This window comes from Limanda limanda, chromosome 7, assembly GCF_963576545.1.
Source record: "Limanda limanda chromosome 7, fLimLim1.1, whole genome shotgun sequence".
Taxonomy (NCBI): domain Eukaryota; kingdom Metazoa; phylum Chordata; class Actinopteri; order Pleuronectiformes; family Pleuronectidae; genus Limanda; species Limanda limanda.
This window is the reverse complement of record NC_083642.1, coordinates 4,184,627-4,290,139: the sequence shown is the minus strand read 5'-3', so window position 1 is coordinate 4,290,139 and position 105,513 is coordinate 4,184,627. Positions and strand designations below refer to the sequence as shown.

Sequence of the window (105,513 nt, the reverse complement as noted above, 5' to 3'; positions counted from 1 at the left end):
GCCCTGTTTTTATAGTGTCAGCTTTAGAAGAAGACTGTGAAGATGTGAAACTTGTCAGAGACTCGATTGTCTAGTGGTCAACCACAATGTCTACATTACCTATAGAGCTGTGTTGTCTCTCTCTCTCTTCACATTTCCTGTCTGCCTCTCTGCTGTATGATTCTGAATAAAGACAAACGTGTTCCAGTACCTTCACACGAATGGAAACACAAACCGACTAAGTTAGACTTTTAATAAAATAATGAGGTGAAATCTTCAAAAACACAAACTGGAACCTTGTTCTTTGTTAATATTTACATCCTCGATGTTTGAGGTTAACTTCAAAGTGACATTATTCATGTTAAGGATCATTAGAGCTCTATGTGGACGGATTTCAGATTCGGTTGTTGTGTTGTGTTGTGTTTAGCTTATAGAGCTCAGGAAAAAACATGTTTTACATACTTAAATACATTAATGTAGTTTTATAATTGAAGAAACACATCTCTGTAGAATACAAGGATCCATGGACGACCCGCTCCACCCCCTGAACCACAGCCGGCAGTCTTCACCTCAGCAAATGAAGATTCTAAACGTTAAACAGATGTTCTACACAGATTTCCAAGGTGGCGTTTTGGGCTGGTAGATTGTTCCGAGCAGCTTGGAGGACTTTGGTTTATTCTACCTCAGTTTTCCTCTGTCTCCTCATGTGATTCCACACTGACACTGTGGGGCTGAGGTCCAGAACGCCTGCTGCGGGACTCCTGGTTCTCAGAGGCTCCCGCTTTGTGTTCAGCAAAATAAATCTGAATCTGATCAGACACCTCTCTGCTTCTGCTGGTGTTGGTGGATAATAATAACAGAGAGAGAGAGAGAGGGAGAGGGAGAGAGAGAGAGAGAGAGCTCATGCCTCAAGGTCCGCTCCCTTTCCTCTTCTCTCCTCTCAGGGTTTTTCCTCCACAGGTGAACTTTGCTCCCTTGTCTCGTCGTTATTCTCTCTGAGCTGCAGCAGCTGTTTTTTAAACCTTTTCACAGAAACATCCAATCAACCCGCTCACAGCAGCTATTTAAACAACAAGTCCCGGCGGCCGCGAAGGTGTCACCTGAACATATCCATCCGCCACGGGCAACAACACGACACTGTGTACAAAGAGGAGAAGTGGTTCACAGCTTATTAACTATTACTAACGCGATCTGAGATGTTATTTACTTTAGAGGGCGTTTTAAAATAGACGAGAGATGAAGGGTTAAGTTTCAAGAATCGTTTCACTCAAAGATTTTGTTTTAACATAAGTAAAACGACAAAAGTACCATCATCAAAATACAGCATCCTTAAAGTATCACAAGTTAAACTACTCACCATCCAGAATTAAACATTTGAGAGAAACATTTGTTATATTTCTGTATTATTATTGTATATTATATATGCAGTAATGTGCACATATCAGAATCTGTCGTCCAGACTTACAGGAAAGGTGTAGATTTGTATTTTAAAGCTGTAATAAGATTTAAATACAAGGATATTATGTCTTTATATACTAATGCATGACTGGATTAACCTCCTCCGCTTCCCTTTTGGTTTTAGAACCCCTGCTGATAAACAGCAGGTTAACCATTCATTTGATAAAGACATTCAGAACAAATGAGTATCCAAAAATACAATTAAATATTCATGTAAAAAGCATTTATTCGTCCATTCAAGACAAGGGAAACATGATAGAAGAAAGAATATGTATATGTTATAATATATCTGTTTTGCTTTATATGTGTGGATTCTTAAATGTTCAAAACGTTCTCAGACATACACACACATATACATGTATAGACACACTTTGACCTAAATACTCATATATGAAACTGAAATAAACAAGGGCTTGAGCAAGTGACGTTAAGATTAATATAAGAGCTCAAACAGAAGGAAATAAACAGAATTTCATCAATATAAAACCAACTAGGGACAGATGGAAATAACTAGAGGACAGATATTTGTCTTCTAGGGGCCCTGGTCCTGAATGCAATCAAGTATTATTTGTAGAAATATATAAATTTACATTTTGAAGCTATACACGTTTTAAATATCATACATTTTGACAATGTGATGTCAAAGTGACTCCACAGCTCAACGTGTTCACAAACATGAATTGTGTGTTTATGTGTAATTACTGTTTAATAAGCGGATCTAACTCTGAGCCGAGCGGTGTCTAGTTTTTCGGGCGGACGTGCTCACTGCCGTGGAACCTTCTCCTCACTGTGCGTGGATGTGTGTGTGTGTGTGTGAGTCTGTGTGAGAGAGAGAGAGTGTGTGTGTGTGTGTGTGTGTTGATGTCGACCGACCGCAACCGAGGCTGACGCCGGAACAACGAGGCTCCAAACCCCCGAGAAACCCTCCCGGTGCCCCGCCGCCCCTCCACGCGTCCTCCCCCCCGGGCTTGCGGTTCTTTCTCCCGCGGTGCTGGACCCGCTGCTCCCCGCCGACCGAGCCTCCTCCGGCGGGTCAGCCCGACACGATGAGCCAGCCTCGGCCGGACGAGTTCCAGCCTCCCCCGGAGTGCCCGGTGTTCGAGCCCAGCTGGGAGGAATTCAAGGACCCGTTCGCCTTCATCAACAAGATCCGACCCATCGCGGAGAAAACGGGCATCTGCAAAGTCCGGCCGCCCCCGGTGAGTCTGGGAGAACCAAGCCGGGGAACAGCGACGCGGATGCGGGGATTAGCTGTAGATGGACCCGGGGATTTAAAGGGACTCCTCCAACATGGCGGATGCTCATTCTTTGTGCTTTGCCACGGCTATGCTAGCTCTCTCCTCCCCGGTGATAAACCCCCGTGGTGCCGCCGCCTCGGAGCACTCGAGCCCCGGGTGGAAGGGCCACGTATACCGGCGAGTGGCTCGACCACCACCGGGGCACCGCGTGTCAACAAAGCCCCGGTGGCCCCCGGTGCTCGAGCCCCGTTAGCCGCGATGCTAGCTCCCGGCTAGCGGCTCCGACCTGTCAGCGACCGGGAGGCGATGCGGAAGCCGTCGGGGAACACGATGTGTGATAATAACACGATAATAACACAATGTTAATGTTTAATCTCCCGTCCTCCATCTTTTTGTGCTTAACTGTCCCGGGTGGTTGATTATGGATTATTTTTTTTGGGGGGGGGGGGAGCATCATGGTGCAGATGGGTCACTCAGTGTGTGTGTGTGTGTGTGTGTGTGTGTTAGTGTGTGTGTGGTCCATCACTTAAAAACGTGTATTTCCTCATGGCACAGCCTCACTAGTGTGTCTTTACTCCCATCCCCCCCCCCCCCCCCATCCCTTTATTATGGAAATCAACGACTCTCATAATAAATAAATGACAGCAACACACGGTCACTTATTCACCAACATCCTGATCCAGGCTGTTGTTGAAAGTTGTGTAGTGAACTCGCTGTGTTACACAACCCCGGGTCATGATCACCGAAGATGAGCCCGTGTTCCTGTGTGAGTCTGTGTGTTGTAGGGTGTTGTCCTCCATGTTGGCTTTGTGGTAAAGCTGGGCTGGTGAGTGTGTGTGAGTCTTCCATCTGGCCATTTTGTGTGTGCCAGTGGGGGGATGTGGGCCACTGACTTACAACCAGCGTTTGTGTGTCTGCTGCTGGGATAATTGGGGGGGGTTTTGTCATTGTTCACGTGCGTTATTGACACAAATATTGATGGATGTTGTGAGCAATAAGCTGAGGAGGCTTCGCTCGGTCCTCACCAGGAGCAGAGGGCCTCGCTTTCCTGCTGCACAACTTGAATTTTAGCATCAGTTGTGTAAACATCTAGTCACAAGCTTTGTTTATTGACGTGAGTTCACGGAAATCGAATTTCTATCGCAAAATAATATGAAATTTTAATGAAATTTGATGAAATTTGGAATCCAGGCTTTTGAAAAACACCAAACACATTGACTCTGCAACTTGACTCGTCTGTGCAAGAATAAAAAAAAACAATAGTCGCACTATCTCTGCTTGGTGTTGTGATGACCTTCATGTGCCATTGTGTGTATTTGTGTTTAGGGTTGGCAGCCTCCATTTGCCTGTGATGTGGACAGACTTCACTTTGTGCCTCGGATCCAGAGGCTCAATGAGCTGGAGGTTAGTTCTGCTCGTCAGGTTCTACCAGTAATTATTTGACTAAGTCTTCGTTTGTGTGTTTGTAGATTTAATTTACATTTTTTTTGGGTCCTAAGGCCTCACGGATCATAACAGTTATGGAACAAAGAACAGTGATGTTATTAATGCGTTATAATGGTTTTATGTAACTAAGGATAATCTGCAAGTTTAGACTGATAATTATGAGGCTTAATTCAGACGTAATTCAGCCTTTAAAGAATATTGAATTTAAATTGCATTTATTTTGAACATTAGGTCACATAACCCTGTGTTCTTGGCCTTTTCATGCTATATTTCACCAGATTTCCTCAAGTGTCTTACATTTCCTCCAGTTTAACACATTTGTACCTGACTGGTTTAATGTTTATATATTTTTTCTAGGCTCAGACCAGAGTTAAGCTCAACTTCTTGGACCAGATTGCCAAATTTTGGGATTTGCAGGGATGTGCCCTGAAGATCCCTCATGTGGAGAGGAAGATTTTGGATCTGTATAAACTAAACAAGGTTGATAATTTACATCACTGCCCATTATTTGCATTTATATTAAAAAAAATATGCATCAACCGACTCCTAACACCAACCTGATGTCATTTCAGCTGGTAGCAGACAACGGTGGTTTCGACCTGGTCTGTCAGGAGAGGCGATGGACTAAGATCGCACAGACGATGGGCTTCGCCGCTGGCAAAGCTATCGGCTCACACCTGCGAGGGCACTATGAGAAAATCCTCTATCCCTACAATCTGTTTCAGAGTGGAGCAAACCTGCTGGTGAGTTGGACACATGCGTCAACATGAGAGCGTTTCCTGTTCCTGATGGCACACGCACAAAGAGATACTGTCACACGGACTCGTCTGTAAACAAAGACCTAATCATGCACGGCCCAACCAATTATTCAAAGTTTACTTACAAATGTAGTATGTTGGATATTTGTTTTTCCATTTGAAGCCATCAGTAAAAAAAAAGATTCAAAGACAAATGTAGAAAAAGGGATTTTTAGGATGCGCATGTTTTATCTAGAGATTAACGTTTGAATTTTACTGTATTTTTTCCAGTCAAAGCTATTTTCTGATTAATAGAGTGTGAATTTATCATTTGGTGCCGACTTGTGTTTCATTTAGTAGCTTCCACACCCTCGTATATATTTCATGATATCTTGCAAGAGAGTTTACCGAAGGTCTGTGGATTGGAGCTGTGTGACCTCTTAGACAGGTCACTCTAAATTGTTTAATTACTCTCTTGCCTCAGGCACCAGAGGCAGCTTCCAAACTGATGCGTTTGGAGGCTGATCCTGAACTTGACGAGGTACAGTATATTTGTGTCATGGTTCAAAAGCCACTCGGCAAAAAAAAAATATGCATGATAATCTACGGCTGGATTCTTCTCAGCTTGCTGGTGTTATATTTACATTAACTTCTGAGTTTAACCCTTCTCACAACTTAATGTTCACGTCAAACATGTGAGCTTTCCCTCCACAATTCAGTCAAATATAGGATATACTTTGTTTTCTGTTATCCTTGTCAATTCCTTCTCAAAATAACTATACTACAAACTCAAGGGTAACTCCTGAACGTGTGAAATCCACTACCTGCACATCTTTCTTCTTCTAAGTTCAGCATGTTCCTCCTCAGACTATCTCGACCTGTTTGGGGTCACAAACTGTAACTAACCACATCCTTCTCACGACCCTTTCTAATCTTTAAACTCTATTGAAACCAACTATTGTCCCATTGTTTGAACATTTGGTTGTTGAAGGTACTTCCTCATAATTGTCACATAGGATTGTTAAGTTCATTTTATTATCACTGACAAACCGAAGTAATAATCATGTCATATATAATTACACTCATTTTTAAATGTTGGCTGTAGTACACTCTCACTGACAGTCATAGACAGTTCATTCTGTTCTGGCTGTGTCGGTCTATTCATATTTGAGGCTCCATGTCACATTCTTTTGATATCTTACTGATCGCTGCCTTTCAGCGCACCGGTATTTTCAGTTCAGCACACAAAAGATATTTATTTACCAGTGGGCGGTGGTTTCAACTGTTGTATCCTTTCCCCCTCAGTGTGTTCAGAAGCCTGTCCAGTCCGTGGAGAGCGCAGGAAGCCCGGAGAGCGAGGACACCAAGGAGCCCAAGCTGCAGGACCCGGCTCAGAGGCCGACCGCCCAGACGCCCGACTCGTGCCCCAGTGCTCGCAGAGCCAAGCGCATGAAGTGTGAGGTGGGTGATTAGAACCGTCCCCATCCAGCTGCACAGACTTTCCACTCTTATCAGGGTTTTAGTCCTTTTTTTTCATTTGCCAAAGGTTCTAACGTCTCACTGATTCTTACTCAGGGCTTGTGTGTGAAGTCTGAACCAGGAGAACCTGGAGAGAGCAAACCCAACCTGAGGCGGAGGATGGGTTCTTTCGTTGCCAAGCCCGAACCAGGTCAGACTCCACCTCCCAGTGGCAAAGTGAACATATACTTTGTAAAGGGAAAAACACATTTTCAATCTACAACTTAAATCTGTGTTTTTATCGTATTTAATCACCGGGTCTGATTTATTTTGAGAGGAAACTTTAAAAAAAAAAATCCAGCTGCTATGATGACAGCGGTGGTGAAGAGAACAGCCCCCATTAAACACACAACTTCATGACATCACCAAACTGTATTTTGTTATTGTTTTGATTGAGAGACCCCTAGTGGCAGAAATGTACATATTTTGTGTTTACCAACATATTAGGATTTAATCTCTGTAACTGTAATATAGTTAGTTACTTCTTAAGGCTCATTAATGCCACATGGGGTGTTACAGTAAAGGTAAACACTGCTTAATGTTGATGTTGTTGTTATGACAGTTGTGACAACACCCGTTAACTCTGTGGTTTCCTCCTGCAGAAAAAGAAATTCCCATTCTTGTGAAAGTGGAACCAGTAGAAATTAAAGAACCAATAATTGAAGCAGACAAATCGAAATCACGGTACAAGAAATTCATCCCCCCAGTTCCTCCAAGCCCAGTAAGTAGAAAATGTTTATTTAACGTTTATTGCTTATAGGATTCCACTAACTTGACTTAATGTAGTTTTAAGTCTTATAATTATGTAACTACATAGCAGTTACATATAAGTATGTGAGAGATAAAGGAAAGATCATGAATCCTCCCTCCTTGATCTTTATGAATTTGGTGTGAGTTTAAAACCCGCTCTGAGTACAAGAGGGTTTCACAGAAATGTTTTTCTCGCCATGACTCTGAAACACGTACATGACAACCCTCTCCTCTTGTTTTCCAGGTGGATCTGGTTGTGTGTCTGGTGTGCGCCAGCGGGGGGGATGAAGACCGTCTGTTGCTGTGTGACGGCTGTGACGGCAGCTATCACACGTTCTGCCTGATCCCTCCTCTGCACGACGTCCCCAAAGGAGACTGGAGGTGCCCCAAGTGTCTGGCTCAGGTGAGGAGGAACCGAACGGGATTAATGAGCAGTGGGAGGTCTCACAACAACAAGCTGCTCTAACGCTACAAGACAGTCTATTAAAGATACAAATATAGAAATATGTATAAAGGTTATTAAATGCTCCGGACCTATTTGTTTAATGATCTTTTTTCCTCTTAAACAGGAATGCAACAAACCTCATGAGGCATTTGGCTTCGAACAAGCGTACAGAGACTACTCCCTGCGTGCTTTTGGGCAAATGGCAGATGCTTTTAAATCTGATTACTTCAACATGCCAGTTCATGTAAGTAGAAAAGGTTTCATAATAAACTTGTGAGTCACGGTAGGGTGAGAAATTTCAAATGTTAACGTGTATTTTAATATGTTTTACAGATGGTACCCACAGAGCTGGTGGAGAAGGAGTTCTGGCGTTTGGTTGGAGCCATTGAAGAAGATGTCACCGTGGAATACGGAGCAGATATTGCCTCCAAGGACTTTGGGAGTGGATTCCCAATTCCCAATGGAAAATTAAAGCTTTCCCAAGCTGATGAGGTAAACTCACACTCCTTAGTGATCTTACTGTGGAACTGAAATGAGCCAGTCATGTTTTACGGAGGGTTTCTTTAAATAAGGTGTTATGATTCGTGTGTTATTGATCTGAGTTTGTCGCCTCTCTTACAGAAATACCTCAAGTGTGGCTGGAACCTCAACAACCTGGCGATGATGAACCCCTCCATCCTGACTCATGTGACTGCTGACATCTGTGGCATGACGCTGCCGTGGCTTTATGTTGGCATGTGCTTCTCCTCCTTCTGCTGGCACATTGAGGATCACTGGAGCTACTCCATCAACTACCTGCACTGGTACTTAAGAAAACAACATCTGAAACGAAAGCTCAGCTGCTTCTCTTGTGTGGTCTGGACCTTTGAGTGCTTGTGATTTTGCTCCGTTGAACTAACAAACAACATTGTATATTTCCTTCTAGGGGAGAACCCAAAACCTGGTACGGAGCTCCTGGCTATGCAGCAGAGCAGCTGGAGGAGGTGATGAAGAAACTGGCCCCGGAGCTGTTCGAGTCTCAGCCTGACCTGCTGCACCAACTGGTCACCATCATGAACCCCAACACCCTGATGGCCTATGGAGTCCCAGTATGTGTTTATATGACCTCCACCGGCATTAAGGCCTTTCTGTGTTCATCCACAACAACATACAGCTGATATTTCAATGAACAAACATATTTTCTTTCCCCACAGAACATTAATCATCTTCTTTTTGTCTCCTCTCTGCTTTAGATTTACAGGACAAATCAGTGTGCTGGTGAATTTGTCATCACGTTTCCCCGAGCTTACCACAGCGGCTTCAATCAGGGCTTCAACTTTGCTGAGGCAGTCAACTTCTGCACTGTGGATTGGGTAAGCATCGCATCTTTTATGTGATTCCACACAACACAGCGTAGTTGTTAAGAACATTTATCAAAATACTTTCTGAGCTGATCTGAACTTGTTAAATATATAATCTATTTTAAAGTATTCTTTCATATTCACTTGTTTTTGCAACATCACACACAAAAAAACAGAAGCTAATCCAAGTGGTTACCAAGCAACACTCACATACTGGTATATGCTTTTGCGTTTGGCCAAGTAATTAACGGCTGAATACCAGCAAATTTATTTGGAAACTTTTTGGGGAATGAAAACCATAAAAATAACCAGTTGCCTGTTAATTTGTGGATTCAAAATGACCTTAACTGTTTTTTCAACCCCTTTTTTTCCTGTGTCCGATTCCAGATGCCTCTTGGCAGGCAGTGTGTGGACCACTATCGAATGCTGCACCGGTACAACGTGTTCTCCCACGATGAGATGGTCTGCAACATGGCCTCGAAAGCAGGAACACTTGACGTGGTCCTGGCCTCCGCCGTCCACAAGGACATGGTCGTCATGCTCCGAGAGGAGAAGGAAATCAGAGGGAAAGTCAAGAAGATGGTAAGACTGCCCTCACTATCATGTAAATATATCGTTTTAACTTATTTTGCACGTGTCCTGAATATATGACGGCCTTTTTTTCAGTGTAGACACTTGTGGCTGTGTGGACTTTCTTTCCAACAATCACAAATTTAGTCTAGACGGAGATTCATCCTCTTCTTTTTTGTCTCACTCTTTCAGGGGCTGGTTCATTGCAAGGAGGCAAGATATGACCACCTCCAGGATGATGAGCGACAGTGTGTCAAGTGCAGGACCACCTGCTACCTGTCTGCCATCACCTGTCCCTGTAGCCCCGGGGCACTGGTCTGTCTGCAGCACATCAACGACCTGTGCTCCTGCCCCGTCTCCAACTACACACTGAAGTGAGTCTTTCTGAAGCAGATTCAGAGGCAGTGAACAGGCTTTCTGTGCAGAGATCAGCAAACGAGATGTATTGATGTAATGAATATGTTTGAGGGAAGGATATTTAATTACTGAAATCTCCTAAGTATATTTGTGTGTCATATAGATAGATAGATAGATAGATAGATAGATAGATAGAGTACTTTATTCATCCCCGAAGGGAAATTAAGTTGTCATAGCAGCCGGTATATTTGAATACAATAAAATACAATACAATACAATAGAATAAAATTAAAAATAAAAGGTAGAAAGAATAAAAAAACAGAAGCACAAGATAAAAATACAATAAAATAGGTAGATAAGGTGCATTGGCAAGATGATGGTAAAAGTACTGATGATATGATGGTAATGGTATTGTTAGACAGTATATAAGAATAGTACAGTATATATAGTATATAATATAACATAATATATATTTATATATGATAGTAATTATACCAATATAAAAGCAGTATATGGTAATAATGGCAGCAACAGTATTTATAATAATAATAGTAATGGTGATATAATAATAGTAATTATAACATGTACACATAAATAAATATGTGTATATAGACTTATGTAAACAAGAATATACAGAGAGTATGATATGATATATAGTAGAAGTATGAATATGAATATAAGTATTTGACTATACAATAGGTAATATAATATACTATGAGTTTAAGAATATGTATACAGAGTGTGCAAAAGACAATATTATTGTATAAAATGATAAATAATATCAATATGGTTTATATGAACACATATCACATATGATGTGAAGTAAGTGTATAAGGAGCGGTTGTACAGGTACACAGTGCATCCCATTGCACTAAGTAACGTTATTGTTGTGTTTGCTGCTGCAGTTTCAGATACACACTGGACAAGCTGTTCCCCATGATGAATGCTGTGAAGCAGCGATCTGAGCTGTACGACGAGTGGGCCTCCCGTGTGGCCGAGACTCTGGAGGCCAAGCTGGAGAAGAAGAGAGGTAAGCAGCAAGAGTAAATAAGAAAGCCAAGCAGCATTAACAACACCATCTGTTGTAAAACACATAATATTTATTTCACATTCCAATCTTCACACCGATAATTCTAAAATTTGTTAACTTAAACAAAATGAGGAGTCATGTTTCTTCATGATGCTTTAGACACGTTTAGCAAAAGCTTCAAAAGCCCTTAAATGAACTGAAAACAAAGGGCTTCTGGAAAGTAGGAAAACTAATTGAAAATGATAGTTTACTTGCATGAATTTAAACAAATAATTGTAAGTAATAATACACAGGGTTTACTTACGTGTCTAAAACCACTGGTATGGTCCTTGTTAGAGAGCAACTATCACAAGTTATGAAAAACAAGCAGACGAACCAAGTCAGCGGCTGCTCTTCCATTTCCCACACGTGTTATTTGAACCGTGACTTTTACTTTATGTGTCGGAGAGAGATTAACCAGCTGTTCCCTCCTCAGGCCTGCCAGTCTTTCGCTCCCTTCTCACTGAATCAGAGACCAGCCTGTTCCCCGAGAACGACCTGCTGCGCCGGCTGCGTCTGGTCACACAAGACGCAGAGAAGTGCTCCTCGGTGGCAGAGCAGCTGCTGAACGGCAAGAGGCAGACCAGGTAGCAATAATACACTGCTCTTCATCAGACAAGTGTATAAATTACACAGCCTTCGTGTTATGTTACTCACCAGGGAACAGTAGTAGTGTCTCGGTGGGGTTAACTCATTCTCTGGACACCCTCCTCCAGGTATCGGTGCGGCAGCGGGAAGTCACGGAGCCAGCTGACCGTGGAGGAGCTGAGTTCGTTTGTGCGGCAGCTGTATAACCTCTCCTGCTGCCTCCCTCAGGCTCCCAAGCTGAAGGTAGGCTGAGGAGAAGAAATGAGTCCTGGGATGTCACTTAAAGGAAACCGCTTTAGTTTTATTTTAGCTGATCAAACACTGTGTTTTATTATGAAATATAACCCTCATGGTAAATACTGTTGTAATGTCATGCTGCCACTGTGGTACATGACATTATGTTGTCATGCTCATATGTCTGACTGTGATGACACCTTCATGTGAACATGATGATTAAGAACAATGCATAGAAACTAGGGCTGGGCAAGTTAACTCGTTTCAATGGAGTTAACTCGAGTTAAGTGATGAGGTAACTCGATTAATTATTTTATCTCGCATTCACTCAGGTTTGATTATTTATTGTTTTATTGTGAAAGTCAGACTTTTATTTTGTGAAAGTCTGTTGCTGACTGCTGCAGAACAGGAAAAAAGAAAATAATTGGCGGATAAACAATCGAGTTAACTCATCACTTGAGTTAACTCGATTAAAACGAGTTAACTTGCCCAGCCCTAATAGAAACTTCATACTATCATCACAGGTCTGTAAAGAGTCAATAGGCTGATGAGAGTTTGGAGCACCTTTCTGTTAATTAGGGAAATTGCTTAAACTCCCTAAAGCTAACTTCCAAAAGTTTTCTGGAGCAAATAATTAAATATCGATATGTAAATGCATCAGTTTTAACGACCTGTACGTTTTGATGTTGCCGTCCTTCAGGTGCTCTTGAACCGTATCGAAGACTTTCAGCAGCACAGCGAGAAAGTCCTGGCGGACCAAGTCCCGAGCGTCGCTGAGATCCAGAGCCTGCTGGACGTCAGCTTCGACTTTGACGTGGACCTGCCCGAGCTTCCTCGCCTCAGGGTGAGGCTGGAGCAGGCCCGCTGGCTGGAGGCCGTGCAGCAGGCCAGCACCCAGCCCGCCTCCCTGACTCTGGAGACCATGAGGAGGCTCATCGACCAGGGAGTCGGCCTCTCGCCCCATCCGTCCGTGGAGAAAGCCATGGCTCGTCTCCAGGAGCTGCTCACGGTGTCGGAGCACTGGGAGGACAAGGCGAGCAGCCTCCTTAAAGCCAGGTGAGGGCAGCACCGAGCGACGTCAGGATTCAAAACCACAGGGTCAAAAAAAAAAAAAACATCCAAAACATCAACAAAAGGTTTTTATTCTCTGTTAACACAAATTAAAATCTCAGGATTAACTTTCTCTTAAATATTATTTTATTTTACTGGTCGAAGCGTTAACTTTCTGTCCAGGTATCTGCACTGACTGATTGTAACTGAATAATGAATATGACGTCAGTGCTCCTGATTTTGCTTCATTTTAATTACAGCTAGTGCAAAATGCTGCCGCTAGAATATTCACCAAGATCTACAAAAAGTGAGCATCATATTTAGTTCTGCCCTCATTCCATTGTTTCTCAGTGCTGTTCAGTATTAACTGTCACAAGTGCTTTTCCAAGGCTTTTAATGGCATGGCTGCAGCAATGTGCATCTTTCTTTCTCCATTACCAGAAAAACTAATTTTTAAACCAATCCTAAAATTTCCACCTACCAAAAAAAAAAAAAAAAGGTACTGAGGGGTAGTTTACTGCAGCTTTGAATTTTGGGTTTTTCACACAATTACAATGTTGTTAATTCACTTAACTTGTGGTGATGAGCCTCAGATGTTTGACACCACTTAAGCTACACTCCATGTAAAGAGAAAAGGTAACTGTAGCTTGAAGTGATTCAATAAAAAACTCCATAAACAGGACGTGTTCACCATTTGAAAGTGTGAAGCTTCCAGTGGAAAAATGTCTGACGATGCCACGACACAGCTTATCACAGAGTTTTTAACTTGGTGGCGACGCAGGCATTATGTCTAGATTCATCACCTTCGGGCATATAATGTGTGTTTTATTGTCCACCAGACCACCACACTCCATAGAGACCCTCAGTGCTGCTGCGGAGAAGGCGTCTGGTCTCACCGCTCACCTCCCCAACTGTCTGCTCCTGAAGGACACCATCAGAAAGGCCCAGGAGTGGAGTCAGGAGGCAGAGGAGCTTCAGGTCAGGGCACTTATTACACTTCATGACCAGAGGATGTTATTTACTAAGTGGGTGATTGTGACTCTAAAAATTGAATCTGTATATTTCAGGCCACTGGCTGCATTCTGATGGCGGACAGCCTGTCTGACATGGTGCTACGGGGACACGCCATCCAAGTCCACCTGGAGCCTTTGGACCAACTGGAGTCGTTAATGGTAGACGTGCAGGAATGGAAAGAATCTGCAGCGACAACTTTTCTTCAGACAGACTCGGCTCTTACTTTACTGGAGGTAAAATCACACAAATTCAAAAAAAATGACTTTTAAGACCACAGGGTTGTGCTTGTTTATCTCACAACTTATTTCTCATGTCCCATCACAGGTTCTGTCCCCGAGATTAAACTTTGGAAATATTGGTTCTCCAAAGAGGAAGGTCAAGAAAGGCAAAGAGTCACCGAAAAGTAACAAAAAGAAAACGCCAGGACTCAACTCTCTCGCTGATGTGGAAAGAGCGCTTTCGGAGCACAAGGATTCTACCTCTGCAGTGAGCATGGTTTTCCTTCAGAGAGAAATAAGGGACTGAGTTAGACGATTCAATTGAAGGTTTAACTGATTGGTTCTGACTTTATTTCATTCACCAGATGGCAACTCTGGAGGAGCTGCAGGTGAGGGAGATGGAGGCTTTCTCTAATCTCAGGGCAGCAAACGAGTCGAAGCTCCTTCCCACCACAGACTGCATGGACCTCAAGGTGTGTGTCTGTCAGAAGGCGCCCATGGGTGCAATGCTGCAGTGTGAACTCTGCAGGGATGCCTTCCACAGTGTGTGTGTCCGAGACACATCGGACCCCTGCAACACCGAGCCGTGGCTCTGTCCGCAGTGCCAGCGAGCGGAGAAACCCTCCTTGAACAAAGTCCTCTCGCTGCAGTCCTCCCTGCGGCGCGTCGGGGTGCGCCTGCCGGAGGGCGACGCTCTGCACCATGTGGTCGAGAGGACGCTGAACTGGCAGCACGAAGCACAGCAGATTGCAAAGATGTGTAACCTACCGGAGCTGGAAGAAAGACCAGGGACTCCCCCCACTCTCACCAGCTGGGTGTCAGGCAGCCATGAAACTCACGACAACACTCAGGTCACTCATCATCAGCTGCTCGTGTCACTTTTTGAAGCAGTTTGCAGAAACAGATTTGTCGTAAATCAGAGTTTGTGTAGTAACGTTTGGGATCTGATGTGTGTGATGCAGGCGCCCTCCCTGACTCCCGAGTGGAACAGGACAAGCCATGCTCAGACCGTCTTCTACACCGAGCAGAGATGTATACCGCTGCAGGGTGAGTCTCAGCGTCCTCGGAACTGTCACTGGGACTCATGAAGAATCATTCGTCTCTACGTTGATTACATATGAATAGAAACGTATTCTCATTGTTAATGTTCTGGTTTCCTGTCTGGCAGGCTTGAGTCGGGAGCTGGAGGAGCTGATGGTGGAGGGGCTCCTGCTGCCGGTGTCTCTGCCGGAGGTCCAGAGCCTCTACCTCACGTTACTGGACCGAGCCACCAGCCAGCAAACCAACAGGTGCACGTTGCCTCCGCCGGACGAGGCCGCGGACACTGACGCACACACGCAGTTTAACTCTCAGGGAAAAAATCTGCCACTGAACCAGGTGAAGACCACGAGAATCACATGAAAACTCAAAAAGAAACCACATCACAACAGCCTCAAACTGAGTTCTAGGTGTCGTTTTGTTTTCAGGAGGGAGTCAACGCCATGAGGGACATTATGACCGGCTCAGAAAAGAAAGCTAAGCGGCATTTGGACGACAAAAAACATTCTCACAAAAGACAGAAGATAAATAAGAAGAATCTTCAGCGCAGAACCGCGTCGACCTCGTCCTCCCCGCGCTCTGATTTCTCCCAGTCCGACGAGTCTGATGAGGAAATGGCCGTGTGTCCAGCAGAGAGGTGTCAGCTGCCGGAGGGAGACGAGGTGAGAGACGTCTCTATAGAACCATCTCTGCAGGAGACAGTTCACCTATGTATTAAAAATTGTATCACATATAAGAGATAAAAGGTGGAGGAACAATTCAGTTCAATATCTCTGAACATCTGGAAAATGATATTAGAGATGGTGGAGGGTTCCTCAAGAGCAGAGATGTAAGACTGAGTGTCACAGCAGCAGCCAATAAGGGGTTGACTCTAGAGACACAGGAAGAAAGATTATGTGTCAGACATGGTGATGTAAATTATATTAAAACGTTTATCTGAAGCTTACACTAGATTAAAGTCTGGATTAATCCAACCAGGTCGACGTCCTCTATTCTTTTATACAGTATTTTTACTGTTGAAAAGTCTTTAAAGCCAGAGTCAGTCATATTGTCTAGAAGCACTAGCACAGGCCGTCAGGGAGGAGTGGTTGTGTATCTGTAACCTGAGTGTGAGTGTGTGATCTGTTCTGCAGGTTTCACACCTACAACAAACACACTGTCACCACAGTTACCTACAGGAGGGCTCAGCTCGATTAGACATTCCTGCTAGAAATTGGTTGTTTATGAAATGTTGTAAGACTTGGAAGATTTATAACAAAAAAACACAGGATTTATTTAAGCTGCATTTCCCACATTGTTTTGATCTCCTGGCCTTGCGATGTCATCGTCATGGTTACTCTCAACAACGTCACAGCGTAGTTTTCAGCCTCAAAACAGACGGACACAGTCAGAGAGCAGCTGGTGGACAAACAGTCGTTCGGCATTTAGCAACTACAGCGGCAGATTTCTCCCTCAGGAGTTGGTGTTGTATTGAACTTGGATTCATCAAGCTGCCCGAAACTTGATAGATAGATAGATAGATAGAATCCTTTATTAGTCCCACAGTGGGGACATTTGAGGGTTTTACATCAGCAGCGCAGGCACAGTGCAACAAGAACAAACGAAAGAGCAAAACAACAAAGTAAGAAACAAAAAACAGCAATGAGCAAAAAGAAAAAGTAAACAGTCAAATAAGCAAATAAATAGTAAGTAGTAGAACAACGGAACAATACAATTAAATAATTACAATGTTGGATGTTTAAATAATCAGCTGAATTGAACACAACAATAAAATGTCTGTGGTGGGTTTACAGTTTGTTTTTTTCTGCCCTTAAGTAAAGAACCAGATCAGTTAGTTGATGATTTTCTGTGTCTTGTCCTTGCAGGTGAACTGGGTCCAGTGTGATGGCAGCTGTAACCAGTGGTTCCACCAGGTCTGCGTGGGCGTCACGGCGGAGATGGCGGAGAAGGAGGACTACGTTTGTGTCGGGTGCACGCTGGGCGACGGACACTCGAGAAAATGAAGAGAAAGCGGAGGCGTCGGTGCAGGATGTTGTCTGGAGAAGGGCCGTCTGTCACCAGCCTGATATCGGAGCTGTGTCACTTGACCCCTCACCCCCCCTCACCCCCCTCACCCCCCCACACCCCTGTCCCATCTGTCCTTTTGTAACAACGGTGCTATCTCCTCTTTGACTTGTTGTCCAGAACTATAATGTTTAGTTTAATTTTTTTCGTTTTGTATTTTTACATATATATATATATATATTATATATATTTCTTTCTTCTTATGAATTGTTTGTGGTTGTCTAAAAGGAAAAAAAAAAAAAAAAAAACACACACACAAAAAAAAAAAACACTTGATGTGAAGCGTGCTGCATGGGATTCTGCAAGGAGTCTTCCAACATGAAGCACCTGTGAAGAGGGTTGATGGAGAGTTAGTCTGATCTCCTCTGGAACCTCCCTGCATGTTAAACCAGAGCTCAGGGTCTTCATCCCTGCCCCCCCCCGCCCCCAACCCCTAAACAATTACTATAACTTCTTGTTTTCTTTGAGATCCAGTGTTTAGTACATGCATCTTAATATAATTATTCCCGTTATTTTATTTTTTTTCTGTAGAATAGGTTTATTTATCTGAGCAATAATTTTTTTGTCCGAGTTGACTTCAGTGGCTTCATCTCCGCGGAGTTGTGTTCTTCTTACGCGATGGTGTGATGTACAGGAAGTGACGCTTCACTGCTGCTGCGGAGGAGAAGTGTCGCACGCCGAAGGAAAAACGTCTCCGTTGACACGTAACGCCGCAGCAGTGCAGTCTGGGTAATGATACTATGGGAAGGACTCGGGGGGGGGGGGGGGTTGTAGCTGAAGATGTTACACGTTTATATTGTGGAATAAAGCCCTTTTGTTTTATGGAGAAGTCTCGTCCCTTGACTCCAACGTAATGGGAACAATATCCGTTTATTCTTCTCTTTACCATGAGTCGCTGAATCACTTTAAACTCATTGATGACAAAGTGTTGCCCTGGTCTCTGTGAATGGACGAGGGAATATCTCTCCCAGTCGGCCGTAGCAACAAAAAACAACATAAAAGCTGAGAAACTTCCACTTGATGGATTACTCCACTGCTGAAATTGATTTCACAGAGCTACTTAACAAGAATTATGGACTTGCTGAGTTTCTGTTTGCGACCGTGGGTCATAAAACTCCACAAACTCCTTTTAAAATCAGAATAAATACATTGTTTAACAGTTAAAGCTGCATGTGGTTGTTGTTTTAAAGACTTAAAGTGGGTTTTAATGCAGCACATAATAATCCTGTGAGTCAGTGTGAAGACAGCAGACGATGCATCAGCAGGATGTTCCAGGATTAGAGTCGTTATAAAGTGACTATGAAACATCTGTGACAGGAGGGAAAAGGGACGAATGCACCATGAGAGCGGCTCCGTCCTTCAGGCCGGTGGCTGATGAATGACTGAGCCGAGTCTGATCAGTAATTCATCGAACTATAATCAAAAAAGATCCATATCTAAGTATAAGTGGTGCAACTCAATTCATACATTTGTGTTTGTGTCTGTAACGTAAGCTGCAGTAACTCATTAACTAACAGGGACACTTAAATCTGCCCTCAGCTGCAATCCTTTAAAACGTTCCACAATTAGTTTTATTCGTCAGAAATTATAAAAAACTATAAAAGAAAGAAAAACAACAACATGAAGATCTGCACCGTGAACACAACACCGGCCCCTAAGGTTCAACAGCGCCCCCTGCAGCCGCAAGTGTTGTTTAGTTCTGTTTTGTGGTTTTCATGGCAGGTATCTACAGTTCAGCTTTACTCTTGAACTTTCAGATCCTGATTCAGGTCAATGTACAGAAAGATGTTCTATTGTTCATATTAAAACTCAGTGGACCTGATATATTGTACATGAGTCATTTTAAGTTAGAATAGTTGCATAATCCTGCTTTGTATAAAAGTTCTAAAACCAAATTTTAAAGATACTCCATTAATAATAAAAGTCCTGAATTCCAATGTAAAAGTGTAATCAGGAAAATATATCCACTGTTCTCAATGCAAAAAATGACCTTGTGATTGTTGTACTACTAATAACTTTATTTGTATAGCACCCTTCAAAACAGACAACAAGCAAATGAGTTGAATAAGATTCAAAATCGAAGACAGCAAATTATATAATATTAAATTTATATCGTTGGATGAATTAATTAAGCATCTTTTGAAAGCAACGGCAAAAAAAATGCAAATAAAATCAGGTAAAATCAGGTAAAAGCCATTTGTTAAAAGTAAGTTTTAATGGATGACCGACAGTGAGGATTCAAGTCTGATACGGGGAGAACTCACAATCTCCAGCCCAAACAAATCTATTATACTATATTTATAAATCCATAGAACACAATCATCCCTTTGTGAATGTGAGTTATCTCTGGTCCTCAGTAAAGTTGACTGGCAGACTTAGTGTGAGAGAAACTCCAGAGATCATCTGTTGGACTCTGTTAAAACAGAATAATGAAGCTTTGATCAGATCATTACGTAACGTGTGGAGCATCGGGAGCAGCAGCTCATCCCAGTGGGAATAAACATGAATAAACCTCAAGCTAAATTAAAGGAGAGATATCGTCACATCTGAGTGTTCCATCCATCCATCCATTAGTTCATCCATCCATCCATTAATTCATCCATCCATCCATTAATTCATCCATCCATCCATTGAATCATCAGAATCCGAATCAGAAGTATTTTATTGCCAAGTACGTTCACACATACAAGGAATTTGCTCTGGTTATTGGTGCAAACAATGAACATAGAAACATGAAAACGCAATAAATACAACATGCATAGGAGAGCAATAAAAAATGGGAAACCAGTATATATTTACTCACTGTTTACTTCTTATTGACTCACTTTTTACCAATATTTATACAAAGTAACATTTATTTTGAGATAAACATTTCTGAATAAATATATATTAAAGATTAAAGATATAAAAAGTGAAGTAAAAAAGTGAAATGCTAAATGCAAAACAGTTAACAGTGTCATATTGCAATATGCAATGTAATGCAGTATAATAATAATATAATATGATCATGTATCCATTCATCCACCCTTCCATCTATCCATCCATCCATCCATTCATCCATTCATTCATTCATCCATCCATCCATTAATTTATCCATCAATCCATTAAATCCTGTATCCATTCATCCACCCTTCCATCTATCCATCCATCCATCCATCCATTCATTCATTCATCCATTCATCCATTCATCCATTCATCCATTCATCCATTCATCCATTCATCCATTCATTCATTCATCAATCCATCCATTAATTTATCCATCCATCCATTAAATCCTGTATCCATTCATCCACCCTTCCATCTATCCATCCATCCATCCATCCATCCATTCATCCATTAATTCATTAATTCATCCATCCATTAATTTATCCATCCATCCATTGAATCATGTATCCATTCATCCATCCTTCCATCTATCCATCCATCCATCCATCCATCCATCCATCCATCCATCCATCCATCCATCCATCCATCCATCCATCCATCCATCCATTCATTCATCCATCCATCCATTAATTAATCCATCCATCCATTAAATCATGTATCAATTCATCCATCCATCAGTCCATCCATCCATCCATTAATAAATCCATCCATCCATTAAATCATGTATCAATTCATCCATCCATCCATCCATCCATCCATCCATCCATTCATTCATTCATTCATTCATCCATCCATCCATTCATTTATCCATCCATCCATTAAATCCTGTATCCATTCATCCATCCTTCCATCTATCATCCATCCATTCATCCATTCATTCATTCATCCATCCATCCATCCATCCATCCATTCATTAATCCATCCATCCATTAAATCATGTATCAATTCATCCATCCATCCATCAGTTCATCCATCCATCCATTAATCAATCCATCCATCCATTAAATCATGTATCAATTCATCCATCCATCCATCCATCCATCCATTAATTTATCCATCCATCCATTAAAACATGTATCCATTCATCCACCCTTCCATCTATCCACTCATCCATATAATCATCCATATATTATACATTTTATATTGTTTATGTCAACATCTCTTTTGTTTTTACATGTTTGGCCTGAAGCTCAGTCACCGTGTGGCACTGATATGACAGAGATGTAGAACTGAGGGAAACTGTGCAACTATATTTGTGTAAATGTGTTTTAAAAAGTTCAGTACTGATTCTGATCCTCTCTGGATACCTGTGTTGTGTTGTTATAATGACATGTGATGTGTAGGTCTGTGTTCACTGGATTTAATTGGACTGAATTAACTCACAATCAAATAATTAACCTGTCAATCATAACTTCTGTTCACAACAAAGACTGGTGACGATGCTTTTATTAGTTGGACTAAAGGCAGGAAGGTTTTGTTTGAGTAACACTGACACGCACTCACTCCACAGTTCATCCGATGACTTTCACCGTTGTGCACACACACACAAGCCTCTCAGCTGAGTGAGCTGAAGGAGAAAGGTGAGGTAACAGGTGAGTGGACCCCTCCCTCGGTGAGTCAGGTGAGCTGCTGCTCACACAACACACAACAGTGACCACAGCTGCAGAGCCGGACCTCTCATGTTACCTGTGTGTGTGTGTGTGTGTGTGTGAGGCACCATGTGATCTAAAAGTTAAACAGGAACCACTTTAGCAGATTACTGGTTCACATGGAAGCGGTTCATCCAACGAGCAAAGAAGATGGAGACTGAAGCAAACTGTGTTTATTAAATTCAATGTTTTATTAAAAAGAGGCAATAAAGAGCCTGAATGTTTTGATGCTGTTAACAATGTAAAGAACTGTTGTAAAAGTTTTCGGCACAAAAAATCTAAGTGAGGAGGCTTTGAAAAATAATAGTAGAGATAAAAACAAGTCAATCGTAATATCGCATCATAATACTACCTATAAAGAGAAAGAATTGGTTATCATCAATAGTTTATAGGAGACGTTTGGCGGAGACCAGGACAAAGAGGCAGAAGCAGGAATATTTAATCACTTTCTTTAACATTGCTGTCATTTGTATTATTTTTGTTGAAGCTGGAGTAGCTCATAACATGTTAGAATATGACTGGTTCCCTAAACACTCAAAACAGACAACAAGCAAATGAGTTGAATAAGATTCAATATCGAAGACAGCAAATTATATAATATTAAATTTAAATCGGCAGATTAATTAATTTAGCATCTTTTGAAAGCAACGGCAAAAAAAAAACAAACAGCCAAAAAAACAGGTAAAATCAGGTAAAAGCCATTTGTTAAAAGTAAGTTGTAGTGGATGACCGACAGTGAGGATTCAAGTCTGATACGGGGAGAACTCACTCACGTATCATAATACTACTAATAATAAAGAGAAGTTATCATCAATAGTTTATAGGAGAAGTTTGGCACAGACCAGGACAAAGAGGCAGAAGCAGGAACAATGAATCACTTCCTTTAACATTGCTGTTATTTGTTTTCTTTTTGTTGAAGCTGGAGCAGCTCATAACATGTTAGAGACTGGTTCCCTAAACACTAGGAGGAGAGAATGAGACAGTGATTGTGTGGTTATGAAAAGTAGAACAGCTGCAGTGAGAACAGTTGTTTGGCAGGTGACTTTTTTGTTTGTTTGTTTTGTTTGAAGTTTGAAGTTGGATCCAGAAACATGAGTCCTCCCCATGTGAGTTTAAAAGATGCTCTAGTTCTTGTTTGTTCACGTTGGCGCGGAGAGATGGGATGTGTTTTTTGTTCAGTGTGTAACCAAGAGAGACAGTTGGGTTGTTGTTGTTGTTCTTTTTACATCTAAACAGTGTTATCATCAGATCTCAAGGTAGTGTTTGTTTGTTTGTTTGTTTTGTTTGTGTCAGAACAGTTGTAGATAATAAAGATGTTTTTATTCTTAACCATCACTCTGCACCATCTGATGGATCTGATATTATTCTGCAGCAGGACAACAGCTCCAAGCAAACAGAGAGAGTTAGAGGAGAGATGATGGGTGATCGTGTTGATGCTCCTTTTCCTCTTTTAAATCTCTTTTAAAGTCTGAATTCACCTACTTTTTAAAACTATTTAACCTTTTACCTAATAAAGATCTGGTCGTCTGTTCGTCTATCTATCTATCTATCAATCTATATATCTATCTATCTATCTATCTATCTATCTATCTATCTATCTATCTATCTATCTATCTATCTATCTATCTATCTATCTATCTATCTATCTATCTATCTATCTATCTATCTATCTATCTATCTATCTATCTATCTATCTATCTATCTATCTATCTATCTATCCATCCATCCTTCTATCTCTCTATCCATCCATCCATCCATCCATCCATCCATCCATCCATCCATCCATCCATCCATTCATCCATCCATCCATCCATCTATCTATCTATCTATCTATCTATCTATCTATCTATCTATCTATCTATCTATCTATCTATCTATCTATCTATCTATCTATCTATCTATCTATCTATCTATCTATCTATCTATCTATCTATCTATCTATCTATCTATCTATCCATCCTTCTATCTCTCTATCCATCCATCCATCCATCCATCCATCCATCTATCTATCTATCTATCTATCTATCTATCTATCTATCTATCTATCTATCTATCTATCTATCTATCTATCTATCTATCTATCTATCTATCTATCTATCTATCTATCTATCTATCTATCTATCTATCTATCTATCTATCTATCTATCTATCTATCTATCTATCTATCTATCTATCTATCTATCTATCTATCTATCTATCTATCTATCTATCTATCTATCTATCTATCTATCTATCTATCTATCTATCTATCTATCTATCTATCTATCTATCTATCTATCTATCTATCTATCTATCTATCTATCTATCCATCCTTCACCTCCATTAATAAAACCACGTAGATTTGATGCTGAATCTCAGAATAAAGTAAAGTTCGTACTCTCACCTGTGAGGCTGTGATTGGCTGACTCTGGTCCAATCAGCGGCGGTCGCTGTCCGGTCTCTTCCGTACATTCTCAGAGGGATCGAGCTCGCACACACAGCGGAGCACGGTGAGTGTTTCTCGGGCTTCTCGCTGCACTGAACCCCCTCGGTGTCCTACACGTACCCGGCCGGTGCCTCCACCACGTCGGCCTTAATCTCCCGGACACGTCGGTGCCTCGGACGAGACCCTCCAACGACCCTCCTGCTCCCGGGGGTCGCTGAAACAGTCTCTCCGGTGAAATAGCTTAGCTCCCCGGCTACATTGGAAGCTAACGCAGGCTAACGAACCAACTAACGAAAACTCGGTTTGTGTCTCCAAACGACTCGATCCCGTGTGTGTGTGTCACTTCTCCGCAGACGTGTTGTTATTCTCCCGCGGGTGAAACGTACTTTAAGCTGAGAAAAAGTGTTTAGAATTAAAAAAAAAATAACATTTTGAGAGAGTTCCGCCTGATGCTAACGTGCTAGCTAGCTCATTAGCTCCCTGGTGTTGCAACAACTTAAAACCCGAGTTTTGCAGGAGTTAAACTTGAACTCTGAGTTCAGCTGTGTTTCCCTAAAGACTTTATATCTGTTAACTTTTACAAAACTTGTGTGTGAACAACTCGTTTCTCTCCTGCGGGAACACTCGGGGATGCTAGCTAGCATTTTACCCCCAAACCGTAGCTGCTAGCGGAATGCTAACGCTAGAGTTGTCAACCTACTTTCTTTTTTGTGTTTTTGGATCCACCTCCACAGAGTGAAAGCGGATAAAAGTTTATTGGGGTTTGGTTCGATAGCAGCCGGGGACTTTGACTCCTTTTACCGGGGGAACAGCCTCCGTCTGTCGCATTGGGAAACTAATAACCACACCCTTCCTCTCGAAAGCTACTGCGCGTAGAGTTGCCACGAAAATAAAGTTTGACTTCCATGTCGTGTATCCGACTCAAACAAGATGTTAAAAGAAGATAAACACACACCAGACACTTCCACTGACTTTCACTCAACTTTTTAACCTAAATTCAATTGTTGGATTTTAATCTTTTCTCTCGTTTTCCCTTCAAAACATTGATTTATCTGTTTGTTGACTTGACTTAAAAACCTGCAGGAAATCAACTCTTGTGATTCATAGGTTTAAAACCAAATATGTGGTTTTTTAAATATGTGGTTGTGTGTTGATCAGCAACAGGTTGTTAGTGGAGTAAACAGAGTTGTTTATGTAACATGTGACAACTCACCTCCTGACTCCATAAAGCAGACCCCCCCCCCCCCCACAGCGCTGCAACCACATAAAGTCTTTATGAACTCGTCCTGTGGTCGTGCCCACATGTTAAAAGGTGTAAAACGCTGTAATATCCACTGATCTGATGTGTTCCCTTGACTCGCTTTAGGAGCAGTTTCCTGTCTGAACAGTTTGGTGCAGCCTCTCTCTCGTGGCCCCCCCCCCGACCAGCCCTCTCCCCCCCGGCCCGCTGACATCGGTGGACCCGAGGATCTGCACCGGCCCCCCTCCTCTCCCCAGATGTGGAGGGAGTTGACGTCTGCAGCAGCCGTGTACACAGTAGGTCGAGCCGCTCTCGTTTAATTTTCTGCACTTACGCGAGAGAGCTTTTGAGAACCTGGGGCGAGAATTTGATCATATTTTACTACTAAGTCGTAAATGTGCCATGAAAGTGTTTATTAGCTGTTTGCACGGCAGTGGCTGGATGTTTTACTTGATTCAGTTGTTCTTCTGGTTGTGCGTTTATGAGACGATTTCACTATAAAGGTATAACACCTTGTCACCAGCTGACGACCAGGCAGCAGAAGGTAACGAGTGGGTTTAGTGAAGGTTTCAGGTCCGAGGGCTTGAGACTTGGAAACGTTTCACCTCAAATCTTATCAGCGGAAGCTTTATCTTATCGAACGTGTTTTGTGACACCCACCTAAATTCACACAGCATAATTTTCCGTTGCATACATTGTGAGTTTTGCAAATGGTGCACCGCACGCTGACATCGCCCCCCCCCCCCTCAAGGTGAACCCCCTAGCCCTGGTAATGGTTTCAGCGCAGTGGTCGTGCATGCAGCCTCTGATCCCCGGCCTGTTTGTATGGCGTGCTCGAGAAGAGGAGGGTCATTACAATGGCTCTTTGTCGGGGGCCTCGTGTGCCCGTCGCACACTGTGGGCTTCTGCTGGTGCTTCATACGTCCTCGTTAGAATTGCAAATGCCGCTCGAGTGTGTGACAGAGTGGTTTCTGTATTGTTCGCCTCAGCGTTTGACAAAGGTCCCACAGATGTTGTCTGATTAGTGGATTCAAAGAGATTCTCAAATGAGATCTTACTATGCATCCACCCCCCCTTTGACATTTGTACATCAAATGAAGATGACATTTGCATTTCAGAGTAGCATTCAAAACACAGTCAATCGAAAAGCACAGCGTTACAAACTTTGTACCACATGCGCCTTTCTACATATTTCAACGATATTATTCTGTGGTCGCTCAGCTGCTGCACTTTAGTGATAAGACGTCTCAAACTTCACACCTCAATTCAGTCGCTCACTACTGAGCAAATTAGGAAGATCAACTCAAGTTGTATCTGACACAATCTGAAATGTCACATATGAAACCAAAACGGCCGATTTGAGTTCAAGGTGGTGGCTTCCCGGCAGTTATTGTATCACACATTTTTTGCATTTACTGAAGAAGTAAAAGAAATGACAGAAGAAAAGTGTTTAAGATTTTGTCTGTCTATACACACGGGGTAATTCTTGGGTGTTTGGATGATCACATTCTCATTCCTGTGACTGTTCTTTTTACTGCCTGTAATTTCTAGGCCACGTACTAAACTGTGTCAGGCTGATGCAGTGGATGACGGGTCACTCTCCTCCATTTTACAATGAGATAAAGTTATTTGTGGCACTGGAACTCTTACCTGCCAGCTGCACTCCCGTTTTCAGGATCTACTGCACTCATCCGTCTCCACAGTGAATCATAAAGTGTTTATTATGGATTCACTTACTTATAAACAACCGTTGTGAATTTCTAAAGTTCAGGAGTCAGGGCTATAGTTTCTTGTTTTGTATTCTTGTGTTGTTGGATTTTTTTTTTTTTAAAGAGGCAACACCCCTATCATCATGACAGATGCAGTCCCATGGTAGTGGGTGGGACAGAGAGCACATTTTTTGGCAGCAACACAACATTTTGATCTGCTGATGTCAGCAGGGATGTTTTCATTGTTGTAGATACTGTTAAACAGGGCGTTCACACTGTCAACAGCGTATTTAATAGCCTCAATGTTTCCAGTGAACATTCAGATTGAAGCTGGTTTCTGATTTGAGTTCCTGCAGCAGCAGAAACAGTCCTGGGTTACAAACAGACCGGTCCAGTGTGTTATTGATCGTGACAGAGATTTCACACAAAAACATTCTATGAACAAATCGATTCAAATGGGAAATTATGAGATATTTTCCTTGGCACAGGGTAATTTAAATAAAAGTTGAGCTAAAGAACTTGTTTATGGTTTGAACTCAGATGTTTTCTGTATCTGAAAATGTCCCTGCTACGTTTTGTCCTCATCATCCTTCCTCTGTACTTTCAGATTCTTGTGCTGTCCAGTGAAGTTGCCCACCATGCGTGAGTACAAGCTCGTGGTGCTGGGATCCGGAGGTGTGGGAAAATCAGCACTGGTGAGTGACAGCTGCAGCATCAATGTGTCTGTTTGTTTTTAAACAAGACGTCAGTTATATTCTAAAACAAACATATATTCTGACAGTTTGAGTTAGTGCTTCAAAAACAATTTGGGCTTTTCAATGCAATGTTTTATTTTTATCGCTGAGAATTATTTACACAGGGCATCAAAAGGTCTTAAATATAAATGTATTTACAAAGATCCTTTATATAACTTCAAAACACTCTGATTTAAGAAAATAAATGACTGAATAAGTTTTAGTACTATTGTTCCAGACCTTTAACATAATGTAAAATGTATATGTGGACCTTCCATTTGTTATTTATTTATTATTTTTGAATTCAATACAGTTTTTTTTCTTTTATAGCTTGTCCAGGTTTAGTTATTATTGATGATTTTATCAGCAGTTATTGTGACGGGAGATAAAATGTCATATACATGTAAATAAATAACCCTAATAAAAAGCTAATAGATATCAAGACAGGAAAAGTTTCAGGAACACAATGATGCTTACAAAGAAACTCTGTTGAACTGGGCTGATGCTGTATTAATAATTAATAACTGCTGTTACACTGAGCTACAGCACACAGTCATTTACATGTGTCACAGTAAACGTGTGTTGATGATTTCCTGTGCTTCCTTTGTCCACTACAGACAGTCCAGTTCGTGCAGGGCATTTTTGTGGAGAAGTATGACCCCACAATAGAAGACTCCTACAGAAAGGTAAGATCAGAAACTTGTACAGCACTAGAAATGAATTTAACAAAGCAATTCAACGATTGACTGTGTGAAATCGCTGCTTTATCTCCAACAGCAAGTTGAGGTGGACGGGCAGCAATGTATGCTCGAAATCTTGGACACGGCTGGAACAGTAAGTCGAGACACACGCAGTTTTCACAGACTTGATCTTATGAGATTCGGTGCAAACAGACTTCTGATGGTCTGGTCCGCCTCTGATTGTTCTGTAGGAGCAGTTCACAGCGATGAGGGACCTGTACATGAAGAACGGCCAAGGCTTTGCTTTGGTTTACTCCATCACAGCGCAGTCGACGTTTAACGACCTACAGGACCTCCGGGAACAGATCCTGCGAGTTAAAGATACTGAGGACGTGAGTGTTGTTCCTTTAAAAAGTGTTTTTATAAATACGCATTTATTTTTAGAGTTCAGAGGGTTTTTATTTAGCCCAAAATGTGGAAGTTCTATTCTAATGCCATTTTCTCTTCCTGCTACTGATACTGTGACGTATTGGCCAAAACCGAGTATCACTCTGATACCAGTGCATGAAAAACCACCACGATATAACACATTATAACACCTGTAGTCTCCTTACCCAATATGGAAGAATGTGAATCTAGGAATACACAAACAATGAACTCGACAAGTTTGTCGGTTATATTTATTTCTTTGCGGCTGTCTTAGTTTAGTTGATCGTGTCATTTGAGTGCGTTTTCCAAGCTCCTCAAACCATGAAATCTCTCTAAAGAAACATGAGTTTGTTTTCTCAGGGCTTGAGCTCTTAATTCACTTAATTCACCGGTGCCATATAAAGGTTATTACAATTTGAGATGCGTAGTTTGATAATGTTTTAGTAGATGACGCTGTATGAATCAGTGCTAAATGGCTTCAGTTCTCAGCGTCACTCAGCCCTGCAGTGCTCCAAGACACTGAGGAGAACGTTCTCCTCAGTAATAACCTTTGGTGTTTCTCTGTATAATCACCTCAGACTCATCCCTCCCTCATTAGAGAGAGGGCCGAGCAGGGGGGGGGTGACATGGTGGAAATGTCAGAGTCGCTGTGAGATGCTCTCTGCCACTTATGCTCTTGGTCTCGGCATGTCTTGATTTAGAATGGGGATATACAACATGCTGACTGGGCTTTATTTATTCATAGCAAATTGACGACTGGTCCTCGTGTCCTGGTCGAGGCTTCGCTTTGTTTAAGAGTAATCTACAGACCGGATCATGTGACTGGAAGACTGGAAATCCCTGTTCATTTGCAAACTGTCTCTGAAACATCTACACAAATTCCAGAATGTGAATGGACAGGAGTTTGACAACTGAATTAATTGGTTACATCATGAACATGGGAAGAATCTTCACAGATACTCTTCTCTAAAATCTTTACAAAGGGCCACACTTACAGGGTTAAAAAATAAAAAGCACCTTACACACTTTGGGATATTATTATATCGACAACTAGCTCTAATGTTAATAAAAAGCAGAAGGATGAACGAGTCTGGATGATGAATATGTTCAGAGAGACCCGGTGAACACAGGTTATCTGTTCTCCAGGTGAAATGGTATTTGTCATTTGTATCTGTCATCAGTATCAGGTGTCTGTGTCTCTAAATGGCCGATGTAATCATCCCGATTTCAAATTACATTAACCGGGCACTTTGGGAGGTTTAATAATGTTCGGTAACTTTGTATCGTTTAATAATGATAATAAGGTGTTTTTTCCTGTTTTTCCTGTTTCATTAGTTAAGAATCTTTTGTGCAAGCTTGAAACTCTTTCACGTTTCTATTCCCTCAGGTTCCCATGATCCTGGTGGGGAACAAGTGCGACCTGGAGGATGAGCGTGTGGTCGGCAAGGAGCAGGGTCGGAACCTGGCCCGTCAGTGGAGCAACTGTGCCTTTTTAGAGACTTCAGCTAAATCAAAGATCAACGTTAATGAGGTATGTTCCTACTGTACATAAAGACTGTGTGACATACTTAACTTAATGTTTGTTCATAAAGGGTAGGGCAGGAAGAGCCTGATTTTAATTCATTGAACTCATTTCGATTTGCACGAAAAGTGAACGTGTAATAAAAGTAGACGAGCAGCGGTTGTTGTTGGTAACAAGCGTGCTATAGTCACTGTCACTGTTGTGACTCCAGGTGTGAAGCTGCCTCTGGCCGTCACATTGTTAACTAACAAACGATCCTGGACACTGATCTGCAGTTTCTCTCGGTTTGTGTTTGGTAACAAAGTAAATAAGACGCCACGGGCAACTGAGCAGAGATTCTACTTACCTCCTCCCTCCCTCCCTCCCTCCTAGGAGCAGTCACAAACACTAACTCTCTGCAGACACTGGGTTGGTGTTCAGTTCCACAAACAGCAGGAGCGGATGAGCCATTAGGCATTCCTACTCCTCTGAGCCGCACTTCACTTGTAAAAAATATAAGGTTTCCACATTTACATTGTAATCCACGTTATTGAAACGTGACTTCAGTGGCTGCAAGTCTTCCTATATTTCTCTTAATGTTCTCCGACTCCATTTCATGAGCAAGTGACTTAAATTGCATCAGTGCCTTTTCACTGGAGGATGTTCACTCTGTGCTTCAGTAAAAGGTCGTGACCACTGACCTTTCTCTGTCGTAGATTTTCTATGATCTGGTGCGACAGATCAACTCTATAACGCCGTTGGACAAGAAGAAGACAAAAAAGAAGGGTGGCTGCACGCTGCTCTGAGACTCCTCCCACTGTCGCTCAAGGCCAGGTGAGTGGGTGTAAACAGCGTTGATTCCAGACATGTGCAGAGCTGCTGCTGCGCCCAGAACATTCAGACTCCTACATTTTCATTCTATTCAATTGGTTCGTTCTCATCTTTGGTTTGAATGATCATAATTTGGTGGCAAATTGAATTAAATCCAAGCTTTTAGTCCATTTGTGCCAATTAATGGCAGAATCTTTCATTTTGAGATGTGCTAATAAAGGTTGGAGTATAATTGTTGTCAATCTCTGACCCAATGTCCAGTATCATCCAAACTATTCTAACCTGCGTGTGTGAGAATCTATTAGAGATTCATCTTTTGATCTAATCAAAGCTAGTTTGAATGTTTCATATGAATGTTTGATGTTGGAGTCTTTCTGGAACGCTCCTGCTGCTTCTGAGCCTCGTAACAGTATTTGTAATTTGAACCGTCGGTGTTGCTGCGTGTTCCGGCTCATTTACTTTAAATAATGTACTGCGCTGATGTACTGTACTCTCAACAAAAGCAGTCGGTGTTTACCAAAGCGTCCTGTGTTGTGTAGATGTGAGTCGTCTGTTTACATTCTTCTCACTTTGAGATGAGAATCTGCCTCTGGAGACTTGAAGCTTGGTCCAGTATTTAATTCAAGGTTTTTAGCTGAGCTGCAGTGAACTGTAACACTATGAGAATCAAATAGGAGACATAGTCATTTTCAATTTTATTAAAAGGGATTTTTTTAATGACCAGTATGAACACTGAGGGTTATAAAAACAAGCACAACCTGTTTCTAATCTTCCTACATTGCACTTTGTACGAATGTATCGATGTTGGGTGGTTTAATCTGCACAGTTTAATGTGTTTTCACTTTTATGCACAAACCAGGAGTAACACTTGTTTATTTTTGTACAATACATCGATTATTCCTCTTCTAACCAGCTAATCCCGGCCCGTCTTTCTCGTCTTGTCACTTTCCAACCCGCTCAGTCGGCGTGTTATATCCTTATGTCTCCTAAACGCAGTGATGGCTGAAGCTCTTGACAGTTTCCAAGTGACACAGTCAGGACAGAACCACTTTGAGATTGAGATTTCTGCTCCAACAGTTTGTGTCCGACACAATTTACGATGATATGTATTGACCCTTCTCTTTTCTTTCCTCCTGTACTTGCAGAAACCGTAATGATTAAGTGTTTCCCAGTGGATGGTGCCAGCATTCCAAGTCCTCTCCAGAACATTTGAAACAGGCTGACAGAGATACACTCGCAAAAATGGCAGGAGACGGCACATACTGTCACGATCTTCTTCTCTGCTTTTTAATGGCAAAGAAATCTGACTCTTTTTTTTTTTTTTTTTTGTATTGTCAGCCTGATGACAACTGTTTTTGTCTTCTTTTTTTGCGTGTCTTTTCTTCTCCAAGGTGTCTTTCTTTTGGAAATATCAGTTTAAAAGAAGAGACCGTGGGTTTAAAATCCATATATGGGAACTAAAAATGTTTTTATTAAAAGTAACAACAGTCTTTGGCATATTGTGACAATACGTCTGCAGAAGAAATCATGTGAAACGTTTGCCTTCTCGTACTTTTCTGCACTAACTGTGTCAACAAAGATGCGTCATTGTCCATGAGTTACTCGCTCCTACTCACAGGGATGTGTATTGATGAAATAACATCTTTCCTAAGTGACTTTGTTTTATATTGAGAGCTGTAAAGCTTCCATATTTCCCATAATATATTCTACTTCCATTTTTGCATAATGAAGCTAAGGAAATTAGTATTTTATAGACTGATGGGGGGGGGAAATGGTTTGTTCTGATTTGTGTCTTGAGCCTGAAAGTGTATTGTACTAAACCAACTCTAATATTGCTTCTTGCGTTTCCCTGTCACAGATGATTTTCCAGCTTTTATGAATGATTAAATTTTAGTACATTTTCATTAGTTCTCGTCTTGTTTTTTTTCCTCTCAACTCCTTTAAAATGCTGCTGAATGTTTCAAATGTTCATTTCTCTTCCAGGATTATAAGCAGAGAGATAAATCAACATGTTATCGTGTAGCTCAGTATGTTCGTCTGTCAGGTTTCATTTTGTTTCTGCAGCAGAACTTGTTTTTAAATGAAACTTGATGATTATCTATGAGGGACTGAAGTGATGACTTGACATATTCGGGTTTCATGACAGAAATAGTACAACTTCAGGTAACTGTGATAACATCGCCTGCAAAACATTAACTTTCAGGTTTTGTAGGTGCTCTTATCTCCTGTTTAGTTTGTTGTTGTGAATCCTAATAATTATGAAATGTACTCTACTTGTGATTTTCTCAAAGTATGAAGGCTGAACTGAAAGGTGTTCTTAAAAGAAGTATCATTCAGTCAAGTTCTCTCCTCTGCAAACGGTAGCTGAAGCAGATAATGTGCTGCTGAACTTCCTGTTGTTGCAGAGGACACCGATGTGAGAGGATCGATATCTCCTAAAGAGCCTCGACGAGCTAAACCCGTAACTGGAGTGTTTTCCTCTCGGCAGAATCGACAGCCGGAGCCCGAGTCACCAGAGTTTCAGCAGAGGAGGAGTCAGAAAGAGGAAGTGAGACTCCAGACACTCAGCTGCAACGGAAGTGAAGCGAAGTGAAGGAGCAAAAAAGCAGAATAGAAAATGATCAGGTGGTGGATTCGGCGAGTGAAGGATGCCAACTCAGCTGTGTCACCTCTGATGGTGAGAAAAGGGGCCTTTTCTAAAAGTGTGATAACATTCTACTTTTGTGTGCGTCAATATAAAAAGTGAAAGTGTTCATTCGGCTACAAATTTAATATCTATAGACGTGTAGATCCTTCAGTGAAACCTCACCCTCCCAGTTTCTCAGTCTGTGATGGTTTGCGGGCTTCCAGGAGGAAATTCATTTAATTAATTAAACTTAGAGCTTTGTTCTACGAGTCTCTCACAAATTTGTGTTTATCAAGCAGACATAAATTATGTGAAGTGCATCTGGGGCTTTTGAGGCCTCTCAGCAGTTTCTGTTGATCCAGCCTTAATCTCTAATTGCCTCAGTGGATGTGCAGTGAGTCAGACTCGGTCTTCTTCCAAATGTGTCATGGCTGCAAAAGGGAGCTGGAAGAAACTTCTGTGAATAACAAAAAGTTGATGAATTAAATTGTGGAATCGAAACCTTCTGGCTTGTGGCCCCTGAACAAAAAGCATCACCTGCTTTGGGCTCCTTCTCTTGTTCTTGTTTGCAGTTCAAAGGAAATAGAAAGAAAGAGGCGAGGGCGGCAACGCTGTGAACAAATGAAGTAACATCAGAATTTCTTATCGCCTCAAAAAGTCACAACACAGTTTAAATTTCCTCTTTTCGTCCTGTGTCATTTCTTTTTTGTCTGTTTTTACCATAATGCTGAGAATAGATGAGCCAACATTTCACAGGAAGAACATATTAAAAGAGATTTGTACAAATTCATGCATCAGAACTTTTCCTCTTTAATGACCCCTAAATTTAATAATGTGACCTTTGAGGGGACACCGGCCCCAAGGTTTGGAACCACTGGACTAAACCACATGAAAAGCTGATGCATGATCTACCACTGTCACATATAGAAGTGTACAGGAAGGGAGGGGGGAGGGTGTTCTCTGCAGAATGAATGATTTTGCACATTTTGTTCTACTTTTTAATGAAGTTTGATAGTGAGTTCAACACTTATATATTGTTATATCTATAATTAAAGGGACTGGGCACATCTCCCACCACAGGCTCCAGGAGTGTTTCTGGTTTGAATTCACACACGTCATGTGTAAGAGCTGAGGAACCTGAGCAGGAACATGTGGAACCTCAGTTCCTGCAGCTGGATCTCCTCAGTTCAAGTTCCCTCTGCAGGTGAAGGAGCGGAGCTGCAGGTTCCTCATCTCCTCCGTTAACATCTCGTTTCTCCACATCATCACCGCTGATTGATGAGCGCTGCCTCCCCGGCTCCCTCACCTTCCCCCGGCGCTCCTCCCTGCCTCTCCCTCCCCTCCCCTCCCCTCCCTCTCTCTCCCACACTATGCATCCAGACGGACAGGCTACACGACCCCCCTCCCCCTCTTCCATCATTTTCCCATCTCTTACTCACTCTCTTCCCTACAACAAACATGGCCGCGAAATCTGATGGTGCACCCGTCTCCGAGCGGAACGACATCCCGGCGGAGCTTCCCTCCAGGTCGGACCCGCGGCCGCTCCGGGTCCGCCTGGCCGGGCAGGGCTACTCGCTGCCGGACTGCTGCTGGACCCTGTGCGCCCTGCTGGTCTTCTTCTCGGACGGGGCCTCAGACCTGTGGCTGGCGGCGGACTACTACCTTCGGAGGGACTACTGGTGCTTCGCTCTGACTCTGGTCTTTGTGGTAGTCCCGTCCGTGGTGGTGCAGATCCTGAGCTTCCGATGGTTCGCCTACGATTTCTCGGAGTCGGTCGACAGCGGCTCGGCGGCGGCGGCCGTGGTGGCGGCGTCGGGCGCGGAGGACCGGGACTTCAGCACCAAGGACAGCGGCAGGGGGGGCGCTGGCTGCACCGGGGCGGAGGCGCCGCCGGGGCCGGGGCCGGGATCCCCGGGCGGAGCCACGGGAGGAGCCCGGGGCTGCTGCAGGGTCCTGGTGTGGATCCTCCAGGCCATCATCCACACCTTCCAGCTGGCTCAGGTCTGGAGGTAAGCCTGAACGTATCCGAGAGGAGGTGGAGGTGGGGAGGACTACACATTCAGCCTTTGTGTGCACAACTGTGTGTGTGTGTGTGTGAGTGTGTGTGTGTGTGAGTGTGTGTGTGTGTACATGCACCCCCCAAAGCCCAGCATCCCTCCCTGCATGTGGCTCAACGCTTATGGAACGTAATCATCCAGGGGAGGTCTGTGCCCAAAATGCCACAATGTCTTTTTGTATTGTTTGACATTTCTCTGTGTGGCTTAGAGAGAAGCAGCATTAGACTCCACCCACCCACTCCCCCCCCCAACCCCCTGACGCGCTTTTAGGTCAACCATCTCCAGCGAAATCACCAACTCTCTTCACCGATCGCCTTATACAGGGGGGAAAAAAAAAATCCCTTTGTCTTTTGAGGGGTTTGGGGCGAGTCTGCAGAATGAGCAGTGGAGGATGTGAGGGCAGGTTGTGCTGATGTGTGGCCTCCTCACCTCCTCCTCAGCACCGGTTCAGTTTTATCTCCAGGATGCTCGAGCCTCCCATGCTCTTATAAAAATCCATGATCCCCAATCTGCTCCGGGTTTGAAAGGGGGGGGGCTCCTGTGTTTAATCAGAGGGCGAGAAGGTCTGTGGGTCAGCTGCTCAGTCAGTGAAGCTGAGGCTCAGACCTGAGAGCTCTGATGGGGTCTGACAGGCCCTGGACCGCTGCCAGCCGGGAGGAGGCGTTCACATGAGCTGTGGTGGGAGGAGGGTCACACGCAATCAGATCACGTTCAAGGGTAATTTGTGTTTCATAGACATATTGGGATTTTTTTTCAGAAAGACAAAATAACGTGTAATAATGAAATCAGATATTAGTCAATGGATTTATTTGCAGCTCTCTCTCTCTCTCTCTCTCTCTCTCTCTCTGTCTTTCTTTGTGGTCTTTTCTTCCTGCCTCCTTAGACAGCCCCTGGGTAATATATATTGATTCCTTATTTCCTCCTGGAGACTTGGACTTCTCCCTCTCTCTCTCTCTCTCTCTCTCTCTCTCTCTCTCTCTCTCTCTCTCTCTCTCTCTCTCTCTCTCTCTCTCTCTCTCTCTCTCTCTCTCTCTCTCTCTCTCTCTCTCTCTGTGTGTGTGTGTGTGTCCAGGAGTACATTAAAAAAATTGTGGCGGCACAGAATTACCGGTAATGCCATTAAAGCTGTTGTGTGAGCTTCATTTATCGCTGCTGCTCTCAGACCGGTGTGTGTCTGCACATTAAGAGGATTACCGCTGTGTGTTCCACCCTCAGCCGTTAACTCACCGATGATCCGTCACCGATACACGGTTAGTCAGGTGAGCCGGGATCAATTTGGGCCGGCCACCAGAATTAAATGTCAGCACACACCAGATGAGATGTGGGGTTGTGTTACAGACAGCGTGTGTGTGTGTGTGTGTGTCTTCCTGTACGGCCCAGCCTTTGACCCTCATCGCTGCACATATGCTCTATTTTCTCAGTGTGTTACGTCCCAAGGCGCGCTTTGTGTAGCACAAACCTGGAATAAAAGAGGGTTACACAAACTCCCTCGTGGTTCAGTGGGCTTGTTGACACAGGGCTCCTCTGACCCTTTCTCCCTCAGGCAATTACTGAGACATTTATAGCGTCAGTCCTCTGTGGCAACCAGCGGTTCTTTTCAAACAGCGTCGTGTGACGATAGACACAGTCGTTTGCACGTTGTGTATTTGCGGAGCACAAATAGATGTCGCAGGTCAATACATTTGTGCAGAAAGGTGTTTGCACAGTGCGCGTGCGTGTCTGCTACGTGATGTGTGTGAGTTGCACAAGGTCATCACGGAGGAGGTTGAGAAGCTCAGGAGTTCACCGAGGGATTCAGAGCGTTTGTTTGTGTTTCTCCTCTCAGCAGCCTCGTCATGTTTTGCCTCTGCTGCAGCCCCCTTAACTTATTTCATTTGAAGGGAGATGGCAGACTAGCTCTGCACCATCCACCCCACCCCACCCCCCCACCCTCCAACCCCCAGTGTCTGTACTCAAATTAAAACCACAGAGCTGCTTAGTTCGCTTTCAGTCTAATCTAAATCCCAGAGGAGCAAGCAACCAGCTTTTTTGGCAAGAACTACTGACAGCTCCCCGAGTTTGAGATAACGAGCTATGACTTCCGAGAGTCTGTGTTTGATGTCCACAAGTTTTTGAAGCAAAGTATTAAAACCTGAAATCCGTTAAACCTCAGTGTGTGAACCGTGTCTCTGATACACAGGTATGTCCACGCCTTGTATCAGAGAGTCTGTGTTTGATGTCCACGAGTTTTTGAAGCAAAGTATTAAAACTAGGGCTGGGCAAGTTAACTCGTTTTAATCGAGTTAACTCATCACTTATTTAACTCAACTAATTATTTTATCTCGCATTAACTCAGGTTTGATTATTTATTGTTTTATTGTGAAAGTCAGGCTTTTATTTTTATGAAAGTCTGTTGCTGACTGCTGCGGAACCGGAATATAAACAACCATGGATAAGGGTACGGAGCTTTTACATGGCCATTTTCATTTTAAAGTTCTTCCAGACGGCGGAGTCGACAGAACCAAAGTTATTTGTAGCCACTGCCGAGGTGAATTTTCTTATCACCGGAGCACTTCCAGTCTAAAATATCACCTGAATGCAAAACACACAGTTGATATCAGCAAATCACTCAACGAAACAACGAGTGGAGCGAAGCTTCGGCAGACTACGTTAGACGCAGGGAGGAGTATACATCTTTCATAACGAAGAGGATAACATTAATGCCCTGGCAGCGGCATTGAGCTTTAACTTTGTATTTGCTTTGATAACATTGTTAAGTTGAGATTTACACTGAATATTTTATTTAACTGCTACCGTATTAAATGCTGATGTTAAAAGTGTTTGCACAACAAATGTTATGGCACGTTCGTTCATATGGCAGAACATTGAAAATAAAATTGCGCTATACACTACTTTTTAATTCATTATTGGATTTTGCGTATACAAATGCGATTAATCGTGATTAATCAGGGAAATCATGCGATTAATCGCGATTAAAACTTTTAATCGTTGCCCGGCTCTAATTAAAACCTGAATTCCGTTAAACCTCAGTGTGTGAACCGTGTCTCTGATACACAGGTATGTCCACGCCTTGTACTTGGGCGTGCAGAGCCGCTGGCACGGGGACCCGGAGCGCCGCCACTACTACTGGCGCATGATGTTCGAGAGCGCCGACATCAGCATGCTGCGCCTGCTGGAGTCCTTCCTGAAGAGCGCCCCTCAGCTGGTGCTGCAGCTCAGCATCATGATCCAGGCCACGCAGGTGCTGCCGCTTCAGGGTGAGTGGCCCCAAAAAAGAACAATCACCACAGTCATCAGCGCCATGTCAGAAATAAACCATCAGTCAATCAATGGCTGCAGCCCACGCCGGGCACGATGAGTCACTCAATCGACTCGCCGCTGAGCAGGATTTATATTCTTGATGTGCTAAACTGCAAAAAACAAGTTCCCCCGGAGCCGTTTCCATTCCTCTCTAACTTCTCCATCCCTCTCCTCCCGTCTCCTCTTCACTGTCTCCTCAGGGCTTTCAGCTTCCGCCTCACTGATGTCCCTCGCCTGGATGATCTCCTCCTATCAGAAAGTCCTGAGGGACTCCCGAGACGATAAGCTACCCATGTCCTACAAGGCCGTCATCGTTCAGATTCTGTGGCACCTGTTCACCATCGGCGCCCGCACGCTGGCCTTCGCCCTGTTCGCCTCCGTGTTCCAGCTCTACTTTGGCATCTTCATCGTGGCCCACTGGTGCATCATGACCTTCTGGATCATTCAAGGCGAGACGGACTTCTGCATGTCCAAGTGGGAGGAGATCATCTACAACATGATGGTGGGCATCGTGTATGTTTTCTGCTGGTTCAGCGTGAGAGAGGGGCGCACTCGCTGCCGGATGCTCATCTACAGTCTGACCGTGTTCGTGGAGAACGTGGCGCTCACCACGGCCTGGTACCTGTACCGCGGCGGTCTCACCTCAGACTTCTACGCCGTCACCATGGTGTGTGTGGTGGCCAGCAGCTACGCCCTGGGCACCTTCTTCATGTTTGTGTATTACTGTCTGCTGCACCCCGACGGCCCAGTCTCAGGTTGGGGCTACGTGGTAGAGAAGGAGGTGCCCGTGGAGTCGCTGGCCTCACCCGCCACCAGCCTCCCCCCTGACTTGGTGAGCAGCCCCCCCAGGACCCTTCAGAGAACTAAAGGCTCCGACAGAGAGCAGGGGCCGGGGGTGGACGGAGACGTCTTTCAGGTTCGACCGCCTCGAGGAGCTCAGGTGCCGGCGCAACACCTCACGCCCAGAGCCGAGGGGCCTGTCATCCGGATAGACCTTCCCAGGAAGAAGTACCCGGCCTGGGACGCTCACTTCATCGACCGCCGGCTGCGTAAGACCATCCTGGTGCTGGAGAGCGCTGCCCCAGTCACTCCGAGGATTCAGTACCGCTGTCTGGGCACCCCCAAAGAAGTGATGGAGTTCGAGACCACCGTGTGATGTGCTGAAGGTGCTGTGACTCAGCTCGCTGCCGTGTGGACATCCTGCCTTAAATCAAAGTGGCAGGGGCGTGACTCTCACTGAGCGGTCTGTTTCAGCTCCACGCCGCCTTGACCACTCTCTGTACTGTCAGGAAGTGGAGACAAAGAGAGGGACGGAGTGCGGTGGCTTTATTTATTACAAAGGCAGAAACCTGTGATGATGTTGTCTACTGATGGTGCATATTTTAGTTTCTGTATCATTTCTCAGGTCAGGAAGTGGTACAGGAAGAGCTTGGCGGCAGAGCTCGCCGTCCGGTGAGCGACGAGAGGTGTGTGAGCCGTGTGTCGATCAATCAGAGGAGCACGTCCTCGTCTGTGGAGGTGTTTCTGCTCCTCCTCTCCAGGCGGGCGTCGACCTCAGAGGCCAGCCTTCAACATGCATGACTACTTATGGCAGCTAGAACCGAAACATCCCCCAACACGATGGAGAGCGGAGGCATTTTGCGATGTTTTAAACACAAACCTACAATAAACACAACACAGGACCCGATCGCCATAATCATTATTTTCCATAGATATTCACTCATGTTGAAGGAGTCTCTGAAAAATGCTGCTTCAAATCTAACAGGCAGTTTAAAGGCAACATCTGAGTTGAATGTAAAAACAGTTAAAAATGTGATATTTGTGACAAGGCTTCAAGCATTTTCATGCTGTTAGTGGGATTTACAACATTCCTGTGGTATTATAATAGATATATCACTTGTTTTTGAGGTAAGCTAGAACAAAAAAAAGAGGTTTGTGTGTGTTTACAAGTGATCTGTTGTTTTCGGGACATGCCGTCACTATTATTCTGACCAGACGCACCTTCATCCAGAATGTGTACGCACCAGATACAATAGCTACAAAAAGATTTCCATTGCATTTGCAGGACGTATTCTACAGAGGAGACTCACCACAGTTGTATTTTCATACTGCACACGTTCATTTCCATGTAAATTAAAGTGTACAATGATGTGGACGTTACCGAGGGACAGCGCCGTCTGTGGTTGTACTTTGTTGTCAGAAAAAAAAAAATGTAAAATTAGAATTAGCCACAGACTCCAGACTCCGAAACAGAATAGCTCTGATATTATTGATAGAACAGGCATGTGATACTTTTGGTAAGACTTCATTTTACAGGTTTGCTATATTCTCATATTTTCCTCAAAAGTTTCCAAGAAAGAAAAAAGTCATCTGATGTGAGCTTCAGAGAAAACAGAGCAGTTGTTGATTCGCGATTTCCAATATTTCAATAAGTGCTCCCTTTAAACCCAAGATAAGTTTTTATTGATTATTGGAAACTTTGTTCTTCGTAATTTTTTGCATGTTCAGCTGAAAAATAGAGTTGAAGCTGCAGTAACTTATTTAATTGAAATTGGACATGAAACAATTAGTCAAATAATTGATAAGCTTATTGACAGAAAAATGATCTGCAACTATTTTGATCATCTCTTAATCATTTCAGTCATTTTTCCAAAAACAACTTCCAAAAACCTGCAGACATCAGACACTCAGAAGAGAAGTTTTGCTGCATTTCTTGTCTTATATTTTATAAACAGAATATCTGAGCATTTGGGGAATTGACTATGTCGTAATTTGCCTGTTTAACATTGTCTGTACTCATCTATAAATACAATTACATAAAAGAAGTTCTTTCCAGGAAGCTTTTAAGAAAATAATAAGGAATTTATGGACCCGTAACAAGTTCTTAATTTCATCAGGGTTGCTCTTTTATAGATTAGTCACAAGTGAAACGTTTCTGAACTGCGTTTGTGTGTGTGCGTGTGTCTGTGTGTGTTTGTGTGTATGTGTGTGTGAGCTCACATACCAGCATGTGTATGAGTGTATGTGGATGAGGGGGAGGGGCTTTTTGAATTTAATTTGAAATAGTGTCGCTGAGATGCGACAGTTTTGTTGTAAACACTGTCGGCTCCTCTTCCCCCCCCCCCCCCAGCTGACACAGACATAAAGTACCGGCCCACAGAGCACGTTTACCACACCTGTGTCAGGACCAAGGCCTCAGAGGCTTCACATCGATGGTGCTAACGGTTCTGAGGCCATCACGGAACAACCACAGGAGCTGATCTGAGGCTGTACCTCAAACATAAAGCTAGAATCAAAAAGCCTTAAACTGGTCGTACCAGACTGTTGCTGTTCAGAGCAAGAAAAACCCCACAAGTGATCAAGAAGGTGAAGACAATTTCATTATGTTGTTGTTGCTACAATAAAGAACAATGTGTTTATCTGACTCTGACTGAGGGTGCTGTGTTACACTGACATGGATGGATACATAGATACATAGATAAATATATAGATAACAGATGCATAAGACAGTTATATCATTATGTTGTTGTTGCTACAATAAAGACCAATTTGTTTACCTGACTGTGACTAGATACATAGATACATTTATATAAAGATACAAAGATACACAGATACACAGATGCAGATAGATGGATAGATGAATGTTCTTTAAAACAGACTCACTCTCACTTCATGTTCACAAATCAATGGGGTGAGAAACCAAAATGAAAATCCTCTCTGATCACACCATCACAGTTTCCCATGGGTTTCTTCACCAGTGCTTTTCTGAGAAGGAAGACACTGGTGTTGGATACCTCAGAGGTGGAGGTATGAGGGTATAATACACATATAAATGGGAGTGAAATCACAATAAGAGGTATAAAACAGGTAATGTGCAGAAGACACTAATGTGCAAAATGACATGTCACACAAAACAAGCTTTAAGTTCCAAGCTCTTTGAGGAACCTGCCCATGTTGGGGCCCCAGGTAACTACAGTTCCACTTCTATAACCTCCATTAATGTTGTATTAATTATATTATTATTATTTATTTCTTGACATCATTTTGTATTTTAATTAGCTTTAAACCAGCACAAATATTGTGATAAATGTTCATCTCTGCCCAGTCTCCAAAAGTAAAATGTCTTATTTTTCTCACTCATCAGAATTTCAACATTTATTTTATTTTGAAAAGGAAAAATAAGCTTATTTTTTAATTAAGATCAATTAGGTTTTTAATTATAAATAAATAAAGAATTATTTGAGTTAATGCGGAAACGTTTCCCACTTTTTCCATTCATCCAATCAAATACGAGCCTCAACAGCGTGTCTTTAATGTCTCTTATCCAATCACCTGCGAGTATTTACAATACAGTTTGCATAATTACCGTCTCGGCCAATCAGCGCGTAGAGGGGGCGGGGCCGAGGCGCCGGTATCCTCATCCGTCATCAGCCACATTTCAAAGCAGAATGGCGACCGCGCTGTGCGGAGCTCCGGCCGCCGGCGGCAGCGCCTCGAAGCCGGCCAGGACCTACCGCGAGCACCGCAGGAAAGCCAAGGACTCCCGGCGGCGGCAGGCGGCTCTTCTGTTCCTCACCAACATCTCGCTCGACGGCCGGCCACAGGGGGGTTCGACCGGGGGAGGTGCGGAGCTCCAGAGAGCCGCCCCGGAGGAGCAGCGGCTCGGCGACGGAGACCTACCCGCCTCGGTGTCGTCTCCTCCGGCGGCTCCGCCTCCTCCTCCCCCGCCGGATGTCCAGGGAGCCGCCGCCCAGGTGACGGAGCCCTCCACCGGCAGCGGCTCGTCCTCCAGCGGCCCCGGGGTGAGGGACACTCCCACCCGGCCTTCTTTGGTCATGTCTCCGGGAGCTGCCTCCCCGGCCGTTGTGGGGGCCAACGAGGTATTTTTGGACGGTGTGAGTCTGGCGGAGACCCCGGACACCCCCGTGTCCCCGGGGCCCGCCGGCCACCAGCCCTGCTCCCGGGCCAGGTCCACGCCCGCCGCCCTGAGCCCGGCCCCGGCCGGAGCAGGTCCGGACTCCCGGCAGAGGTGAGTGTGTGTGGATCCTCATCATGGGCCTTTACTGAGACCAGCTGTTATCATGAGAGGAGTCTACTTTAATTCTATTACAGTAGTAAATATATATCTGTAGTTATTTATTAAAGTATATTATATATAATCAGTTTCTGGTGAACACTGCTCCTCTGTGTCTTGTAGTCTTATTGTTGTCTTATCTCTGGTGGTAGTTGTCAGGTTTATGATGTTTGGTTTTAAGAAAACATCATAAATCTTACACCTGTTGTCTAAAGGTGGTTTGGATTTGACCCTTGTGGTCATCCTTACATTCCTTCCACACCTGAGTGACATCACTGACCCATAGTTCGATCGGTTGATGTTGAGACGATGAATGAAACCTGTTTCCTCCCCTCGCTCAGGTTGAGGAACATCTCCGGTTCTCCTGGACCCAAGGTGCCAAAGAAGGTCCACTTCATCAAGAGCATGAGACAGTACGACACCCGAGGATGCAGGTCAGTCTGCAGCTTGTGTTTACACACACACACACACACAACATTTACACACAGTGGAGGAACACATCTGTCCTACTACCCACATGTCAGAGAACTTCAAAGCAACAAAGGCAGTTTCCTGTCAGACTGGAACCAGGCCGGTGTCCAGCCGGGTTCCTCTGCTCCTGCATGTATTGTAATAAGCAGCTTAACTCTGTCAGAGACTTATTTTCGGGCTGCGGACGACAAACAGCGCTGCAGCTGCTGAGTCGCGATAGCTTCCGTGAGTTGAATCGCTCCTGGGAGTGGAGCGTGTTATGGAAATCTGGAGATACAAGAGGCTGGAAACAACAAAGTTATCTACGTGTATTTAATAAGGGGCTTTCTGCAGAAAGGATCAACACAGGGAAACCGCAAGGGTCTCAGAGTGAAGATGAAGAACAGTCAAATACAAGGGTCTTATATAGGAGGGCTGAGGGCTGTCTCTTTGAACCAATCCAGACAGGTTCCCATAGGTGGAGGAAGGAGAGGAATCTAAACACAACAGCTGATTCACATGTGTTTCCTAAGGTGATAAGAAGACATACATTCCTTCCTTTGATGGGTAATTAAGTCGCAAAAGGTCTCACTGTATTGACGTCATAAACAGCTCCCACCAGAAAACAGCTCAAGTCCTCAAACATCTGTTGTATGTAAATACAAGTCATAAAAGTCTGTTGAGAAGCTTCAAACACTTACTGTCCAAATACAAAATACTTTTTCAACCTTGCTTAGTTAATTTTCTACTACAAGCGAAAGCTAAAAGAGGTGCAGTGGAACCGAAGCAGCCTATTGCACCAACAGCAAAGTAACAACATTACCAACACCGGACCAAAATATCCCAGAGCTGCTCCACCGGCGTCAGACCACAACACCGTGGTCGTGGATTTGTGATGATGATTCTGTTTTCATAAACACGTCATACAGATGTTTCTTCTTTTTTTCCAGAGTTTTTCATTCCTCCTGCGCCACATGTCACCGTCCGACACAAACCTCATGTTCATATCCACCCACATGCTGATGTGTCACGGGTTCTCTGCGGGTGTGTGTGAAAACAATGATATCTGTGAGTGTTCAGAGGGCGTGTCTCTCTGCTTCTGTGTGAGCCAGGTACACACTCAAGGTTATGAATCTGAGATGATCAACACCAGGAGAGTCAGTGGTGAGATATTGTTTCCCTGTAGGAGATTTGATATCTGTCTCTCAAGGTCGGACCTGGGTGTTTACTGCTGAGTGTCCCCGGCTGTGACTGTGTGTTGTTGACTGACCGGTGGATTGTGTGGAGCTGAAGGTGTTTGTGTTTTGTGGTCCCACAAAGTGTTGTTGTGTTCACTAGTTGTGCTGAAGTTTAGTAGACTGTGAGAACTCAGTTTTACAGATCTAGTGAAAGTTTAACGTGTTTACTAGTTTCCTGTTGAATTCGTCTCAGAGCCCTGGTTTGTGTCTCTGGCAGAGATCAGCATCTATAAGAATCTATAAGAGACTATAAGCATTAAACAAAGGCAAAGTTTTATATTTGCTACTTTATGGCTCATGTTAGTTAAGTGACTCTTTTTTTTATACACGTTTTTTATTTAACTCAACAGCCAAATGGTTTAATAACATAAACAATCAGCAGACTTATGGAAAACTAGGACGGCTCTCAGTCAGGTGCAGGAAACAAAGTCTGGAAAACGTGCATTGGAACATATTTATGATTTTTTTCCCCAGTAGTTTGTATTATCATACAAATTTACACTTTAATATTTAACTTTTGGTTTTAAAAGGGACAGCTTTGTCATTTCTGTTAAACTCGACTTCTGAGATATAAAAGATTATTTGATTATCAAAATAGTTTCCAGTTAATTTACTAATGATTCAGCTCCACCTACTGTTTCCCTGTGACTTGAATGGTACAGATTATATTTTGGAGGCACAAACTGGGGCAGGTCCCGCTCTCAGACCCCCCCCCGCCCCCCCGCCCTGCTGTAAACTCCAGATTGTAGTGGCGCCGTTGTTCAGCTGTGGGAGTGATCGAAACAGAAGTGGCTCTGTGAGCGAGTTCACCAGCGCTGGTGAAAGTCGGGCGTTGGGAAGCTGTAGAAGTGGTTGCTGCCTGTCGACTGACGCTCCATCTGTTCTGTCTGCCTGTACTTGCTGTGTCCTGCAGGATCATGCTGATTTGTGCCAAGCGGTCGCTTTACGCTACTTTCTCAGTGCTGCCCTATGAAGAGAGCACTCACCTCAGGTACAAAACCAGCACCATCCCAAGCACACAGCACCCACCCATCGCTTTTATGTTTTCATCAACCTCCATATCATTCTCATGACAGGTCAGTGTGTGTGTGTGTGTGTGGAGATAATGATGTAAGTGTGACTCTTTGTGAACAGTGAAATGAAGATGGAGACTCAGAGGCAGAGGCTGTCCTCTGTGGTGGCTGCAGACCTTCTTCCTTACCTGGAGGGAGTGGAGCTCGGCGCCTGTGGAAAGGTAAATGTCTCGTCGTACTCAAACTCTAGAGGCGTAGCAGGAGGTTCTGCGGATTAGATGCATTCACAGGAAACAGGAAAATCTTGCTGTGAAAGTCTTTGTTTGCAGCGTTTGGACAGCGGTGTCGGTTCCAAACACCAAAAGCTTTCAAATCTCTTCGTCCTTCTAAGTTTGTGTGTTCTACATAATCCCTTTTTACCTTCTTGGGTATTTGTTCTGTCTGTCTCATGTTAGAAACGTCGCCCACACGCCCACTTGTTTGGTGTGAAATCTCTGGATAATCTCCTGCTGTATTCTCTCATGGGCTCATACGGACATTCTCTGGAGTTTTTACCCGGGACGGCTGGCTGGAAGAACTCCACATAATGTCCGATTGAGCCCCTCTCAGAATCAACTGACTCAGGCATTTCTGTCCTGGATCATCTCAGGAGATTATCCGGAGTTCGGTGCACGTCTGAAAGCATCTTAAGGGAGTTTTAAAACACAAATGTCTGGACCAACGTCCAAACCAAGGTTCTACATCCTGTCACCATCACCTACATGTGCTGCCTCTCTATGATTGGTGTAGAAAGGGGCGTGTGTCCAGCTTCAGTGTTTCTCATGACACAGAAATGAAATTGAGACTTTATAACAGTTTAAACATAAACTGTATAAATGACTATGAAACATAAATAATTTTTTTTATCTTCAATGTTTATTCTGCAAGATAAGATTTCATATCAGTAACTGATAAATCTGTGAGGCTCTGAGCCCGACATTGTTTTTCTGATGTCCTTCGTCCACCTCAAGGTTTGACGTTCAAGACGCTTTTCTGCTCAGCACAGTTGTAAGGATTGTGTAGCTGTAGCTCTCCTGTCAGCTTCTCTGTCCTCTCATCAACGAGAGGTTTCCCTCAACAGAACCTCGGCTCTCTGGATTATTCCAGTTCTTTGGCATCGCTCCGAGTTAGAACTCTAGAGACTGTGGGGAATCACAGGAGATCTGCGGTTTCAGAAATATTCAAACAAGTCGTCCTGACGCCAACAATCGTGTCACAGTCAAAGTTAATGAGATCACACGTTTTTCTGAAGCTGGTGACCTGTATCATGGTTTAATTCATTCCACTGCTGCCACATGATTGGCTGAACCCGAGTGGATACTCATATGAAAAGGCAGACGTATGGTTGTTCCTAATAAATTGCTCGATGACTGTAAAGCGCTGTAGTGAAAGACACAGTGACCCTGACCTTATCTCTGATTCTCTTGTGTTTCCTCCTCAGACTGTGTCGTACGCTCAGTTCCTTTATCCGACCAACGCCTTGGTGAGGCAGAAGGGCGGCAGCGTGCCAGAGAACGGCACAGCGCAGACCCCCCAGTCCCGTTTCCGTGGCAACGGCCAGAGGAACTTCACCCAGGGTCGTCTCAACAACAGTGTGACGCAAGAGCCGCGTACGTCTCAAATTAAATCTGAACAGAGACACGCCTGCTTCTTTGGTTCTTTAACTGACCCGACGTGTTTTTGTTGGTTGTGTTTTTTAGATGCAGAGGAGGTGGCAGAGTACGACCCCAACCTGCTCAGTGACCCCCAGTGGCCGTGTGGGAGACACAAGAGGGTTCTGATATTCGCATCATACGTGGTGAGTTTGTTTTTTATTCAGTTCATTCACAAGGTTACAGTCACGTTCCCTGAAATGTCAAAAGACTTTCTACCATACCTGTGGTTCAGGATCTTTTTGTACTGATGAGATCAGGAGTGTGTCTGCGATCAGAGGGTTAAAAAGCAGAAAGTTTTAAACTTTGGATACATTGAACCAGTGAAATGTCACCAAAAAGAAAAATCTAGTTTCCCTAATTAGAAGAGGTTTAGAGAAATCTGGTTTCCTCAGGTGTTGTACTGTGCAAACGTTTAAGCCTCTAAATGTAAAGTGTGGATGTTTAACTGTCACTTAATATATGAAAGTGATGAATGTTCATTGTCATGTGGAAAAACAAATGCACACAGAAACATGACGGAAACTTTCAGTTCTGGCTAATGCTGGGCTTCCAGAAATCACTTCTTCTTCTTCGCTCTACAACAGAACTTTGCAGTGACCGTAACAACTGAATCAAATAGATGATCTGTGTAATGACCCGTACCTTTTTAAAACAGCAGCAGTTCTCTCTCCACCCGTCTGTCGGTCCGTCCTCTAACTGTTATGACAAAAACACACACACACACATTTCACAACAAACATGGCTGTCTCTTTTCTCACAGTGAAAGTAAGAGAGCCATGTTTGCAGATTACGGTTGTGGTTAGGGGAGAGATCTGATTACTGATTTCCTGTTTGTATATATGAAGTTCTCTCTTGACCTGTTTTACCTGCTTCCTCTTATGAGTCACGTGACTAATTGTTTCACATGGGCTGTTGTTAGCTGCAGTCCTTTAACCTGTTAAAGTGAAGCAGTTCTCTACAATCACATGTTTCCATTGCTGCTCAGTCACCAGACAGAAACCTCCAGCATGAGAACGTGTGGGAAACACTTTCCAGAGACAGTTTACAAAACAATGTGTGAAGCTTTATTGTTCTGTGATCTCTGCTCACGTGCTGCTCCGCTCTGTTGTCTCTGCAGACGACTGTTATCGAGTACGTGAAGCCGTCCGACCTGAAGAAGAACATGAACAACACCTTCAAGGAGAAGTTCCCCCACATTAAGCTGACACTGAGCAAGATAAGAAGGTGCAGACATCTTCAGTTGCACGTAGATGTTCAAACTTTACTCCTCCTGAAGGTTGAACCTCCTCACATGATTCAGTCTTTCTCTGTAAACTCCTCAGTAACCGTTCCCCTTCCCCTGCTCTAGCCTGAAGAGGGACATGCGGCTCGGGAGCGAGGACTGCGGCCTGCAGCCCGTCACCATAGCGATGGCCTTTGTTTACTTTGAGAAGCTGGTGCTGCAGGGTCGCCTCAACAAGCAGAACAGGAAGCTGGTGGCGGCGGCCTGCGTGCTGCTGGCTGCGAAGATCAGCAGTGATCTGCGGAAGCCAGAAGTCAAACAGCTCATTGATGTCAGTACACACAGACACACACACAGTCAGACAGATACACAGATACACACAGAGACAGACACACACAAATCTCTGTTAATGTATACAAACCTGAAACAAAGCAGGATGATGTTTAACTGAAGTGAAGACAAAGTAGAAAAACCCTGTAACACACATTCAACTCAAGTTATTCAACAAACATTATTTATTCAACACTCCATATTACTCAGGAACAGAAACAGGTTCTTGTCAATGTTATGTGAGTAAATAGTGTGAGATTAAAATCTGAATTATTCAGGTTGATTAACGGTGAAGTAAGAAGTCTTAATTTGACTGCACCCCCGAGAACAACGGCTTCTCTGACTCAGAGGGACATGAGAATTAACCACACATTTAAATTTTAATGAATCCATTCAATATTGATCATATATATATATATATATATATATATATATATCTCATACAATTTCCCTCTGTAGAGCACACACCTCTGCCAAGGACCAACAATCCCCTTGTGAAACCTCACTTAAATTCACCAGATCCCGATTTTTATGAGGATCTGCACTAGGGCCGGGCAATTTACAGAAAATGTACCAAAACCGACATTTATAACCGACTTATTGTGACTCATGTCGGTAAATTTAGTTTAACATTTCCACAATGTGTGCATTCACGAACTGGCGTGTACCTTCCAGCTGTATTATACATGTCCTCCCTCCTCCCTCCCCCACTGACCTGCGCTCACTGTACACAGTAACAATAAACACTCATTAGAAGTAATTAGGACTTGAACAGTACTGAAGTTTACTACTAGAGTTTATGAGACACGTATTTAAACCCATTGGGGGGGAGAACTCCATTTTGTTTACACAACACGAGACAGTCAGGACATCAGGGTGAAAGTGACGTTAACGATCAGGATTCATGATCCGACATCATCGATTAATAACTAAATAAATGTGTGAAGAGCGACACATACACACTCACACTCTCACAGACAGGAGTGAAGTTCTTCCAGCAGATTTCTTTTAATATCCAAACAATAAATCTCTCAAAGCCTTTCATCGAATCCAAGATGTCCCCCGACTCCATTATGGACTTTAAAGACATTAAAATGCAGTAAATGCCTCATGAGCAGGAGGTTATGGAGCAGATATCGATAGAGTGATGTTATAATGTCTCCGTCGTTCACCTGCTTGATCTCTTAATGGATGTGACGCATCACAACATGTTCCTCTAAACTCCTCCTGTGTGTGTGTCTCTCTCTCTCTCTCTCTCCCTGCGGACGAGCAGAAGCTGGAGGAGCGTTTCCGTATTAACGGCCGAGAGTTGATTCCCCTGGAGTTCCCGGTGCTGGTTGCCTTGGAGATGGGACTTTACCTTCCCGAGAGCAAGGTCATGCCGCACTACCGCAGACTGGTGAAGCAGGGTTAGAGTGACGCCCCCCCCGCACGCCGCTGGCTTCATCGATAACACCAGCAAGTGTGTGTTTGTTTGATTGTGTGTGTTTGTGTGTGTGGTGGATTGACCAGTTTATAAGCCGTCCTGTTTAAAACAAATTCTATTTATTTCCTGTCCGTGAGAAGAACTCGTTTACGCTCGGTCTGAATGTGTGTGTTTTTTGTACGTGTGACGTTTTGATGGTGATGCAGTCATGAGCTCTATGTTAGAGACGTCCAATCAGCACGTTATTTGTGCTTTTACTTTCTCATGATTTTTCTGATACGTCCTAGTTTTCCTCGCCTGTTTTTGAAGCGTTCGCTGTGATCTTTGTGGAAAACTCTTCACTGGCACCTTTCTCCCGACTAAACACTTCAAGTTTAGTGTTTATCACAAACGACAGAGAAACCACTCTGCTGATTTTTGTGAACGCCTTTTACAAACCACTGTGACATTTCTAGCCATTAGACATTACAACTGTAGATTGTGGTTGTGTAACAAGGTTTTAGTCCATTTTTCAAGAAGCGATGTTTAAATTTGAAATGTCCGTCCCACAGCGATGCAGCCACTTTCGTGTATTCATCAAAAAAACAACCGTGGCAGCTCCGTGTTTAAGAATTTGTTGTTGTTGTTGAATCTGCTGATATAGTGTCTGTGGTGTCACGTGTAAAGAAGGAGGATTTCTGAGCTGTCGTATTTATAGAAGTTGTATGTTTTTATTTGAAATGTCTTATTACCCAGGGATATGTTTTTGTTGGATGCACTGGAATGTAATTCTAGATGTCATATTTCTTTCAGTTCTCAGGAATCTTTGCTTTTTTTTTTCTCATATCTTTGAATTGCTCATGAAGTCAAACCCAAAGAGGTGTAAACGTTTTACTGGAGCGGTTGTCCCTGCGCTCCGTTGAGAGCCGGTGGACGGTGACTGGTTTGTGACTGAAGGAGGAATCCCACTCTGCAGTTTGTGAATGGATGAACGAGTTTCTTGTGCCAACAGCGGTGGAACCTGACCGCAGTGCGAAGCGTTCGGGTCTTTGTGCCAAAAGACGGATGAGTACGAGGGGGAGGGGGGGGAGAAAAGAAAAGTGCCTGAAACCACAGTGGCAGTGAAATGGTTAACCATCTTATCGTCAGTGATATTTAACGTTGACATTTCTTCGTCTTGCTGCTGTAGAGAATTTAAATGTTGATGTTCTTTTGTCTGCGTGATCACACACACTTTGTGGACATGGTGGTGATTCAGTGTTGTGCGTCTGTAATGTGTAACTGCAGAAAGTGTATCTGTTTGTTGGATGTCAAACTGTGAAATAATCCATTGTTTTCTTACTGTAAAATGTTTTTTTTTTAAATTAAATTTTCAGACACTGATTAGACTTCTGGGTTAGAGTTGTTTCAAATCCAGCAACATTTGTGAATCTGAATCTAGATCGCCCCCTGGTGGCTTTCTAGAGTATCAGTAACAAACCCTGCCTCCTCCATGTTGGTGGACTACACGACAAATACTTTTTGAATTAAAGATGTTAAAATGATGTCTGTTCAAGTGGTCATTTTGGTTTTCAAGAGCTCAAAACTGTGGTGCCTGTCCAGGATATTTTGGCAAAATATTTTAGCACAACGTGACGTATCGTCCGTCTTAAAATCAGTCTATGGTGAAACAGATGCTAAATAAAATCTACTGTAGCTCCAGATAGAAAATAACCACAACAGTCAAGTGTGTTTCTCATCGCTTTACTCGTTCCCTTGTGTTGGGACAGCTGACATGCATGAGGGAACCATGTTCATTCAGTTAAATTAGTATATATGAACTCCACACACTGTTACAGGATGAAGACAGCACTATCAGCTAAGTCTCAACTAGATTTACCACATTCCTTATCCTGGTAATATTAATAAAATATAAGTAGCAGCTAAATAAATTCAATAAATAATCATGTCAATGGTTTTTAATCCAAACTCATGTCTTCATCGTCGTCTTTCTTGTCTTTGGAGTCTCCGTCCTGGTCCGACTTCGTCTCCGTCTCCATGGCTTTAGCAAAAGCCTCCACATCTGCAAAGACAGACAAGAGTTTAGAAGTGAAGGCTGCAGATAAAGATTGCATTGGATATGATTTAAATCCATAACTCACTGGAGGAAAAGGTTAAGTCTCTATATTCTTTCTTAGTCTAAACAAATCCCAGAAGGAGATCTAAACCAATCTGATGAAAAAGCGTTTGAAATGGTGAAATCATTTCCCAACATTTACTTCTGCTTGTGCAACGTTTGCCAACAACCAACTCTTTTAGAAACTTGTAAAAACAAAAATGTCTGATCAAAAGTTTTCAGTGTTTAAAATCTTGATCTGCAAAGTAACTATCAAATAAATGTGAATTAAAAACGATAAAAACATAATATCTCCCTTCGATACTTTGGAAATACTCAACATTCTGCTAAAAAACAGTGTCTGTGTTTTAGTTTTCTATAGTTCATTTAAATCTCAGGTGTGAACATAGAAATAAAGATGGAAAATGAATAAATGGAAGTGATCACGTGTAGAGAAAGAAAGATATCTTATGTAAAAAGGAAGAAGGAAAGAAAGAATTTTCCTCCAGTTAACAGTGTGTGTGTGTGTGTGTGTGTGTGTCTGTGTGTGTGTGTGTGATGTGGGTATAACACTGACCTCCTTTGTTGGCGGCGTCCACCGCCTCTGCAGGCAAACCGAACTGGTTCATCAGAGGTCCCAACTGCCCGGACGCCAGCGCGCTGCTGAACATGCTCATCGCCTGTAGAGACGATAAATACTGAGAGTCACAACCAGATGCTAAATACCAGATTCTGCTCAGAGGAGAGAACAAAGTGTCGACTTCACATTTTATCTCGGTGCTCGAGGACAGTCAAATATTTAATGTCAAACTCGCCTGGAAATAAAAAGCCTGGATTGGTTTGTGGGTTTATCAGATTTCACGACTGGAACTGATTCACGTGCAATAAATACAAAGTCGGTTTTATGGAATGACCCCTAAATTTTAACTCAGTATTTCCACATCTCTTAAATCAATGAATAATAGTAAAGGAGGAAATGTAACAGAAAATCTGTTCAGACAAAGTTTTGCACATTTAAAGAGGGGGGGGGGGGACCATCCAGGAGGGAGACTGGGACCTGACCTGCTGGAACTGGGGCGAGCTGAGCGTGTTCTGCAGCTCGTCGGAGCTCTGGGGCAGAGACTCTCCGGAGGGCAGGTAGGCCGTCAGCCGCTGCTGCACCTCAGCGTTCGCCAGGATGGGCGCCATGACCTCCGGGGTCAGGACGCTGGCCAGGTCGACTGCAGGAGACAGACAGACACGGGTCAGGTTCAATAAAAAGGCAGCTTGATTTTAAGTACACGATACTATAAAAGCACCACCATTTAAGGAATTCACACGTATAATAATGGGTTGTAACTAGGGTTGCAAAGGGGCGGAAAGTTTCCGGTAAATATCCGGAAACTTTCCGGAAACTTTCCACGGGAATATTAAGCTCGGGAATTTGGGGAATTTTGAAAAAAAAAAAACTATGCAAATTAAACGCTGAGCAATACAAACATCATTCAAAACTCTATTTTAAAGATGTATGGAATGCAGCACATGCTGCGCGTTGAGTTTCAACCCTCCACTGTGTACACATGCACAGATAACTCCCAGCATGCTTCACTACTGAGGCCTGCTGTAGAGTGCAGGACTAGTCAGGTAAGTTTCCATGATATTACTGGGGAAAATATATTAGCATGCTGATTGAGGATTGTTCATCTGTTCATCTAGCCTATTTCCATTCATTTATCCATCAATTGTAAAATATTTTTACAGACTATTCCAATTGTTTTGCAAACTATTTATATCTCTGGCATTGCATTAGTGTTTTTTACAAACGTCTCATCTTATTCTACAGAACAATGCCACGTGCACTCTCTCATGTGTGGAGACATTTCACCCCATCCAATGTAGAAGGAAAGGCTGTGTACATTTACAAATACTGTGCAAAGACCTATGTTAAGAATGACACAACGATGCAGAAGCATATAGTCAAGTGCCCAAAGTGTCCTCAGGGCTCAAATCAGCCTATGACAAAACGAAATGTTTATATTTATGTCTGTATATGACAAGGTAAATACAGTTAGTATAAATTACCCACAACATTTCCAGTTTATTCCCGTTAATTCCCGTTTATTCCCGTATATTCCCGTTAATTCCTGTATATTCCTGTTAATTCCCGTATATTCCCGTTAATTCCCATGGAAAGTTTCCAACTTTGAATATTCCCGGAATTTTGCAACCCTAGTTGCAACTAAAAACAGATTCATTTGTTGACACAGAAACACACTGGTGTCAGTCACTTGTCTCTGTCAGTTTACAGTTTTATTTCACGCTTATATTTCAACTTTAAATGCGCTCAACTCTTCTCTGAACACATCACTTCTTATTTTATTGCTTTAAAACTTTGTTAAACTACTTTTTAAACCTGCAATGACTCGTTAAATATCAGTGTTTATTTCGCTCTACACCATTATCTGAGAAAAATCTCTCGTAAGTCTCTAAATGTTCCACTCGCCTCGTGAGCGAGTCACTGAACTGTTTGTGTGTCGGCTCTTAAGTGATGAACTGAGCTCATCACAGCGTTTTCACAGGAAGCTTCTGCGGCTGGAAGGAGGACGATGAGTGAATCATCACAATAAAACTGAGACATCGAGCTGAAAACTGCAATCAAAGATCCACAGAGCGGAACTGAAGACTGAGATGATTCTAGTTTGTCCTCTCTCACATACGGGAAGTCATGTGATCCGTTCCTACTCTCGTTTAACATCTCAACTAATTCTGTTATTTCTTTCAGCCTCTTCCGACTCCTTCTATTCCTTCAGCTCGATCCCGTTCTGTTTGTCAATCTGTCGGCACGGTGACGGGGACAAAGAGAAGCAGACTGGAGGGTGGATACCGAGTCAAAGCCTGATGGGTCCAGTAAAGAGCAGGTTCAGTCACGTTGGGCTCGGCCGGTTCTTTTTGTTTCCTACACTTGACATCTATTGCACTTCTGTCCGTCCTGGGAGACGGATCCTCACATGTGTCTCTCTGAGGTTTCTACGTATTTTTACCTGTTAAAAGGGTTTTTAGTAGTTTTTCCTGACTCTTGTTGAGGGTTAAGAACAGAGGATGTCTCACCATGTTAAAGCCCTATGAGACAAATTGTGATTTGTGAATATGGGCTATACAAATAAACTTTGATGTATTGATTGATTAATTTTAACGCTGCACACGTTTAAATCGGGGGGGAAACCTCGGGCTCAGACAGAGAAACTGAACAGAGAGCCTGTCAGCTGGAGTCGGGCTCAGCTGCAGTGATTCTCTTCAGACGGACGGATGCAGAGCTACGCCTCATTTCAGATTGTTGTGTTTGCAGTTTCCGGCTTCTGCAACAAACTGGATTTAACAGGTTGAAATTACACAGTCACACAGAGCCTGTTGTGTTCACACTTGTAATTATATGCTGCATAACCAGTTGTAATTGTACTAATTAGGTCTAATGATGTATTGTTCCCTCTGGGGGGGGGGCTGTGTAGGTGGAAGATTTCTCTCAGCTCTGAGGAGAGCTTGTGTGAGTCTGCCTGTGTGAGTCCGCCTGTGTGAGTCCGCCTGTGTGAGTCTGCTTGTGTGAGTCTGCCTGTGTGAGTCTGCCTGTGTGAGTCCGCCTGTGTGAGTCCGCCTGTGTGAGTGTGCTTGTGTGAGTCCGCCTGTGTGAGTCCGCCTGTGTGAGTCCGCCTGTGTGAGTCCGCCTGTGTGAGTCCGCCTGTGTCAGTCCGCCTGTGTCAGTCCGCCTGTGTCAGTCTGCCTGTGTCAGTCCGCCTGTGTGAGTCCGCCTGTGTGAGTCCGCCTGTGTCAGTCTGCCTGTGTGAGTCTACTTGTGTGAGTCATCCTGTGTGAGTCCGCTTGTGTGAGTTGTGTTTACCGGGGGTCTCTCCTCCCTGACCAGTGGCAGGGACGTTCATGGTGGCGAGGATGCTCTGCAGGTCCCTCAGCTGGATGGGCTGGGTGGGGTTGGCGGCCCCCCCGGCCACAGACGACACCGCGGGGGTGGTGGGGGTGGTGGCCGTGGGGGAGGCTGCTGAGGTGGCAGAGGGGGTGATGGGAGTGGTGGGAACCTGGGAGGAGCCGAGACGACTGGTGGCGGAGGTAGAGGTGGGGGTGACGGCTGTGGACGGACTGAGAGGGAGGAAACAACAGCTTCTCTGTCAGCGAGCAAACTTCAAACGTGGGATAAAACAAACTTGTAGAGATATGAGATGAATCTTTATTAATTTTAGTTTGAGGTTTCTACCTGGTGGAGGAGTTGCTGGCTGCCGGGACGCTGCTGCTGCTGCTGCCGCTGCCGCTGCCGCTGCCGCTGCCCAGCAGGTTGGCCAGGCCCGGACCGGCCAGAGCCCCGAGGCCACCTGGGGATCAGAGAGCAGGAATCAGAATCTACTGAGATGATCCAACACGTTCAGCTCGGCAGAGTGACGACCACGTACCGATCCCGCCCAGTCCAGTCGGTCCAATGAGCTGCATGAGCTGGTTGTGGCTCATGTTACCCAGAAGGCTTTGCAGGCCGCCCTCCCCTACACATGAAAACACAAGATGTGACATCGTGAGAGGGAAAATCGGTTTACTGATATTTTGAAGTGTGAGACGGAGGATGTGTGTTTACCTCCCAGAGCAGAGAGGTCGTGACCTCCACTGCTGCCGCTGCCCAGAGCCCCGGGCATCGGCGGGTTGTTCAGATACTCGTTCACTTTGCGGCAGTGCTCCTCGTCCTTGTCGGTCTTCGGCTCCTGCGATCAGAACAAAAAAAATGAGTTTTCTTTCTGGAATAGATAATTTCAGGATTATCACTGTAGAAAATAGTTCATTTCAGGATACTTCAAAGTACTGTAAAAACACTTTGCTCAATAAATTCAGAGACAGACTGATATGCCTGTGTTCAGGAGCTCTCTGACTACATGCATACTGAATATCAAACATATTTACTGAATGGATTTGGAGATTTTTCAAAGTAAAGTCCAACATTTTCACTGTGGAATAGATCATTTCAGGATTTTCACTGTAGAAAATAGATCATTTCAGGATTTTCACTGTAGAAAATAGATCATTTCAGGATACTTCAAAGTACTGTAAAAACACTTTGCTCAATAAGTTCAGAGACAGACTGATATCCCTGTGTACAGGAGCTCTCTGACTACATACATACTGAATATCAAACATTTTTACTGAATGGATTTGGAGATTTTTCAAAGTAAAGCTCTCTGACTACCTACAAGAGGAAACTAAATCCACATGAAGTCACACCTGCATCCAGAAGAAGAGTCTTTTGGAACCAGCCTTGAACTTCAGCACATAGACCCGCCCCGTGGTGCACTGGCTCACCCGCTTGAACTCACAGTCGTCAGGGAAGATGATCAGGTCCTAAATCAACATGATAAAATGGTTAAAATAAATAACAATCCAACACAGAGCAGCAGATGCTTCGTGGAGACGGAGTTCCGTACATCATCCGCGTTCCCGGTGGTGCGATCCTTCCAGCAGAAGTGGATGAGGGAGTCGTCGGTCTGCTGGATGTAGACTTGACCTTTGCGTTTGTCGGGGGTCACCGTGCTGCCCTTCATGGTCATCTTACCGGCCCGGAACTCCACTAGGTACTTGCTGGAGGAGCCGCGGGACCCGGACACCATGCTGGGGAACAACGCTCCAGACGCCATGATGAGGAGGAGGACACAGGGCTGCAGGGACAGACGGGAGGAGGACACACAGTTTGTTTTTATATTTAATACGACAATACAAACAAAGACTAAACCAAACTAAAAGCTCAGACATGTCAAAAGGCCCCTCGTCCCTTTCCTAGAGTTTTATTGTCACCAAGTGCTGCTCATTGTGGGAACTGATAGATAGATAGATAGATAGATAGATAGATAGATAGATAGATAGATAGATAGATAGATAGATAGATAGATAGATAGATAGATAGATAGATAGATAGATAGATAGATAGATAGATTAATTTATTCATCCCCGAAGGGAAATTAAGTCATAGCAGCCGGTATATTTGAATACAATAAAATACAATAGAATAGAATAAAATAAAAATATTGAGGTAGAAAGAATAAAAAACAGAAGCACAAGATAAAATAAAATAGGTAGATAAGGTGCAGTGGCAAAATGATGGTAATTGTACTGATGATATGATGGTAATGTTATTGTTAGACAGTGTATAAAAATAGTACAGTATATATAGCAGTATATAGTAATAATGGCAGAAACAGTAAATATTATAGTAATATAATGATAATAATTATAACATGTACACATGTATAAATATGTGTATATAGACTTATGTATACAAAGGAACTGTTGGTTCCTCTTAAATATTGTTAGGTCTCCACCTCAGTATGTAAAGTGTGATTTGAATTTTGCATTTAAACAAACTCTGTATCAAACACACAAACGTGACCTTGTTTACCAGAGTGACACACTCACAGTGGACGGATGGTGGAAGTACGTGCTAATACAGATATTGACAGTACAAATATTTTAAGTATAAAGTATTTATACAACTAACCGAGGCAGAGTATTTAAACCAAATATAAATACAGATTTAAAGATTAATAACTGAAGCTACACAGAGTTATGTGGTTCAGCAGATTTAAGGGTATTTTAAAAAAAGTATTATTAGGTGAATTATACAAGAGTAAAACTTAAAATATAAAACTAGAAATATAAATAAACATAGAATCCAATAACGATGAACACAGCAGTAATGGAGCCGGACCTGGTGACTTGGCACAAATTCATCCTGTAGATTTTATTTATGAAGATTAAAAAGTGTTGATTTATAAACTCAACCCGGACGTTTTAAACCCTTCATAATAACCTTTGATAATAACATGAAGTGAATCGGATCCAGGATCAGATGCAGCATGTGAAACACTGGGAGCTGCAGCAGATGACTGTGCATCCTGCAGACAGAGGCCTGATCCCAGCCCCCCCCAACACCCTACACGCCTCCACACGGACACACTACACACACACACACTGGGCCAACATCTGGATCCGCTCGCACACACCGGAAACATGTGGAAATAACGTGTTTTACTCACATTTCTCTCTGAATCAGCGAACAGCCGCAAGATGGTCAACAGCTAACCGAGGGTGATGGTGATTGGCTGACTGGCTCCGGTGCTTCGCTGGGATTGGTTGAAACGGGGGGCAATCGCTGGGGCTTTAAAAGCGCTGAGCAGGTTCGGTAGAGACGACACAACACAACAACACAACACACAAATACCCAGAAAATGTACTTCAATACTTAACATGATGGAGTAATATCTGATTTATTCTAAACCCTTTGATCAGTGTCCTACTTTATGTTGTTTTATTCTATTATTTCATTTATTTTATTCTTAGCTTTTGTTTAGTTTTAATACTTCAATTAATTCAGTTGATTCTGTCCTGATAATATTATTAAATCTGAGACATGAGATCTGCTTGAATTCTACTGAGAGACAATGTCTGTGTATATTGTTTCTCTAAGTAAAGAAAAAACTGCCTTTTGTGTGTTTTTATTTAGATATATTTTAGATTTTAGATTTATTTTATTCCCATACTGCTATTATATTGGTATAATTACTATACTATATATACTGTACTATTTTTATATACTGTCTAACAATAACATTATTACCATCATATCATCAGTACTATTACCATCATCTTGCCACTGCACCTTATCTACCTATTTTATTTTATTTTATCTTGTGCTTCTGTTTTTTATTCTTTCTACCTCAATATTTTTTATTTTATTCTATTGTATTGTATTTTATTGTATTCAAATATACCGGCTGCTATGACAACTTAATTTCCCTTCGGGGATGAATAAAGTAATCTATCTATCTATCTATCTATCTATCTATCTATCTATCTATCTATCTATCTATCTATCTATCTATCTATCTATCTATCTATCTATCTATCTATCTATCTATCTATCTATCTATCTATCTATCTATCTATCTATCTATCTATCTATCTAAGATGTACAAGATATACATTTAGATTAGATTTTTGACATATATACACACACACACAGTCGTATTGTGTCTTTAACGTTTTGAATCATTGAAGTCGTTCTGTGTCTTATTGTTGATTCTGTTTATCTCAACTCTTTTTCCCAAAAGTTTTGTCTTAGTTGTTCTTTTTTCCTTATTTCTTAGTTTTGTAGTAGTTTGTTTCTCTTTTAAACTAACCTGTGTTTTTCCCTCTGTGGTCACTGTGTTTGTCTCTTTGAGGCAGTCATGGGTCTTAATGGTCATTCTGTGTCTCTGTAGTCTATTGTTGTGTTTCTAAGTTCCGTGCATCTTTGTGGCCGTCTTTATTGGTTGTGTGATGTCTCTGTTGTAGTTGCTAACTTGTTGTGTGTCTTTATGGTCAATTTGCTATTGTACTTTGTCGTCTTTTGTTTTTTTCCGAACATTTTTTGTGTCTGTGGTCATTCTACACGTCTCTATGATCATATTGTCTTTGTTGTGTAGTTGTGTGTGTCCTTGGTGGCATTTCTCTGAACTAGTATTTGCCCTTTTTTGCCGCTGTTTTTTAAGAAGCTGAAATTGATTTGAGATATTTGGTGACTTCATTTTTTAGCTTGAAAACAATGAATTAATAATCAAGAGTTTTAGATTATTTCTGTTGACAGACTATACCATTAAACATATATAAATATATATATAAACCATTGCTTGTTTCTTGTAAAGAAGCACTGGTATAAAAACAAACACTGGAGTCATAAGATGATGTTAAAGTGTCAAACTTATACAAATGAAAGTAAACTCTTCAAACAAGGACATTGTTGGTAGTTTCCATATTTTATTTATTAAATATGCCTTGTAAGCATATGGTTACGTGAGGATAAGCGTATGAGGAGGAGAACACACAATGTAAACATTTCAGATTGGCTTCGCACAGAGACAGAGGTTTGATCAAAGGAACATTCCGACTGAAGCTGCACCTCCGAGTGTGCAGGCCTCACAAAGTGCTTTGAATCCAGGAGAACAGATGAGAGCGGCTGGGGGACGACACCAGGTTCAGACATTACACAAAACACTGAGTGCAAAGGACTGAGAGCGGGCGACTGTGCCGTTTAATGTGAGGTTAGTGCTCAGAAACCAAAAGGAACATCTCTACGCTGCTGTACAGTTTCTATCGTCTTCATCCACATCAGAGCAGGACATTCATTGACTGCAAGCTCAGGCAGAAATTAAGTGTTTTTTATTTTTCACATTTCAGGAGGGCAGAGTGGATGGGTCAGTTTGCATAGGTTCATGATGTCAACAGTTTCCTGTTATACGAGTGTGGTGAACTGAAGAATGACCGAGCAGCTCAGGCTGGAAACACTCAGAGTGACTTTGTGTTCACGTGTGAAGAGAATGTCTTTAATTAACAATCAGCAGGACACAGTTTTCTCTTTGAGGTGCAGCTCCTCGATCGGGCGAATATCTGAGATGAATAACGTTTTTTTCATTTAGATCCAGTGTCCAGAGAATATCACAAATCATTTATTCCACAGTGGATAAAAGTCTGCGTGGAAGCTTGAAAATAAATCTGATGCGTGTGAAAGTCGGTGCAGAGGTGTGCTCTCCTACTTGGAGCCACGACGCCCAGAACTTAGAGAAAGATTGTGCTCCTAAATTCAAGTGAGACAAAGATTAACAACAGGAGTTACAAAAATCCGTTAGTATGAACATTTTTCATGTTGTAGGCTAGAATTCATATTACAAACAGGTTATTTTTCCTGGAACACTGATTCTCTCCTCTGTCCATCCACGTACAGGCATTATGTCGACAACCTGTGACCATCTACACAAACAATTTAAAACAGTCTGAGGCTGAAGTCTTTACCCCCCCCCCCCCCTCTCTCTTATAAACCATTACGCTCTGTATCCCTTTGCTTTCAAGTCTCATGTAAATGCATTTACAGTATTATAATCAGTGCAGAAAAGGTTTTTTATGGCTTAAACGTGTGTAGATAATCTGACTGGTGACCATGCATGCACCAGGTATTATACACACCATCTATGTTACAACAATATAATGTACCAACAACATCTGTTTACCGTGGCAGTAAACGTGGTTATAAGCAGCTTTTCGATTTTACTGTATGTCTCCAGTCACAGAAAATATGTTGATGTTTAGTGCTAACTAAAATAGACATCTAATATTCAAATAGGGTTTATATAAAAGTAGCAGATGTGTAGAATATCCCCTGATATCTGAATGCAACTGGACAGAAGTGTGTGGTTTGTCTACAGGTACGATGGCGGTGGAAACTAAACCTGGAAACACGTCCTATAGGAGTCGGAGCTCTGCCTCCTGCAGCAGCAAGGCAGCGATCACACAGAGGTGACAGGTTCAAAACCCTCGTCAGGTGGAGTAAAGTGGACTATTATTGTACATTTACAGTAAGTAAACTCTAAAATTCTCCATAATATAACATTTCTCCTGTGCACAGCGTTCACAGTCGGTTGCAGATCATCTTGTTAATTGCCTGATAACAGTTGGATGTTATCATCGTGACTCTGACACAAACACGGTACCAGTGAGCGTCACAGACACACGGATGTTCGATGCTCAAGAGAAACTAAGTAAAACCAGTCGGGGAGGAGACGTTCACAGTGAGCTCCCTCTGGCGTCAATAGATGCTGGGACAGTCGGCGTAGTTCCTGTCGAAGTATCCACCTGTGTAGAGCCAGTCCTCCGCTCCCGTGTGGGGGTTTGTTCCCAGATTGAACCACCTGACAGGAAATAAAACAAGGAAGACCTGTTTTTAATGACGGCTTGAAAGGACGTTACACAACAGGAGCAATGTGCAAAGGTGCAAACGTGAGAACTTGTTAAAACACATTTTCTGAGTTTTGATTTGCGAGTGAGGTTCTTCCTTCTTCTTCTTCTATATAATTTCTTCTCTTGAACATGTTGTTGGTTTTAACAGTTTGTTCAAATGCTGGGCTTTTGTCATTAAGATGATGTTGTGGTTTTTAAATTCACAATTTTGTTTTTCTATTTTTATACTGAAGAGAACGTTCAGACAGCAAAGATTCATTTGTGTTCAGATGATAAGAGTCTAACTCGCAGTTACATATTGCTGAGCTTCAAACTGCAGTCGTATCTTTAATGTAAGAGACTCAGGATTAATATTCCAACTTGAACCCGACTGCTAAAGAGATGGATATTGGAAACGAACACACACCTGGTGGACCACTCCTCCTCGTCCTTGGAGCGTTCCCGTCGTGAAACTCTTTGCTTCTCTTCTAATCGCTCTTTCTCTGTATTTGCCGACTCTATAAATCACAAAAAATATAAATAAAGAAGACAGGATCATGTCAGTGATGCAGTCATGTTTATGGAAGGAGCCGTTTTGAGCTTCTGAATCAACCTCATGTTCCTGTGAGGTCAGCGTTACCTGTGTCTCCGTTCTCCATGGCTCTGATGTCGGGCCTCAGCCGGCAGTCTGTCGACGCCATCAGCCGCTCCATGCCGGGCTCCAGCTCGTTTAGTGTCATGGCAAAACTGGTGAAGCTGTACATCTACACAGGAGGATTCACACAGAGGGTTAAAGAACTGAGTTAACATCTTTTAATTAATATGGTTTTACTTCTTATGTGACACAAGGTGGTAAAAGAAAGGGAGTTCTTCATTTTGTACAGTGAGGGATGTGAATGAACCATCACGTGGCCTGATGCTCATGGCGTCTGTTCTCTCTCCTTGTGAGTGGGCGACAGAGTAAATACAGATGATGTTTAATCTGGTTATTACATTTGAAGTTCTGCTAATGTAACTGTCACAGTGACTTTTAAATGTAAAAAGCGAAATAAAGCTTCACTGAAGATTGTTTTTTAAATCCTCAAACTGTTAAATCCTCAAACTCTACATTCCTCGTTGTTCAAGCCAGTGAACTGTACAGGGAGAGGGACAAAGCGTCTCCACTTCCTCCCACTGACAAGAGACAAAGACAAAATATCCCAGAGATCAACGCTGCCATCTTGTGCCAGAGACATCATCAGCACAGAGTCACAGGAGCGAGGATACACACTCTCAATCAATCTAATTAACTAAATAAAATGTTTTAGTTTGGCTCAATTTCCCATCTTCAAACATAGAAGTGGTGGGGTTTATGACCTTTACTGAAACCATCCACCAGGGGGCAATCTCGGTGGTTTGGATTTACTTTTAGGGAGCTGGCATTTCGTCCGTCTTTATATAAAGTCTATGTTCAAGCATAAGTTAATTGTGTAGCACATGGTCGTGTGTGTGTGTGTGTGTGTGTGATCCTGACCTGCGCAGAGTTGGCAGGCGGCGGCGTCATCCTCCACAATAAGGCACTTCCTGGTATCACAGTCACAGTCTCATGAACTTCCGGCTTCTCATCTTGATCTTCACCTTCACAGCTCTGTTCCTTTACACACACACACACACACACACACACACACACACACACACACACACACACACACACACACACACACACACACACACACACACACACACACACACACACACACACACACACACACACACACACACACACACACACACACACACACACACACACACACACACACACACACACACACACAATAACCATCATCAGACAGATCATTTAGAGCTGACAGTTAATACAGTACGTGTGCAAACAGGTGACCCACAGAACTACAGTCTCCACAAATCACACATGTCTCTCAAGCAACAATGCACTTCATTGCAAGACATTATGGAATAGTGCTGGCAATGATCTAACCATACACTGCACTTTGAACATAACTCCAACTGGACAACAGCAGTAGCACACTACAGAATACCAAGTGCACGTTTACCTTACCTGCTACTAATGCCACTGCACGATATTGTGAAAGGAAAAGATACCGTTTGAGAAAAGACATTTCAGAGCGATGAGTAAATCCACAGATTCACGTCACATTGTACAACAGAGAAAAGATGTGAAAGAACAGACTCTGAGCAGCATTTCATTTCAGTGGAAGTTTCACACGTGAGACGTTTCTTCGGCCACTCACTTGTCTCAGCTTTTTTGAGTCTCCTCCCGTCTTCTTGTACGCGTCATACACCTTGGGGTCCACGCTGTACATGCACTCTGTCCACTTCCCGTAGATCACCCGCCGCTTCTTCTTACTAGTTCCACAGCAGAGACATCAGGTTTGCTTCAGAGGAAATGAATCAGGAACTGGTTGTTTACAGTGCTGTTGTGCTCTTACCTCTTGTCTTGGATGTAACCTTCCACTTTGTGCAGCTCTTTCCCAAACATCCCACATGGTTTAAAGTTTAACACACACTTGTCTCCCGTGCTGAGGAATTCAATTGAAACAATATATAAAGATGTTGATCGATAAGCACCGGTCTATATAACAGTTCCTATTTTTGGAACACAGTATTTATCTCTCTACCTGTGGTTGACTATCTCCACGGTTCCGTACTGCTCAATCCAGAGTTTTCCTAAAATTATATTATGCACACAGCACATTGGATTTATCCACGTGTACGCTTCTTTATGTCTGTGAAAAAGAAAAACAGCTTTTTTGGTTAAAGTTCTTATCAGACAGACTTTTATGCAGCAAAACTCAGTTACAACTGATCTAACTCTTCACAAGATTTTTGATTTAACATATTTCCACATGCCAACATTGATTTTTCAACACCTCATGGAGAAAACAAGATAAACTACATGAACGACTCACTTCAGTAACTCCAGTGTCATGGTCCCTTTGGGCTCAGCCTCCACACTTTTGCCCCAGAACTTGAGTTTCGGGTAGATGGAGCCATGGAACTCGAACTCTTGCTTCAGAGACTCAGCATGGAAGGCACTGACGGGGGGGTGGTGGCTCACCTGCTCTGAGATCAGTCTGTAGCCCTCATCCTCTCTTTAAAAAAAAGGCATTTAAAAAACCCTCATTAATGATATTTCCAGACATTTTATCACCAAAGCAAAACTGTACGGAGCAATTTTAGTTTCCACTGTCTTCTCTTATACCTAATGAGTTCATAAGTCTCCCCCAGTAAAGGATTAAATGGCTTTCCAGTCCTTTCCCATTGAGACGCTACGGCTGAAACGGCAAAAGCAGCGACAACCTGTCACAGAAACATGAAGTGAATCAGAGCCGAGCTGCAACCATCAGGCCATCAATCAATCAACTGGAAATCAATGATTCAAATGCAAAATTACTAAACATTCCAATGAGATAGCTTGTGAGGACTTGTGACCTTTTTTATGGTTTATGTTTAAGTTAAATATCTTTCAGTTAAAGTCAGATAAATTGTAATATGAACGACATTTTTTGACATTTTAAGGACCAAATAATGAATCGACAAAGTCACTGAATTGATACAGAAATGAGAAGTGAGTTGCAGCTCAAAATCCTACACAAGTTCAGGTGTCCTTACAAAAATAATAATAATACAGAGGGAATTAATTCCAAGAGAAATACAAAACAAAGCAAATCCATCATCTCTACCTGCATGCGGTCTATGGAGTCAGATAAAGTGCAGGCTTTGTGAATAAGATGAGTGTGTTCCATGTACTCCGAGATTCTCTGGAGAAAGCTCAGTGGCTCGTTAAACTCAACCGGCATTGCTATTTTGGACAGCTCCTGTAAAGCCCCAAAAGTAAGAAGAGTAAATCAGAAGAGTCAGGAAACACAAGAAACAGTAAACAGTTACAAGCAGAGGCGCTCTGGTGCGAGAATACTTTACTCAAACAGTTCATGCATTTGATATTACTTCTAAACTAGAAAAACAATAACCAGGAGAATGAGAGAATCGTGACTTTTGCATTAACGATGTTCATTCGAGTCACTGCGCTTCTTTCACACGGCTGCAGAGAAAGCATTTCCCAAACCCAATTACAGCCGAGTGAGCAGAGAAGAGGAAAGCAAGACTGATCTTGTAGCGTTGAGGAGAAAGATGAAACACGTCTTTCATTTAATTAGATTCCAAAAAAAAAGATAAAGAAAAGCATGTTACACCAAAACATAACCGGAATGCAACTTATCCGGAGCAAAGTTAACGTCGGTAAAATGAGATGAAACTGTCACAGTTCTCTGTTCTCGTGCACGTGTCGGGGACTCACCATGCCGATGCATTTCTTCAGAATGCTCCACACGCTGAAGTCGTTTCTGGAGATCATCTCCGCGGGCAGCGTTTTCCTGGTGCACATTTGGACCAAATAAGATAAAACTGATCTTGTGAAATCAGAACGAATGCTGTGTCTCTGTTAACAGGTGTTTTCTTAACGGCTGCAAAGCTCAAGTCAAAAGTGTGACTGACGACTGCAGCTCCACAGACGTGCTCTGCAGAGGAGGTGCTCACACACTGACATGTTAGAAATGTGGTAACACGGGCCTGGTCTGCCTCCACGTGTGAGAACATGCATGATAAAGACCCCCGAGCCCACACTCACACGAGGAGCCGTCATGTGCTGACATGCTTGCATTCACACAAACATGCAGGTAATGGCAGAAGTATCTTTAAAATTAAGTTATACACTAAGTTAATTTTAAAGAGAGAAGCAGAAAAAACAGACACTTAAAATAAGCTTTTCCTCAGTGAATATCATCCATTCATATCTCTTGAAGTATTTCATGGTGGATTTTGAGATAAGCTTTTGTTTATTGTCCTGTTGTAGAATCTGGCCTCTTCTCACTTCACTGCAGGACATGAGCAGCCAATATTTTCAGATATTAAGTAGAATCCATGGAACTGAGCTCCATCGCTTCTGTTTCAGCTTGACTCTTCCTGCAGGTCTCCAGCTGTCATGTTGAGGTTTTGATTTACCTGATGCACAGTTTGAGAGTTTGCTTGATCTATCAGATGTTTCCCTCTGCTGTTATTTCTACACGACAACTCAAGACAGTTGAAATTTCAAGCTGGAAAAAGCTTTCATGTCTTTTTATAGCCTCTTCTGCTTTGTAGGCATCAGTTCGCTTCATCTTGAGATCCTCAGCCGGTTGCTTAGATACTGTTTTTGTGATAATCATCGATATCGACTGAAACATTTAGTCTTATAATATAATTCAGCCCTGAATAAATTATTGATATTCTGACTGTTTCAAAAGCATAAGCGTCATCAACATTAGAGGAAAGGCTTTGCAGCAGTGGTTGTATTTTAGTCATTATAACACAAAATATGACAAAAAAACTAAACATGTCCCTCGGGGAGAATCAGGTGAAGAAGAAAGCAAAAGAATCTTATCAGCCAACCTGATCGTGTTTTGTCTCATGAGTTCACGGTGACGCCTTCAGGCTACTAAACTCCGACAGTCAGCATTTTAAATCACATCTTTTTTACTACTCTTCTTTTTACACGATAAGTCATTTAAGTCATTTATTATCTAATTATTGTCTTTTATTCCTACTTATTTGACTTCCTTAAAGGTCCAGTGTGTAAGATTATTGGCAGAAATTGATTATAAATAGTCCTAGTGATGGTTTCACTGGTGTTTCTTGTTGTTTTTTTCACCCTAGAAAGGTTTCTTTACATTTAAATACTTGCATCGGGAGAGGATACAATTATAAAGTGAGATTAGTGTATATGAATGTTAAAGGACGGTGAAAAGGATGTGAAAACTTATGGTTAATAATAAAGTAGATAAATACTGTGAAGGATTAAAGTGATCCGAGTGCATTGAGGTAAGACTTCAGCTGCATTGTGAGAACTTCACCAGTAAACTCTACACTCTGAACCTTTAACCTCTATCTGGATGACCTTCACTGACCTCTGTTTGTTTGTTGACATGTGCTTTTTGGACACGTGTCAGACTGGAAGTTGCTCGTGTGATCGTGAATCTGAAAACATACATGCACCCCCCATGGTCCCTCACCTGCGCTCCCACACTCCGTTCTCCTGCTTGCGCTCCAGCACCAGGGCATCTTTGAAACTGACCTCGCAGGAATCATCTGACTCCAACCCTGCAGGTGATGGAGGAGGAAGAGGAGGAGGAGGAAGAGGAGGAAGAGGAGGAGGAGGAAGAGGAAGAGGAGGAGGAGAGACACAGGTCATTCATGTCAGCCAACAGGGAGCCAGTGTGTCCAGCATCTTTTCTCCTGTCTGTCCACCTCACCTGTCTCGGCATCGTAGAACTCCTCCTCGCTGTTCATCCTGACACAAGTAAACGAGGCGTCACTCAGAAGACATGTCCCCGTCTCCGGCCTGTCCTGTCCCCGCAGCAGCCCTGCCTGTCCCCGGGCATCACTGACAGCCGCACACACCACCTGAGAACCGGGGACAGCTGGTTAGCACCGGGCCGACAGGACACGTCCTCAAGCGGGAAACCAGTGACCCCACATCGGCTATCAACAATCCCTGCTCCCCGGGGGATGCTGCTAGCTAGCTGTGTGGCTAGCTAGCTAGCGTTAGCCGTTAGCATCTTTGATTTAACTGGGCAGCGGGGCGGCGGAGCTAAGCTAACGCTAGCTACACACACTCGGACACACACACATACACACACATGGGGGGGGTTCGAACGCAGCCCGGTCACACGTACCTGAGAGTCGAGGTCAAACTTAACGCGCTAACGACGTAAACAACCGAAGAGTGGGCAACCGCTAGACCACGGCGGAAGTGGGCGGGAAGGACAACGTGATGGACAGGCCGAGCGGGCCAATCAGAGGAGAGGCTCCAGCAGCTGCTCGCAACCACAACAACAACACAGATGTGACTTTAGAAAAAAGAGCAAAAGTTTGATTTATTTTAAACTGAGAAGATGTGACTCATCACACAAGAGAATGATTCTATAATAACACGAATTAGCCTAAATATACATTCATTCATTAGTGGACTCTGGAGGCTAGAAACGCACTGTATCATAATAATAAACCTTATTTATACAGCACTTTTTAAAGTTTACAAAGTACTCTTACTGCAAGGCAAGAAAAGTAAATATAAGAGAAACAACGATCTGCGGGATGCAATGTGACAAGAAGCCAGACATTTAGTTGGTGAGAAACGAGGTAGTGTTCAAAATAAATGAATAAAGATAGAGCTAGATATCAGTTTTTTTGGTTTCATGTGACGTTTTCCTCCTTTAAGTTGAGTTTTTTCTTGTAAGGTATCTTTTTATTGTGCAGCTGTAACCATAAAATAGATATCTTTAAACAAAATGTTTAAATATATATTGGTTAAACTTGGTCAATGGTTCAACAAAGTTTCCTTCAAAATACAACTGTACTCTGCACTAATTCAATACTGAATGTTTACCAAACAAATACAGTTCTAATATCCCACATTAAACCGCTTGGGAACTTTATATGCAAAGAATCCACTCTCTCTGTTTTTATGCTAGACAGATTTTATATTTGATGGTTGAGGTTAAGGCCCTTAGGAGCAGAAAAACCTTAATATTTACAAAAATGTAATAGCCTGCATTAGAGCATATTCCATATGTTCTTCATTTTATGCAAAATCGTAGCTATAAAATATGTGTATATAAAAGATGTAATATGAAGGAGTGTGTGTCTAGTAAGAAGAATAACAATATTTCTCTCTGTGAAATATGTTGTAGACTGAAAATGGCTTGAAAAGAAAATACTCATATTGAACACAAGTACTTTAAAATTATACTTAAGAAAATAAGTTGAGTAAATGCACGTATTGCAGTAGATTAACATTTTAATAAAGAATTAGATAAACTACAACTAAATGCAATACAACAACTTATCCACGAGGTGGCAGCTTTAACCCTGAGATCAATCACCTCAACTCTATAATGAAGTCAAAGTTTGTGATCACATAAACATCAAAAAAATATGTGACATTGTGTGTGAATATTGAATATGTTGTCTTCAGATCTTCAGAGAAAAGTGGTTAATATGGTGAATAAAATATTTGATTGATCAAACTCCTGATTGTATAAATATATAGTTTAATCAGATGGATAAATGTGAGCTACATGTTTAACAGTTTAAAAGTTATTAAGCAGAAAGTTGAATATGAGTTCAGCAGATAAACAATAAGAGTCAAAATCAGACCGGAAAATGATGTGAGCTGCAAAGAAAAAGTTTAGAAAATGTGTCTCTTTCTCAACCATGCAGAACAAGCGAGGACAAAGTTACATGTAGTAAATCTCATTTTGAGATTATTCATCATTATCAGTAATGCACAAATTATACGTTTTATGGTAGGGAAACTTTCATTAAGGGTGGACGCTTTTATTTTGTAAATGCCGCCCGGAACTCCTTATGAAACCACGTCAGTCAGACTCTGGTCTCTGTGTGTCCTCTGTCTGTCCGTCTCATGCGTAATGGCACAGTCCCAGTCTGCAGGATGGGGAGCAGCCAGTCGCATCTCCTCACTCACTGAGCTCTGAGAAGAGGACACAGGGGGAATTTTAACACATGCAAACATCATGGTCACTTTGGATTAAACAGCTTTTTATTTGTTCCACCTGAAAAACAGAGAAGAAAGAAGTCGGGATGAACAGAGACGGAGAGAAAGGCGTAAAAGCTGCGCTCCGGAGCCAGAAACAACCGAGGACGCAGCAGCAGGTTGTGTTGCAGAAGAGGAAGAAAGATGCTCAGATTGTCTCCTGCTCCAACAAGGAGAAGCAGTCAGGTGTCTGTGAACCAGGGAAGGAGGTGAAAGCTGGTTCACAGGGAAAGCGAGCCGGGAAAGTGTCCTCCAGTGCCGGGGCAGAGAGCCACAGGAGCCCGGGCGCGCAGAGGAAACTCTCCGACGCCAGCAACGCGTCCGAGGACCTGAGCAAAGACTCCGGCTGCGTCTCCGGGAAACTCTCCTCCTCCGACAGCAGCTCAGAGATCTCCGACTGCCCCTCGGAGGGCATCAAGCACGACTCTCCCAGCAGCGACCACGAACTAAGCTGGATCGACGGGAGAGCTTATGAGAATCCGAGCAAGTCGTGCGTAAAGGCAGCCCGGGTTCCCTGCGCCCTGGAGCCCGACGCTGCCGGAGAGGGGCTCACTGTGTTCAACTCCCCGGGGGTCTTCATGGAGCTGATCATGGGGGAGACCACCGAGGACCTGGTCAGGGAGGTGGAGGATTTACGATCAGAGAACGAGTATCTGAAAGTAGGTTCGATTTCATGATTCTTTATTCCGTTTCTTTCATACAGTTTTTTTGTTTTAAAGTTGTTTTCATGTGTCTAAATTCCTACTTAGATCCATATTGGTTTTGCTTCTTTATGAAGTCTTTGTGAGACCTTCCAGACTCTGAACACAAGAGCCTATTTTATGTAAAGGCTCCTGTCAGTCTTCATTAGTGTCTGCAGGAGAAGTGAGAGGAAGATCTCATGTCAGAATCAAAAGTCAACAGTCTGTGCTCACTTCAATAACCAATGTCATTCATCGTTTTTCACATCAAAACTGCTAAATAGAGAAATCAGCTCCTCTGTGGCAAAATGTCCTATTGTTCCACAGAGTTTTGTGTAAATGTGTTTAGTAGTTTTTGTGTAATCATGCTGACAAACGACCTAAACGATGGAAGGTTGGTTGGACGGTCGGCCCAACACTATCTGTTCCCTACACATGCCTGATTTTCATCAAGTTCCATGGATTAATCTCTGGGAAATTGGTGATTGGTTCCTGGATCTGACTCTTTATCCAGATCTGTGCCTAAATACTGTATAATGGCTCCTCTCTTATCCCATGTTTCATCGGTCCACCAAGTTTCAGGGAAATCTATTCCGGATTGTTTTGCGAAATCCTGCTGACAAACAAACAAACCAATTCACAGAGGTAAAAAAACAAAACATAACCAGGTTTAAGAACATGAGATTTATTTTATTACAGTTTGTTATTTGTGTACAGAACATTCTCTGTGATTCAGGCCGACCTTGAATCTGGGGGCTTGTGTATGAGCTGGATCTCATTTCACAGACAAGCTGTTTTTGGGACTTTATTCTGCTCACGGAAACCAAAAAGTGATGAGTGATGAGACCCGGCCCGGGACACAGGATGAAATCAGGAATCTGTCCTGCAGAGTAATTCAATCAGAGAGAAGCCTCAGACTCCAGCTTCTACTTATGAGATCAAATCAGGCAAATCTCAGCTGATCTCTGTGACGTATAATACATGATGTATGTTTGTCAATTTTTTGCCATTTTTCTTTTTTCTAGATCATTTCAAAGCACCACATAGGTTCCTTTAAGTATAATATCTATACTTTGATAAATATGATTAGGGCCTAAACTCCATTTACAAATTAAGAGATACATTGTATAATTTGCTCTCACGTTATTCAGAGCCTTGGCGTCATAAACTTTGCACACAGAACCTGTCGTGCAAAAAATATGTCTTTCACAGGTATCAGGCAGTCCCATCTACTAACATGGAGGAGGCGCAGCCAGCCAGCAGGGGGCGATTGAGATGATTTGGCTTTATGGCTCCTTTATGGAAGCTGTCATAACATACATCTTTGTATACAGTTTACTCTTCATACGAAGACTAGAAACAGTAAGAGCTGAGCTTCTAAAGCTCACTAATCACCAAGAAGATTATGTTTTCACCAGTGTTTGTTTGCCTGTTTGTTGGTCAACAGGATTACACCAGAGCTGCTGAACTGATTTCCATTCGATTTTGTAGAGAGCTCGGTTAGAACCCATTATGGTAACGAGTACGTATAAGTAGAATACACTTCAGCTGTTTCTAAACATGAATTCGGGAGAATGTGCCTTTCACACATGAGCAACACAGAAGGAGATTCTCTGTCAAGACACGTTCAAAGCAACACAGGTCAGGTGGAGAGTGGAGCAGCAGGAAGAGGAGGAACGTATTCATTCTTATGGGGAGATCACATGTTTTTGTTGACAGTGTCTTCTACGTGTTTTCTTCTTGTCTTGTTTTTTCAATTTGGTGTGTGTCACGTATAAGAATCGTCCCCAAGACACCGAGTCGCTGTTTTGTTCTTACACGAACTCCTCCAGAGATTCTCCGAAGTTTCTACTGCAGGAGGCTGGTTGGAGAAACTGTGGACACAGGCTGTTACTCGGACATTTGCATTCTCACATACTACCCTCAGGAGAATGTCCGGAGTTCAGTGCATCGCTGACAGCAGCTTTTTTATGCTAAAACTAGATGATGCTATTTATCAAGAAATTCTGGTCTGGTTTCCGTCCATCTGCAAAAGCTGAAGCTTAACTAAATATAAGGATTTTCTGCCAACACAAGGGGTTTATGTTTAAATCTGAGATTTTGGGCCAGTTAATTTCGCCTTTCGGCTAAGTTTCTGGTTTTGATCCAAATGTTACTTGATACCATGGACACTCAACATAGACATAACCCTGCTGTTTTTTTATTAATGTCAAGTCGGGTCAGTGGCTCTGCACTGAAGGTTCGCTGGTGGGCCTTCACCTTTATTAAAACTTTCTAGTTTTTCAAACCCGAAATTATGTTTTTTCCTAATCATTGCATTTCTTTACTTGTGTCCCAGGATGAGGTGGAGGAGCTTCGCTGTGAGATGCTGGAGATGCGCGACATGTTCCAGGAGGAGGAGGTTTACCAGCTGCAGGATCTGCGGCTGCAGCTGGAGCAGGCCAACAAGTCGTGTCGCATCCTGCACTACCGCCTCCGCAAGGCCGAGCGCCGCAGCATCCGGGTGGCTCAGACGGGACAGGTGGACGGGGAGCTGGTCCGGAGCCTGGAGCACGACATCAGGGTCAGGAGCCGACTCCTTCTGTGCGTGTGTGTGTGTGTGTGTGTGTGTGTGTGTGTGGTCTTGTTAAAACTCACCCACCACCATCAGTGAAAGCTCTTTTGGGGAAATCGTTGAATCACTGCCGTTCCAGTTGCCTGAATCCTTCTTCATCCCACTGAACTCTTTCACATCTCAGTGCTCGTCTTGCTCACACACAATGACGGACTGTAATCATTTGACAGAAAGCCCTGACTCACCAGTCTTTGCTGAGCTGTAAACTGCAGCTCCCTGCTGTTTGCTCACACCGCAAATATGTCATTAGGTCAAAATGTGTCCATCATGCATCCTGTTTATATTTTTAACGCACGATGGTGTAATTATGTGGTGGCTGTTCTCCATGAGTAAGAGATATAAAAGCCCATTACTCTTCATCGGAATCACGGCAGCTCACTGGCTCCCCCTGTAAAAAGGAGACTGTGCAGTGGCAGCCAGACTCTGTGTATTGTGGTGTTGGATTCCCAGCAGCCTCAGCTTCACCCCCCCCCCCCCCATCCACACATGTGGTGAATTCCTGTCGCAAGCATTTCCCTGTGAAGTTTCTCCGCTTGAGGCAAACCACACACTGCAGTCCCAAAATAATGCTCACGAGTACAAGCAGGACTAAAAGATTTTCTCACTGCCTGTTGCAAAGCTCTCGATTATCTCGCGCCCCCCATATATCACTGACCACCTGATCCTGTATTCTGCCCCAGGTCACGTAGGTCGTCCTCACAACAACTACTGTCAATCCCCTTTCTCCTCTCAGAGCTAAAGGGGACGAGCTTTTCTCTGTCGCTGCCTCTTAGCTCTGGAACTCTGGATCTCCTGTTGTCCCACATCCCGCTTTCGATAACTTTAAATCCAATTTAAAACCCCCCGCTTTTTAATCAGCCTGATTCTGTCTCATGATTCCACTTTTGTCCCTCTCATTATCTCCTTGGACCTCTTGCACTGTTTTAATTTCATTTTATCCACTTATTTAGTTTTTCCTTGCCGTGGCTCAACTCCTGTTGTTTTTAACGTGTTATAGAAATCTATAAGAAACACACTTGATTACTTGGCACAAAGAGACAAAAATGATCCATCAAAAAGAACAAAATACTATAAAGAGAAGTAAAATGACCAAAGAGACAAAAAACAACCACAAAGAGAAATGTTTCCTGCCTTTTTCAATCTTTGAGTCTTGCTCTTCTGTGGGGGGAGTAGATTTTGTATATAGCACTTCTCAAAACCAAGTGCTTCACACATATAAAACACATAAAAACGTAGCCATAAGATAATAAAAACACATATAACATGACAGACATTTAAACATGACCACCTTTTAAAAATAATAAAACTGGAATAAGGTAGAAAAATCTGGTCAAAAAAACGTTTTAAAAGCTTTGATTTAAAGGAAGCTACTGACTTTTTCCTCTTATTTCAATCTCTGCCCCCCCCTAACAGAACAAGAGACCATTTTCTCCTAACTGGTCCATGAATGGAGCTGCAGTAACCCAATCTTTGCTTTGCCTACAGGTGGCAAAGAGCGTGTCCCTGCGCTTGTACAACGAGCTGGAGGCGGTGAAGAAGAACAATTCCCAGTTGGACTGGGACAATGAGACGCTCCGAGAGAGGACACAGGAGCTGGAAGTGGCCAAGCAGGTTTTACAGGCCGAGGTGGAGAAAACCAGAGAGGTACGACATTTTAAGATTATTAAAACCAATGGACATTTAGTTTTTCATGTTGTTAATTCACTTGGACGATGGCGCGTCATTGGAGAAAAAGTTGAAGGTTGAAAGCTGTTTTCACATTCATGAACAAATTGGGAAAGATGGCAAAAAGTTTTATCGACCACTTAAAGCTCTTTACAGTACAAACCACATTCCCTCATTCACACAGCAACACTATCAACACGCAGCCATATAGGGGTCTATTCAGGGTTTAAAGGGACTCTTACCTTTGTTGCATTTTTACACTTTTTTTGGATAAGGTTAAATTGGTATTAATAAGGTAATGACACTCTAAAATGCAAGACAGACCCACCAGGAGTAAAAACAAACAATTATTTCACTCTCATAATATTTAGTGAAAACTTCAACCAATAAAATTCTTCGGACCGAAGGACCTTATTGGCCGACAGACCTGTCTGTTTGCTGCATGGACATGCAGGTTTTCCGTCTGCTTCTTGTGGCGCATTCGGGCCCGCGTCCTCAAGGCATGTGAATGTAAATGTATATAACTTACCGAATCCATTGCTTTGGTAAACAAAAACTCACGTGCGTGCGCGGAGGCAGTAGATTGTAAGTCTGCTTGTAAATAAAGTTTCTTCAAAAAAACACCGCGGATGGGAACGAGGGGGTGGGGCATTGGAGGAAGGCAGGATGATTTCAATGTGCTGTAATTCTCAAATGCAACAAAGGTAAGAGTCCCTTTAAGGAATCCAGGGATCAAACCGACGACACCCTCAATGTCCTGAGCCACAGCCGCCCCTGGTCAGTGCAGGACTTCATAAAATCACAATTGTTGGTCCAGGATGTGTTGGTCCGGGATGTGTTGGTCCAGGATGCGTCAAAGATGAGTGAGAAGTGAAAACCTAGACTGAGAATTAACTTTTCAGTGACGTTGCAGAAATCGTCTATTGTTGCATATTCATAGATTTTCTTGTTTTTCACGGATGGTTTGAAAGAATTAAGTTAGACCATAAAGACCAAAAGCTTAGGTTTCAAAACAACCTCCTAAAAGCCTGAGGGTTTCTGAAGAGCTGAGAGAATCACCAACGTTTACAAAAACTTTCATTACTCAGCAACTGAAGCAGATATAGTGAAGGAATGAAAACATTTGGTAGCTTAAACATTTGGCCTCCATTGTAATTCATTGGCATTTTTTAATAGTCAATAAAACTACGCCACTTTAAAAACTTTTTTGCAGGCTAAGAGTTTTATGTGTGAAAGACAAAAAGTATTGTTCAGGATTCTGAAAGTCCTCTCTCAAGTTAAGCCTAAAGTAGGAGACTGTTTTGATACCACACAGCTTTAAGTAGAGTTTTAAACATGTCTGGAGGGGGATGGTGAATAAAACCTTCCCAGAAACTCAAGCTTCCACCACTCACACGCCTCACAAACCATCATCCCTCTGGTCAGGAATCCTCCTCTCCGTTCCCCCCCACACACAGCTGCACCCATCCCAGCCAGTTGTCGCCCCTGATGTCAGGTGACACATGACCCTGGTGCCGATCGGTGATCTGAGCGCAGGGCTCGGCCTGCAGCTGCCCGGTGCCGGGGCGGGGGAGAAGGAGCCTGGTATGCCGAGGCCTGAACTCCAGGCATAGCTGATCTCAGCTGAGAGGACGGAGAAAAGGGAGAGATGCTGCGAGAGATTACAGAAATAGTCTCTCTCTCTCTCTCTTGTCTGTCGTCTATCAAGCGAGGCTAAATCCGGATCAGTGTGTCTTATGGCCTTCATATAGACGGCTGCTGGTGCTCCGACATACTGACCTACTACAGTCACTGCTCTGACTTTCATCAGACTGCACTGATTCTCAGTCCACCTTTCATTCCCGCGGTAACGGCCGTGCACTGAAGTGACACGTATTCGGTTTAATCCTGGATTCTGTGCTTTGGCAGGAGCTCAATCTGGTCCACTCATGGGAGACAGCTGCTCGCCCGTGTGATCCCAGCAGGGAAATCCACTTAGATTATCTAATCCAGGAGCAGAAAACACAGGGGAGGTAGACGTGTAGGAGGATGAGAGTTTCAGAGACTCACACGGCTGCTGGACTGTCCGTGACCCTGCGAGTGATAACACAACACGGTCTGCTCCTCGTGTAGCTCATCACATCTCAGCTGGCACTTTATCCACAGACAAACCCGCTGACCTTGAGTTGAAGAGATCGTAACCCTCGTGTTAGCTGCTTCCAGCCCGACTTTAAGATGACTATTATTAACACTGACATCCTGTCTGGTGTCTCAGAGCGGGACAATGGCGCCAGGCAGAGGCTGACATTCTTCTCATACTCAGACTTACAAATAAACTCAGTCGTGTATGGAAACCCTGGTGTGTTTGGATGCAAACACACCGAGGACACTGGTGCACCGGAGGCATCGGAGGAGAGGATTCAAACCCTTTAACGTCAAAGTACAAATAAATAGACAAAAATGTAATCACATTCACTTTCTACTTGAGTAAAATGAAGTATTTGCTGTGAAATATACTTTCCATATTGTTTCATTATTAAAAGTAAGAGTACTTACCTATTCCCTGATGTGAACTGTGCACTACATCATTATATCTAACCTCTTCTACCTGCCTGCTCTGATTGGATCAGTGGCTCAATTCCCCTCACGTTATTGATAACTTATAGAAATATATAAAAACAATATTAGCAGTGTCAAATTTAAAATATGAAAGTTAAAATGTATATAGAGCTTTTCCAATCTTATTGACTCCACAGCACAAGTCACATTTACTCTTTCACACACACGTTCATTCGGTTCTTCTGTGTTCAGCTCGTTTCCATCATACATCATTCACACACCGGCAGCGCAGCCGTCAGGGGACATGTGGGGTTCAGTGTCTCGCCCTCCTCGGCATGCAAACAGGGGATCAAACTACCGATGACCCGCTCTACCTCCTGAGCCACTGATGAACCTGATAAACTGTTACTGTGAAAGTTTTGGGCCAAAATAACGTTCGTGCTGAACCTTGAATAAAACTCTCTGTCCTGTTTTTATCCATCAGAACTCTGTGAAGAAGAAAAGCATCAGATCCACTAAAGCTGAGAGGAGGATCTCTCAAGCGATTGAGGTTTGATTTGTTCGTTAATCTTCTTTGATTTAAAATATCACGTGTTGCATTTATTGTTTTTGACTGACTGGGATGTGATCACTGTTTGATTCCTAAAGGATGACAGCGCTGATCTCAAGTGCCAACTCCACTTTGCCAAAGAGGAATTAGCTCTCATGTGCAAGAAGCTCACCAAACTGGTGTCAGAGAGCGAGGGCATGCGCGAGGAGCTGGTCAAGTACCACTCGGCCTTCGGCGATGTGAGCGTCGCCCAATCACCTGAGGGCAAACACAACTCCGCCCACGCCAGGGAGGCAGAGGTCAAAGTTCACCTGAAGCTGGTGGAGGAGGAGGCCACACTGCTGAGCCGGCGCATCGTGGAACTGGAAGTGGAGAATCGTGGGCTGAGAGCGGAAATGAGCGACTTGAGAGAGAAAACTGGAGGAGATGGAGGAGGAGGAGTAGGAGGAGGAGGAGGGGAAGAGGAAGAAGAACAGAATCGGGATGTTTTGGAGGAAAAAGGGGGGGCTTGTACGCCATCGCAGGACAGAGCGGGAAGGGAGAGAAGTTTGAAATCGGGATTCAATGTTTACGAGCAGGAAGCAGATCAAGGTGTGGAAACGTCTCTGCTGTGCAACCAGACACAGGTTGGTGAGGGGATGATCGCTGCTTGTCATGTGACTCGAGAGGGTCCAGTCGGTGGAGAGTGGGACCCTTCAGACGGTCAGGAGGGCGACAACTACAGTAAAACTGACGGAGGTCTGAGAGGAATGACTGTGAAAGACTATGAGGCTCTTCTCGCTCTCAGAGATCATTCCTGCGTTCTGAGTTCAGCCATACAGCTCCTGACAGCACCCCCCAAAAACGGGCGTTGTTCATCTCTGACAGACGTGGACTCCAACGGTAAAGCCCAGAAGATCTTCCTCCCGGGACCTTTGAATGAGGCCCTGGAGCTTCTGAGGGACATGCTGTTGTCTTTCACCGGGAGAATGGAGACGCTTTTAACAGGAGAGGATTCCGGCAGAAACTCTGTTTGCAAGGACGGACATGTTTGGGATTCCTACACTATCTCCTCTCTCTCCGGAGACGGTGCAGATCCTGACGAGGTCGGTCATGACATGAGAGAGTCACCAAGTAAACAGGAACATGTTGAAGACCTCCGCACCTCAAAGGTCAAGGAGAGAGCAACAAGACGAGGATGCTCGGCTCAGTGGGACCTCCTCCACAGCTGCAGGGACCCCAAAATGCAGCTCTCACTACAGATTCTGTGGATCCTCCATCAGTGGTGTCAGGTTAAAGGACCCAACCTGGAGGGAAAAGAGGTATATAATGACTCTCAATATGATGCTTTCCACCGCCAAGTTCCCACAGCCCCTTTATAAACCCAGAGATTCAGTTTATTGTTATATATACAAAATTGAGGAGCTGGAACAATTGACTTATTGTCTTTTTGGTAACAGCCTGACCAAAACTTTTCCCAGTAGAATGGATCAGTAGATTGATCTGTTTTAGAGCTCACACCCACACAAAGACCTAACTGTCCCCTTATGAAACAACAATCAAATCCAAATCTGCACCAGATTGCACAAACTCATAGAATGGAGGAGAAATCTGCTGCTTTGTCAAGATCCGCCTCAAAATGTGTCATCTTTGCATCAAACGTTGTGTAAATCCATTCAGTACTTTTGGCCTAATCCTGCTGACTAACACTCAAACCAACTGTCGTGTCTTTCAAGCAGCAGTGTTGTTGAAGTCGGTGTTTGAAGAGAGGAGACGCAGACCCAGAACTTGCAGTATAACAGAATTTATTACACAGAAGTTTCACAGGTCAGGAGTGATACCATGGTATACCCGGAGACATCACAAGCCAATAGTGAAAGTCTGACTTGCCTCTTGAAAGACAACGAGTTTTATTTGTGGAGGTGGGACCCCATGGGGAGGTGGGACCCCAAAACTAGAGATAACATGACGTCACACAACAGGGTCCTTCATTGTACAGGTCAAAAGTATTCTAAGGGGGAAAGAGCTAACGAATAACACCTGGAATAGTGTTCAAAGAGTCTAAGCATAAGAGTGGAGACGCTTAAGCTTTTAAGATGTCATCATGTTTTATAACCATGTTCGAAAGATCTATTACCTTTTACCTAAAATATACTATACAACCAATCAACTTACAAACCAAACAATCAAACAACCAAACAACCAAACAACCAATTATCCAACCAACCAACAACCAACTAATCAGAATGTCACTCAGCCAATACCTTCAGTCCCCTTAACTTCAGTTAAGCTGCACCAGATTCCACTCATAGATATCAGTCCCCTTAACATGCCAACATTTAGATTTCATCCAGATTCACAAATTGTTCTCTGAGAAATCAATGCAAATGATGAAAAACACCCTATCTCTCAAAGTTAAAAGAAGTGAAAAACCATTCCTGTATCAGCCCACTGATCCAGATCCGCACCAAAATGTAACGAGTTATTTCCTGAACCAAACTTGATTGCTTCCCCAAGTTTTATGGAAATCCGCCCTGTACTTTTTGAGTTATCCTTACTAACAAACAGATAAACAGACCAAACATCACTTCCTTGGCGCTGGTAAATCAGTGAGCTCATTACAACAGACAACAAACTCCAAACTGATTAAATCAGCCGATGTCATGTTTTGTTAGCGATAAGGTTCATCTTTGGGATATCTAAATATATCTGGGATGTGTTTTCTGTGTTCAGGGTAAAGAAAGAACCGTGTCTGTGCTGCGAGGGCTGTTGCAGGAGCTCAGTGCCGAGCTGCAGGATGAGCGGATTGAATTCGACAGCGAGGCCAAGGCCGAGGTAAGGATGGTGTTTACCCTTCAGGCCATCCCCCCCCCCCCCCGCAATGTGATGGGCTGTGTGATACAGCGGGAAGTCCTGCTGATGATCCGTCTCCTTGGCCGCGTGTCCTCCTCACACTCGGTCCAACAGGCATCATGAGGAGACTCGTGCCAGAGTATTTAGGCTAATCTCTCGTAGGAGCTCCGGCCAAACAGGACAGTCATGTTCAAATCTGCTGCGTGAAAACCAGAAACAGATTCTCTGCAGCGTCCAGACAGACCAGAGTCACTGGGTCCACCTGCTCGGTCTAACACAGACACACAGAGAGACCCTGTTGATGTGCACGAGATAAGAAATGTAATCTGACATTTGAGTTGATGCACAGCGTGACTCAAGATCTGCAGATTTATTTCTTTAAAAGGTTGTTTTCTCTTCTTACTCCTCTGACTAGATTTTAATCCTTCTATCTGTCAGAGGAACTTTCAGTTTGCCCTCGTCATCTCCTCCTCTTAAAGAAAATGTTAAAGATCATGAAAGTTAGTATTCATGGTGAAGGGAACGTTAGTGTCTGTACTGAATTTCATGGCAATCCATCCAATCTATATTGAGCGAGTCTGGATCAAAGTAACACAACTAATGAGGCTAAAACCCGTGAGAAATAACACGATTTACAAGTTGTCTTCTCCTTGTGTCTCCTCTCTTGGCTCAGAGAGCCGTCAGTGGGATCTTTGATGAGGAACGTCCCGGTGAAGCCGACAGGTCAGTGTTTCTCTCTATCTGGTCCATCTTGTTTTTGAGGACATTGAAGTCGAGGCTCATGTGTCTCCTGCTGTTTTCACAGGATCTGCAGCTCTAAAGAGAAAAGACTGAGGCGGCAGTTTTCTCCACGCGACCCCAAGAGCAAGAACTGGTGCTATCTGAGCCAGGAGGTCGCCCAGCTGGACCGAGAGGACCCCGTTAAGACGTGGGACCATCCAATCATGCCGCTTAGCTTCCCTGATCTTGATTTTGAGCAGATGTCCATGGAGAGGAGCCACACTGCCCCGGAGAAGTCGACGTTCCGCATCTACTACAGCCCCCCGTCTGCTCGCAGAGTCCAGCTGGCTCAGCTGAAGCAAAGCCCCGTCGCGGACAGAGAGTCGGACAACACTTCCTCTCCCTGGTGCACGCCGCCGACCTCCTTCTCTGCGCTCTGTCTGGGCTCATCTGCCAACTTGAGCGACGACGTGAAGGAGATGACGGCCAGCTGGAGGCAGGCAGCTCACAGCGGTCCCCAGGAGAAGAGAGGGAGAGCAGCAGGCCGCTGGGTGGACATGGCCTGCTCGGGCACTCAGACCTACACCAAGCCAAAGATGGTGAGTGTTGGTCTGCAGACCGATGGCGCCCAGGGGCCGGTCGCTGTGAGGAGCAGCCCCTCTCGAGTCCTGAGCCCCTCCTTGGTCTCGGTCCGCTCTCATTACATCTCCACCTCGCTGGACGCAGTACCAGGTCGAGTGGAGAGGAACAGAACCTCCACCTCTTCACCTAAACTCTACCGGAGACACTCGTCTTCTTCCACCCCCACTCTGAGCTCTTCCTCCTCCACCTCCTCTGTTTCCACCTCGAGAGACCGAGCTCTGTGGAACCAGAACCATCAAAGCGCCTCTGGCCTCAACTGGACCAGACCAAGCAGTCAGAGACAGAGCACAGGACCGAGCCACAGCGCCCTGAGCAGCGCCAAGCCTCCCAGCAAACCTGCAGGCGCCAACCGCTACGGCCTGGTCACAGAGTTCCTGCGCAGGGTGAGCGGCCGGGCGGAGAAACCAGTGACGGTGCCGGGACCGAAGACGAGGAACGGGCTGAAGAACCTGGAACGCGTTCCCTCGACGAGGCCTCAGGCCGCCTCGCTGCACCGGGCCGACAGCGTGACCAGGATCGTCAACCAGAGGTTCATGAAGCAGCGAGAGGAGGCTGGGAAGGTCCCGAGGGAGGAGAGAGGCGGCGGCTTGAACCCCAGCGTGAGGCGCAGCGGCAGCGCAGAGGTGAGGGGATCCAAAGGAAAAACATGTCTCACTACATGAGGAGTCAGATTCATGTTCAATCATCAGTTTATTTTTTCTCGTTGTTCATCAGAGGAGCAAAGTGTGTGGGGCCAATATTGTAGCAAAATATCATTTGTGTGTGGAGAGTTGTGTAACTGAAAATCTGTGCGTAATTTGTAAATTGTGTGATTGTTTATCTGTATCTACGGATTCTCTTACACATTAATAAATCTAATTACACACACACAGAGATTGATACATAGTTACAAAACTCTCCACACACAAACAACAGCAAAAAACAACTAATTTCAAGAGCTAGAAGTGACTCTTTAAAAACAAGTTTTGAAATGATTAATCGATTCTCAAACTATTTGCGACTCGATCCAAATTGATTAATTGACAAAGTGTCGTTACAGATCCGTCATGATCTGATATTCAATCTGCTTCCTCTTTGTCTCCGAACAGGACGGAAACTACGACTGCAGCTCCGGCAGCACGCTGACCTTCTGCTTCTCTCGTCCGTCTCGCTGCTCCCAGAGACAAACGTCCAACCAGAGCAAGCTGCACCGACACAGACTCTCGCCGCCAGTGAGCGCGGCCGCAGGCTCCAACTGTGAGTGAGGAGGCGAGGAGGCGAGGAGGCGAGGAGGCGAGGAGGCGAGGAGGCTCAGCAGCGGCTCCACTGACACTGACAGCTGAGAGCTGGAATTCAACATATAATATTTAAATGTAAACCTGCTTCACTGCAGGAGGCTTGAACTGGGAGAGCTGGTGTCGACTGTATGTAGGAGAACCGTGAGTTTAATGTAAAGTTATACTTGTTTCTTTTGGTGCAATTGAAAACTCTTCTCTCCTTTTTACAGATCAATCATTATGTCAACTCAAGACAATCATACAAATATTACATATTCCTTTATGATTCAGATTTCACGTTGACTTTTTGCACTTATATGCTGAATTAATTTTATATTATCTTTATGTTGTAGAGATAAACATTATGTTGTACTGAATAAACATCTAAGCTCTAACTCTCTGGTTTTGTTTGATCTCCCTTCATGTTCCCGTCGTTACAGTCAAACCTGACTCTGGTTTTATTTAAGCTGTGGAAACGTGTCGACTCAGCACTAATAAGCTGCTTCAGAACCAGGCGTTAGGTCACAGGGTTAAAAAAAGAAAAAGTAACCGCAAAGTAGTTAATAAGATGAGATCTCCTGGCCTGTGAGAAGCATGATCCTCCTCCCTCACTCTCTCCCTCTCTTATCATGTGACACTTAAACTCTCACCGTCTCTGTGTGACACCAGCACATTTCACTGCTCCTCTTTGTTTACACCTGGACATCAGGTTTAATGTCTCTGTGGGAGATGGAGGCTCAGATTCTCGAGGAGCAGATCAGCTGACCGGCGGCAGACGGGGCCTGTGGTCAAGGACAGAGCGGGTCTGGTCACACAATCGCACGGAGTCACGTTTCTGCTCACAACATGTGTCGGTTCTACTGTTACATGTGACACACACACTCACACACATGCAACAATGTGAGATACTGCCTCTGGTCCATTCACTGTGAGCTGGTTTCCCACAATCAGAGAGAAGCCGGGTTCTCACACACACAATAGACCAGTACAGTAAAAAACTCGGCTTCAAGAAAATTTCTGGACAGATGGTGCGACCTGGTGGGTAGAGTGGGTTGTCTCCAACAAGAAGGTTGCCGGTTCAATCCCCACTCTTGTAATGTAAAAAAAAAAAAAAAAAAAAAGACGCACAGAAGATATGTGTATTATATCATACATCTGTTTTATTTATATTATTTTTTTATATTATATTATATTGTACAGGTTATATTACTCATTAATTATACTATAATTTACATATATATGATTGTACATTATATATTAATATATTGTACACTTGTATTCCATGTATTACACATATAGTCAAAGAGATTAAAAAGCAGAATATATATAAAAGCTGTTTCATCTTTGGTAGGATGTTTTCATGTTTTCTCTTTCTACTGTTTGTGGATCTGCTACGTGTTTACCTCACCAACTCTTCCTCTCGGTTGTCTCCAGGTTTGTTGAGCCCATCGACCGAACGAGCTACAAACAGTGGAGCTCTGCTTCTCCTCCTGTGACACAGACGGAGCAGGAGAAGCCTTCAGATTCAGACTCTGATCTCAGTAACAACCAGATCGTTCAAACGTTCGCAGAGTCGGAGGTGAGCCAGCTCTCCTTTGCTGAGGTGATGCGACTGGTTCAGGAGGGGAAGGAGGTGCCAGGAGCAAAACAACTGGACATCAAACCGTGCAACCAGAGTGCAACTCCTTCTCAGATGGAGAGGAGACTGATACCCTGGGAAACTTTAACTTCATCCTCCAAATGACCTTCACCTCTTTACAGAACTGTGCAGTCAAGAATATTTTCTAACAAAAACTTTAAGCTACATGAAATGCTAACATGTTTCCAGGCCTTAAACAAGACACATGGCTGTAGTTTTTAACATTTGTGATAACTTTGACCTGTTGGGACACAGGAGACGTTCAGTGACTCAAGGAGTTTTCAATAACTTAGATTAACCATTTAATTATTTATATTTAAATGGAAATCTATCCATCAATGTTCTACCATTTCTGAGTCAAGGTAGAGACTGACCACGAGTCAATTAGCCCCTGAACATAGATATGTACCCCTCCCCCCCCCAACCCCTTGTACATAAGACTCCCAGACCGGACGTCCGCCATGACCCAACACTGTCAGTGGTCATCTACTGTTTTGTTGTTTCGGATTGATAATCTGAATCTGATATATCCTCAATTGTTGATTTATTCAGACAATATTTCCTCTTTGTGTTTCTCTACTGCGTAGAGTTATTGGCCTTACTTTTTTTCTTTCTTTTATCCTTTGAGCTGTCACCTTCAACAATGAATGGTCACACAAGGTCTGAAGCTACCGAAGTGGGACCATAGACTGATATAAAGGGTGCATGCTCTACTGGTGGGACCCACATTTCCTGGAAATCTAATGAAAACCACTGCATTCCAGAGCATCCTGCAGTGTTATAGTGACACTGTGTGGAAACAGCTAAACTTCAGGATCCACGAGGCAGACAGACACGAGTATAAGTCATCATGGCGCCTCCCTGTGGAGAGAAGTGTGCCACACATCATCAGTTCTGTCTCCGAACAAACAGCTGATCTCAGACTCTCTCCAGTCACCATGAGGTGAGTCCAGCACCATCAAAGATCCTCACTTTACTTCTTCTTCTATACATTTGTTTGGGAAGATGGTTCACTGGTGGAGGAAAAGCTGAGCTCAGCTGAAGTGAAACCGCTGGGATTTTGAATTTGTAAGAGGGTTCACTCTGCTCAAAGTCTGAGAAATAGAATGATTTGAACTGTTTGTTTGTTGTTTATCACTGAAAGTGTTTTTTTCTTGTTTGTTGATCTCTCGGACTGATTGTTGTTGGGGTCGTGTAATTAATATTGTGTGAGCAGGCCGACCGTCTACTGTCACTCCTCAGTATTGTGAATTCATTCTAAAAGGGATGAACATTGTTGGAGAAGAGGACACAAGTATTTTACATAAAGGGATTCATTTAAGTTAAGTTGCTTTGTTCACAAACACAAAATATAGTTCAATACGACCACTGCACGTGTATTATATACAAGACAGATATTAATTACAGTTTTTCTCGATTGCTTAAGCACGATTTTCAAAACAGGGCCCGGTGTTTCAAAACACTACACACAATTAGCAGAACACCTCAGATCCTTTGCAAAATGAAACACTCTTGTAAAAACTATACACTAATTTATCAAAACCATATTTTGTTGCCATATGAAACACACACGCTTCATATGATTTAATTCCGTTTGAGCCAGTTACACACTGCTGTCGCTAACCTCAAACACTTTTTGCAATTCCAGTTCTCAGTGATTAGAGTCCTGTAAGTGAAGTACACAGAGAAAGTGCAGCCTTCTCCTCCTCCGTGGATTCCCCCTCTCACCTTCACTCTTCTTCTTTTTTCAGCACAAGCTCCATTTTGGTTGAAGGCAGGTGAACTCAGCTGCTGCTTTTTTCGATAATGCTTCAACCTGATTGGTGGGTCTTCAATTAAGCAATCATGTGTTTGCACACCTGATGGCTGTGTTTAACCAATTGGCTCATAGGGGGGGTCATTTGACAGTCAGTGCTTAGGAATTGCAAGGAAGTGACATCTTCATATACTTCTGTGTCTAATGTGTACAAGTGTGTTTAGTGTTTTGCAAATCACTGTGTGTATTGTTTTGCAAAAAGTGTGAAGCTGACATTGTGCTTATAGTGGTGCAGATCTGGGCCCATGTTTGCTCCTTGAGTGTAAGGTTTTGATAATTGTGAAATACTTTTGATTTTAGTGTTTATGCAATCTGTAATCTGTAAAGGTGAATCAATGAAATCAAGAATAATTAATGATCCACAAGCAAAGTATTGTTGAGTTTTCTTTTAACTCACTGTTTGATTTGCAATATTTTGCATTTCATATATTTTATATATATATGTATTAACAATTTTTCTAACTAAACGGCAAAGCTCCGCAAGCCTCACGCAGCCCGCAAGGCTGTGATTGGTCTACAACTACATCCTTTCCGGAGTCACATTTCCGGTTTCATGCCCAACACGACCGGCAGAAACCACCAAAGATTTAGAAGAATGAATATGGACCAAATAGAAGAGCGTTTAGCAGAAGAGATCTGACAGTATGACCACTTGTATAAACCGTCACTGACTGGAGGATTTGGTCTATGAGGAGCCGCAGTGGCGACGTAAATAAACAGCCGTCGACGACTGCCACACATAAAGAAGGCTTCTCTAAGGTCGTCTTCGACAAAAAACGTTACTCCACCTAATGTTCTGGCAGTGAATTGCTTCGCAACACGCGCAAACCCTGGAGAAGCATAAATTAAAACAAGTCCTTTTGCACAGCTGCTTGAAAAGCTACAGCCGCAGTTACAGAAGCATGCGCCGGCCTTAACGTATTGACATTCAAGGACGTATGTTTAGCTTTTTGTGAAATGACATTTAACAACAATATTAATAATAATAATGCAGTTGTACGTTTAAACCATCAATTTACAAATAAATGCCTTTTCTAATTACTATTATTATTATTCAAATTATTATTTTTTGAAACTTTAAATGACTGGACGTTGTCAGGATTCAATATTTTAGCTGGTGTGTGGGTCTGACTGAACTATTTGCAATAAAGAAAGGAGGGGGGAAAGCATGAGCAGTTTGAGCCAAATAAATGGCCTTCACACAAATGATTAATAATAACCTTTTCCTTCATAGTGTTAAATCATTTTTGTTTAGTCTCATACCTGTCCTGATAAAAGGTCTGATAAGAGCCTCGTTTTGAAGACTGTGAAATCTGTGACTTTCATTTCTAACTTTTGATATTAAATTGTAATTCCCTTAGATTCATTTAACATCACATAGAGTTCAAGCAGATGTCCCGGGTTCGGAGTGACATTGTTTGGCTTCGTTGTTTCGAATGTTTCCAGTCAGGACAGTGTTTTGATGAAGCAGGAACATAATATTCTTTGCTCCAATGGACAACACCACTGATCTACAATATGTCAGCTGTGTCAAGGCTGGTCAAGAGATGAACATATTGCCTAAGCAACTAAAGGAGACTTTGCTTCTTGTCACTTCCTTATTCCAATGCCAAGAGGATGGCCTACGCCTGCACACTTTCCAGGAGGACGAACCAAGATCTACTGTTATAAAATAGACAGGCGCCGGCTGTTTGATGCATTGTAATGCGACTCGAGACTTCCCCAGGGCTGCTAGAGTTCTGGGGTAGTGTGTTGGATGCCCATTGTTTTGCTGATTGATACCTTTCATTGCTTCCTAAATAAATACTTAATTGAACCAAAACGAGTTCGGCTTTTCTCATATTTAGGAGAAACGACCACGCAACAACAATATAAATTTAAAAAAAGATCTGTATACGATGCATGAAGCTCGAAACTGAGCAGAAAGAAGGAAACGACTTCATGTGTCGGATGTTTCTGTGTCCGTTTCTTGAGGTGATGAGAAGGAGAGTCCATCAGTAAATCAGGTTAATTATCCTCCTGGTGTCGGAGATCTATAATCTGTGAGGAGAGGGGAGGAGAGGAGGAGAGGTGAGGAGAGGAGGAGAGGTGAGGAGAGGAGGAGAGGAGAGGAGAGGAGAGGAGAGGAGAGGAGAGGAGAGGAGAGGAGAGGAGAGGAGAGGAGAGGAGAGGAGAGGAGAGGAGAGGAGAGGAGAGGAGAGGAGGTGAGGAGAGGAGAGGAGAAGAGAGGACAGGAGGAGATGTGTGGAGAGGAGGAGAGGAGAGGAGAGGAGAGGAGAGGAGAGGAGAGGAGGAGAGGTGAGGTGAGGAGAGGAGAGGAGAGGAGAGGAGAGGAGGAGAGGAGGAGAGGAGGAGAGGAGGAGAGGAGGAGAGGAGGAGAGGAGAGGAGGAGAGGAGGAGAGGAGAGGTGAGGAGAGGACAGGTTTTTTTGGTTTTTCAAAATCCATTTATTTTGCAGTTCCAGGAACGAATAAACTTCTTGAATCAACCATCAGATGTAAAAAACAAACAAACAAGGTTGGTAAATAATACATATAGTTTTGTCGGATTTCTTAGGACTTTTAGTACGTCGTTCTGGACACCTCATAGAAATGATCTATGCTGAAAAGAATTATTTTACAATTAATCCATTGTAAAACGCTACTTTGCCTGGACTATAAGTAACTAAATACATGATCCTAAGTTTGTCATCGACATCTTAACACCACAATAAAACATGAACTATGAAACAATTCATCTTCATTTGTATGAACTGGACTTTGAACTGGTTTCTAGAGTGAACTGGTTCAACAGGGAGGAGGAGCCTGAGAACAGGGAGCGGTCAGACTCCATTTTCACCTGGACGAGCAGAAGGAAGGAAAGTGAGCAGGTGAGTGTGAACACAACTTTCTGAAAGTTTTACTGTCTCACTCTCACACCTGCTGTTAACATCCGTCTGCTGATCACATGACTCTAAGTTTGTCAGTTCACACCTGGTGACAGACGTCATGTGATCGGATCCCAGAGACAGATGTGAACAGCAGGTCTGGATCAAAGAGCCTTCAAAGGACTAATTAACAGAGTTAACTCACAGTTTCACATTTTATCTTGATCTGTTCATCAAGTGTTTAATAACAGAACGTGTTTTTACCATCATACGTTACAGCAGTGGTCCCCAACCAGTGGAGAGTCTTCACTGTGGATCCCAGTAAAGCTCTGAGCCAGATACACACACGCACACACACACACACACACACACACACACACACACACACACACACACACACACACAGAGTCATGTGATTTCCAGTAACTGCAGAGCGGAGGAGGAGTCTCCAGTGAAAGTGAAAGTATTCAGACTCGTTTTAACCACGAGGAGCAGACGTGAAGTCTGAGGCTGGTGAGTGTTCAGCAACATTTATATTATTCATTGTGTTTAATAACAGAACTTGTTTTCACAATCATACGTTACAGCAGTGGTCACCAACCAGTGGAGAGTCTTCACTGTGGATCCCAGTAAAGCTCTGGACTCACTGGCTGAGGTGTGAGTACACACACACACACACACACACACACACATAACTTCATGCTGGTTTTGTGTGAGTTTTAAAGTGAATATAAAGTTGAAGAGCTCGTGTTTGACCTTCATTTGGGCACAAAGCCATAGAACTGAGTGGAGATACAGAGTGCTGCTTCAAGCTGCTGACTGATGTGCTCTCAGTGTTACTGTCTATAAAGTTCTGTAAATCATTTCCAGACTTTATGACGTGAAAATGATACTAGATGTTGAGTTTCCTTCTCTTAGTGGCCGGGGTTGAAGGACACATGAAGTTTTACAAGCTTGTATTAATTCACTTTACTGTAGTTGATTGGTTTGAGTGTAGATCAGGAAATGCTCAAGGTGCAAAAATACTTTGTTATTCAACGTTTGTTTGTGGCTGTGCAGGTTTATTGGTGGATTTACAAATGACATCAACCGATATTACATGAAAAGGAAGTTTATTATTGTACTTGTACAATAGTACACCTCCACACTCTTATTGTCTGGTACCCTAAAACATATATTCATATGATTAATTTAATAATGTACTCTAATAATGTACTAATGGCTGAATAAATCAAGTGATTGATTGAAATATCCCATTCGGTCAATTGAATTGATTCAGTCGACAGAAACGCCGGACAATTCAAAGCAAGTTGGACCCTCACACACAAAGTAAGAGACCTGCTACAAACATGTGACGCTCCAAACTGAATTCTCAGAGAATGAACCAGTGAATGATGTGTTCTGAATAAAAACATGTTTGTGTTTGCAGAGGTCAAGACCACAGACTGAGAGCAGAGTCTCCAGGGTCCAGCTGTCTGTCTCTGAAGAGTGACTGGTCCATGAATCATCCTCCACACTTCAGTAAAGAACCTGGACCCTCACACACAGAGTAAGAGACTGTTTCTACTGTGACCTGCTCTGAAGAGGATCTAGTTTCCTCTAGTGTGGCCCCTGCATTTGGACACAGCTTCATTGAAGTTGGTGACTAATCTCTCAGAATCACTCAAAGAGCTCAGACCTCCACCAAGAACCATCACGCTCCTTATAAAACCACTTTGAAATCCACTAGAGACTGATTTTGATTTGGATCTGCACCAAATTCCACACACTGGTAAACATCGGTCCTCTGAACATGTCTGTGAAAGAGGACCCCCCCCAATCTGGTTCAGAGACCACAACCTTCCACCAAGTTTACTGGTAATCTGTCGTTTTTTATAATCCCACTAACAAACCAACCAACACACAAACATACAAAAACAAAACCTCCTTGACAGAAGTGATGACAACCTGTGACTGTGACATGTGAGTGATCAGGAAATGTCTTCACAGGGAGAGGAAGAGGAGTCATGTTTCTGAGGAGGAGCAGTCGTCCTGCTGTGCTTCGTGTCAGGACGTCCTGAAGGATCCAGTCTCCACCAGCTGTGGACACTGGTTCTGCAGACAGTGCATCACCTCATACTGTGACCAGTCTGGTTCTTCAGGTGACTCCTCCTGTCCCCAGTGTGGACAAAGATCCAGAACAGGAGCTGGAGCTCAGACAGCCGGTCAGAGCAGCACTCTACATGTGTCTGCTGATGTCTTCACTTCTGACAACAGCACATGTGGTTTTATTTTGTTCCTTCATACAGCATCAACATTTAACATCGTTATAAAAGCACGAAGTTAAAAAGCTTTTATTTTCTGTAGTTTTTCTGTATCTGATGAAAACAATCAGCAGATTCTCAGATTCTCTGTCTCTGACATTGTTTCTTGTCTTTCAGCAGATCGTGGTCTGCAGGAGGTTTTAGATGAACATAAGCTCAGTCTGAGGACGAGATGTGAACATGTGACTGAAGGAAGTGATGAAACAGGAAGTAGAATCCTCCTAAACAGGATCTACACTGAGCTCTACATCACAGAGGGACAGAGTGAAGAAGTTAATACTCAACATGAGGTGAGGCAGCTTGAGACGGCTTCCAAGAAGAAGATCCTCCACGACATTCCCATCAGGTGCCACGACATCTTTAAAGCCTTCACTGACCAGCAGAGACGCATCAGAGTCGTCCTGACCAACGGCGTCGCTGGCGTTGGAAAAACCTTCTCAGTGCAGAAGTTCACTCTGGATTGGGCAGAGGGTTTAGAAAACCAGGATGTGGATCTGCTGACTTTGCTTTCGTTCAGGGAGCTGAACCTGGTGAAGGACCAGCACAGTCTCCTCACGCTGCTCCGTGTTTTCCATCCAGCGTTACAGAAGCTCACGGCAGAGACGCTCGCTGTCTGTAAACCTTTGTTCATCTTTGACGGCCTGGATGAAAGCAGACCTTCTCTGGACTTCAACCACAGGGAGCTTGTGTCTGAGGTCACACAGAGGTCATCAGTCAACGTGCTGCTGACAAACCTCATCCGGGGGAATCTGCTTCCCTCGGCTCTCGTCTGGATAACCTCCAGACCTGCGGCGGCCAATCAGATCCCTCCTGCATGTGTCGACAGGGTCACAGAAGTACGAGGCTTCACTGACGACCAGAAGGAGGAGTACTTCAGGAGGAGATTCAGTGATGAAGAGCTGTGCAGCAGAATCATCTCACACATCAAGACGTCCAGGAGCCTCCACATCATGTGTCAAATCCCAGTCTTCTGCTGGATCAGTGCTACAGTTCTGGAGCACATGTTGACCACAGAGCAGAGAGGAGAGCTGCCCAAGACCCTGACTGACCTGTACTCACACTTCCTGCTGGTTCAGACAAAGAAGAAGAACAAGAAGTACGGTGAGGGACATGAGTCGACTCCACAGCAGCTGACGGAGGCTGACAGGGACGTTCTCCTGAAGCTGGGGAGGCTGGCACTTAAACATCTGGAGGAAGGAAACATCATGTTCTACCAAGAAGACCTGGAGCGGTGTGGTCTTAATGTCACTGAGGCCTCGGTGTACTCAGGAGTTTGTACTGAGATCTTCAGAAGAGAGTGTGTGATCTTCCAGAAATCAGTCTACTGCTTTGTTCATCTGAGTGTTCAGGAGTTCCTGGCTGCAGTCTACATGTTCCACTGTGACACCGAGAGGAACACAGAAGAACGCAACAATTTCTTGGGAACATATTGGGACACAGACAGTACCTTCTCCCTGGTTTACCTCCTGAAGAGAACCATGGAGAAATCCCTCACCAGTAGAAATGGTCATCTGGACCTGTTTGTTCGCTTCCTTCACGGCCTCAGTCTGGAGTCCAACCAGAGAGTCTTAGGAGGCCTGCTGGGTCGGACAGAGAACAATCCAGAGATCATCCAGAGAGTCATCAACAACCTGAAGGAGATGAAGAGTGATGACATTTCTCCTGACAGAAGCATCAACATCTTCCACTGTCTGACTGAGATGAACGACCACTCAGTTCATCAGCAGATGAAACAGTTCCTGACGTCAGAGAACAGATCAGAGGAGGAACTCTCTGAGATCCACTGCTCAGCTCTGGCCTACATGCTGCAGATGTCAGAGGAGGTTCTGGATGAGTTGGACCTGGAGAAGTTCAAAACATCACACTGGGGTCGACAGAGACTGATCCCAGCTGTGAGGAACTGCAGGAAGTTTGTGTGAGTCCAGATATGATCAATAACATGTTCAATCAGTGTGTGTGTGTGTGTGTGTGTGTGTGTGTGGGGAGGATGTGGGTGTGTGTGGGAGGGAGGTTGTGTGTGTGTGTGTGTGGGGGGGGGAGGGTGTGTGTGAGTGTGTGGGGGGAGGGTGTGGGTGTGTTTGGGGGGGTGTGTTTGTGTGTGTGTGTGTGTGGGGAGGGTGTATGTGTGTGTTTGTGTGTGTATGAGTTTGTGTGGGGGGGAGGGTGTGGGTGTGTGTGTGTGGGGAGGGTGTGTGTGTGTGTTTGTGTGTGTGTGTGTGTTTGGGGGGAGGGTCTGGGTGAGAGTGTTTGTGTGGGTGTGTGTGTGTGGGGGGGAGGGTGTGTGTGTGTGTGTTTTGGGGGGAGGGTGTGTGTGTGTGTGTGTGTGTGTGCGGGGAGGGCAAAGGTGTGGGTGTGTGTATGTGTTTGTGTGTCTGTTTGTTTGTGTGCGTGGGGAGGATGTGGGTGTGTGTGGGAGGGAGGTTGTGTGTGTGTGTGTGTGGGGGGGGGAGGGTGTGTGTGAGTGTGTGGGGGGAGGGTGTGGGTGTGTTTGGGGGGGTGTGTTTGTGTGTGTGTGTGTGTGGGGAGGGTGTATGTGTGTGTTTGTGTGTGTATGAGTTTGTGTGGGGGGGAGGGTGTGGGTGTGTGTGTGTGGGGAGGGTGTGTGTGTGTGTTTGTGTGTGTGTGTGTGTTTGGGGGGAGGGTCTGGGTGAGAGTGTTTGTGTGGGTGTGTGTGTGTGGGGGGGAGGGTGTGTGTGTGTGTGTTTTGGGGGGAGGGTGTGTGTGTGTGTGTGTGTGTGTGCGGGGAGGGCGAAGGTGTGGGTGTGTGTATGTGTTTGTGTGTCTGTTTGTTTGTGTGCGTGTGCGTGTGTGTGGGTGTGCGTGTGTTTTGGGGGGGATGTGGGTGTGTGTGTGTGTGGTATGTGTGTGTGTGGGGAGGGTGTGTGTGTGTGTGTGTGTGTGTGTGTGTGTGTGTGTGGGGAGGGTGTATGTGTGTGTGAGGGTTTCAGTTTGTGTGTGTGTGTGTGTATGGGTGTAGGTGTGTGTGTGTTGTGTGTGTGTGGGGAGGGTGTGGGTATGTGTGTGTGCGTTGTGTGTGTGTGTATGGGGAGGGTGTGTGTATGGGTGTAGGTGTGTCTGTGTTGTGTGTGTGTGTGTACGTTGTGTGTGTGTGTGTTTCCGTCCCTCCAGGTTTCTGACATGTTGACCTCACAATAACATGAGGTCACTGTGACCTTTGACCTCTGACTCCGGAAGACAGACTTGAGATATCATGCTGAACATGTTGTGTGACCTTGACCTTTGACCTCTGACCCCTGAAGACAGACTTGAGATATCATTTTGAACATGTTGTCTGACCTTGACCTCTGACCTCCTGAATCTAATGAGTTCCTCTGTTAGTCTGAATGAAGCTTGAATCAAATCTGAAAGGATTCTCTTGAGGAGGTTTTAACAAAGAGGGGATTTACCAGGGTGAGGGTCACATGATCACGTTTTGTGTGAATGTTGTGTTTTCTGATTTAATTCTCACAGATTTGATATTTTCTTTGATTACAGACTCGGTGGTTGTTTGCTCTATCGTCTCCTCTCAGAGACTCACTGTGAAGTTGTGGCCTCAGCTCTGAAGTCAGACCCCTCACATCTGAGAGAACTGGATCTGAGTAGCAACGAGCTGCAGGATTCAGCAGTGAAGCTGCTGTGTTCTGGACTGGAGAGTCCAAACTGTCGACTGGAGACTCTGAGGTCCTAAAATCCTTCTTCACTTTTCAGACGTTCTTTCTTATTGGGTCATTATTTATTTAAATTGTCTCAGTTCTGCTCTGCTCACTGTCCCTCAGTCATCTGTCCCTCACCCAGCCTGTCAGTCACGTCCACCTCATCAACTCCATTCACCTGCACTCACCTGCTCCTGATCACTGAGAAAGTGTCAGTAAATAACATGTGGACTGAGGCCGAGCACTCGTCCTCCTCAGGTTTTCAAAATAAGACACATTCTAATTGAAACACGTTGGACAGTTGATAAGTATAGAAACAAACAGGAAGTGACATCAAGAGCCGTCCCTACTTTAAACAGTGTTCAATTACACAAACCTGCTCAGTGACCAACACACAGAGAAAAAGCTGATGTATGAAACAATGGTCCAACATGTCTGATCTGATATTTATCTTCAGGTCACAGACTGGACTGAGGTCAGCAGCATGTTGAGAGTCTGTGTTGACATGATGACGATCCACAACAACAGGAGGACACATTCTAATATTCATATTTCTTTATCCAGGTTGTGGTTCTGCGGACTGACAGAGATCAGCTGTTCTTCTCTGGCTTCAGCTCTGAGGTCAAACCCCTCTCATCTGAGAGAACTGGATCTGAGTAACAACAACCTGCAGGACTCAGCAGTGAAGGAGCTGCTTGATCTACAGCAGAGTCCAACCTGTCGACTGGAGACTCTGAGGTCAGTAGATGGGTGGAGTCAGTCCACGCTGCTTTCATCAGTATTTTACTAAACACAGTCAGTATCACAGATCCAGGGTCTGTGCTACCAAGCAGGATTTGTGGTTATCAGGTTAACTTCAGGTTTAGTTTTTTCAGTCCTACGAAGCTCGTCCACTTCTTAACGAGGTAAATCACCATGGTAACTTCTGATGAACGGCTAACCTGCTCCAGGTTAATTGGAGATCAAGCCGTATCAAAGCTCCGCCCACTGACCACAGTGACTCTCCACTGTTGTGTGGTGCACACTCTCCTTAAAGGGCCGGATAAGGGAAGTTTAAATCAACGTCTGGTTGGTTCAGTTGATCTCTAACTCACCCAGAACATCTCAATGTCTCCAGACTCATCCTGTCCCCAAAACACCAGATGACCTCAGTCAGCTTCCTGAAGACAGGTCCATGTGTGTGTCCTCAGAGACAGAGAGACAGTGTGTGTCCTCAGAGACAGTGAGACAGTGTGTGTCCTCAGAGACAATGAGACAGTGTGTGTCTTCTTCTCTTCCACTCGTCTTGTTAGTAAACAACAGATTCAGATCTCGTGGCCTCGAGTTATTTATCTCGTTCACACACGTTATTATGTCGTGGTCACGTAATGTATTTTTACCAGATGCCACCAGGGGGCGCTGTAACTTACACAAGCTGGACCACAGCTGACAGCCTCACACGAGGGACAGAGACGGTGTCGTCTTCATCTGATCTGAGACAGTTTGTCCTCTCACTTCATCAGTGAAGAACTGATCAGGTGGATCTTTGTCACAGCTCTGAGATCAGTGGGACTGAAGCCTCTCCTCGTCACCATGGTAACCAGGAGCTCTTTATACAGAGCAGAACCTCTGCTGAGGTCCATCTGTCTCATCTGGTCCCAGTTTGTCAGAAGCAGATGTTCATCAACACACAGTGAAACATGTCTTCACCTGTAACAGCAGTAAATCCACCTCTCAGGTGTCCACTCTGCACTTTGACATGCAGAGGACACACACTGAGCTCTTAGCGTGTTCATTCCAACACGTGAACATGAAGCAGAGAGGAAGCTGCTCCACCTCTGAACAGGACTGAAGTCCCTGCTGCTCTTTCTACTGGATGTGCTGCATCACTGCCTCACAGCCGATGAAGTGAGTCTCTGTGACACTGATGTCTTCTTCTCTCAACAGGTGGGAGTCTGTGTGGAGGTGAGTGTGAAGAGGACAGTGTGTGTGGACGGAGGCTGAGCTGTGTCCTGAGGATCCAGAGGCTGAAGCAGCAGCAGCTCGTGTGTAGTCTCCAATCTACACAACCCCTAACCTGCATGTGTTTGTGAGATGAAGCCGGAGCACCTGGAGAAAACACGTGGAGAACATGCAGACTCCACACAGGAAGACCCATCTGAACCGGTTTCAAACCAGCAACCTTCCTGCCCCGATTGTGTTTATTTACATGAAGAATGTGTTTATTGAAATGACACAACACAAGCAGAATATATAAACCCTCTATAAAGAGTCACATCCAGTGTGTTTAAGTTTGTCTTTATTATTGTCCACCTTTGTCCCTCAGTATGTCTCCATGTGTGTAGAACCACATTCTGTTTGTTTATGATTTTAAAGTTCCTGGATTCACATCACAAATTGATTTAGTTCAACACAAAGTTAAACTCATTGAAATCACTTTGAGTTTAAAATCAGAGTTTTGTCTTTGACACAAAAGATCAAAACTCTGGACTTAAATATGGGACGTTTTCATTTCTGCATCAGGTGCAGAGCGGTGGTGGCTTTTCTACTTTTGACCCACAGGTGGCGCTGCAGTATAACAGCAGCACATCCCAGTCAAAGCCTTTATATTCAGTCTATGAGTCAAACACATGGATCATTTCCTCTGTGACAAACCAGATGTGTGACAAACAAGAAGAGCACCACCTCAGATCAACCACCAGGGGGAGACTGTAGCAGCCTCTGGGAACATCAGCATGCTGGGAAATAATTGATGATGGGAGGTTCGCAGCAGAGACAAGGGACAGAAAGTGTCTGACTTTAAATGTTCATGTCTCTCCGTCGTGTTGACTGTTGACATTAAATGAACCTTCCAATATCAGCGACGTGTGACGTCAGTAAAACACCTGAGAGGAAACTTGATAATAGTTTATATTGATGTGGAACAGAAGCTGTTCCACTGATGCAGTGACTCGTTTCAGACACACGGTGGCAGTAGAGCTCTGTAAACTCCAACAGCCCAGAGAAACCACAGTAGAAGTAGAAGCCATCATTATGTCAGGTTCCTCTCTGAGCTTTGACTTATGAACTTGTTCTTATATATACTCGAAATGTAATGGTAACTTGTTTGATTGATTGATATATATTATTATATATATTATCATATATATATAAATTGACAATCAGCTCTAAATAAAAGCTTTTGATGTAAACCTGTCTCATGTAACTTGTGTTGGTCTCTCACAAGCTCTCAAGGCTCATTGAACCCAACACACAATGAAACATGTTCTTATGATCAACGTGCACATTTTAATTACTCATCCGTCTTTCACACGTTTTCTTTGCTCTTCGTTATTATATAAATATCATAAAGAAAAGTGAAGGTGTGTAAATACAACAGAAGTGAACAGTCCCATGTTTTCAACTCTGACTTCAGAGCTCATCAACACAATAACTTCACAAAATCATTGAGGCCAAATGTATTAAAGAGCAAACACGGAACATCTGAACATGTGACCTGTGGTTTATCAGCTGAAGTCTCCACAGAGGAAACTCACCTGACAATCTGTTTCTCGTCTTTTTTGAATTTTTTTGGGGTGATTGGCAAAGTAACTTAAAGCTGCAACAGCGCCACCTTCTGGACGGGAGTGCGGAGCAGCACAACGACGCACACACTTAAGGCCGGCGCATGCTTCTGTGTTTTCAGGGGCACGCAATCGCACGGAGTCACGTTTCTGCTCACAACATGTGTCTGTTCTACTGTTACATGTGACACACACACTCACACACATGCAACAATGTGAGTTACTGACAGACAGACAGACAGACAGACAGACAGACAGACAGACAGACAGACAGACAGACAGACAGACAGACAGACAGACAGACAGACAGACAGACAGACAGACAGACAGACAGACAGACAGACAGACAGACAGATGAATCAAGGATAAGTTCCCTGCAGTGAGATGAAAGTCTTGCCTCCAGAACTACAAATCTGTCAATGTAAAGAATTATTGTGCTCATGACGATTTTGTAGTAACTGAGAGTACTGCAGAGTATTGAAGCTACTACTATATAAGATAAAGAGTATTGAAGCCAAATATAAATACAGATTTAAAGATGAATAACTGAAGATATACAAAGTTTTGCATTAGGCTAACAGAGCCTGTAAATATCACGGTACAGCCGGTGTAAAGTGTATTCAAACAAAAGGTGCAAGAGTAAAACTTAAAATACTAAAAACTACTCTCCTCTGCAAGGTAGCGCTGAAAATTAAAAATACTTAAAAGTTGTATTTGAGTTTAATGTGCAAGAACAACGACAGATTGGTAAATGGTGTCTCCTCTTTCCCAGCAGCACGGATCCCAGGATGGATTCCAGTGGGAAACCCTCCACTGCTCAGATCGTGGTTCTGGCCACCAGCTCGGCCCTGACCGGCCTCTTCTACACCATCTACAAGAACAGAGCCACCACGGTGGCCAGACTAAAGGTCGCACGCGACCTTTCTGCTCACTCTGTCTCTGTCACGTTAATGTCACCAGAATTTATTCCCCTTTTATTTTCCACGTGTTAATTTACAAAGTTTGTTTCGACAGGAAGCGAAGAAAGTGACCATTGATAAGGATTTGATTAACCTCCTGTCTGAAACTCCAGGAAGATGTGTCCCCTACGCAATCATAGAAGGTGCGTTCAGCCACCCTGACTCTTTTTAATCAGGCAAAACCTCTAATCTATACTATTAAATCATGTTTATTTATAACAATAGTTCCATACTTAGTCTTTACGTGTCGCACACTGAAGGCGCCGTGAGGAATGTGAAGGAAACGCTGAGCAGTCAGTTTGTCGATAACTGCAAAGGCGTCATCGAAAGACTGATGCTGAAGGAGGAGAAGATGGTTTGGAACCGCACCACTCACCTCTGGTAAGTACGACACTCAGACAAATATACACTCACAAGGTTTTATCAGGGGAAACTTCACATCATGAGAGCTTTCAAAGTTATATTATCACAACTTTACCTCCCTGAACTCTTTGAAATGCGCACGGGCCTTCAGATGTTTACCTTTGACCTTTTCTTAAAAACCGGCCTTATAGGAAAATACGACCATTCACCTTTCCGACAATGTTAGGTACTTTTTGATTTGATTTTGATGGTTTACTTTTTAAACACTTCAAAGTATAGATCTTGACTGCCCTTAACTCCTATACACATAACTGCAAATATCACTTCTGTGCATTGAGCTGCTGGTGTGATCTCTACTCCAGCAGCAGCTCTGAGCAGGAAAAGAGTTTTTCACTCACTGGAAAAGTAATAAACTCCATTTTTTCTCTAAATGAAAACTATAAAAAATGCATTTAAAAAAAAAAAATGTCAATGGTTTCATTTGAATTCTAAAGTGACAGACAGACACTTAGAATTTGCAATAAATTCAGCAATAAATTCAGTTTCACTTTTGGGGATCACTAATTGAATATGTTCCTGGAGTGTGGCCACGTGTGTGCGTGTGCTCAGTGCTACGAGGCCCTGCCACAGCCAAAGAAATGCCCCATCTGCAAGGCGCCTATCGACAGAGTGGTGCCTCTGTACAACAGCTAATGTGGACGTTTCACACACAGAGACTACTCAGCCTTTTACAGTCACGGAAACGCTTCATTCCAACACTGTCGTCTGCGGCTCCAGATGATTAATAGCTGCAGGTTTTGTTTTTGTTTCCCGTGAAATGGTTAAATCCTATTTGGAAACCATAATTCATCTTGATAAAGAAAATTGAATTCCTTCTTTCAGCCTTACAATGAAATGTTGTTCTTCTGTACACAGAAATACTGATCAGATAAGTCATTGCTCCGTTTCCTGATAAAGATAAATCATTTATGTTAAGAGTGTTTTTTGAATGTTTTATAATTTTATATGCCTACATCTCAGCAGAAGAGCAAATGAACATGTAATGAACAGCGTCTGAATAAACATTAAAGTAATGCTGTAAATTAGAATTGGAATTGTTTTAAACGTGTTAAAGTCAAATTAATCCTCAAAATAGCTGCACAACATAAATACACACAACAAAAAAAAGATATGACAACTAAAAACATGACAAAAAGAGTCACGTCAGCACTTTATAAACTAATCATTTTTTTGATTTATTAATAATTTATTGATAACTTAAAGGGACTCTTACCTTTGTTGCATTTTTACACTTTTTGTGGATAAGGTTAAATTGGTATTAATAAGGTAATGACACTCTAAAATGCAAGACAGACCCACCAGGAGTTAAAACAAACAATTATTTCACTCTCGTAATATTTAGTGAAAACTTCAACCAATAAAATTCTTCGGACCGAAGGACCTTATTGGCCGACAGACCTGTCTGTTTGCTGCATGGAAACAGACAGGAAGCCCGTCTGCTTCTTGTGGCGCATTCGGGCCCGCGTCATCAAGGCGCGTCCTCAACTATAGGGTTTGTTTTGATTCCACGGCAGACAGTAGCGAGTAGCGACCGTAGCGACCGTAGCGACCGTAGCGACTGACGATGGCAGACCAAAGTGGTCCACGGCGTACTGAAACAGCCGCTCCCAGGGGGAAAAACAAAAGTTTAAAACACGGCGGATGGGAACGAGGGGGTGGGGCATTGGAGGAAGGCGGGATGATTTGAATGTGCTGTAATTCTCAAATGCAACAAAGGTAAGAGTCCCTTTAATCTGTCAGAC

At 43.5% G+C, this 105,513-nt stretch overlaps 8 protein-coding genes across 9 annotated transcripts; 6 read left to right on the top strand and 2 right to left on the bottom strand.

Annotated features, from left to right (window-relative positions):
• Nucleotides 1–2,288: 2,288 nt before the first annotated feature.
• kdm5bb (lysine demethylase 5Bb) lies at nucleotides 2,289–17,136 on the top strand. Its single transcript, XM_061075245.1, has 28 exons — nucleotides 2,289–2,636; nucleotides 4,002–4,079; nucleotides 4,479–4,601; nucleotides 4,694–4,864; nucleotides 5,343–5,399; nucleotides 6,164–6,319; nucleotides 6,434–6,527; nucleotides 6,979–7,097; nucleotides 7,371–7,529; nucleotides 7,696–7,815; nucleotides 7,905–8,063; nucleotides 8,193–8,374; nucleotides 8,497–8,659; nucleotides 8,804–8,923; nucleotides 9,299–9,493; nucleotides 9,674–9,855; nucleotides 10,744–10,868; nucleotides 11,344–11,494; nucleotides 11,624–11,738; nucleotides 12,430–12,785; nucleotides 13,619–13,757; nucleotides 13,847–14,026; nucleotides 14,118–14,279; nucleotides 14,377–14,862; nucleotides 14,974–15,058; nucleotides 15,180–15,388; nucleotides 15,478–15,711; nucleotides 16,915–17,136. The coding sequence occupies exons 1-28, from the start codon at nucleotides 2,484–2,486 to the stop codon at nucleotides 17,050–17,052; spliced, it is 4,611 nt and encodes a 1,536-aa protein (XP_060931228.1). The 5' UTR covers nucleotides 2,289–2,483; the 3' UTR covers nucleotides 17,053–17,136.
• A 6,956-nt stretch (nucleotides 17,137–24,092) lies between these two features.
• Nucleotides 24,093–33,101, top strand: LOC133005534 (ras-related protein Rap-1A-like). Its single transcript, XM_061075241.1, has 9 exons — nucleotides 24,093–24,137; nucleotides 25,440–25,609; nucleotides 27,630–27,717; nucleotides 28,374–28,442; nucleotides 28,534–28,590; nucleotides 28,688–28,828; nucleotides 30,253–30,396; nucleotides 31,083–31,200; nucleotides 32,343–33,101. Exons 3-8 carry the CDS (start codon nucleotides 27,661–27,663, stop codon nucleotides 31,170–31,172), a joined length of 558 nt encoding a protein of 185 aa, XP_060931224.1. The 5' UTR covers nucleotides 24,093–24,137; nucleotides 25,440–25,609; nucleotides 27,630–27,660; the 3' UTR covers nucleotides 31,173–31,200; nucleotides 32,343–33,101.
• Nucleotides 33,102–35,281: 2,180 nt separating this feature from the next.
• Nucleotides 35,282–40,336, top strand: xkr7a (XK related 7a). Its single transcript, XM_061075230.1, has 3 exons — nucleotides 35,282–35,832; nucleotides 38,938–39,137; nucleotides 39,381–40,336. Exons 1-3 carry the CDS (start codon nucleotides 35,282–35,284, stop codon nucleotides 40,334–40,336), a joined length of 1,707 nt encoding a protein of 568 aa, XP_060931213.1.
• A 3,292-nt stretch (nucleotides 40,337–43,628) lies between these two features.
• Nucleotides 43,629–53,132, top strand: cables2a (Cdk5 and Abl enzyme substrate 2a). The gene is made up of 9 exons (XM_061075231.1): nucleotides 43,629–44,209; nucleotides 44,596–44,688; nucleotides 46,856–46,933; nucleotides 47,077–47,176; nucleotides 48,436–48,604; nucleotides 48,695–48,792; nucleotides 49,767–49,873; nucleotides 49,998–50,202; nucleotides 51,475–53,132. Exons 1-9 carry the CDS (start codon nucleotides 43,629–43,631, stop codon nucleotides 51,613–51,615), a joined length of 1,572 nt encoding a protein of 523 aa, XP_060931214.1. The 3' UTR covers nucleotides 51,616–53,132.
• Nucleotides 53,133–53,335: 203 nt separating this feature from the next.
• LOC133005528 (proteasomal ubiquitin receptor ADRM1-like) lies at nucleotides 53,336–60,822 on the bottom strand. The gene is made up of 10 exons (XM_061075236.1): nucleotides 60,754–60,822; nucleotides 59,149–59,379; nucleotides 58,949–59,065; nucleotides 58,311–58,434; nucleotides 58,135–58,221; nucleotides 57,942–58,056; nucleotides 57,573–57,826; nucleotides 54,764–54,921; nucleotides 54,279–54,381; nucleotides 53,336–53,668 (listed from the first exon to the last, which is right to left on the bottom strand). Exons 2-10 carry the CDS (start codon nucleotides 59,356–59,358, stop codon nucleotides 53,565–53,567), a joined length of 1,272 nt encoding a protein of 423 aa, XP_060931219.1. The 5' UTR covers nucleotides 59,359–59,379; nucleotides 60,754–60,822; the 3' UTR covers nucleotides 53,336–53,564.
• A 2,077-nt stretch (nucleotides 60,823–62,899) lies between these two features.
• osbpl2a (oxysterol binding protein-like 2a) lies at nucleotides 62,900–71,265 on the bottom strand. 2 transcript variants are annotated; one of them, XM_061075234.1, is made up of 14 exons: nucleotides 71,194–71,265; nucleotides 70,771–70,921; nucleotides 70,531–70,618; nucleotides 68,781–68,856; nucleotides 68,167–68,301; nucleotides 67,686–67,783; nucleotides 67,393–67,575; nucleotides 67,102–67,209; nucleotides 66,913–67,002; nucleotides 66,715–66,829; nucleotides 65,979–66,098; nucleotides 65,106–65,229; nucleotides 64,893–64,983; nucleotides 62,900–64,437 (listed from the first exon to the last, which is right to left on the bottom strand). In XM_061075234.1, the coding sequence occupies exons 2-14, from the start codon at nucleotides 70,805–70,807 to the stop codon at nucleotides 64,335–64,337; spliced, it is 1,368 nt and encodes a 455-aa protein (XP_060931217.1). In that variant the 5' UTR covers nucleotides 70,808–70,921; nucleotides 71,194–71,265; the 3' UTR covers nucleotides 62,900–64,334. The 2 variants fall into 2 exon arrangements, with proteins under 2 accessions (XP_060931217.1, XP_060931218.1); XM_061075235.1 differs by having other exon boundaries at nucleotides 65,979–66,092.
• Nucleotides 71,266–73,092: 1,827 nt separating this feature from the next.
• Nucleotides 73,093–86,570, top strand: si:ch211-197l9.2 (uncharacterized). Its single transcript, XM_061074103.1, has 10 exons — nucleotides 73,093–73,732; nucleotides 76,092–76,316; nucleotides 77,853–78,011; nucleotides 81,055–81,120; nucleotides 81,219–81,560; nucleotides 81,699–82,421; nucleotides 83,833–83,934; nucleotides 84,626–84,675; nucleotides 84,758–85,937; nucleotides 86,403–86,570. Exons 1-10 carry the CDS (start codon nucleotides 73,121–73,123, stop codon nucleotides 86,556–86,558), a joined length of 3,615 nt encoding a protein of 1,204 aa, XP_060930086.1. The 5' UTR covers nucleotides 73,093–73,120; the 3' UTR covers nucleotides 86,559–86,570.
• A 9,749-nt stretch (nucleotides 86,571–96,319) lies between these two features.
• On the top strand, nucleotides 96,320–101,101 carry LOC133005529 (ribonuclease inhibitor-like). Its single transcript, XM_061075237.1, has 4 exons — nucleotides 96,320–97,109; nucleotides 98,690–98,875; nucleotides 99,412–99,585; nucleotides 100,774–101,101. Exons 1-4 carry the CDS (start codon nucleotides 96,400–96,402, stop codon nucleotides 100,793–100,795), a joined length of 1,092 nt encoding a protein of 363 aa, XP_060931220.1. The 5' UTR covers nucleotides 96,320–96,399; the 3' UTR covers nucleotides 100,796–101,101.
• Nucleotides 101,102–105,513: the final 4,412 nt, after the last annotated feature.

Coding starts and splice junctions, on each gene's coding strand:
- si:ch211-197l9.2 (XM_061074103.1), top strand. CDS start 73,121: ATGAACAGAGACGGAGAGAAAGGCGTAAAAGCTGCGCTCCGGAGCCAG. Junction 83,935..84,625: donor ACAGCGAGGCCAAGGCCGAG/GTAAGGATGGTG, acceptor CTCTTGGCTCAG/AGAGCCGTCAGTGGGATCTT. Junction 85,938..86,402: donor GGCGCAGCGGCAGCGCAGAG/GTGAGGGGATCC, acceptor GTCTCCGAACAG/GACGGAAACTACGACTGCAG.
- LOC133005528 (XM_061075236.1), bottom strand. CDS start 59,358: ATGGCGTCTGGAGCGTTGTTCCCCAGCATGGTGTCCGGGTCCCGCGGC. Junction 58,435..58,948: donor GACTCTTCTTCTGGATGCAG/GTGTGACTTCAT, acceptor TTCTGATCGCAG/GAGCCGAAGACCGACAAGGA. Junction 54,922..57,572: donor TCAGGGAGGAGAGACCCCCG/GTAAACACAACT, acceptor TGTCTCCTGCAG/TCGACCTGGCCAGCGTCCTG.
- cables2a (XM_061075231.1), top strand. CDS start 43,629: ATGGCGACCGCGCTGTGCGGAGCTCCGGCCGCCGGCGGCAGCGCCTCG. Junction 44,689..46,855: donor TACGACACCCGAGGATGCAG/GTCAGTCTGCAG, acceptor TGTGTCCTGCAG/GATCATGCTGATTTGTGCCA. Junction 48,793..49,766: donor TGATATTCGCATCATACGTG/GTGAGTTTGTTT, acceptor TTGTCTCTGCAG/ACGACTGTTATCGAGTACGT.
- LOC133005529 (XM_061075237.1), top strand. CDS start 96,400: ATGTTCTACCAAGAAGACCTGGAGCGGTGTGGTCTTAATGTCACTGAG. Junction 97,110..98,689: donor AGGAACTGCAGGAAGTTTGT/GTGAGTCCAGAT, acceptor CTTTGATTACAG/ACTCGGTGGTTGTTTGCTCT. Junction 98,876..99,411: donor TGTCGACTGGAGACTCTGAG/GTCCTAAAATCC, acceptor TTCTTTATCCAG/GTTGTGGTTCTGCGGACTGA.
- LOC133005534 (XM_061075241.1), top strand. CDS start 27,661: ATGCGTGAGTACAAGCTCGTGGTGCTGGGATCCGGAGGTGTGGGAAAA. Junction 28,443..28,533: donor TAGAAGACTCCTACAGAAAG/GTAAGATCAGAA, acceptor TATCTCCAACAG/CAAGTTGAGGTGGACGGGCA. Junction 28,591..28,687: donor TCTTGGACACGGCTGGAACA/GTAAGTCGAGAC, acceptor ATTGTTCTGTAG/GAGCAGTTCACAGCGATGAG.
- xkr7a (XM_061075230.1), top strand. CDS start 35,282: ATGGCCGCGAAATCTGATGGTGCACCCGTCTCCGAGCGGAACGACATC. Junction 35,833..38,937: donor CAGCTGGCTCAGGTCTGGAG/GTAAGCCTGAAC, acceptor TCTGATACACAG/GTATGTCCACGCCTTGTACT. Junction 39,138..39,380: donor GCAGGTGCTGCCGCTTCAGG/GTGAGTGGCCCC, acceptor CTGTCTCCTCAG/GGCTTTCAGCTTCCGCCTCA.
- osbpl2a (XM_061075234.1), bottom strand. CDS start 70,807: ATGAACAGCGAGGAGGAGTTCTACGATGCCGAGACAG. Junction 68,302..68,780: donor TGAAGAAATGCATCGGCATG/GTGAGTCCCCGA, acceptor GGGGCTTTACAG/GAGCTGTCCAAAATAGCAAT. Junction 67,784..68,166: donor ACTCCATAGACCGCATGCAG/GTAGAGATGATG, acceptor TTTCTGTGACAG/GTTGTCGCTGCTTTTGCCGT.
- kdm5bb (XM_061075245.1), top strand. CDS start 2,484: ATGAGCCAGCCTCGGCCGGACGAGTTCCAGCCTCCCCCGGAGTGCCCG. Junction 7,530..7,695: donor GCCCCAAGTGTCTGGCTCAG/GTGAGGAGGAAC, acceptor CCTCTTAAACAG/GAATGCAACAAACCTCATGA. Junction 15,389..15,477: donor AAAATCTGCCACTGAACCAG/GTGAAGACCACG, acceptor TTTTGTTTTCAG/GAGGGAGTCAACGCCATGAG.